Source organism: Drosophila ficusphila, unplaced genomic scaffold (assembly GCF_018152265.1).
Source record: "Drosophila ficusphila isolate 14025-0441.05 unplaced genomic scaffold, ASM1815226v1 contig_127, whole genome shotgun sequence".
NCBI lineage: Eukaryota > Metazoa > Arthropoda > Insecta > Diptera > Drosophilidae > Drosophila > Drosophila ficusphila.
In genome coordinates, this window is record NW_025064016.1 from 1,854,626 (window position 1) to 1,991,662 (window position 137,037).

The 137,037-nt window shown below is 41.1% G+C and overlaps 21 protein-coding genes and 1 long non-coding RNA gene across 27 annotated transcripts; 13 read left to right on the forward strand and 9 right to left on the reverse strand.

Annotated features, from left to right (window-relative positions):
• Window positions 1–14,744: 14,744 nt before the first annotated feature.
• On the reverse strand, window positions 14,745–15,241 carry LOC108096047. The gene has a single exon (XM_017197392.2). It carries the CDS (start codon window positions 15,149–15,151, stop codon window positions 14,798–14,800), a length of 354 nt encoding a protein of 117 aa, XP_017052881.1. The 5' UTR covers window positions 15,152–15,241; the 3' UTR covers window positions 14,745–14,797.
• A 103-nt stretch (window positions 15,242–15,344) lies between these two features.
• Window positions 15,345–16,200, forward strand: LOC108096046. The gene is made up of 2 exons (XM_017197391.2): window positions 15,345–15,414; window positions 15,473–16,200. Exon 2 carries the CDS (start codon window positions 15,521–15,523, stop codon window positions 16,010–16,012), a length of 492 nt encoding a protein of 163 aa, XP_017052880.2. The 5' UTR covers window positions 15,345–15,414; window positions 15,473–15,520; the 3' UTR covers window positions 16,013–16,200.
• Window positions 16,201–23,044: 6,844 nt separating this feature from the next.
• LOC108096090 (transcription factor hamlet) lies at window positions 23,045–41,043 on the forward strand. The gene is made up of 2 exons (XM_017197458.2): window positions 23,045–24,835; window positions 38,793–41,043. Exon 2 carries the CDS (start codon window positions 39,020–39,022, stop codon window positions 40,673–40,675), a length of 1,656 nt encoding a protein of 551 aa, XP_017052947.2. The 5' UTR covers window positions 23,045–24,835; window positions 38,793–39,019; the 3' UTR covers window positions 40,676–41,043.
• Window positions 41,044–41,945: 902 nt separating this feature from the next.
• On the forward strand, window positions 41,946–44,685 carry LOC108096068 (ATP-sensitive inward rectifier potassium channel 11). Its single transcript, XM_017197429.1, has 5 exons — window positions 41,946–42,396; window positions 42,764–42,962; window positions 43,324–43,719; window positions 43,783–43,889; window positions 44,158–44,685. The coding sequence occupies exons 1-5, from the start codon at window positions 42,164–42,166 to the stop codon at window positions 44,552–44,554; spliced, it is 1,332 nt and encodes a 443-aa protein (XP_017052918.1). The 5' UTR covers window positions 41,946–42,163; the 3' UTR covers window positions 44,555–44,685.
• LOC108096066 lies at window positions 44,594–47,330 on the reverse strand. Its single transcript, XM_017197426.2, has 4 exons — window positions 46,890–47,330; window positions 46,536–46,830; window positions 45,594–46,435; window positions 44,594–45,531 (listed from the first exon to the last, which is right to left on the reverse strand). Exons 1-4 carry the CDS (start codon window positions 47,077–47,079, stop codon window positions 44,924–44,926), a joined length of 1,935 nt encoding a protein of 644 aa, XP_017052915.1. The 5' UTR covers window positions 47,080–47,330; the 3' UTR covers window positions 44,594–44,923.
• A 166-nt stretch (window positions 47,331–47,496) lies between these two features.
• LOC108096067 (FAS-associated factor 2) lies at window positions 47,497–49,987 on the forward strand. The gene is made up of 3 exons (XM_017197428.2): window positions 47,497–48,018; window positions 48,205–49,269; window positions 49,348–49,987. Exons 1-3 carry the CDS (start codon window positions 47,896–47,898, stop codon window positions 49,552–49,554), a joined length of 1,395 nt encoding a protein of 464 aa, XP_017052917.1. The 5' UTR covers window positions 47,497–47,895; the 3' UTR covers window positions 49,555–49,987.
• A 409-nt stretch (window positions 49,988–50,396) lies between these two features.
• LOC108096093 (PRA1 family protein 3) lies at window positions 50,397–51,563 on the forward strand. Its single transcript, XM_017197460.2, has one exon. It carries the CDS (start codon window positions 50,726–50,728, stop codon window positions 51,350–51,352), a length of 627 nt encoding a protein of 208 aa, XP_017052949.1. The 5' UTR covers window positions 50,397–50,725; the 3' UTR covers window positions 51,353–51,563.
• A 115-nt stretch (window positions 51,564–51,678) lies between these two features.
• On the reverse strand, window positions 51,679–52,717 carry LOC108096092 (RWD domain-containing protein 4). The gene is made up of 3 exons (XM_017197459.2): window positions 52,499–52,717; window positions 52,316–52,425; window positions 51,679–52,254 (listed from the first exon to the last, which is right to left on the reverse strand). Exons 1-3 carry the CDS (start codon window positions 52,604–52,606, stop codon window positions 51,837–51,839), a joined length of 636 nt encoding a protein of 211 aa, XP_017052948.1. The 5' UTR covers window positions 52,607–52,717; the 3' UTR covers window positions 51,679–51,836.
• Window positions 52,718–52,975: 258 nt separating this feature from the next.
• On the forward strand, window positions 52,976–55,449 carry LOC108096078 (protein phosphatase 1F). Its single transcript, XM_017197439.2, has one exon. It carries the CDS (start codon window positions 53,156–53,158, stop codon window positions 54,440–54,442), a length of 1,287 nt encoding a protein of 428 aa, XP_017052928.1. The 5' UTR covers window positions 52,976–53,155; the 3' UTR covers window positions 54,443–55,449.
• Window positions 55,398–57,320, reverse strand: LOC108096077 (H/ACA ribonucleoprotein complex non-core subunit NAF1). The gene is made up of 2 exons (XM_017197437.2): window positions 57,072–57,320; window positions 55,398–57,012 (listed from the first exon to the last, which is right to left on the reverse strand). Exons 1-2 carry the CDS (start codon window positions 57,211–57,213, stop codon window positions 55,451–55,453), a joined length of 1,704 nt encoding a protein of 567 aa, XP_017052926.2. The 5' UTR covers window positions 57,214–57,320; the 3' UTR covers window positions 55,398–55,450.
• Window positions 57,321–57,447: 127 nt separating this feature from the next.
• Window positions 57,448–60,177, reverse strand: LOC108096096 (RUS family member 1). 3 transcript variants are annotated; one of them, XM_017197470.2, is made up of 5 exons: window positions 59,920–60,177; window positions 59,727–59,824; window positions 58,651–59,441; window positions 58,258–58,591; window positions 57,448–58,193 (listed from the first exon to the last, which is right to left on the reverse strand). In XM_017197470.2, exons 2-5 carry the CDS (start codon window positions 59,791–59,793, stop codon window positions 58,132–58,134), a joined length of 1,254 nt encoding a protein of 417 aa, XP_017052959.1. In that variant the 5' UTR covers window positions 59,794–59,824; window positions 59,920–60,177; the 3' UTR covers window positions 57,448–58,131. The 3 variants fall into 3 exon arrangements, with proteins under 3 accessions (XP_017052959.1, XP_017052958.1, XP_043065391.1); XM_017197469.2 differs by having other exon boundaries at window positions 59,727–59,845; XM_043209456.1 differs by having other exon boundaries at window positions 59,727–60,177.
• Window positions 60,178–60,646: 469 nt separating this feature from the next.
• LOC108096075 (protein SERAC1) lies at window positions 60,647–65,154 on the forward strand. Its single transcript, XM_017197435.2, has 4 exons — window positions 60,647–61,039; window positions 62,464–63,010; window positions 63,075–63,771; window positions 63,833–65,154. Exons 1-4 carry the CDS (start codon window positions 60,960–60,962, stop codon window positions 64,894–64,896), a joined length of 2,388 nt encoding a protein of 795 aa, XP_017052924.2. The 5' UTR covers window positions 60,647–60,959; the 3' UTR covers window positions 64,897–65,154.
• On the reverse strand, window positions 65,146–66,294 carry LOC108096076 (protein TIPIN homolog). The gene has a single exon (XM_017197436.2). It carries the CDS (start codon window positions 66,200–66,202, stop codon window positions 65,243–65,245), a length of 960 nt encoding a protein of 319 aa, XP_017052925.2. The 5' UTR covers window positions 66,203–66,294; the 3' UTR covers window positions 65,146–65,242.
• A 1,561-nt stretch (window positions 66,295–67,855) lies between these two features.
• On the forward strand, window positions 67,856–72,901 carry LOC108096060 (protein male-specific lethal-1). 2 transcript variants are annotated; one of them, XM_043209404.1, is made up of 3 exons: window positions 67,856–69,507; window positions 69,569–69,731; window positions 69,826–72,901. In XM_043209404.1, the coding sequence occupies exons 1-3, from the start codon at window positions 68,239–68,241 to the stop codon at window positions 71,517–71,519; spliced, it is 3,126 nt and encodes a 1,041-aa protein (XP_043065339.1). In that variant the 5' UTR covers window positions 67,856–68,238; the 3' UTR covers window positions 71,520–72,901. The 2 variants fall into 2 exon arrangements, with proteins under 2 accessions (XP_043065339.1, XP_017052908.1); XM_017197419.2 differs by lacking the exon at window positions 69,569–69,731 and having other exon boundaries at window positions 69,855–72,901.
• Window positions 72,902–73,026: 125 nt separating this feature from the next.
• LOC108096062 (hydroxylysine kinase) lies at window positions 73,027–78,859 on the reverse strand. Of its 2 annotated transcripts, none has more exons than XM_017197422.2 (5): window positions 78,751–78,859; window positions 78,638–78,684; window positions 77,249–77,571; window positions 74,056–74,180; window positions 73,027–73,996 (listed from the first exon to the last, which is right to left on the reverse strand). In XM_017197422.2, the coding sequence occupies exons 3-5, from the start codon at window positions 77,551–77,553 to the stop codon at window positions 73,176–73,178; spliced, it is 1,251 nt and encodes a 416-aa protein (XP_017052911.1). In that variant the 5' UTR covers window positions 77,554–77,571; window positions 78,638–78,684; window positions 78,751–78,859; the 3' UTR covers window positions 73,027–73,175. The 2 variants fall into 2 exon arrangements, with proteins under 2 accessions (XP_017052911.1, XP_017052910.1); XM_017197421.2 differs by having other exon boundaries at window positions 77,249–77,795.
• Window positions 74,315–76,775, forward strand: LOC108096061 (exonuclease 1). Its single transcript, XM_017197420.2, has 2 exons — window positions 74,315–75,285; window positions 75,340–76,775. Exons 1-2 carry the CDS (start codon window positions 74,482–74,484, stop codon window positions 76,696–76,698), a joined length of 2,163 nt encoding a protein of 720 aa, XP_017052909.2. The 5' UTR covers window positions 74,315–74,481; the 3' UTR covers window positions 76,699–76,775.
• A 215-nt stretch (window positions 78,860–79,074) lies between the features above and the next one.
• Window positions 79,075–80,920, forward strand: LOC108096100. The gene is made up of 4 exons (XM_017197477.1): window positions 79,075–79,861; window positions 79,936–80,099; window positions 80,157–80,548; window positions 80,607–80,920. The coding sequence occupies exons 1-4, from the start codon at window positions 79,164–79,166 to the stop codon at window positions 80,817–80,819; spliced, it is 1,467 nt and encodes a 488-aa protein (XP_017052966.1). The 5' UTR covers window positions 79,075–79,163; the 3' UTR covers window positions 80,820–80,920.
• A 75-nt stretch (window positions 80,921–80,995) lies between these two features.
• LOC108096101 lies at window positions 80,996–82,659 on the forward strand. Its single transcript, XM_017197478.2, has 4 exons — window positions 80,996–81,745; window positions 81,809–81,969; window positions 82,034–82,429; window positions 82,491–82,659. The coding sequence occupies exons 1-4, from the start codon at window positions 81,081–81,083 to the stop codon at window positions 82,502–82,504; spliced, it is 1,236 nt and encodes a 411-aa protein (XP_017052967.2). The 5' UTR covers window positions 80,996–81,080; the 3' UTR covers window positions 82,505–82,659.
• A 347-nt stretch (window positions 82,660–83,006) lies between these two features.
• Window positions 83,007–87,454, forward strand: LOC108096042 (coiled-coil domain-containing protein 170). Its single transcript, XM_017197389.2, is given in 6 exon segments — window positions 83,007–83,269; window positions 84,849–84,974; window positions 85,039–85,863; window positions 85,925–86,794; window positions 86,855–87,184; window positions 87,187–87,454. Coding segments are annotated over 6 exon segments (2,553 nt in total). The 5' UTR covers window positions 83,007–83,110; the 3' UTR covers window positions 87,430–87,454.
• Window positions 87,455–87,635: 181 nt separating this feature from the next.
• LOC108096052 lies at window positions 87,636–88,735 on the reverse strand. Its single transcript, XR_006245889.1, has 3 exons — window positions 88,606–88,735; window positions 88,394–88,544; window positions 87,636–87,832 (listed from the first exon to the last, which is right to left on the reverse strand). It is a non-coding gene; the product is annotated as an uncharacterized LOC108096052 (long non-coding RNA).
• A 5,444-nt stretch (window positions 88,736–94,179) lies between these two features.
• On the reverse strand, window positions 94,180–136,669 carry LOC108096065. 2 transcript variants are annotated; one of them, XM_017197425.2, is made up of 4 exons: window positions 136,202–136,669; window positions 121,309–121,343; window positions 107,448–107,477; window positions 94,180–95,744 (listed from the first exon to the last, which is right to left on the reverse strand). In XM_017197425.2, exons 3-4 carry the CDS (start codon window positions 107,448–107,450, stop codon window positions 94,902–94,904), a joined length of 846 nt encoding a protein of 281 aa, XP_017052914.1. In that variant the 5' UTR covers window positions 107,451–107,477; window positions 121,309–121,343; window positions 136,202–136,669; the 3' UTR covers window positions 94,180–94,901. The 2 variants fall into 2 exon arrangements, with proteins under 2 accessions (XP_017052914.1, XP_043065336.1); XM_043209401.1 differs by lacking the exon at window positions 107,448–107,477.
• On the forward strand, window positions 103,493–105,910 carry LOC108096064 (probable cytochrome P450 310a1). The gene is given in 8 exon segments (XM_017197424.2): window positions 103,493–103,822; window positions 103,929–104,473; window positions 104,531–104,647; window positions 104,712–104,893; window positions 104,947–105,177; window positions 105,241–105,510; window positions 105,574–105,668; window positions 105,670–105,910. Coding segments are annotated over 8 exon segments (1,680 nt in total). The 5' UTR covers window positions 103,493–103,678; the 3' UTR covers window positions 105,766–105,910.
• Window positions 136,670–137,037: the final 368 nt, after the last annotated feature.

Below are 137,037 nucleotides of genomic sequence, written 5' to 3' on the forward strand. Positions count from 1 at the left end.
AACGAGTCAACGGGTGTAAACCGAAAATGAAATTACTATTCAAAAAACTTCAGCAACAATTTTAAAAACATTGTACTTTTGGGATTGTCTAAAAAGAATATATTTTAATATTATAATGCTTAGTATATTTTTAAATGATTTAAAGCCCAATAACAATTATTTGTTAAATTTTTTTTAATATTTAAGATTTAATTGAACATTACCACATCCGAAATGCACTCCACAATTGCAAAGCAATTGATGTTCTTAACAAGAATAAGTAAATGGAAGTAATAAATATCAATGTGCAGGTTTTACATTATTTTATTGTAAGAAACAGACCAGAATAAAATATAGCACATTAATTTATAAGCAATAAATGTTAAACGTATGTTAAACATGCAAATCGATTAAAGGCAAGCAAACATTGGCATAAATTACCACCCACGCTAAATATTTATAGTTCAATAAGCATGGTAAGAAGTAACTTTTTATCGAAAATTATGGAAAAATCGTTAAGAAACCTACAACTTCTCCTAAGTAACTGAAAACAGTCTAATGTCTGTACAACCACGTGCAGATCACACTCGTTTATCATCTAATCTGGAGACCCGATCTCAACACATCGCAACCAGCCCACAAAGGCGATATATACGGGTGTTTTTCCTTTTTTCTATGTTTTCTTCTTTTTTGTATTTTTTTTTTTTTTTTTGTATTTTTTGATTAAATTGTAACAAGTGCCAGCCCACATGGCTTTTTGTCTGGGCAAAAATTTGAACAAATTTATTGCTAATATTTCATGTTATATGTCATGTTGCATAAATACAAAAGCCACAGAGCAACATTTGATATAGGCCCCTTGGCCACCATATCTCCAATAAGAGTTTATAACCCCCCCCCCTTTCACCCCCTTCGATCCCCTTTTAACTTCTCCCACAATTTTTCCCCCCTTTTCGTTAATTGCAAACTTTTGCTTTTAATAGTGTTAAGAGAGGGAAATACTGATTTTCCAGAGAGAATTGAGAACTTTTTGGTGAAGGAGAGCGGTCACCAATGGAGTCCACACCCATACACTCGCACACACACACACACACGTTTGAGCGACTGGCGCTAACGGTAATCGGCTGCGCAGTCGACGTCGCAGTTTGCGCCTGCGCAAAGCCCGACTTTTGGCTTACTAACAAAGCCGTTATGGGCAGTAGCCGCTTGGGCGGGTGCCTACACCAAAGGAAAAACACACCACACTAAACCGCACACCACTCACACATACACTCACACACCACTGGACTGCAAACCACCACCGCTGCAGGGGAATACGTATACGTATTTAGCCGCAGCACCACCATAAATGTGGCTCAATTGTAGCAAAGGCCGCCAGTCGCCAGTCTTTTGTCTTTAGCATTGAGCGTGACTCGTTTCTGGTGGCTCTTAAAGCCGTTTTTTTTTTTTTTTTTTTTTTTTTTGCTTTGCACGAGATTCCCGACGGCGACTGAGGCTGCGCTGCAGCAGCGACGCCACCACACCCTTGACTGGATTGCAAAAAGATCGGAAAAAAAAGCTGGCAAAAAAAGAAAAGCAAGAAAGGAAGACTGGTTTCAAATCGAAGTTGAGAATGCTCTTTAAAAAGTATTTATGAACTAGATAAGATGATTCGTGGGAGAATTTTAAGACTAGAAAGGATAAAGGGATATCCTGATGATAACTATGGTAATGATAATTCTAAAGCTTAAGGTTTAGTATACTTAATACAAGAATACATGTTCGCTAAAATAAGTAAAAATATAAGAGGACTTTACTTTTATTGGCAATGCACATGCATGATTTATGGCATTGTGTTATTGTAATAATTATGTTGTAAATATTAATTCTTATTAAATCCCATGAAAACACTTAACTGAGAACCATCTAAAAGCTATCTTACCTAGAAGAGTATTAGAAGCCAAGATCGCCTTGGTCCATTCGCGTGGTTGGTCTTGTGTTTTCCTCAGCTGCCGCTGCTTAGCTTTTGTTGCTCTGGCATTTGTTGCGGCGTCAATTTGCTTTTAGCCATTTCGCGCCGCAACCGCAGAGGCTGCACCACCCAGCCCCACCACCACCACCACTGCCCCCTCCCCCCGGACTCCACCCACCTCCCTCGATCGCCCCTCTTCTCTGGGCAGCTGCTCCTTTTGTAATTGTGCCTTTGCTATTTTGATCAGCCTCGGACTCCGGCTGAGCCTTGTTTTTTTTTTTTTTTCTTCTGTTTTCGCGGAGGGGTCTGTGGGCCATATCGCATCGGTCCGGTTTGGACTTCTTTTAGCCTTAATGCACCGTGAACTTAGGAGGGTTCTTTAAGATTTTGTCAAAGATTTCGTAACAAAGAATAACTAAGTCTGCAAAAGTATAATTGAAACAAAAGAAATGTGTCTTAGCTCATTTTAATATTCTCCTCTATAACATTTTTTGTATTATTTTATTTCTGTATAAATCATTGAAAAATCCATATGATACATTCAAAAGATATAATTTTATGAATGAGTAAACCTTTTTAAACAGACTCGAAAAGCTCCATAGCTCATTGCGAATTATGGATTTTGATTATAGTAGGATCAGAGATACCAATTTTAATTGTGTATCCTTTTTCTCTCAGTGTGTTTCTGTTTCTGGGCTGATTCGAGTTTCGGATCCAGCCCCCAGATGGCAGCTGCAGCGGGGCGTTAATGTGCCCCGGCTATTTTATTTATTCATGGCAAAGCGTCTAAGCTAGTAAATTGTATTGCTGGACGCGAAAACTCGGGCTTGGCTTCCAGCGGACATTAGACGGTGGACAGTAGACGGTATTCGATGTGTGTGTATGTGTGTGTGTGTGTGTGTTTCTGTGTGGAGTGCTCAAATGCATCGAGCGGGCTGGGACAGCTTTTGCTTTTCTTTGGACCACAACAACGACGACATCAGATTGTCATTCTTTTTTTTGTTTGCTTCTTTTTTAATTGAAAGTCGCCAGGCGTAGTTGATTATACCCTCTAGAGAGTTGAGGGTAGTCTCATTTATGTAATAAATACAAAAACCACGTTCAACGATCTTTCAACACTTTTTGTGTGGAATCAAATGGATGTCATTTGATATGCTGTCAATTATATTTGGTTTTTTAATTTAAAACATTAATGTGCAATTTCAAGAAGTAATTTCAATAGGAAGGAATGGTTTTATATTTGTTTTTACCCTTTTGCCAATGTGATCTGCTAAGTGTTCCATTTCACACAAATTAAAACACAGCTTATTATATATTTCCTGGAATCATTAGAAAGCTTTCCCATGCCCACTTTCAGAAGGCAATCATCGTTACAATATCTTACCATTCAAGCAACCGTAAAATGCCACCTGCCAGGGTATTGCCACTTCCATTCGTTTATGCCTTTCATGTCTTCCCCACATTTCTTGCTCTATTTGCGGGGACCATTAATTTGTTGCTCTAATATTTTGTGTAGAAATTGGTTTGGCTCTGTGGGCCAGCTGGCTTCAGCTGGATTCACTTTTTAATGACTGCGTGGTGGTTGGTGGTGGTGCTTGTGGTCCAGCTCCAGTTTCAGTTCCAGATATCCTCCAACCACCATCACCACCGCCACCACCCCCTTTCCCCTCCCCCTTTTTCATCCTCATTGGTTTTGGTTGTTGTTACACAATTGCGGATATGAATGAGTAATCCGTGGGCTTTGGCCTGATATATGTCCGTTATACATATTCAGATAGGCTGACACAAGAAGAGTGAAGTGAGGAGAGGAACGGAGAGGGGAGTTGGAGGTTTGATCATACAATGGCTGCACACGTGTCGTATACGTAACGCAAATTTGTTTGACGATTCTTATCGACCACGTGTTTGCCGTTTGCCACCTCAATGTCCATCGTTGCGTTTATTTGTTTTTGGTCTTTCGGTTGCTGGGCTGCCGTTTGTTGGCTGGCTGGTTATGTAATTGCTCAAGCAAATACTCTGTCGACTCATTAGGCCAACTTAATTTCGTGCAAATTTTTAACAGCTTCATGCTGGGCCAAGTGACTCGGAATCGGACTCGTACTCAGACTCGGATTCGAATTCGGACTGAGACTCTAACTGAAAACCCAGACCATGTCAAGCCAATCACCCACGCGTCCGTCGACGGATGATTCATGGTGTCACGGTGTCAGCTGCTCCTACTCCATCCATCCCAAAGCGGCAGGCTGCCATTCAAAAGTTACCGCTCACCTGAAGAAAAATCCACGGTATTTTACGCTCAGAAACCGCAAAGCCAAAGTACAAATATAATTGTTGGAAACAATTAACTTTGAGGTGGCAAAAAGGCAGTACTTTTAAACAATCTATAAAAAATTAGAGAAATAACAGAAGAGCTATTAACATAGTTTTAACATAAAGGTATCATTTGATGGATTAGAATATTGGTACACAAACGTATAGAATTATGATTATAAATTATGAACAAATACTAGAAGGATATTTCCTTGCCTCAATTGTGTAATCATTAAGTAGGGGAAATTATTTTTATGTAATGAAGTAATAGGCAAACTGTTTTCCTAACTGTTCTCTAGCTTGCAAATATTTAGTTATTGATTGACTCTAATTATGTTCCCCTTAACCAATGTTTTTCTCTCTGTAAGTAAGCCTTAGAATTCGGTAGTCGTTAAAGCCACGTTCGCTGAGCATCGGCAGCCAGCGACAACTTCAACCCCAAGTTGAGCGATCTTTTAGCTTCAGTTTTCTGCTCCGAAGGCGATCGTAAAACCGCTCCACACAGATCTTGCACGCCCATAAAAAGCGGCTACAAAAGATCGGTTGGCGTTTAAAACTGCCGACGGCATTTGAAATGCCCATGTGGTGTTGGGCTATATCTCTTTTCCGATTTCAATGCGTGTTTCTCTTCGCCTTCGGGTGCGTTTGGTTTTAGGGCTTTGTTAATGGCAACTGTAACCGAGATGGCTAAATAGCCGCAGGCCAGGACGGCTGCAAAAAGTGTGGGTGACTCGATAAATCGAAAGTAAGTGACATAACCGAATTGAATGAAAGGAGGAGCATAAAGGAGTGGGAGGTGAAGATTGTTAATTGACTTGATCTGCAGGTGATTTCAATGGAATAAATAAAGCGGAGAAGGTGATTCCAGGTAGCCAGTATTTGCCAGGTTAATTAAGTATGCGTGTAAATCAAAATAACACAAGTGCTTTATTTGATTAACCGAGTTTATATGAATAGGAAATAACCTTGAAATAATATATTTTTAATAAGTATACAAGTTCTAATATAACATAGAACCTATTTAAAGTAAATAACAACCATTAAGCCTTTATATCTAATGTTTAATTTACAAAAGTCTTAACCCACTAAGCCCGTTCCCATAAAATAACTCAATAAAAACAACAAGCCATCCGCACCAAAGATCTGACGACTGAGATACGAACTTAAACAAGGTATAAATTCACTGCAACAGCCAATTCTACAGTATTGAAATATAAAGTGATTAAATAATTAGTAAGAATTTGCCAATTGCTGTGAGAATTATTGCACATATATTAAATGCACAGGCGCACAGAAGACGGGCGATAAGAAGTCAGGAAGGCGGCAAAATGCTATATAAATACATATATACACATGGACATGTTAGATCAGACGATGTCGCGCTACAGATAAAGCAGCAACAACAAGTTGCTTCAAGAAAAACCAGTGCACTTAACAAAAATTGTGGAAAAAAACAACAACAACAACAACAACATAGAAATAAAAATAAAAGTGGGAGCAAAAAAAAGCGTCTCAACAAAACGAAAAGTGGCAATTTAATTGCGTCAAACGCAGCATTCGATTGGCGGCGATAACCGGCGGGAAAGAGAGGTGGATATATAGTCGGTAGGTAGACTGGGATGCATCTATATAGACAGATATGTGGATATATCAGCGATGTCTGGCGACACTTTGCTCAAGCTGCGACGATCGCGGGCTCGTTTGATTGAGAGGAGAGCTCGTAAAAAGCGCTTATGACTTGTTTATAAGCAACCGATCGAATTCGAATTGGAATCGGATCGGATCGGAATCAGTTGCTCTATTCGATTTTTTGGCCCGGTATTGGGTATTGGGGGAGATGTCGCCTGGCTGCCGATCGTCGATCGCTTGTAAATTATAATGAGATGCCAGTTACTTTTCGATGTAACCTTCCGAGGTGCCGAGCAATATAGTTTGCTGAAAGGCATTCCTAGGCCGTCAGCAGATCGGTGTGATATATGTACTTAATACTTCATGCATTTGATGTGTGCTACCTCACTTTTTTGATTGGAGTTATTTTCTAGTCGAGTTTACTACTTGAAGATGACTTCATATATTTTTGTGGCCTTCATTTTTAAGAACCTTAATACTATTAAATTGAAAATATTTTACCTGGACCTTTTCCTGTTTAAAATGTATAACTTTTTCTGTAAAACGGAGTTTGTAGTTAATGTCTCCAGGTTCATTTATGCTCTTTAACCTTTAAGAACACTTTATTTTAATTATTGCACAATTTTTAACACTTATGCAAACGCCAACACCCACTGGTCTAGATTTATACGCTATAAAAGGTATATAACAACTATTTTGATATTTTATTCTTTCCAAATAAGATAATTATTTATTTGAAAGGGTTTCTTAAAATAAAATTCCAAAGAAAACAAATGCAGCCTTTTCTTTTAAGCCATTAAGTATTTTTGGTTAGTTCTTCGAGATTTTTTAAGGGTATTTTCCTGATCGGCTTGAGTTTCCATCAAGGCTCAGCCCCTCCTTGGATTTTCCACCGGCAAGGGTGTAAAAATCGCTTGCACGTTTCCATCAGATGCCTTTACATGCTGGCCGCGTTTTTTGTGTCTCTCATTTTGTTTTTTTTTTCTGCTGGTGGACTCAAGTTGGTTTTGGTGTGCCTTTATTGATTTATTTGCCGGGGCGACACAAGTTGGCATCATTAAGTGCCAGCACACACCGTTCTCTATTAGCCGACAAATTCTTGGCCTTCCCTGTCGGACTCTTGGCTTGCTGGCTTTACTGGCTGGCTGCCTGGCTGGCAGATAATTCTTGTTCACAATCTAAATGGCCGTCTTGACACACCTTAGAATTTGTGTGTTACAATTTGAAGTTGTCGACAATGGCCGAGGCGGCGGCGGCTTGTTGGCCCGAAGCTGACCAACTGCAGCGGCGGATTGTGAAAGTATCCGATGGATACGCGATGCCAGAGGGTGGGGTTGGCATCCCAGCCAGTCAAATAGTAAATAGTTAATGGTATATACCAACATGGCAACTGGCGCATGTGCCACACGACGTATGCTTAATTACGAACAAGGGAAAACAAAGAGTCGGGGCCAAGTTAAGATTTTGAGCCTGCCCAGGCTCCAGTGAAGATTAGTCGCAGTGGGTCGCACATTTCGTTTCGCAATCGATTGCAACATGCAACACGGCAACAGCAACAACAACAACAACTGCAGCAGCAACAACAACAACAGCAATAGCAACATCAACGCGAAACGAATGTGGCTAGCTCTGCTGCTCTAAATCAACGATATATAAAACTAGTTTAGGTGGGTCCAATGGATATTCTTTTACTGCTATTTTGTTGCAACTGTTGCGCCGACTTCAGCTGAAGTTTTGCTCGGTTTTTCTGCTGATTTTCCGCAGCGTTTTTCCTTTTTTTTTTTATCCACCGCTGTTATTTTTTTGGTGCATTCTAATGGCCGCCCAATATGACTAAGCACACTCATCGCGCACTCCTGCGTCCAACGTGTATGCAAATCAAAACCAGTTTAAGCCGCGGCTCCAACAACAACAACAAGAGCAACAACAACAACAGCAGCCAGCTAACTTTATATATAGCAAAAATATGGGTCGAGATCTGCAAAATGCAGCTGATCGAATTTTTGCATTAGGCGCAGCAGCAGCAACAACAGCAGCAGCAACAACAACAACAACAACAACAGCAACTGCCATCCGGCCAGCTTGGAGCAACTGAATCGCAAGTCTGAGGCTGCTGCCTGATTATCTCTCAAGGAAGGCATGCCAGACTCCCAAGGAGGAGTTCCAGGAGGGGGCGAGGAGAGGGGGGAAGGGGGCAGCAAACTGCAACTGCAACTGCAGCCGGCACCGGGCGAATATCGAATGCTATCTATATCTAACGAAGCAGGGCCATATAGCCAACATTTCGCTATTAGCCGCCAACAGAAATACTAAACACCCGTGCACATTGAGAAAAGATGAGTAAAAACCATACTCAAATATGTTCTAAAGAATCCTAAGCAAAGTTAAGTCAAGGATAAAGAATTTTTAACCGATCACTGCAACCTTTGATATAGAATTTTATTAAAATTCTTTTCTAAATGTATGATAATTTCTTTTTACGGATTTTGGAGATCTAAGTAAAGGAACAAATTTTGATATATATTCCTTTATATCATACTTTGCATATTATTCAATTCTTCTACAATCATAACATTAAATTGTAATGCTTGGCACCGAAAATATTTTTTCTCTTAGAATATTTTTGTATTTTCCAGTGCATTCGCAGACGTATCTATATCTGAGTCTGGTCCAGGCAAACGCAAGAAACGTAACGTATAATCTAAGAGGCAGCACAGTTGAAATAGAAAAAAAAACGCGGCGGCTGCGCAAAATCAAGAGTGTGTCTAAGCCATGGTTACATTGCAACGGGCCAGCACAGCCACCAGGCACATGGATCCAGTGGATCGGGCAGGCGGGCAGCTGCTCCGTCCGCTGATGAAATGCATTGTGAGCCACCGCCACCACCAGCGCACCACCATCGCATAGCCATCGCACCACCACCGCAGTTGCAGTACGTGGCGTTTGCTTTCGGGGCGGCCCAATGGTCCAGCTAAAAAAATTATCAAAAAAAAACTAAAGCAAAAAGACACTCAAGCGAAATATTTAAATGTTAACACAAAATTGTAATACCATAATTAATCCTATAAGAATTGATTCATAATATTGAAAACCATTTCCTTTTTTATAAAGAACTACAGAACTTCTTGGAGCTTCTTCATTAAATGATGTACAATTTAATTCAATACATTTCAATTTTAAGAAGAATCTTCATAATGATTACTTTAAAACTGCTAAATTAAAGTGTAAAATCCCCAATCGCTGACCGAAAACCCCATCAATTTAAGCCTGATTTCAATTTCGTACTGAACTTCCATCCCCTTAAACTCCTGCCACCAATTTCCAAGTCCATTTAAAAAACAACCTAATTGATTACCAATTTTGGTTAGTTTTTTCCCTGTGCAAATAGTGCAAGTCAAACTAAAACTAAAGACGAAAAAATGCGATGCGATGCTCGCTGGACCCACAGGCCACTCAACCCCAACTGCAGGAAAAAAAATCTACATTTGTCCAAAATACCACAAAATGCCAGCTGGGGGGTTGAAGAGCAAAGGGGGGAGCGGGAAAAGGGGGAGTGGGGAGGGGGGAGGAGGGAGGTGGAGGAGGGGGTGCAGCCAGGAGAGGCTGCAACTGCGATGCTGTGTGTTGCATAAAAGCAACGCTCCAAATTGCTAACTGAGCGATCCAGTTTAAATTGCAATTGCTCGTTAATGGGCACTAAAACGTGCCAGTGTCGGTGTGAGTGTCCCCGTGTGTGTGAGTGTTTGTGTGTGTGTGTGTGAGTTCATCTGTGTGCGTTGCATTGCATCGTTTGCTCTTTTTTTTCGGTGTTTTTACAGCTCGGTAATCCGAGCCGAAATGGCTGTCGTGTGGCATGCGAGGCGTATGCGCAACGAATCAACTCGGACAACGCGCATACGCACAGTGGCACCGCAGACGTTTGATAATCGCCTCTAATAGAAAGGAAGATTTTATATATTAAACAACTATATATAAACATTGCAAAAGACAAATCTTAAAAAAAGATGATTGTCTTAATAATGTACAAGTTCTCAAAGTCATGTTGTTCTATAAATATAATTCTTTGGTGTCTTTATTATCATGTAAATGATTGATTATTGATAATTGATAAGCTGGTTATTAATGTATAACTAATGTTTTTTGAGAATTTGAAACAATGTGTGTTCATGAGTTCATAAATAAGTAATAAAGGAAAACTTTTGTTGAAGTTCCCGAATAAACTTGCTCAAACAAATATTTAGATTATTTCTGCAAGTCCAATCAATTCAATTTAGCTTAATGTAATTTGGTTCTCCGTTAAACCTTTTCGCCCAATCGTTACTCATCCAAGCGACTTAAAATTCCTCAGCACAATCGGAACATTGCCTTTCCCAGATCGAATAGAAGTGAAAATTCGCAGTGCATGTACCACGCCCCCTTCCATTGCGCCGCCCTCGCATTTTCCGCAGATGCCGCTGCCCTCGGCTAACTGTACACACATTTGTCGCATCGCATTGCTGTGGCAGCAACAACAAGTTAAAGCATAACAACATATTTTACAATTACGAAACGATTCGGCCCACAACTAAATACAGAAACCTCAGGCAGCTCCGCCGCTGCTGCTCTTCACCCAAACTCACTTAACAATGGGCAAAAAAAAAAAAAAAAAAATAGAAGAACGAAAAAAAAAGTGGAAAATTCTGAAGCAAAGCTTGTAAAGATCAGCAGACGAATAGGCGTAGACGCCAGACCAAGAACCGTGTCTCCAAAATGCGGCCTACTGGGTCGGCATGCCAGCCAGAAAACCAGAATGAAACCAGATCAAAAGCCTATAGCAATAATTATGGAAACACTCCGAGTCGCGTCGTCGTACTCGTCGTCATCGACGTAATTTTCCTGTTCGTGCCTTAATAATCTGCGCAAACGGCGGCCGCATATTGAAATTCCCCATAGTAATAATAACAATAATCGCGCGGCAGCAACATCTATTAAAATATCGATGGAGTGACTGACTGACTGACTCTGTGACTCCCTGACTGACTTTGCCGGCTTTGCTTTTTTTATTTTTATTTTTATTTTTTTTTTTTTTTTTTGCTTTTGGCTAGATGGCTGGCAGTTTGGCTGGTGAAGCGATCAAAAGTCGCTAAAAGCAAACGCACACTGACGGCGTTATTATTGATTTAAACATCAAGATAAATTACACCGGCTCTCTGCGCTTCCCGCGCCACAAACTCCCCCAAAGTTGGAACCTTTAGGAACTCTGGCTGAAGCTCAGGCTGTAACTGAAGATCATGCACTGAGAGAAACATGCAGTAGGTTGAAAAAATATAGAATTGCCAAAAACCATTTTATTTTAAGATATAAAAGATGTGAAAATCCACTTAATCGCCAAAGATAAAATAAAATAGTTACTCCAATAATTAAAGATAACATGGTATGCTACTTTCCTAGGATAAGTAAGTTTCTAAATGGACTAATTATAAAAAAAAAATAATTTAAAACACTTTAATTTTAACACTTTTCCTTTAAACTCTTATAGATTTTTCGTAATGCATTTTAGAGGCACCACATTGAATACCTTTCTGGCCACTAACGAAGTTTCCTTTTGCCTGCGTTGCTGTTGCTATTTCGTTATTGTTGTAATTGTGGGTAATTGTTGTTGCCGTTGTACTGCCTCATGTTGCTGTTGCTGTTGTTGTTGTTGCTGTTTTGGGCGCTACAAATTTCCAAACCCACTAGGCACATTTGAACTGGCGCACGATCGCTGAAAAAAAAAGGAAAATAAACCGAAAATCCAATGAACGGAGCAGCAATTGTAACATCAACATGAGATGTGCCCTGGCTCCAAAAAGGAGCAACGTGCCCCAAGATGCAGAAAGAGATGGCCATAGTCGGATAGAAGGAGATGGGTAAAGGGGGATGAGGAAGAGGGATAGGGAGTTAGCTTGTGCCTGGGTCTTTTGCTACTTTGACTTGTCGCTCGTTCCAAAACGTCGAATGCGTCTAATTTCTTGGCTTGCTTTTGGCTCTTTTTGTGCCTATTTTTTTTTTTTTGGTTTATTTCTGTCGTTTTTTTTTGGTAGTTAGATGGTCAGAGGAGGGGCAGAGAGGGGGGTTCTCGGTGGATGTCGTGTCTTGGTCTCCAAAAGTCTGGCTCCAAAGTCTTGCGATCCATTCGCCAACGTCTGCTCGCCGGCTGCCGCGTTTGTCGTTTAAATCGTACCACCACAGGCGACATAAAAATAATGAAGTGTGCGGGTGTGGTCGACTCGCTTTTGGCCAGGTCTGGTCTTCAGTCTTCAGTCTTCTGGCTTCGGTTCGGTTCAGTTCGGTCTTAGATCTTTACTCTGAACCTGGGCCTGGATTTCAGACCCGATTCGGAGACCGGAGACTGGAGACCGAAGACCGAAGACTGACTGGCCGATCGAGGCGACTGTCGACTGTCGAACGCTGCGACGTTTTGCAGATTGCCGAGTCGTGTTTAGCCCAACGGTGCGGTCTCTGCCGGTCCATAACCAAATCAACATTTCGCGGCAGGAAAGCTTTTTCGGTGCTCCCTTTTTGGGAGTTTTCCAAAGGGGAAAAGGCCGCCGAAGTCGGATGAAATGGGGTTGAAGAAGAGTAATTTGAATTTGGTTACAAGCTATCAGGCATTGTTAAATCTAAAATGTAGTTTCACGCCAATTAACCAAGGTGCGATGATTATGTTTTGATAAATGTTTAATAAAGGAATTTAGATAAATGCGTAAGAATAAATAAGGAAAAATTACATCCTCTAACACAATTTTATAAAATAAGTATACCTAAGCAATAATATTATTTGATTAACGATTTATATTGTTAATTTTAGTAACAAGCAATACAACAATTTGTTAAAACTTTTTTTTAAAATCCCAAAAGATCCTTTCTTAAAGTTTTTTTAAATTCCATTTCCCTACCAACGCCAAAGCCGTATTCTTAGTTGCAAATGTTTGCTGGGTAATTCGCTGAACACACGCCCAACCAACTGCAAAAATATAACGGTATCCAAGGTTGTGCTACGCTTAAAATGTAATTGTTCGACTTAAAGAGCCAGAGCAACAACATTGGCCAAAAGCAACAACAAAGCTAACAACAACAACAAAAACAACAACAGAACAGCAACGCGATCAAGTTTGCCGCCGTCGCCTTTTGCCGTCTAATCAAATACCAGACCAAGACCCAGCGAAAAACGCCAGAGACCGAGACTCTGAGCTACCCACCTATGGACTCCAGATATAAAGCGATATCCCATAAGCGAGAGATGCATATATGCAGTGAAAATAATGCAGATACTATTAATTAGTTGGGTTTTTCTAAAAACAGGAAATGTCCTAGTTATAAGTACAGAAAATATCTATCATCTTTTCAAGTTGAATAATCTTACTAATCAACATCATCATTATGCATTTAACAGTTATAAAGAATGTAAAGGATGTAACATACCAAAATACCAAAACTGTAGTATTAATATACTAATATTAATAGTAATAATGTTAATATTCCTCTTTTCTAATATTCTACAAATTATTTTATTAATTTCTGTTTCTCTGTTCACCCTCTGAGATTTGTATTATTAAGATTTGTTACTTAAGTTCTCACATTTTTTCTCCGTGTCTCTACATGGCTCGCATGCATGGGCAGAGAGACACCAACACTTGGCCGGGCTCGAATCCAAATTCAAATTCGAATCGCAGCCCGACGTCATCGAAGCGCCGCACTTAGGAGGACTCGGCGATACATCGCAGCGGGTTTTCAATGGGGCTGGGGCGAATTTTCACTTGAATATTCGACACACTTTGTGCGCGGGGCACACACAGCTGGGAGTCGCGCGGCAAAGGTTTTTGCAGGATTTTCAGATTTTCTGGGAGGGGCGCCACAGCCACAGCGCTTGGCTGTCTCAGCGATTCTTGGGGCTATGCATCATCATCATCATCAGCAGCGGAGCAACGGAGCAGTGGAGCAGCGGCGTCGAAGTCGGAGAGCTGCAACATGGCAACATGTTGCAATCTGCCAGAGCTCTGCATGCATAAAATATTATGCAACATTATGCCATAGACACAGGCCAGACGACAATCTTGGTTTTGTTTCTATTTTTTCCCCATTTTCCTTTTTTTTTTTTTTGATTTTTTGGGATCCCCTTGCTTTGCGGCTGTTGTGGGTTATTAGAGCCTGGATGTTGACAGCGTTTAGATCTAATTGAATCGCCTGGATCTTGGGGATTTTAAGGCGGGTGTTTTTTTTCTTTTTCCATTATTTTTTTGGGGGGAACCATAGAACATTTGGCTTGGCCCGCTCCCATTTGGCCCATAACCCATAAATCTAACACACCGGCACGAGAGATTTATAGAGTTCAGATTGCGAAATGCGCAGAAGCACAGCGCGCTCGGAAAATCTTGAAAAATTAAAATGACTAGTGCCGGGGCACGATCAAGACCGGGCTGCCGTCTTCGAAGACAATGGAGGCGACTCCGGACTCCGGAGGAGATGGAAAACCTCTAAAAAGCGAAACCTCAGCGGTAGTCAGCATTGGGGCGTCTGCAGTTCAACGTTCAAGTGGCACAGTACGCCCTAGAAAAATGAATTGATTCGATTGTTTTTTTGCCGCAGCTCGGGCTCCTCAACTTTATCTGCGAATGCCGAGCGGAAAAAATCTGAGAAACGAACAGAAAAAAAAAGGAAAAACTAAGAGGAAAATCAGAGGCAGAGAGCGCGCCCCGAAAAATACTGATGATACAATCGCGTTTTTGACTTTGAAAAGTCAGCGCGGAGTCAGCCGGGCTATTGTTCAATGGTCGAACCAACTGCCGCTGCAGCGGCAACAGCAGCCGACACTGATTGTTATGGTTTATGAGATGAAAATGCACTCGAAACAATATTGTGGGGCCAATGCAATTTGCGATTTTTAATCAACTCAACTCTCGACGGCATTCAGCAGCAGAAAAAATCATCGTATTTGGCCCCCAATGATTGCAGCTTCCACTTCGAGAATCGTGGCTCCGTCATCTGGCTTTTGATCTTCTCCCCGTCGCCCACATCCTTCCCTTGGCTTTTCGAACGTAGCCAGTCGATCATCGGCTGGAGGCCAGCCTCACTGCCCTGCAGTTCGCCGCCCACCTTGCGGCCACTGTGCGTATGCGCGATGTAGCCGCACACCTTCAGCTCGGCGGCTTTGTGGGCCACCATCGATTGGAGGGCCTTGCCATAATCTCTGGGCACGCTCATCTCGTAGGTTATTAGGTAGATCTTCTCCGGTTCGGGTTGCGGCACCAGTTCGAGAGACATTTTGTGTGATTTGAAATAAGGATTTTTTGAATTAAGATTGGGAATTCTGAAGTAAATATAAATGTTTCCTGAGATATTTTGATGTTTGAATGTCTGAATTTCTTTTTTAATAGTAACCTTTTCTACTGAAACTTTCAAATATTTTAGCTTATAAAATATTTTGTTTTTGAGATTTGTAAAGGAAAGAAAACATATTAAGTAGACTTTGCGTTGAATTTCAAATGTCCTAAACAAACGAAAACCAGATAAAGCTGAACAACAAGGCAAGCCACAATCATACAAACCGAAATTATAAATTATAAATATTTCAATATTTTCTAGTTTATTTATTTATACATATTTGATTGATTCAAATCAATAACTTTAAAGATGGACAGTGAATCAAATACAACGATTCCCGATGACGCGATGCATATCGTGAAAACTGAGTTTAAGTTGTTTAACATATTGCCGGAGATAAATTTTAAAGAGCGAATATTGCGTCGCTGCCACAAAAAGCAGATAAGCGGATACATAATATACTCCAATTATGGACGTAACGCCTTTGGCGAGATGGAAGGTGAGCGGAGGGATATAAATAAAATAAAGGAATGGATTCTGGCTTGTTGCATTCCAACACCCTTTCTCAATCGAATTAACTTTTCATGCTACGAAATAAGCTTCAAGGTGGAGAGACTTCCCTTTCAGGAGAGACATACGGTCCCCAAGGATGCCACATTCCTATCAGATCTAAAAGAGGATTACTATGAAAGGGTTAAAGTAGAACCCGAAGAAAAAGTTACCGATTTGGACGATCGACACGTTGAATATGCCGAGTTCTACAGACAAAATTCTGAACAAGAAGAAACCAGCGAACCCTAAAACAATGTCTGTTATGCTAATGATACTTTCACCTAGTGATTTCTCCCAGTGTAGATGCGACTCGTGCTGGCCATTGTTCAACACTATTTGCGCTACTCAATCTCTTAATTAAATATGCGACTAAATGGCAGCTCGGAGGCACTCGAAGAGTGGCCCAGACATCGTCGTTTAGTGTCGAAATTGTGCAAGTTTTGATTTTCCTTTTGTTATGGAAGTCGCTGGTTTGTGTGTTTTTTTCTTTTTTTTTTTCTGTTTGCTGGCTTTTCTTGTTGCTGGATAATCACAGGCCCGGTGGAACAGACGGCAGAAATTAAATCAGCCAAGGTTATCGCATTAATAAGCCCCCTGGTTTTTGGGCCTTTACAGTTTTACTGAGCCAGTCAATTATTAAATTTGCAATTTCCGTAGCTGAACTTTTGGGGTCAGTAGACTGATTTAAATCAAAACCGTAATTGAGCATTGCCCGCGAGCAAGAACCACCAATCGCACCAAATACCAAATACCAACCTCCGGGCAGGAAAATTGACAAATGTTTGATCGCTACTTCTTAGATTTCTTGTTTCACATATTTTTTCGGTGTTGTTGTTCAGCGGATGTGGGCTGGCTGTGAATCCGATTCAGAAAAAAAAATCGGAGAAAAATCGTATAAGCGACACCACCCAGAGCTAAGTGGCTTTCCATGACATTTTACTGACACCATTGCCGTTGAACTGGAAGACCTGTTTTCTTCGTCTTGGCGCAACTTAACACATTTGACGAAGATGTCTATGCCAAGCAAATGACGTGTCATCAATGGAGCCCGCACTCCCACATAAAGATGCACAGCGTCTACTCAGCTCAAAGACTCGATCTCTCGATCTGGAGCCCCAAAAGTGCCTCAGTGCCACAAATCCCCCGGCACTTGAGTGGAGCGATCTGTTGGGGCTGTTGTATTAATAAGCCTGACATTTGAGCAGAGCATCCACTCGAAGCCATCGAGTTTCGGTTTTGCGTGTAGGCGTCTGAAAATAATAATTAAAAAATCGTTTCTAATGCGGAAATCTCGCGTTTTTTCGGGTTGGGGGCTGGGGGTAAGCTTAATGCCGAAGATGTTAGACAAATATATCAGATTTCGGTTTTTTTTTTCGCCTCTTCGTCGCGCACTTTGGTTAATCTTCAGTGGATTGTGGGGGGAACGGCAATTGGTGACATGGGTAAAGATGGATCGATGGGAAAGCAATTGAACGGGGGAATTGTCAGAGGTAAAATGGAATTATAAGAGAAAAAAAAAATATATATATATATATATATTTATGTACAAGCAAAATAAAATTATTAAAAAAAGGAACTACTACTTTAAAGACTTATATTAAATAAATTACCCATAACCCTTTTTAATAAGCATGTAAGCCATATAATTAAGTTTAAGGAAGTGCTTTGTTATCAATTATTATCTCATGTAATTATCATGGATTTCTTGGCTATTATAAACCCATAAATTGTTAACTTAAGTGATTAATCTTAAATGAATGCTTTTCTGTAGAGGTGTTCTTTTCAAAATATTATTATAAGCTAATTGTACTCGGCATTTAATCTAGTTTAATGGTTAACAATTAAACGAGTTCGGACAAAGAGAGATGGACATCGGATATTAAGGCCAATAGGTTGGCCAATGGGCTGGGCTGTGGCCAAAAGCATTAGGCCAAGTGTCCCGGCCCGGCCCGCCCAAGAATTCAGAAAAGGCCTGGCCCCCAAAATAATTAAATATGTAAGAAGTAGGCGCTCGAGTTAATAGCAGCTGCTACCACAGAAGCCTTTTGCCGGCCAAACGCTGAAAATTTAATAATCGCCTGCGAGTATAAGGCAGCCAAAGCCGTTTAGAGGTTCAGATATACATATACATATATATATATATAAAGACGAAGGCGCAGGCCAGATACAATATACAATATAAAATATATACTCGAAGGCAGGCTCTGTGAAGAAGGTCAGACCCCGCACGTTTCATGGCTCATAGCGCTCCTATCGTATAATTAGAAGCGAACGACGACAACACGACGACAAACAACGGGCCCAGTTCGCCTTTGTATCTGCAACTGTATCTGTATCTCGGGCTGCGAATGTATCTGTATGTCTGGAAAACAGGGGAAGGTCTCTGGATACGCAGCGAGCGATTCTCAAATGAGCCAATTGTGGTGCTCTGTGTATCTGTGTGTTTGCCTAGTGTCTTTGTGTACATTAAGAGTGCCACAGATCCGCAGAAACAGATAGCTCGTGTTCAACTAGAAGAATAGAATACGAGCCAAAAATAGCGATACTCTTTGGGAATTGGTGAAATTTCTTCTGGAAATTATAAAGCAAATATATCATGACGTAAAACATCACCTGATTTAAGGGGTGTGTCTGGGAAACAGACTTTGGAACGAAATTCGAAATTTGTGTCTGTCTCTTTATATTGAATGATAAACATAAGAGAACAAAATATTGACTTAAACTTAAGTTAGAGGTTGACTACAAAATGTAAGGCATTACCATGAATAATTTTTTATTTTTTCAAAAAGATTTCCAAAACCTGTGAATATAAACATAATAAATATTTTTTTAAAAAATAACTTTGCTTATAAAACCTCAAAACTGTAAGTAGTAAAATGTTTAAAAATTATCTTGAGTACATTAATGGGCTAAATTAGCCAAAATTGCAGTGCAAGTATATTTTCCTGGACTTCCATTAAAGTTAAAAGTGTTGGGAATCGTAAAGATAGCCATGTTCGTTATGGCTCGTCTCCTCGCCTCCATTGCACATTCCTCGCAGATAGCCACCCAACTGAATCTTTTCCGGTGGGGCACACTCTTTGTCTTAAAAACCCAGTGGCGCAATGTGGAACCCACAACGACGGTGGTCAGAGGTGCATATGAAGGCGACCTCCATGCACGGAGGGAAAATATCTTTTAATTTATGTTTCATGTGCCAATGTTCAAAGTAATTTTTGTTTCTTTTTATTTAGATAATCAAGTAATTTTATAGAAGTTATGTTAGCTATATGAGCTACATAATCATAACAATACAAACTATAGGAAAACTTTATAAATTATAAATATATAAATATATTTTTATAGCCCACATTTATTGTATAATCTACTGTTGATAAAAAATCCCTACGTTTTATTTATATTAATGACTTATTAACCAAAATATTATGTTCTTTCATTAATGAAATACTATTCTCCATTTTGTTTAATTTCCATATGTGAGAACCCAACTAATTAGTATGCATTTCCTCGTGTGTAATGATTCCGATGTCCATTCCACACCGCCCGATTCCACATGCGATGGTCGTCGGTGGTCGTCGTCCGATCGGCCGGCCATGCAAAGTCTCTCCGAGATATAGTGGATGGTTCGGACGGGGGGAGAGGGAGGCGAAGAGAGGGGGGCAGTACGTGATGGGGAGCGAGTATATGGGGGATCGGATGGGGGCACTGCGAGCGCTCTGATACGTCGACAACATCGCCGGGCAGCGCTTCGTTATATGCTCACTTTCGATGTGTTTCATTTTTTCTTTCGTTTTCATTCGCTGTGCGATTTGAAAACGTTTAAACAAAAACTCGCCAGCGGCAACAACAACAACAACATCGGCGGTCCAAAGGCGGGCGGGTCTTCCACACACACACATACAAACACTCAACACACTACACACATACACATAAATACTGACACACCTGCAACAACTATACGAAAAATAAATGTTTACGATCGCTCCATGTTGTTGTTTTTTTTTTTTTGTTGTTGTTGTTCCCCCTGTTGCGGGCCAATTATGTGCAGCAGCTGCCGTTGAAGGGTTAATGGAAGGGGGCGGAAGTGGGACATTGGTGGGGGGCACTGAGGTGTTAAAGCTCTCCTAAACACTGTCGCCTCTTAATGTTGTTGCTTTTCGGTTGGCTCATTTCGCCGCTCGATTTTCGCTTTTATTATTTCACGTTAGTTTCCAGTTTTTTTTTTGTTTGTCGCATTTCGCATAAATTTATCAAATTGTTTATTTGGCTTTACCGTTGTTGTCTCGTTTAGTTAAAAGGTATAAGCCATAAACTAAACGTTTATTCAGCCATTTAACAGCGGCACTTTGCATGTGTATTTACTTATGGCTAATTATTGTATACGAACATTTTAATTATGCATAATCTCGATGGCATCGTGCCTGACTTATGGGAATCGACTGGTTGTATGCTAATTTCCTATATATGGCTCCCAATCGGAGCTATGCGGTGTTTATTGGTGCTATGTTGGTATTTATGTACCTGCTTGACTGTCAATTGGAGTGCCGATCCCGGGGCAAAGTTAATCAGGAAATTCTTCGCTCCATAGAACATGATTTGTGTTGACAAGGTTCCGAGCATGGCGATCATCGATCGATGGGAGTTTATAGGAAAAACTAGGCAATTAAATATTTTCATTGGAATGGGATCAGCTTGGATTATGTGTTTAAGGTGTGGGGGATTAACTACCAGAAGCAGCATTCCTCTTAATCGTAGTTTTATAACATACAAAAGATCCATTAAATTATTTATGGTGCATGCTGTATATCTTGTTTATTCCAGATAATTTAATTTATTTTATTCTCCAAAACTAATTTTTATTATATTAATCTATTAAGCTTCTTTCTTTGCACTTTTTAATCTAGATTTCCTCCAATCAAACACTCCCTCAAAGCCGCAAGATACAACATTCCACCGTCAATCACCTGCACATTCCTCCACCCAATCGCAATCTCGGCACAAAGGATGTGCGCCCCAATCAACCCACCGGATTCCAAAGCTGACCCACATTCCCCCGCCACGCTAATTAATAAAAGATAATCTTCAATTGAACTCATTTGCAGCCACTGACCATCATAACAATCCTTTGCTCCGTCGAGGCCAAAATCCAGCGCAACCGACTTCATATTATCAAACCATCAATCAAGCGAAGACAACAAGGCGCTTCCTTCCCCGGTAAGCAAAAAAAAAAAAAAAACGGAAAAAAAGTGGAGAAAAAAAGAGAGGAAGAAAATGCAAAGGAAAAGCCATTAAGGAAAAATAGAAAAATAGTTGTGAACTCATTGACTCAAATAAATAACCAACGAGAGCGTGGCACGCGGCTGAAGAGATCTCGGCCTTCTTCTTCTTCTTCTTAGCCGGGAAGATGATGGCAGATCATCAGCTAGAATAACAAGGGGAGAACAGCTACAATAACAACTGGAGAACGTGGAAACTGGAGATTTGCAAATATCCGAGCCATAAAGCTGCCAAGTGTTGGCCTGGCCGATCATCAGCATGATGGCATAAGGCATAAGGCACAGACCACCATTCCATGTGGCACAAGGGGGCATGTGGCATGCGGCATGAGGCAGTGGAAAATGGACAAACGACCTGATGTGCATGGGGTGCGCTGTACCTGTAACGGTAAAATTTCTACAAGGGAATGTGCTTTCATTTTGAAGTGTTGTATGTCCATGGACTTGGACTTGGACTTGCGCCAAAAAATCAAAGCAGCCAAGCTACTGTTAGACAGCAGCAGCAGCAGCACTAACATCAGCAACTTGCAACAGCAACATCAGCGGCAGCAGCAACTAGCAACGGCAGCTGGCAGTTAGGCAGTTAGTCACTTCACAAAGTCATTTTTGATTTGATCGATTTCGTGCAACAGCCACAGCGCAGCAGCGGCAGCAACAACAGCCAGGCACCACAGCAACATCAAGAGTTGCTGCTGCTGCTGCTGCGGCTGCTGCAGTTGCAGTTGCAATTGCAGTTGCAGCTGTGTGAAGTGGCCAAGAAGAAGGCACATGACATGGTCTTGAACATGGACATGGACATTGAAAATGCCCGATTCCAGTCTCGTGCCAAGTAGGACACACAAGCTCAAGACCGGAGACCCTTCTCTGACCGTATGTTAATCTGCGATCAGTGAAAGAACCCGTTGAACTTTCCCATTCCCCCAGAGAGTTTGCACAAAGAAAAATGATGGGCTCTTTGGAAAAAAAGGATTTATCTATTGAGAGCTTAATAAGATGCGGACCATTCTACAGACAACTAATTGCTATCGTTATATAACCCTAAAAAAAGTATTGATTTATCTCATATTAGTCGGTTTGTCTGCAAATCTTTTCATTCATTTAAAATAGCATTTTTTATCGTCAAAAAGATTATTTATTATATTGCGAAGAAAATGCTTGATTAATTTTGAATACTTAGTACATATCTAAAGAATATTGTCTTAAATAAATGTTGGCTGAATTTCAAGACGTTAAACTCAAAATTTAAAGATAAATACATAACGTAAAATTCTAAACAATCGAAATTTAATATATTTTTTTTTTCCCTTGATTATGGAAAAAGCCATCTATCTGTTGTCAAACCATTGATTCCCACATTAACCCAAAAGTGTTATGTTTTGCTCTGTGCACCTCTCTCTTAACCCATTAGTAGAATGCTGTCCGGTTGTGGCCCGCTTGGGCTTCCAGCGGCGACTGCTTCACGCTCACTTTTCAGATACAGTATCTCGGCAGCGTGTGGATCGCAAGTGGAGCTACAGCAAGTTCGGATCGGGTTCGGCTTGTTGCGGCTCGGCGCTCGGCTCTCTGTTCGTCGCTGGGGCGGAAGATCTCCACCCAGTTTTTGGATGCAGGTCTAGCGCTTTTGGAATTTTCATTGAGTAAAACCAGGCAGGATGCAACTCGCGGATCGCTCGGCTGGCGGCCCCTCATTTACCGTTCGAAACTCGTCTAGGCCAGAGTCGTTCGGCCATTGGTATTGGTGTAACTGTGTGCGAGCACGTTCGCTGGATCGCTCTACATTAAGAAAGAAGTGTATTAGCTTCGATTTATTGCATCGTTGCTCCGGCCTCTGCTCGCGTCGCTGCCTCTGCTGGCGTCGCTGTCTGCGTCGCAGTCGACGTCGCTGCCGGAGTGTGTGGATTGTGAGTCTCGTGTGGAATCATCACAAGTTGGGGATCGGGGATCGGCGATCGTTGTATATTCATTCAGAGCACCCATACACTCGCCGAAGACGTCGTCTATTTTGCGTTTGTGTTTTTTTTTTCCTTCTGTTATGTTTCTGTGCTGCTCTTTTTTTTTAGCTTTTCGTTATTAGGAAATCGAAAACTGAAGCTGCGGCTGCGACTGGGTCTATCATCAGTCCGTGAGACGGTCTCAAAGCTATTGGTCGTGTTGTCGCTTTTGTCGGAAAAACAGCAGCACGTAACGCTGAGCAGAAGAGATCCACTACGTAAAGCGGTCGAAACGTAACGCCATGCGATCGGTGATAACGGTAAAACATTCAAAATGAAGCGTAACCGTTCAGTGCAGTGAAAAGGATCGTCAAATAGGATATACCCTGTACAAAAATCAAACATGTGTAAATTAAAAAATCAAATCTAATTCCTAACTGTGTGAATTCCTCACTTCCATCCTATAAAAAGGAAAAGAAAACATAAACTATCCCCAAACTTAAATCTTCCTATAGACAATAAAGCTGTCCAACTATCCAATACATAATAATAAAATTTATGCTAGCACAAATCGAATCACAAATTGCTAAGGAATTTCATGGACTACGCCCAGTAGATGATGTGATATAAAAAACAAAAAAAACGGAAAAACAACAACACCACATATACACTCCCAGGTGCACAGAGAGATGCATATCTATGGCCTATATATACCAGATATCGGTGCTAAATCAATGATAACTACCCGCTTAGATCCAATTAATGCAAATTGTGACAGCGCGTAAATGCAAAGTGAGCCGAGTTGCACGGAAATCAACAACAAATGCCACCGAGACATGTGTACAACAGGCTGATGATTATGGGCAGACATTAAACAGACAATCCATAATGAAATTATAAAATTGAAAAGATTATAGCCCGGGCCGAGCGATCGTCGAGAGGAAACTGAAACGACTGGGAAGTGCGAAGAGATTGGATCGAAGCGGCTTGGCCGGGGATCGATGTCAACTCCGGGGAGAACAGCTCGCCAATTAAACTTAATTAAATAGAGGAATATAATAAAAAAAAATATAATAATTCTAAACAACTTGTACCATAAATCAGACCTCACCAGCCAGCGCGAGTGATTGTAAAAAGTGTAAAAAGATCAATAAAATATAAATCTCAAAGTGGCAACTTCCCTTCGTATATACGTACAACTAAAGCTCCTAATTACCATAAATCTAAAAGTGTTGAATACGATAATTTATTAAATACATTTAATCGAAATCCTTAATCCTTGATTACTTGTTAATGCTAAAGAAAATATTACCAACTAATTTTTACAAAGCTTGTTTCCTGCAATAAAAACTTTATAGGTTGTCTTGAAACCTTCTAAGCCTTTAATCAAATAAAAACTCCTCCATAAACTGTTTGAATACTTTCCATAAAAATTGAAATTAATATTGAAGATACAACTGCAACTTTTATTCCCACGCGCCGTCGGCTATCGCGGCCATATAATTTATATCCCGGACCGATAACAGGATGACTTACGCTCTAAAAACAACAACAGCCAGCTGAAGCAACAGATATAACAACCAGAAGATCAAATTTGTATAGCAGCCAATGCCAGACGAGTTATCAACATCCGTAAGGCCGAGAGAGGAAAAAAAAACTACGCTGCAATAGACAAACGGTGCTCAAATGGTGATTTCTTCCTGCCAGCGGCCAACGGATATCCGTGCGGATTTTATACCAACAACAGCAAAGGCAACGACTTTAGAAACCACAACAACTAGTTGTGCAATTAGAGCAAAGCTGCTCAATAAACTAGAAGAGGCTGGCAAATTGATGCTACCAAAGCGATCAGAAAAATCAAGCATGTAAGTAGGAAAATATATTGTATGATATGGAAAACAATAACTAAATAATTGTCAGAAGAAACAATAACAAAATTGTAGAAGAATACTAAATAATAGATAAATAAAGTTACCGTAGAGAACTAGCAAAAAAAAAGTATTAAAACATTGCTAAAATTGAAATTTAATCAAAGATTAGATTTACTAAATTCTTATTTAAAATAGACAATTTCAATAACCAAAATATCACCTACACTTACCCGAAATCAAGATAGTAATCGAATTCTTAAACTCTAATGAACCACAACGGCTTAATTTAATTGATTACAATAAGCGCCATCACAGGATCAACAAATATTAGACTTAATGTCAACTGAGGAACATTTACCACCAACAAAATTGATAGATGAATTTTAGTTTTTATTTTTGTCTGCCCGCGATCCGCAGAGCTAAAGCGACACGTATCCGAAAGATTCAAGGCTTCCACCGCTCGAAACTGTATTTTTCTTGTATTGTAATTGATGAATGAATGAAATTGAAGTTCGAGTAATGACGCAGCGATTTCGTTGGCGGCATTAAGATTTAGCCAGGCCAAAAAGACGAGGCGAGCGAAATAGAGTTGTCCGCACACAGACACACTTTTTAATTTGGCAATCAAAAGAAAAAATAAATTATATAATTTTAACCATTTTGGCAACGCCTAAATTCACGCACTATTGGCCCACCCGAAAGAAAGAGCACGGAATGTATTTTCTATAAATTCGATTGTTGTTTTTCTGCAGCCTAAGAAGAGTGTTGTTATTTTTTTTTATTTTTTTCTCCTTTTTCGAAAGTGATTAATAGGTTTGACATGTTACTTTTACGCTAATTGAGCGATCAAAAACGAATCGAACTGGTGAAGGGCGAAAGGGTAGCAGCGGCGATAATGATAATGATAATCCCCGAATGGAATATACAAAAAAAAAAAAAAAACTGTCCAAGAGCGTTTATGCGTTAAATGCACGGAAATCGGCCGAATGTATCCGTCAGATGCAGAAACATTGAATTCATAGGCATTGAGGCGATTAGTAGCGCCTTTCGATTTTTGTTCCCCCCGTTTTGAAGTGAATGTTTTGGGCGCGTCTCGTGCAGAGGAGGAGTAACCAGGGGGGTGGGGGCAAATTAAGCAGGTTAATTTAATTTTAAATAGAAGTCGATGGTCGGTCGGTTGGAGCTCTCTGTTTCTTCTCGGGTTTTTTTTTTTGGGAGTGCGGTGGCAGATGGGCGTAAAAGAAGCGCCCGAAACAGAAAAAAAACAGATCATTAATTAAACGTTTGGAGGTTAGTGAGTGGCCAAAAAAGCCAGACAGGTTGATAGAGCCAGTCCCTGTTCCAGAGCCCCAGTAATGAAGTCGCGGCTGCAGAGCCGAGATCTTTAGATCATTAGGCGAAGAACACAAAATAAAGCGAAGAAGTGACGAATCGAATGGACTTCGGACAGTTCAATGAAGTTCTCAAAAGGCGAGGTCCAATTTAGATTGTGTGTGGAGATCCATTCATCTATTTCCTATTACCAGTGTTGCTAAAGCGTGCATAAAGATCCGTTTAGTTAGGGTTGTTAAAGGAAATATAATTAATTTTTAAATAGAAGAGGTTTTTCAACCCTGAACATATGACTATGAAACCTAATCTAATGAACAAAAATGTAAATCCTATGTACACTGTTTTATTTTGCTGACATTATTACAAATAAGAATTCTTAAACAAGTTTCTCTTTTTTTAGTAGGATATGCAAAAATATGATTATGCCTAGAAAGTGCCAAAAATTAAAATTGGTAAAGACCGTGAAAAATTTTCAAAATAAATTCACACACCGCTCGTTTTTTTTAAGGTGGCCAGAAGAAATTATGACATTTGATCGTTCGGAGGCAGCGAGAAATTTGTTTACGCCATCAAAATGCCAATTAAAGTGTGAGCAGAAAACGCTGAAACGCGTTGTTGGCCCGAAAGGAAGTAAATCGAGTGAAATGAAATGTTTCAGAGATAATCTGCGAAATGATGACCATGACGCTATATATAGAGAAGTCGGGTCTACAAAGCCGATTGCAGTGGGAATTGCGAAGGCGAAAAGGAGGGGGTAATTCGGAGGGTGAAGTGGGGATTGTGGGGAGAATGGAGAGGGGGGATTGGGGGGATGAGGGGGGAGTGGGCTGCCCACTGGCAAGAGCGTAATCCAAGGCAGTTAATTGCGCCTTAAACCGGAAGCGATGGCTTTGATTGCGTTACACATTTTGCCGCAGCCGGAATGTGCGCTGATTTTCAGCTGAGCTGCCCTCTCCTTCTCCTTCTGGCCAACTTCAGTTTGGAGTTTTTAGCCCTCCTCTCTCGCTGTAAGCGTATTTTTCAATTTAAACTCTATTTTCGTTCGACTTTTCGATGACGACGATGACGGTGGCTGCGATAACCGCAGAGCGGCGCAATCTAAAAAACAAATCACTTTAGGCTATACAAAGTCTTGGCTCGGAATACACTTAATCCACATTCAAATCGGGGGAAAAACTGGCGGGGACAATGAAAGTTTTGTCGAGCCATTACCGCTGCCCGAAATACGCAAATCGATTAAATGAAAAGCGATGGAAAATCAGGGGAAAAGGAGAGCAAAACCGTTGGGCTCACTCAGAAAAAATGGGTTAAGTAATGAAGTTAATAACAATTATTTGTAGTTCGATTTCGTTATAAATAATACTCCCATTTTTAATAAAGGTTACATATTAATTTATGGCATTTTATTTATACCGCTTTAAAGGGTAATTTTTTTTCTGTGCTGTACCATATTTTTCGAACAAATCCAAGACCGTCGACAACTCAATAACAGAGTTTTTATATAGGTGCCTCGCCCTGACTTATGTAAGGCGCAATTTGCAATGCAACAATTTGCAAATGCGGCCCAGGAGATGAGTTGTATTTTAATTGGAGCGACAGTCAGCCAAAGCTTAAATGGATCGCCTCGGCTCAAATAGAAACAAATACAAACAGCGAATGCTAAATAGCTCCAGATATGCTATTAGTACTTATAATATATGCAAAGGGGGGAGATAGTGAACTATCGAGTTTGCTCCGGTCCAAATGCAGTTGTTGGGAACAGAGAAAGGTCGAAAAAACGATCACCTCGAGCAAAGTTGAATAAATGAGCTAATAAAAGCTTAAATGGGAAGAGTACTTTGAGGAACGGCAGTAATTTTAGCTAAATATAGATAATAGATAATCACAAATGAACAGCTTTCAAGTTACGAATGTTCACACATCCTTTAAAATACTCTTAAAATAACCTGGAATGCAAATACCTATTTTCTTGATCAAGTAATCACTTCCATTCTTTTCGCGACTCCTATTATTACGCGTACCCCTCCCTTAAAATCGCAGAAAGAAGCGAAATGCCCAAGAGCCACCGATGAGATCAGATCATCAATTTAAATCACATTCTAAATGTGTTCGAGATCAATCACAATGCCCAGGCCACACCTTTCGATTGAGCCAAGCTGCCAATCATCGATCCTATCTGCTTGCCATCTCATCGGGCTTCTGCAACTCGCGCCGCTAATTCTCTTTCTCTAGACACCATTTATAAATAAATATATATACATATACCATATACACACGCTTGCGCAGAGCATTTTGTCGAGATCAAAACCTTAAGAGCTCAGAAAATCTACTTAAACAACTTAATGATTACCCCACCCATTTGCAACAACAGCAACGCATATTTTGAAAGCAAAAGTAAAGTGTTTTGAAAGTAAACTACACTAATTTAAAGCTGTAAATTAACCAACTGAACAACATAGCGCTTCCAAAGATAACCTTGAATGCAATGAGAGCTTTAATTAATTGTGAGCGAGTGTGTGTCGGTAATAAAAAAAAAGGTGTAAGGTAAAAGAAGTGGGGGTAATGGGCTCGAGATTTCTATAAAACGATTCTGAGGCCAAGAAACGCCCAAGAAATTGAATTTTCTTCAAAAAAGTAACATCCCACTTAAATGGGGGCAATTTTCATGCCTTTCAGATTAGTGACAAAAATTCCAGCCTAAGGGCAAAAGTGCATTATTTTCGGAGAAGCGTAACTTGTACTTGAAAATGAGTTGACCAAAAAGAAAAAAAAAGAAGAAGCAGAGGTGCTTCAAACAGAAATAATAACAATTTTGGAGACGTTGTTCGGCTGATGAGTAAACACAACCGGAGCGACGCGATGATTACAATAGGAAATAATCCCACAAATTGCTTTAATATTCACTGCAAATCAAATGAACCACCCCGCCACCACCGGAAAAAAAACATACGATAAAAAAAAAAAAAAACTCCAAAATCCCAGACAAAAGTCACCAAGTTTTGTGTCTTTCTGCCTTCTTCCTCGGCTCTTTTCTTGCTTTTCAGCTTCATTTTCAAAGCATTTAACCTTGGACCATAAAACTCGGCAGACAAAGGCAACAAGAGTAACAACAAAAAAAAAAACAACTGCACATAATATGTAATCACATCGCATTGAATCTTAAACTCCCTCCCCCGCCCATCGCATGTGTGTGAAAATTCGCATTTTTCGAGACGACAAAAAGACGGCAAAAAAAAATTACAGAAACGAAACGAAAAAAAAAAAAATCAAATAAAAAAACGTATATCTCGGCCTCTGATAATTGTATCGCATTTAGCTTTTGGCATATTGTTTAGCAGGCGATGATATATGGGAACCCATTTCGCATGGACAGCAGGTGTACTTCTATATGGCCAGCTCCTAACTTTGTGAATTTGCTGCCTTTGAAGACGGCGACCGGCGCTCTAGATATTTGGCATAGGAGTCGCAGAAGAGATGTGGTTCCATTGTCCGGATCCTAAGTGGTCTAGTTTGGGGCTAATTTCGGAAGAATTCGCGTGGTTTGGCTTCTTTTTTTTTTTTGTGGAGTGCGGTGCGCGGTCTGAATTGTGGGTTGACATGAAAGTGCCTCGTTTGCGGTTGAGAGATGGGGGTTCAAACTTGCGCCAAGAAGACCTTTTGGCGGATGATGAGTTGGTGGAAAATTAGGGCCTGATTTGCTGCCTCGCCCTTGAGCAAATTTTAAACGATTTGATCGTGGTTTGGGAGGCATGTGTGGTTTCCGGTTCAATTTGGGAAAGAAACATGGGCTTGGAGCTAATCAAAAGTTAAAAGTAGAAAAGGTAAAAATAGTTTGAACAGGTTTAAAATAAGTTAACTTATTACCCAAGCTATATTTCAACTATATGAATAATATTTTAAATTAACAACTAATTTTCTCTCAACGAAAATGAGGCACAAAATATCTTTTTGTACCCTGAAGCCTTTAGCAATCATTTTTTTGTCTCCCCTTTTAAAACTCGTTCAGTTCTCGGGGAAACACCTTATTAACCATAAGCAAATATCTTGGAGCTCCCTCTTATTGAATAAAATTACATGCAAATCGAAATATTCTGCAACGAGGCGAGGTAAATCACTTAATATCCAATCACAAACCTCTCGACCATTACAACTTAATGCGCCCTAATGTATGCAATTTCAGATGATAACTGGCTTCTTTGCATCTTGCGACTTGCAAGTTGACGCTCTCCAATTAAAAAATCGCCGTTTGGGCTTTGTTTTCTTTTTTTATTTTGTTGACCGGAAGGAAATCCCATTTTGCTCACGAGCAGAAATCTTGGGGCTGAGCACTTCGGGCAATTGACCAACACTGGAGCCGTAAATTGTGATTGCCAGCAAGCTAATAGCGGCGCACTTGAAGCTTCCAGTCATGGCAATTATTCCGCAATGTGCGATGCACTGAAGAAAAACAATCCAATATGGATGAAACTATAATTCATCAAATTAAATTGCACCACACATACATATTACTTAAAATTGAATCATATAAGATGCTGGTCATATTGAGAACTTAGTGTGACCCTAATGCTTGCAGAAAGTAGAAGCACTTTATTAAATGGTTTCCTGATGGTTTATTATTTACTTGCAGAACTCATTATTTTTTGACAAATGATATGGCGTGGCCATATTTTTTCATGTGCATAAATAAAGTGGGGTTGGGTGATGAGATCTTTGGATGGATGGATGGGTGGTTAGTCGGTTGGGTGGCTCGCCACAGCGGAGGGTGCAGCGTGGACACAAACAACTTGTCAGCAAGTGTGCAGCGACTGAAAATCGAGGAGGAGTCAAGGCACTTGGCCGCATCCGCAGATGAAGCCAGGGTCCAGTCTCACCTCGGCTTTCAGCCCCAGCATCGTTGGCTGCATCGCCAATTGGAGCACTTTCACTTTAGGCCGGCAAAAGCCAAAGCCAAAGCCAGATCGGTATTTGCTCTTTGATTGGTACTGTTGTTAGAGGGGCTGCTACTGCCGTGGCTACTGATGATACACTTCCTTGGAGAGAGTGCACTGGATGCTCGTATGCATATTAAGATGGTTCGATAATGATTACGATTGCCGCTCAAGATTGCCTTTTATCTTGTTCAAAACAAACAATTAAAAAAATTAAACCAGTTTATTAATGAGTTATGAGTAGTGATGAGTTAGTTACTTGTTTTTTTTTTTTTTGATAAGCTTAAACTAAATCGATTGAGCCTACACTTTATTTAAGGTAAATATATTGAATACTTTTTAATACTTTTTATGTAATGGTACATCTGTTCTAATGGTTACCTTTGCAATAAAATCTCTATAATGTTGGACTGCTGGGGAATATATAATATATATGAATGAGTGAAATAAACTAGATTGCACACACTTTTCATCGCTTTTTGAAGAACCCAAAAAGTGTATCGAATTTTCGTCCATCCTCAATGGAATCCACCTTCATTCTGTTGGCCTGGCTACTGATTTTGTTGTTGTTGTTGCCTGCCACTGGTTGTCGTTGTTTTATGTTGTTGTTTGGTGTGCTGGTGTTTGCCGCTTGGTGTTTTGTGTTTGTTGTTTTGTGTCGGGGCGCACGTGTTTGAACGGTAGCATGTGTCAGGCAATGATAGGTTGGCTGGAGCTGCAGCTCTGCTCTGCTCTGCTCGGATCGGATCGGATCGGGTCGGATCGGCGGCAATATAATTAGGCCTGCAGCGGATCGCTCCGACATGTGGACACTTTGGATGTGCGCAATATTTCATGCTTATGACCAAAAAAAAGACGCTCGTTGCCTGCCATGTTACAGTTAGGTTTCCTTTTTTTTTTGGCCTCACAGCATCCATTGTTCCAACGCCCGCTAGATCGGAGGCTCCTTTGAGTCCAGCAGATATATATATATATAGGTATAAATTGCAATATATATATAGAGTTATAAAAAAAAAAAACAGAGTCTTGGGGCAGCGCAGTGCAAACACACAAAAATGGCCAAGACAACTTTCTTCTTCCTCTCTCAGGTGCAAACTGGTTTACTTATGATGTGAATGTTGATATGGTTTCTTTTCATTTTTTTTCCTTTATTTTTGCTTCTTTCTACGGCCCCTGGGCTGCTGCTTCTATTTCGATGGTTTTAATAGAGCTTGTATGACAAACCGAGAAAGAAAAAAAAAGATATAAAAGTAGCAGAAAACTGGCCGAGGAGGAGTTGCAGTTTGGCTATCGCTTTCAACTAGAACAAGCTTAACTGGCTCTGGATGTGTCTGCAAATGTTGGCTTATAAATAATTGTATCATTTGCCCGCGCTCGAGTGTGTGGTAATAAATCGAAATCAAAACGGCTCACACCGATATACCCACACACACATTTTACCAGCTGGCTGGATGAAGAAATAAAAATCTAATTAATTGCATCAAAAATGCTGAGCTGTTGAAAACGTTTAGGCAATCAAATGGAGCAGTTTATTTCCCCCACACTCTTATTTAATTTTATTTTGCCTGATTTGTGAACCGCTCGGCTTCGTTTTCGATGGGACGGAGTCGTGAAATGTGGAATTTTTTTCCCCGATGCTGCTTTTTCAATTAAACATTTGAATACCTTGCCTGGATGAGTGTTTGTACTGTGCTTTTATTTGTCTTATTTTTTTTTTTATCTTGGGGTCCGTTGTCCGTTAGCCTGGTCATATGGGCACTTTCAAAAATTTCGCCATTCACTCTTTTTTGGCTCAGATGGTGGCTCGGTGGTGGTGGTTGGATGTCTGGGTGGGTGGTTGTCGCGGTGGTTGCCTGATATACGGATGCACATCTGGCCAAAAGGAGCAATTACTCTCGTTGTTGCCTTTCAATTAGTTAAAGAAACTTCATCGGAAACTAGAGATTAAAAGCACAAAATTAAACCGAAAGAAAAGTAGTTAAAAAAGAAATATTTTTCTTAATGGCATTGAACCAAATTCGCAAACAATTACTTATTTTATATGTACTTTTTCAAAAACCAAAAAAATGTTTGCAGTTAAAAATACGTATCTGCTTTTCATAAAGTAATTCAAGAGAAGGAACGAAAATGTTTAGCTTGTTCAATAAAAATAATAAAGTCCTTTTGCATTTTACCGCGAATTAACCTGATAGCAAATTAAAATGATCTTGTAAAGTTAAAAACAAACCACAATAGTTTACGTTTCAAAGAAAACTCGAACGCAATCATTTCACTTTTAAAAGTACTCACTTTTATCACCTCACGTAAGATGGAACATTGAAAATAAAGCTAATCGCAGCCGGATCAGCGGATAAGCTAAGCCTTAAGCTCTGGCAAATATTTAACCCAGGCAAATCGCTATAAATCAATCCCGGCCTCCGATAATTACCGAGTGCGGCCATTGATTATCTGTGGGCTCTTAACTGGCACCTCCGAAATTCAATTGAGCTGTATTTCATGCATTCCAAACATTTGCCCAGCTCACTGGCAATAAAAACGAAGTCCGAAGACCAGCTAAACACGAATTTATGGGTCCGCAATTTACAAATGATCCGGTGCGAAAGACTCTTCTGGCATACAGGGACATAAAATTGCCCAAGACTGGCCAAAACTAAACTGATTTTTGCACCTCCAACGAAAAACGTATAAAAAAAAAAAAAGTAGAGTGGGGGAATGGGTTGAAGAAAATCTCAATTATTTAGGCTGAGCATTTAGACGGAGTGAAGTTAACTGGTTGGTCGTCTGCATGTGTGCTAGTTATATAAAACTTAAAGTAAGAAATAAAACATTGCGAACTATAGCAAACAACAAACAACAAACAACAGGATGCAGTCAGCCAGCGGCGAGGCAGCCAACTGGTCTCAGTTTTAGTTTTAGTTTAGTTTTTAATTTTTTTCTCTCTTCATTTTCCCCCGCCGATTTTTTGGAGCATTGGGAAAGCACTTGCTAGCTGGATAGCTGGATGGCTGGAGCATACGTAGAAAAATTGTTTTCGATACACTTTTCGACATTCATTCATTCGGTGGCAGTCCAACGACCGACCGGCTGCTCAAGTTGCCGATGACGATGGCAATTGCAATTGCGGCAACTTTTAGCTAGCCGCTGCTGCTAGTTTGCTAGTTTGTTGGTTTCGTTTGGAAAATTGAAACAATTTCCGATGTCACTCTCACTTTTTATTTCACCTGACGACGAGTTGCAGCCAGCCAATCTAGACAACCAGATATGTAACGACGATGGACGACGACCACGAGACGTGATTTGGAGATGTGTTTGCTCTCTGTTGCAACTGTCGCAGTTGTTGCTGCTGCTTCGACTGCTATTGCTGCTGCTGCTGCACTTGTTGTGTCCAGCGAGGGAAAATGTGGTACAGATTGCACTAAAGTCCCAGCTCCAACTTTAGCTTCAGCTCCAGATCCAGCTATAGCATCATCATCATTATCGCCGTCGTCATCATCAGCTGACTCCCCAAAAACACATCCACGGCAACAACTGCTGTTGCATGTTGCTGCTGCAGAAGTTGCTCTCGTTGATGAGTTGCCTAGTTTACCGCAGCAATTCGGACATCCAAGGGGTTTTCGTGTGAGGAGCACTATTCCCGACAAGCCATCACTTATGCCTGGGTTAGAGAGCGAATTTAGCTGGGGATTTTACGGTTTGCAGGTGGACAAATAAACAAGCATTAAAATACAAAAAGCATTCAAAATACAAAAGACGTATTACCCCTATGGCATGCAAACAAAAACATAAACACAAGGTGAATTCTTATACCTGTATTCCTTACTTTTAAAAGATAATAATGGTTTATATTTTCTAATTAGAAATATAAAGTTCATTCCATTTTATATAAACACTTTATAGAATTAGGAAAAAAACCACTCACCTTTCTTTTAAATAAAAGCAATTGTTTTTTCCAATGAAAACCATTTGTTATAAAGTGTTAAAGTTTATATTAATATTTCTTTATTTTGTCATACAAAAAGTTATTGAAGTCTTTATTAGACCCAAGCTAATCTTTATCGCTCTTGTATCTGCATTTTTTGGAATACCATGAATTGTTAAAATATTCAATCAAGCAATAAATGCTGCACTGATCTTGTGATCTTGGGTATTAATCTCTTCTATCTGAAGCGCTTCGCATTAGCTTTATTGCCCGTGCGTGTCTGTCTCTTTCCTTTTCTGTTTGCGTCTGTTTGTTTGTTTGTTTGTTTGTCGTTGGATGTTTGTTGTGACGCTTTTGGTATCAGGTTGCCATTGCCTCGTTAGAGAGTCTTCATGGGTGTGTAAGTGTGTGCGAGCTGCGATCCTGCCAGCGAGTATTTGTTTTTGTTGTCGCCGCATTGCAAGTTGCTGGTGTGCAGTTGTTGCTGTTGCTGCTGCGGCTGATGTTGCTGCTGCGGCTGATGTTGCTGCTGCTGCTGCTTGGACTGATGTAACAAGGTTTAATTTTCCATTTCAGTGAGCGGCTCGCTTTGGAGATTTTTACTCTCGTTTTTCATTGTGTGTCGCCGGCTTTGGCTTGGTTTTCCTTTTAGCCAAGTCTTAGTCTTGGCTTTGGTTGTGGTTTAGCTGCGCATGATTATGCTTTTGGCTCTTGCTATTGCCGCTGCTGAAGCGCGACTGCATCGAATGATTGTCATGATTATAACGATAATTATGCGACCAGCATTTAATAATCATGATGATGCCGCTGCTGCTGATGACGGTGCTTCGTCGCAAATTTGACAAAGTTAATTTCGGGCTACTCGTAGGATTCCCCTGCTCTATAACTATGCTTCAGTTACAGTTTAAACACTGAGGAAAAGCGCAAGGAAAAATTCATAAATATATTCAAAAATATATTCTTTTTTACGATTAGAAAAAGGATGTTTTTTTTAGTAAACAAATTATTTTTAGATCTATAAAAATAGGATTTTTGTTGTTGTGCTATTTCCCCAGTGCAGTTGCAATCCCGTACTAGCAACATTGTCAACGGCAACAACATCTCCTCCGCTGGACATTTTTGCCAATCTGGAGCGCCGTTTTCCATCGTCGCCATCGTCTGTCTGCCTGACTGCGTTTTTCGCGGTTTTACAACTTTGATTTCACTTTTCTTTGCAACATGCGACGCCGCTTGCGGGATTTTATACGTATTTTTACTCGTATTTGTATTTGTTGTTGTTGTTGTTGTATTTGTATTTGGTTTTTCTTCGTATTTGTATTTGTATCTGTATCTGCGGCTGTGCATCTGCAGCCGTACCTGTATCTGAATCTGTATCCGTACCTTCACCGTCCGTTTCTTGAACTGTTTGCTTCATTGCTCTCGTTGTTGTCGTCCGCTGTCGCTTGGCTAAAACTTTGTTACTCTTTAATTGGTTTTTTTTTTTTTTTTTTTTGTATTTCGGTTTGTTTTTTATTATTTTCTTACTTGGCTTTCGCAGGCATCCGCTTAAAGGTGATCATCGCCACGATGATCGCGCAGCCGATGATGATGCAGTGTCGTCCAGCTTAAGAGTCGGCTATAATTGTCAACCACTTTGGCACGTTTGCAACAAATTATAAAACACATCGCGGCTTTTCAGTGGAGGCAGTGGAGAGTGGATTGGGATTCGGGTGCTGGCAAGATTTTACTTTTGACAAGCAAAAGTCATATGAAAGGTGTTGACGCCTCAGTCGCAAGATGAGCCAAATTAGCTTTGGCAGGTTGGAATTCATCCATTAATTGGCATTTCACTCTGAATTCTTTATTTTAGAGAGGAAAAAAAAATTATATTTATATAGCTTTTATATTGTTTATATTCACCTGAAATTACAAGAAATAATTATTATTCGTACAATTTTGAGATGTTTTTTCATTCTTTGTTGGCTCGAATTTGCTCGAACTCATTTTTAATCAATTAAAGAAAAATATTTAAACAGCTAAGCAAATATTTAAACCATAATAATTATACAAAATAAGTAATAATATTTCCTCGATATGAAAAAAGATGTTCCACAAAGAAAACTGTTTAAAAAGACCTTCCCAGCTAATGCAATTCTAAAAATCCAAAGCGTTTTTCCCCAAAGAACCTCCCATTATAAACCACCTGATTGTTGCGTTTAAATGTGGTGCAATCTTTCCACGCGTTCTCAAGCTCTAATTACAATTCAGTAACAATAATTTTCGACTCCATAACAACGCAGACAACAAATCAAAGGCAGCAAATGCGGCTAATTAACTTTTTGGCAACACGGCCACTCAGAAGCAACAACAAAAGGCAATTTGTTGTCGCCAGACGATCGCTAAATACTGCAGCAACAGCAAAAGCAGCAACAACACGGGCAACAGCAACAACAACAAGAGCAACTGCAACATCAGCGACGACAGCAACAACCCACGAAAATGTCTCATGAAAAATTCTGTTCTAGATAGGAGAACAGAGCTCCATAGATCAACGCGCCCACCTGAATGCAAGTTGTCTGTTAAAGTTGTTGTTGCTGTTGTTGTTGCTGTTGCAGTTGGCAAATATGCAACTTTTGTTGCTGTTGTTGTTGCTTTTGCTGTTGAGCCCGGTTCACATGATGAGCTGAGCAGTTGGGGATCGCTTTTAGGTCTTTTCTTGGTGTGCCATCTGCCCAGAGTCGAGTTTAGATCGGTGCACGACGAAAAAATATATTCTAAATACCTACAAGAAAATTATCTTAAAAACAATAAAAGATTTTTTAAATATTTAGAGTACATATTTAATTTTTATATTGTCTCTTAAGAGATAACAACTTCTTATAGATTAAAATTTATTTTTAACCAGTTAGTATTTATATACAGGACAGAAATCTTATGATCTTATATTATATTTGTTTTTTTTAGAGCTTAGGTTTTTTGCAGTGTAACCTTTTTAACCCACGCATTTGCCGTTGCCTTGCACGCACCTTTAAGCGCTGTTGAACGACCTCCACACGAGGTGCCACTGTACCCCACTTCCTACTCATTGAATACCCCTCCACCCCCCACCACCCCCTCGATGTGTGTGTGTTTAGATGTTTGTCAGCCCGTCTGTTTGTCTTACATAATCGTCACTCTAGATACCGTTAAGTTTCTTGTTAATCTTTTTTTTTTTCTTGTCGGTTTTTCAAGTTTTTTTCCACCCTAAAACAACAGACAATAGAACAATTGTTTAAACATTTCAGTGGCCCCCCTTCGTTTTCGGGGCTTTTGGCATTGGCTAGCAAAGGAATCTACAAATTTAAGAAGAAATAACCCAAATGGTCCATGAGAGATGTTCTTTGGGTTGCCGAACAGTTGTGCGATACTATTATTTTTTTTTTTTTTTTTTAAATTTATGACGTAGGTGGAAAAACCTCTGGCATATGGAACACTTACCCCTTTCTAGTACAGCTGCGAAAATTTTTGATATTTGCGTCTGTGACGCACCCGGGAACTGGGTTTATTTGGCTTAGAACTGGATTTAAATAATGGCTATTTGAATTGTAACACACTTGTGGGGCAATGTCATCTATCATCTTTTTGGGTGTAATTAAACAAAGCGTTTCAACTGCGAAATTCCTTTCAAAGAACGTAAGCCATTTAAAATGGATTATAAATGCTAATTTCTTTGTCTACATATTTAGTAAATATTTGGATATTAGCATTGTATAAGACTAGGTACTAATTAATATACCTCTTCTCTTTCATTCAGGTATATAGCTCCTGTAAAACTAAGGCAAACTTAAATCGGAATCATTGGGAAATTCCTTTCCACGGAAAGGAAAGCAAAGGCAAGCCTAGAACCTAAAACTTAAAGCAACCAGCAGCCAGGGCATCAATCGAACCGCCAATCAATCAATCAATCAATCAAGAGGAAAGTCGAGGGAAAATCGAGGGAAAATAGAGGGAAAAACTCGGTTACGGCCCCTTGAGCGACTTATGAGAGTTATGAGAGAGAAAGACCACTCACCAAGAAAGATGCTTCCTAGCCCGAAACAGGGCTGCGTTTACCCTGCCTTAGGATTAATACCCACATCGTATATATCACACGTACCTTATGATCTGGCCTCCTCGGCGGCGGCAACATCCTCCTCCTCATCGTCGTCCTCGCCGACAACGACGACAACAACAACGTCGCTAACCGGCCGGCTGCAACATCAACAGTCGCAGCAGCAGCAGCAGCAACATCATCACACCCACCAGCAACATCAGATCCAGAATCACCATGCGAAGGGCAAGCGGAGAAGTAGCTTCGATCAGCCGTTGGATCTGCGATTGGCCCACAAGAGAAAGACGGACTTGGGCGATCAAGGACCTCTGGAGGATGAGAACAGCAACCTGATAATGTTCGCCAGCGAGTTGGCGCATCAGAAGGAGAAGGAGCTGAACAACAATCATATTGCTGCCTCGCTGGCCGATTTGGGTTTCGATATGAGCCGCAAAATGCTGAGGGCCTTGAGAGAGGGTGGTGCTGGAGGCGGAGGAGGCGGAGGAGGAGGGGTTGGACCACCCACGGCACCACCGTTAACGCCGCCGCAATGTTCGATTCCTGCCGTACATCCCACACTTTTGGAAGCCATGACCAAGAACTTGCCGCTGCAGTATCGCAATGTGTTCGCCGGGGTTTTGCCCGGCAAGGTGGCCAGTCCGGCGGCATCGAGCAGTCCCACTGGACCGGACTTCCCCTTCCGGCATCCGCTGAAGAAGTGCGAACTCACCTGGCCGCCGCCCACAGAGCAACTGCAACTGGAGCTGCCCCATCCGAACCCGAAATTATCTCCTGTTTTGCCGCATCCGCAGCTGCAGGACTATCAGACGAGGAGGAAAAACAAGGCAAGGACAGCTGCCACCGGGGGCAATGCCACGCCCAATTTGCCGCAACGCAACAAGGATCGTTATACGTGCAAGTTTTGCGGGAAAGTCTTCCCCAGATCGGCGAATCTGACGCGGCATTTGAGAACGCACACGGGCGAACAGCCGTACAAGTGCAAATACTGCGAACGTTCCTTCAGCATTTCCTCGAATCTGCAGCGCCATGTGCGGAATATCCACAACAAGGAGCGACCCTTCAAGTGCGAGATCTGCGAGCGTTGCTTCGGCCAGCAGACGAACCTGGACAGGCATCTCAAGAAGCACGAATCGGATGCCGTGTCCTTGAGCGCTTTGTCCGGAGTGAGTGAAAGGATGCACTGCATACGCAGGTTCTGCGAGAATCCCACAGAAGAGTCCTACTTCGAGGAGATACGCAGCTTCATGGGCAAAGTCACACAGCAGCAGCAGCAACAGCAACAGCAGCAGCAGTTGCAGCAACACGACCAGCAGCAGCAACAGCAGCAGCAGCAACATCAGTCAACAGCAACATCGGCGGCCAGTTCGTGTTCCTCGTCGCGTGACACGCCCACTTCTTCGCAGGAGGAGGCGGACAACACGGCAAACGCTGAAGCGGCAGCAACAACTTCGAGCAGAGATCAGGAGGAGGAGGACTCGCAGTCCATTCTGGAGCTGAAGAAAACGCTGACCTCCAAACTGTTTCCCACAGCAACAACGGCAGCAATTACGCCACCAGCAACATGCATCAAGGAAGAGGAACCCTAACTACAAAACCAACAATTTCAACAAACAAATTTCCTATAGCAGAGCAGCCAGATGGAGGAAGAGGAAGAGGAGGTCCCTAAAACTATGTCTAACATCCAGCTGAGGAGCAGATCCCTAAAACTATGTCTAATATCTAGCTGTAAATAAATATGCCTAAACCCTAAATGTTCTACAACTACGAGTATATGTGTAAATCGAATTGTACAAATCGAGAATTGGCAGATTCATAAATATATATATATATATATATATAAATACGAACGTATGTGCATAACTATTATTAAATTCGTCATAAGCATTGGTATTTTTTGTACATATATACAAACATGACACGACGAAAAATGTATGAAAAATAATGAGAAAACAACGCGCCCACTGTTTAAATAAAAAGTTACAAGTTTTTGAAATTAACCAAAAGCCGATTTTTCATTGAGTTGGCTTGGGGAAAAATGTTGAGCAATTATTGCAATAAAAAATGTGAAAAGTAGTTAATTTAAGAAATATACTTATATTTAACTTTTCCGCCAAAAGGTATGCAAGGCAAAAATAAATTTTACATTTTATACAAAAGCTTTTTCCTCAACCCGGTAAATTTGAATCTTAACTTTCTTTACCAGGATTACAAATTGAATAAACAAAAATAAATATAAAATATATACAATAGATAGGGCACGCTTAGTCATTTGATTTTTCGTTTAATATTTTTGCAGCTTAATAAACAGTGTTTGTTTGTAAAGTATCTGAAGAAGAGTTATTGTCATAACAGGTGAAACTTAAGCAAATTATTCAACGTAGATTCACCCATTCAAAGGTTAATAAACATAAAACAAACAATTTGAAATATCGCCGGCTATTGATATGCAAAATTTAGGAACAATTCAAAAAAAAAATTAAAAAGTAAGAAAGTAAAAAATAAGTCATTCTTTTTTTTTTTGTGTGGTCTTACGATCAATTAGATCCCTCTAAATTTAAACCTTACCTAATATCTATACAAATAAAATTTAAACTTCCAGCCAACAAACGCTATTAAGATCGGGTTGCCTTCCTGGCGGATAAAATGTACAATATTTGCAAGCCTTAGAACAATATTTGATCGTTCGCAAAATAAATACATACACCGATAACGGCGGCTGAATTATACAGAAAACCATAGGGCACATTTTGAAGCACTAATCTCGGCTGGCGACTGGCGGACAGCGCTGTCAGATGCCCCACGATCCAGATAATAAATAAATCCAAATGCACGTCTTCCAAGGGGCAGATAGTACGTATCTATGGACCCCGACTTAGTCAGTGTCAAGCGGTCAGGCAATCAAGTTGAGCTCTCTCTCTCCATCGCCAGCGTCCACCGATGCAGCCTAATTCAATTAAAATTAAAACGCAGATCTACGCGACCGAGTGAAATTGCCCCAAATTCCCGACAATTATAGGCCACGCTGTCGTCAGTAATCTCCTATCTGCGTAGGCAGCCATATCTGTATCTCGGCCATGCAATCGGACGCATCTCCACCGGGAGCTGCTGCCACCACAGAATCCCTTCCAATGCACCGATCCACGTCCATGCCCGTGAAGCCCAAGCCGCTGGAGCAGAAGCCCCTCCTGCGATCCTCTGAGAAGGAGACGGTCAATGCGGCGGACTACTATCCAGAAAGTCCGGGTTTCGTGCGACGCAGAAGGTCCAAGGCGGTAGGGGATCAGCTGGAAACACGCAGCGAGCAGAAGTAAGTGGAGTTCCAAAAAAAATATTAAATGGTCAAAGAACTATTCACAAAAAAAATTGATCACATTGGGATAACAAATATATCTTAGTTAAGTACAAAGTGAATTTTAAAGTTCAGAAGTTAATAACTTAGAAAAAAACTTATACAATACTTAAAGTCAAAAGAAGCTCATTATATTTTGAAAACAAGAACACCAATAATAATATTCTTCGCAGTTATACTGTTCAACTAAATTGTTGTCCAAATAAGTCGAAGGTCGCATTCAGATTAATTACTTAATAGCTTTCCTTTTTTGAAGAATTCGTAAGAGCAGATAAAACGTAACCATTCATAAATTTAGTTTTTAAAATATATTATGTATTTTTAGTTTCCCCTACACACACGATTGGGCCGGCAGCACAATAGAGCTGACCCCGGATATGGGTTCCGGTGGGGGAACCTTCTCATCCGACGGACTGAGGCGCAGCCTGCATCGCGTGATGGAGAAGAACGGCAAGGAGAACGTTGTCTTCCGGCGGATTCCCGAGAAGTCCTGGCGCTACATGAGGGATGCTGTCACCACGCTGGTAAGATCCTGGTTTGGCCACAAGAAAACCTCATCGTCCGAGGCCGATCCATCGCGATCGGATGTGTATAGCATAACGCCCAGCATACAGCGCCGACTCGATGAATTGGCCAACGAGCCACCGCACCTGAGTCCCCATCTCACGAAGACTAATCCCAGCCAGAGCGATCGTGTCACGTTTAGCATTTAATTGTTTAATACATTAATCAAGCCATGACCCACTGAAATACTCATTCCTATTAATAAATACGTAATTAACAACCGACCATTGCATTGCTAAACTGGGGTTTAATATGGGTCCTTGTGGGTTAACCTTTTAACCTTTGGTAATCTATAAAGGCTGTTTCTTTCGAATCGCACAGATGGAGGTGGAGTGGAAGTATATGCTGACTCTGTTCCTGGGAAGTTACTTCCTCTGCTGGTTTTTATTCGCCGCCCTCTGCTTCGTGGTGGCCTATTCCCACGGAGATTTTATCTTTGACCCAGTGAGTGGAGCTCGAATGGGCGAGGGTGTGGATCCCTGCATTTACGGTGTAAGGAACTGGGTGGAGATGCTCATCTACTCGGTGGAGACTCAAACGACCCTGGGATTTGGCGAGAAGTACGCCAGTGAGGAGTGTCCGGAAACCATATTCCTATTCGTCATGCAGATGCTGAGTGCTGCTCTGATTGAAGGCATTATGGTGAGCGTGATCTATGCCAAGACAGCCCGTCCAGCCCGGCAGTTGACCAAGCTCAAGTTCAGCGATAAGGCGGTGGTAAGTAGCTACTCCCGATGGTAAGGGAATCCTCTTTATGGACCCCCAATCTATCTCACGCAGATCTGTTGTCGCGATGGACAACTGTGTTTGCTCTTCCGCGTCTGCGATCCCCGCGAGCAGCAGTCCATTGAGTCCAAAATACGCGTCTACTTTATCATGGACAAACGGTGAGTCATCCGCATTTTAGGGAAATGTCTGATCTTCTGACTTAACTGGGATTCTTTAAATAATGATAATGTCATGATAATAAATCATAATCTCGAAAAAAGAAGGAACTTTATTTATACTGTACGGTAGTTAAAAACTATAACAATAAACATGAACCGTAGAATAGTAACCTTAATACCTCAACTATTTAACTTAAGTCTGATAACAACTGCACTTAGATAATATCTTCAATAAATAAACTGTTCATCTTATCTTCTTAATCCACAGCACGCGTGAAGGTGAGATCATAAAAACTCACGTGGAACTGAAGCTGGAGGGGAATGGGGAGCAGATTATTCTCTGGCCAGATTTGGTTTGCCATGTCATCGATGAGACGAGTCCGCTGCACCAATTTACAAACGCCAAGCTATTTAACGCTGCCCAATTCGAGCTGTACGTATCCATTGTTGGCACTTCACCTGCCACAGCCCAAATGACGGAGGCCAAGACGTCCTATCTTCCAAGGGAGATTTTCTGGGGCCAGCGATTCGTCAACATCATCCATTACGATCCCCAAAACGAGCGCTATATTGTTGACTACGAGAACTTCAACAGGACTATTTCGGTGGACATGCCCAAAATAATGCTGGCCAAAGATCAATTGAAGCTAGAATACAGAAAGTAAAGCTAGAAACCCACATAATCATTTAAAGAATCCAGCATATCCTTATTTGACAACACTGTATTAAAATTCAAAGCAACAAATTTATTTTTATCTTAAAGACCGAATAAAATGTCTGGCTTTGCTGCACCAAACTATAACACAGTTATTAATGGACACATGATAAAAAGAAAATAGATTAATGGTATTATTTCAAACAGGTGATAAGCCCCTTACATAAAGATTGAATTAACACTTTATCCCTAATTTAGACGCTATGCGGATTTAAAATTTTTTTTGGGATTCACAAAAATCTAGCCATTAAATATAATTATAACTTACAATATTTAAATAGATTTTTGACATTATAAAAAGTTTTTAAAAGTACTAAAATCATTCTTCACAAGATTCGGTTTGCTCCTGCTTGAGATAAAACTTTACTTTAGCTTTTAGCATTTCGTTCTCATGTTGTAGGCGCAAAAATTCGCGACTGAAGCGATCTTGTCGGAGAAGTAAAGCCAGAGCGTCGCGGATTTCTTGTGTGAGATCCAGCTGCTCTTGATTGTACTTGGCCATCTGGTTAATCACCCTGTGATAATTGAAGTCCACAATATACTCCAGTTCGCGCTCCACCCATTCACAACGCTCATCAACAAATTCCTTGAGCTCGGTTAACTCCTTGCGCCAATCCGCTTCCACTTGGTTGGAGAGTCCGCTGGAGGATTTGGCCAGCAATTGCTGTGGCTTTAGCTGATGGTTCGAAGATTGCGGTGTAACGTTGGCATGATGCGGGGTACTGTTTCGACTGGCCGAGAGCATACGCAACCTGCGCTTTAATTCGGCGTCCACGGGCGGAGGATTCTCCTTGTCGCTGCCCGTGCTGCTTGCCACAGAAATGTTGACCGACTGCTCCTCGCTGTGCTCATCCGTCTCGGCGATCTTCATCAGTTTACCTTCGCCAGAAACGTTGCTTTGATCTTTTAGAGGGCCACTCAAGGTCTCTGCAAAGGATAGATAATCCGTTTGGGTTAAAAGTTTAATTGTGACCTAGAATTATACTTACGCTGCAGTGACTCCGGAGTAGAGGTATTGTAGGAGTTGTCTTTAGAACTGAGATTGGATCCCCCTGGAGGACAAAAGCTTTGACGCAGAGCAGTTTCATTGGGAATGGGTTTCCGGTTGAGTGTCTCCCAGTCGAAGCTGTCCCTGTAAGAGCTGACCATTCGCGTGGACATCCGATCCACGGCCTTTGGACCCTGGGCATCCAAAAAGTCGCAGAAGGAATCTCGTCGAGCAGTGGCAGGCGTCGTTACCCCGAAACCCAAGTTGGCCAGCTGCTGCTGAGTGCTCAGTAAATTCGCGGCAATGGATTTGCGTAGCTCATCGCTGGGAGCTCGCTCCACCCGAGGAGCTTCGATCCCCGGTGAATTTGCGTTCTCTGAGCTATTTAGGCTGCCGTTCTGTTGTCCATCACCACTTGGCAAGGGCACAAAAGCCACCCGGGTCACTGCTGCATCGTGCACGCTCTTTACTGCCAATGGGGCCTTTGTGCTCCTCAAGTCGTACGCAATCAATTCACCCTTCAGATTTCCCGCACAAAGGTAGGTGCCACATTCACTGAGCGCCACCGTCGATAGCGGGTGGGAGTAGCTCAAGCGATCCGTGGAGGCCTGCGCCCGATTTCGTCGGATGTCGAATATGTTTATCTTGCAATCGTAGCCCACGCTGACCAGCAGCGCGGGTTGCGATGCACACATGCTGATGTCCCGGCAGGGAGCACTGTGCGCCTCGCTGGAGTGAAAGATCTTCCGCATACCCTGCATATCGTAAACGGTCACGGCTCCCTTATAGGAGGCGATCGATAAGTAAAAGCGCTTGCTCGGATGGAAACGAACCAGGGTGGAGCTGAAACAGAGGGTAATTATTCAGTGGATTGTCTTAACTTAAATTCTTTTATTTGAGCAGAACAGGAACAAGAACATTGTTCTTTGCGTTTTAAACTTACTCGCCATCGATGGTGAACGTGTTAGTCTTCTGCTTGGTTTTGGTGCCCAGGATGTTGATCTCCCCGCCTTCACGCACGGCGGCAATATACTCATCCGTGTTGTTGTAGTCCATGTAGAGGACAGTGCTTCTCTGGGGATCCGCTGGAAACCGGTGTATCTGCTGCGCCGTTCGGTAGTTGTAGAGTTTGACACAACCACCCTGGCCGACTGCGATCTCCTCCGGTGATTGCTTGGCACAGGCCACACAGTAGGCATTATCGATGGTTAGTTTACGGACTCGCTGGATCTCGGGAGCTGGTTAAGAGCCGACTGTGAGTCAGTAATTTATTTGAGTCCTAACACCTACTGCTTACCCTTTCCTTCCTTCTCCTTTATTCGCATTACCGCCAAACCCGCCATTTTATCCACTTCGACGAATACGCGCTGCTGGGCATTGAACTGAAAGTCCGTCGGATCTCCGCTTTTGTGTTCATACTCAGACTTTGTCTCCAGATCCACAAAGTCGGAAAGCACGGTCTTCTTGGAGGTAGATACCACATACATTTTGTTTTATTTTTGTTTATTTTCACACGATTCAAATTTGAATGCTTCTGCTTGGTTATGGATAATAGTGTGCCCGCCGCACTTAAAGCTTGATGAACTAAAACGCGATCTCGACCTCCTTAAAAATGTAAATTATTTCCCCAATTCGTACTATATTGCTACCAAAAGAAATTAATCCCTCCTAAACTTTTAAAAAGTTGTACAAAATGAAGTCTTTGAAGTTTTGTGTTGAGTTAGCAAATTTGGCAGAACATTAAAAGTAGGTAACTGAAAAAAATCTGAGTCCTATATATGTAAGTAAGACTTTCCTTACCTAACTTTCAATATCACAAATGTTTTTGTTTTGAATTCCAAACGTTGATAGGAATATCAAATATTTGAGTTTTCTAGTGAATAAAAGACACATTATTTTACTGCTGCAGTCGCGCAGTGAGAACGCGTCAGCAGGTGCGGTCATACTTGTCATTCACAACCAAATTCATCGGATCATTGGCAGGACGGCAAGAAGAAGAGACAGCAATCACCTGCGAAAAAGAAATAAATTTAAGAGAAATGTTAAATATCTTGTAGTGTGGCTGTTTGGCGTGCGTTGAAATGATTCCTGGCGACCAGTAGAAGCATTTAGTGACCACGCAACTCATCCCCCACCCCCCGCTGCAACGGTTTATCCTGGACAAAGGCCAACGGCTACAACAACACCACTGAGACAGCCACAGCCAATTGGCACCCACACATAAACAAACATATACACACACACACACGCACACTGCGTAGAAGACAACAACTGGGAAACGGAGGCCTTCAACTGCTGGAAAAATGGAAGCGGACGGACTTACCAACGAACAAACGGAGAAGGTTCTCCAGTTTCAAGACCTCACCGGCATCGAGGACATGAACGTGTGCCGCGACGTCCTTATCAGACACCAATGGGATCTCGAGGTACGCATATGTTGATATGCCCGCACAGTGACGGTAGCATTATGGGGACACGTAAGATGCCAGATAGGAAGCAATGCTCATATCAGTTCCCATTTTTTAAGGACACAACATAAAAATACATTTTAAGATTTATGTAAGCTTTAACACATGGCATAATTAATAATTCGTTATATTTTTCCTTAAAAGGTGGCCTTTCAGGAGCAGCTGAACATCCGAGAGGGTCGCCCCACCATGTTCGCCGCCTCCACGGATGTGCGAGCGCCCGCTGTGATTAACGACCGCTTCCTGCAGCAGGTATTTTCGGCCAACATGCCCGGCGGACGAACAGTGAGCCGGGTGCCCAGTGGACCTATACCCCGCAGCTTCACCGGGATCCTTGGCTACGTATTTAACTTCGTGTTCCAGTACTTCTACTCTACGCTGTCGAGTTTTCTTAGTGCGTTTCTCAACCTGGGAGGTGGAAGCGAACCGCGTTTGGTAACCGATCCACTAGGCGACGTGATGAAGTTCATTAGGGAGTACTACGAACGATACCCCGAGCACCCGGTCTTCTATCAGGGTACCTATGCCCAGGCCCTGAACGATGCCAAGCAGGAGCTGCGCTTCCTGGTCGTTTACCTGCACAAGGATCCCGCCAAGAACCCCGATGTCGACTCCTTCTGCCGCAACACGCTCTCGTCGAGATCGGTCATTGACTACATCAACACACACACTCTGTTATGGGGCTGTGACGTGGCCACGCCCGAGGGCTACAGGGTGATGCAGTCCATCACAGTCCGCAGCTACCCGCTGATGGTGATGATCAGCCTGCGGGCAAACCGCATGATGATCGTCGGGCGCTTTGAGGGCGATTGTACGCCCGAGGAGCTGTTGCGTCGCCTCCAATCGGTCACCGCCGCCAATGAGGTGTGGCTGAGTCAAGCGCGTGCGGACCGTTTGGAGCGTAACTTCACACAGACTTTAAGGCGACAGCAAGACGAGGCTTACGAGCAGAGTTTGCTGGCAGACGAGGAAAAGGAGCGACAGCGGCAACGGGAAAGGGACGCCGCACGACAGGCAGAGGAGGCCGTGGAGCAGGCGAAGCGCGATGTGCAGCTGCGCAAGGAGGAAATCGCCCGGCAAAAGATTGAACTGGCCATGTTGGTGCCTGTTGAACCGGCAGCGGATGCAGTCGGCGCTATCGCCGTCGTCTTTAAGCTTCCCAGCGGAACACGCCTCGAGCGCCGATTCAACCAGACGGATTCGGTGCAGGTAAGCTTAAAACTAATCTCCTCTCACTGACTTCTGCTTGTTTTCTTCTAAATAATAAACAATATCACTTTTTTTTAGGACGTTTATCACTATCTTTTCTGTCACCCCGAATCGCCGGATGAGTTTGAGATCACAACGAATTTTCCGAAACGGGTGCTCTACTCGAAGGCGGAAGTGGATGCCGCCGAAGGAGCCGGGGCTGCCAAAGAGACACTGACCAAAAGCCTTCACGATGTGGGGCTCAAGAACCGCGAGGTGCTGTTCGTTAACGATCTAGAGGCGTAACCAAGCACCACCTACCAAATGATAGCATCATCGTGTTACCAGCTGCAACGCATTACCAAAACTTGAACCAAGTTTTAAGTAGTCGTAGTCAACGTCCAAGTCGGAGGATAAACAGAGAAACGATTCCTAATTTAATCATGAATATTAATATAAATAATTGTTTAACAATGTTTAGGTTGATTCTCTCGTAATCTACGCGCCGCCACCCACCCGTTCCTCCCATTAAACATTCACACATAAGTAAAAGTCTTTTTCCAGAATAATTTCCGTAAACCACATTTTTTAGTTTCCTTTTAATTAAGGATTTTTGTTATGTTAGCTGTACTTATACTTCCGTCTATTTAACAGAAATAGAGCCAGAGTCTTGTTACTTGACAAAGAGTTTGAATTATTTCTAAATGTGGTCGAATTGAATAAATGAAGCTAAAAGTAATCATTTTTAAGTTGGGAAAGTAAATCACTTCGTTTTGGTTAGTTGGCTTGGTGTTCTTTTTGGGAAATCACAGTAAAACTAAATCAGCTACTGAAAGCTTCGTAGTGAGTTAAAAGAGTACTTTTATTTTGATTCATTTTAAAAAGCGTTAAATTATAGTAATAAAATACAAGATAGTATGGCAACGCTAGAATATAAGTTTATCGATACCTTCTAGTGCTGTGCTGTTTTAAACAACTTCTCACGCACGACCTACACAGCTAAGCCACAATAAAAATAAATAGAAACATAGATACAAATTAATGTTTGGATAATGAATGGGAAAAATATAATAATTTATCTATCAAACTTGTTTAAATATTTTTTTACGCACTCACGACATAAGTCACGCTCCCATCGCCGAAATCCTATAGTCATTTGCTTGTTAGTCAGCCAATTGTCACGACCGAGTCGTGTGAAAATCGAAGATTTACACTGGAATTTCGAGGACCTGAGCAATTTAGTGACCAAGAGGATAACTACGATTGGATCAACGCTGACGAAAAGACACGTCTGCTGCCCGGGAAGAGTGGAAAATCGGGAAACTCTGGCTTGCGGCCAAAGATTCGGCAGTTGACTTCTAATCTGCTCAACGTGGAAGAGGTGCGCAACATCGCACGCGGCCTACGTCAACCAAGTTACCAGAAGCTGTTCCAGCAGGACAAGGACAACAAGGAAATCCGAAAGAATCAGAAAACCATGTCGGCTCCCTCGACCTCCTCCGTGGGCGACGCCGCCGCCGCTCTCTCCGGCAATCTTCAGTTGCCGCCTCTCCGCACCCTCGATGACTTCATCCTGGGATCGGCCCGATTCCAGTTGCCTAACCTCAAGGATTTCGAGAAGTGGGGCAACCGGGTGGTGAAGAATCTGCTCTATTACCAAACCAATTACTTTCTGCTCTTCCTTACTATCTACGCTCTAATGGTTTTCTTCAATCCCACGAAGATCATCAGTGGTCTGCTGGTTCAGGCTTTGATTATCGCTGTGATCTGGCAGTTTTTCAGTGGCAAGTCGAAGAACAACTTTATCGCCAGCCGCCTGACCGGAGGAAATGCCAACACAGCGGAGCAGAATGCCCAGCAAAAGTGGTACGTCCTGGGTGGAGCTCTTGTGGGAGGATACCTCTTCCTGCATCTGATTAGCGCAGTGCTTTTGACCGGCTTCACCTTGCTGCTTCCCATCTCGGTGACCTTCATCCATGCCTCCTTGCGGCTACGCAACATGAAAAACAAGTTGGCCAACACCATCGAAAGTTTTGGTCCTTCCACGCCTATGGGATCGTTGTTGGATGCTCTTAATGTTCGGGCCGATGGAGTGCTCAACTAGGTCCAGCCATACATATACATATATAAATATGTCGACCCCTTTGTCACAATTGGAAATCAAGTTTTTATCGCTAGTTACCCTCGTCAATGTTGATCTTTGCAAAACAAAATCCCTGTATTATTATAATCGATTTGATCTTTATTTTTGTATTGAACTATGATTTTATTTAGCTGTTTAAAATGTCAATAAAGTTTTCCCAGGAAAAAACGAATTACTATTTTGATAGGAATAGGTAAAGTAATAATCTGCAAGGGGCAGTTATTCGAAAAATGCAGCAGGGATGATAGTGAGAAGACTAATCCAAGTTAAAAATGTAAAAAAGCTTATTTTCCAATCAAAAGTTTTTGCTTTTTAATAGTCATTCAACATAATAAAGAATTTCTGGATAGACAATCTAACTCTTCATTATCTGATCACAATTATAATAGTATTGGCTTCTGATTCCGACGTACTCGTTGTTTTTTCTCCTCTTAAGTAGCTAGGTTTAGTGGTTCAGGGGATGCAGAGCTGGAGCGTTAGACGCCGCAGTGTCAGCAGCATCAGAATTCTTCCCCCCCGTCTGCGATAAATGCTTGACGAGATCTACCCAATTCCAGCCACGTTCCCGATCTCCTTTGTGATCGGTTCGCTCCCACTGCCGTCGCTTTTGCGCCTTGTTCAGGTGCTCTTTTTTGGGCTCCTTTTTCTTAGTATCCGCATCGGCACTGGTATCGGAGATTTTCAGAGCACTCACACCATCGTCCACGGCTGCTACGGTGGGTGCGGATTCGGGCTGGGCGGCGGTTAGTTGCTCCAAATTATCCTTAAGGCATTCAAACAGGGTGTAGGTCATTCCACAGCCCAGCCATTGAGTGGCTTCCGTACTCAAGGCGTTTTGGATCTCTTCCTTGACAGCGGGCAGCCTGTTAGTAATACCAGAAATTTAACAAGTAACTCCCAAATGGTGACTCTTCAGCGACTTACAGGTTTCTATTGTAAAATGTATTCATGTTGATCGTTGGCGCTTCATCCGGATAGTTTTCCCCCCACTTCAGCTCCACCAGAAACGATTTATAGTTGTCTTCTTCGCCATACTACAATACATTTTATTATTACAAATTATTTGAACCATTTTTAGGTAATCAAATTTGTATCCATGTGGCGTACTTTGTATTGAAATGTGACGCTGTCTATTTCCTTAAAGTTTGTATCGCCTTCGTAAATCGACTGCAGTGCCTCGCGTTCATCTGTTTGTTGTTCTAGTGGCGTGGACATTATGATTTTTTTTATTTAAGTATTTAACATTTTTCGATTTAAATAACACAAAATTAAAAATGGTTTTGCTATAAAAACAAAAGCAACAGCACCAATCAGCTGAGCTCGGCGGTAATGTGACCGTATTCTGAACGGGGCAAATTAATCTTGTTTCCACTTTATCTTATGTTTTTCAGAGAAGATTCGTTTTATTGGCTTTCGTTAAAAGAGGTTAATAAATCAATATTATTATTTATTTTTGAACTCTTCAACTAGCAAAGATTAGTAGTGATAATATTAATGCATTAAAAGTGGTCTCGGTGATTTCTTTTTCAAGTCGCAGGTGGAAACACTTCAACATTATTTCGATTAGTTATCGAGCCAGTACAGTTCAGTTCGCAGAACAACATAAAAGAACAAACGCAAACAATAACAACATAAAAACACATAAGATGCACAGTGCGCGGGTGAATCATAGTTGAGCAACAATTAGAATTGATTAACACATGATCGCGCGACGTCACTAACAGTGGCAAAAACAACTGGGGCACACGCGACCGCGCAAAAAGTATGTCGGCCGATGGGATTCCCGCGTCGGAATGTGCGCACCTGGCGGAATTCAAGAGATTTTTGGCCACTACGGCGGAAAAGGCGGCAGCCGTAAGCGAAGAGGTGGCCACCCGGAGTTGTGTAACCCGTACAAGCAGCGATACGTACAAGGTGTCCAGCGATGAACGTCATGCGGAGTTGGTCTTCGCCATTTGGCAGCAATTGGGATCTCGCGGATGTCCGGAGCACTTCCGGATGAAGCTGCTCCACCAAGCCACACAGCAGCTGGAAAAGGATCTGTGCTTTGCCAAGGAGTGCGAGGTCACCGTGGAGGGACCGCCGCAGTACGATCTTCTCAAGCTGCAAAAATTCGTGGCAAATGAGTTAGAGAAGTTTCTCCTAAAACTCACAGACAACTCGGAGGTAGATCGGCTCAAGGACTTCGCCGATGAGGCTGAGCCAGGAAGCTGTGAGTGCCACCAAGAGAAAGAACCCCTGCACACATCCGCTGCAGTTAAGAACAAACCCCGGAAGATGGAGGATCGATGTGTTTGCCTGGAGCGATTTGGGGAGATGTATGGATTGGCCGACCGAAAAACCCGTTTCTTTGGAGTATTTGACGGCCACTCCGGGTCCTTATCCGCCAGCTATGCCACCAGCCAACTACCCCAGCTGCTCGCCGATCAACTCAAAGCAAATCTAAATCCCTCTGATTGCTCCCCCGACTTTTATCGCAATGCCTTCGAGTCGACCTTTCTGCTGGCAGACGAGCGTTTTACCCAGAAGAAGATCACCAGCGGCACAACCAGCGTATGTGCCTTGATTACCCAGAATCAGCTATATATAGCCTGGGTGGGTGACTCGAAGGCTCTGTTAGTTGGGAAAAGAACCCAGTTGCAGCTGGTAAAACCGCACAAACCCGAAAGTCCAGATGAGCGCAAGAGAATAGAATCAGCCGGCGGAACAGTGCTCCATGCCCAAGGTCAGTGGCGGGTAAATGGCATCCTGAACGTGGCTCGCTCTATTGGCGACTACAGTTTGGAGGCAGTGATTGCGGAGCCGGATTTCGTGGATGTGCAGTTAAGTGAGGCTCATGATTTTCTGGTACTGGGCACCGATGGTCTGTGGGATCACGTTCCGGAATCCCATATCATCGAAACCGTTTACGAGTCCCTAGCGGATCCCACAACGAAGCTGGACGACATTCCCAAAATGCTGATAGAGGCTGCCAAGGAGCGGGACTCGCAGGACAACATAACCGCCGTGGTGGTTTTGCTCAAGCCTCGCCATCAGATTGAAAATCTTTAGGATTTGCAGAACTCCAAATTCAGACAGCGATTTTTTTCTTGTTACCCGCATTGGGTTGGGTTCATTTTGTACAAACTTAAAGTAATTCAAATACCGAAGTAGCAAAAAGTAATCTTAAAGTAAATAATTTAAAAATCATATCAAGTTGCATAAATTGAAACGAGAAAAGTGCCAAAATATCTTTAGACAATTTAAAGGTCATGATAATTTGATCTTGAAATGCAACACGTAACAAAGAAATGATTAAAATTTTAAATATACAATCGTGATACAACGAAAATTGGTATAGCTTATCGAAAGATCCCCATTACTTGCCCGCTTAAAAGAATATATAATGTACCCAAAGATTACTTTCCGACCCGACAATTATCGATCTGCGAAAATTAACCCAAACCAGCCCGCATTGTTGTTTCGTTTACCTTGTTGTTGTAATGTAAATAGCTTGGAGCGGATCAGTATGTTCCTCCCTTTTTTATCACATTCTCACGTGCCTACCGTGGTCCTGGAATTGGCTGCTCCCAAAACCCGGTCCACTTGTTTGGTTGCTCGAATAAGCTCAATCAAAATATTTTGTGGTTGCTCAGCAGTTGAGAAGTTTTAAAGAAGTTAAATCCATGTATCGGCTTAAGGCAACTGTTGTTAACCCGGATATTTATACAAAACGTGCACACCTACGCACAAAATCATGTTTAAATATATTTTTAATTAGCCCGCAAGCATATATATTTATACACACTGAAGTTGTTTTCGACCGCTTAGTGCTTCCTGCTGTAGGATAATAAGCAAAGCCAGGTTCGCACGTATTTTAGACCTAGTTATATACGTACGTATTTACACATGTAAACCGTATTTAATGATCCCACACAGATTAAGTACCTTTTTATACAAATCTAATGAACCTTTCATGCATTTTATCTACGAACCCAAAAACACATTTTTAACAACACGCACGCAATTGATTAAGGATATTTTTTATTGGAATAATAAAAATAATTCACAAAAGATTATCTAGCCGGGTGGCGGGTGTCCTTGATGTGGTTGGTTGTTGGGAGGTGGCGGACCAAAGGGCGGTGGAGGCGGGTACATGTGGGGATACATTGGCGGCATAGCGTAGGGCATGCCGTAGCCGTAATTGGGCACTGGGAAGGGCATACCGGGCTGTTGTGGCGGCATGTTGAAGTTGGCCGCTGCTTGATGGTAGTTTTGGTAGTAGTTGGAGTGCCAGCTCCCTGGGTTGTAGCTTGGATGGTAGTTATACTGCTGATCTCGAGGCTGCTGCTGGTTGTCCTGCGAGCTGTTGGGCCTCTGATTCTGCCGGAAGCTCTCGCGCTGGCCACGACGTCCGCGCTGGCGCGGTGGAGGAGCCACCGAAGAGGCCTGCGTCGTGGTCGTTGCTACCGAGGTTACCGTATCCACGGAGTCCGTGGAGTTGGTACGATCTCTCTGGCGACGCTTTCGTTGCTCTTGCCTGGCTTCCCTTTCCTCCTCATCGTCGGAGTAATCTATGTAGCGAGATGGTGGTTCCACATCGTGCTCCCACGAGGCATCTGATCCGCGAACTTGCATCAGTTTGGAGAGGATCACAAACTGGGTATGTTCGGTTTTCGGGGCACAGTAAACCACATCACCTATTTTGATGCCTCTGTCCAGAATCTGCTGGTTGGAGTTGAAGCGAACGCAATAAAGTGGGTCAGCCACCTGGCCCAGCACATCGAACACCTCGCCCAGGACCTTGCGACCCTTCTCCAGGAACAAAACGGTGTCAAGATCGAAAAGCATGGAGTTCGGCAGTACGGAAACCAAAACGAGCTGATCCACAATCGACTGAACTTTGCCCAATTCAACGCATTCGTCTTCTGGTACAGTGATCTCAAGCTGATGGATGGGTGGCAGATCATCGAGGAGCATTTCCCCTCGCACTTTGGGCGGTTGTCGTCGGCGACCGCCATTTCCAGCGGCTCCATCTTCATCGAGATCTTCATCATCCTCATCGCACTCCACGGTGTTTATGCGCTTATCGATTTTCTTGCGAAGTACGGTAAGGTATTCTCCTTCCGAGTCGGAGTCGGAGTCACTGCTGCTACTGCTCTCCGAGCTTTCATCAGCCGAGCTTACAGCCACCACTGGACGATATGCGGTGGAGGAGGCGTTGTCCGTCACTGGTACTTCTACCACTTCGTTGTCGCTGTCGTGGGCTGGGGTAACTTCTTCTACATCAGAATCTTCAGCATCAGAACTGTAGGCAGCCAATAGACTGAGGCCACTTGTCTTAGGATCTGGGTTTGCCTCTGGAGCGGGCTGCACTTGTGGAATGGGTTCCTTGGGTGCGGTTGTAGGGGTTGCAGCGACTGAGGCAACTTTTTGGGAGTCTAAGGGGGTTTCCTCGCAGTCCATTTGTTGAGAGGATTCCTGCTCCTCTACGGGATTCCCTGGCGAAACTATGGCTGGGGATGATTCGCACTCCATTCCAGCAACCTGTTGTTTTTCCTCACCAGAAATTTGGGCGTTAGTTGATGTTGACTGATTGGCTGTTTTGTCCTCAGCTTGTTGCTCTATTGCACCTGTAGTTTCTGTATTGGAATGCCAAAGTTTTTGTTACTTTTATCTTGTAAAAAGCTCTAGCGCTTACCTGTAGGCTTTGTTTGCACCTTATCTGTTGATAGGTCTGGTTCGGTAGCGATTTGTTTTCCTGTTTCAATAGGTGTTTCAGCAGCTTGTGCCTCTTCACTAAAGGACGGGGCCTTTACAGCCGTTGGCTGCTCGCTTTCCATTTTTAACCAAAACAATTGACAAACAAGATTTTGTGAAAATCAACCAAATTCGATGAAATCAAGAAGTAAACTAAAAAACACGTTGAATACGCGCACGTGTTGTCTTCTTCTTTGCAAAAGACCATTCACACAAGACCTTCGCGCTGAATGGTTGAATATCTGAGGTTTTAAAATTGGATATTTAACGGAAACAACAAATTAAATATTTTTTAAAATAAAATTGAAATTTTAATATTCTTAAAAATCTTTTTTATTTTATTATTTGTTTCATTAAAATCATTTGCGTGGTGAGACGGTATGCACATAATTCATATTTTGCCTTAATTGAAAAGCAATATGGCTAAGCTAAAATGGACGCCAACTTATTCCGTAGATATTCGAAGCTAATAATTAAATTAATATTGCACGTTTAGCATTTAAGAAGCTTAAAACTTTGTACACTTTTGGACAAGACTGCAAGCTGTCTTTTCCGTAGTTCGTTGTGAGATTTTCCGTGATTATAATCTAAAAAACTACAGTATGCCTTCGAAATATCGAAATGCGTACTTACAATAAGTCCTTACAAAATAGATTCTTGTGTTTCTTTCAGTTTCCCTTCGAGTAGCAACTAGTAATTGAAATAATGTCTGATAAATTCATGGGTAAAAGCGGGGGTAAAATATCTTATCAAATATCGGTTACAAACATTACTTTGTGCTAAGGCAGAGTTAGTTGGAAGATGTTCGAGTGCGAACGAGTTTCACAAAGCTAAATCTAGGTGAATATCAATAGCACTTAGTTAATATCAATGTTTTCGTTTTCGCTATATGCTATCCATGTGAGATATGTGAGAATGATAATGAAGTCTGAATGTAATCAATTTTTCAGGTCGAAGCAAGCAACTCAGTATAAGTTTAAGCAATCAAGATTAGCATCTTTCTACACTTTCCAGTCCAAACGGAACTCGTCAACAAGTAGTAAATGCTGATGAATTAGCCAACCTGAGAATCAAAATAAAGTTTAGTTAAATTTTTAGTATATGTATTAGTCATTATTTGTTCTTACCCTCTTGCTGCGCCAGCGCCAGAAACTCCTGCCACTTAGTCTGTATGTCCCAGTACTTCTCTTTGATCTGATTTCTATCCTGCAGATAGGACACTGCAAAGAAATATGCCTTGAGCACATCCTGCGAACGCGTTTCGAAGTGCAGATACACGCCCAGGCATTTTTTGGTCTCGGCTATGATAAAGTGTTCGTGGGGATCGAAGGAGGACACTATGTTCTCGATGACGCTACTGCTCTTATACTCGTCAATCAGATTCTTTACGCTCAGTCCCAGTTTTATGTTTAGAGATACAGAGACGGTCTGACCAACTGTGACCCGTTCCATCGCATTAACCTGTAAATAGATTTAGTTTAAGGGACTATATCTTCTATGAATATAAATTAATTACTAACCTGCTGTGGATTGAGCATCCTTGATGACCGAAAAAACTCCTCCAGTGCAATCAGATAGCGCGACTCGTTGAAGGTCCGCAAGCAAACTGCTCTTACCGCTTTGAGATTGAAGTAAAGATGCAGACTAACCACAATGTAGAAGATGGTGTACAATACAGCCTGGCTCTTGATCAGCGAAAGAAGATACAGTCCCACAAATGAGGCTACCAAGTTCACACACGTCTCCTGTGAACTATCCTTGGAGGCCACATCAGCCAGATTACCTCTCAATGCATGATGTTGGGTCAACGCCGCTCTTGTAGCGCCCCCAGCCACGCCCACAATCGCCTTGAGCAGAGTGGAACAGCACAGGATTTGGGTGCTGAAATGCGGATACTTGGGAAGCACATAGATCTCGATGCCCATGGCGAGGTCGTTGAGAAAATCCGCTCGCAGTCGCCATTTCTTTGAGTCCACATCCAGCTGTGATCCCTGCCACCAGGCAAAGAGTATACGACCTACGTGTCCACTGCCCTCCTTCAAAATCCATGTGACTGTGGCGGAAAACGCATTGATGTTCTCACTTCCCACGCCGATTCCCTTTAGAATGGCATGGGTGCACAGGGTTCCACAAATGGTACTGCAGAAGGCCTGAGCCGTGTCCCAGATTTGATATGCGGCGTAATCCTCGCTAACACTATCCGGATATCCCTTAGGTAGGAAGACCTTCTGCAGCACGCGAAAAAGCAGGAACTTCTCCTGGATGACCAGCTTATCTCCACGCAGCGGTACCCTTACAATGTTGCTCTGATCTAAAATATATAAATTTGAATTGGCGTTATATGGTTTTAAATCTTTCTAGAAAAAGTTAGTAATCCGGCTAAAGCAAATTCATGTCAAATAATTAAGTGAAACAAATATATTTATAGATTAGTTCTTCTAATTAATAAATAACTACATTTGTGTTTTATACTATATCTTTAACACGTTAATGGAATGCTTTGGTGACGTTTGCTTTGAGCTAGCTGTATAGCTGCCATAGGAATAAGTGGTTTGCCAGGTATTCCGGGCTTTGTTGGTTTGATCGATTTGCTCACCTGCTGGCGTCACATAGAGGATTTCCTCCCCCTTCCGACCGTATTGTTCCCGAAAATGTATCTTCATCTTTACGCTGCCCTTTTAGGTTTATTGCTTTCTGCAAATTAAGTTTTATGACCTTTTAAGGGACAGGCAAACGGTTTCCCTCCAATTTGTTTTTCAGGGGAGCTCCAGTAGCAAAACACCACCCACCTGGCACCCAAAGCTTTTTATTTATGTCCGACGTCGCGCTGTCTGTCTCAAACGAGAAAATCCATCGGATAATCGGCTACCGCAACTAAACTCGAAACAATCAATGAACGCGGCGTTTGCAAATCGAGATCTAGGACATTTTACATCAAGCTGATGGTGCTGCTTTAATTAAATACGAGCAAACAAATTGTAGTTCAAACTAAATATACCCCAAAAAGAATTCCTTCCCACGCCAATGGTTTTTCGCACTCCCTCCCCTTCGTGTTATCAGTCAGCTGTGCAAAAGCGTTTTGCTGTGACTGCCGACAGCCACAAGGTGGGAAAAAACAAAAAAAGGAAACGGCCCCACAGAAAATTTCAAATTCGGAATCTATTGAATATATATCTCAATTTTTTCCATAATTTTGTATTTATTTCCGATGAACTGTTGAATGATCTATTTTAATACATAAAACGTTGTTCTTTAACATTGAAAAATTGCAAAAAAAACTATAAATAAAATACTTTCTTTATTTTTGTTTTCTTAGTCATTACAGTTTTGGGAAATTGTTAATTTAAAAAAAACAGGTTGGTAGTTTTGTTAAATTAACAAGTTCCCAAAACCTTTATTAAATCAAAACCCCTTGATAAAATGCTTGCACCCTTCCATAACAATTCCCTCTCTTTCTTACAATCAGCTGTCAACGTCTCGCTGTGAATGACGTCAGCTGAAACAGATTCGAATCTCTCAGCGCTTACGGTCACACCGACCCCAACGTTAATAAAAACGAAAACCTCGAAGGGTTCGCCAGCAATAGCAGCTCAAGCCAAACCAAAAGCAAACCACAAATCGTAAACAACAAAGTGACAGCTAAAAAGCGAAATTCTAATTGCCCCAGTGATACAACTAGTAGGGGCCCAGTGTGACACAATCATCTAAATTTAAAGTGTGAGAAACAGAGCAAACTTTTGGCAACCGATCGAAAAACAAATTCAGTTGCTGTGTGCCGTAGTGCTACACGATAAAACAAAGAAACAACAACATCCCGAGAAACCAGGCAATGTCATTGGAGGATCTCAAGTCCAAGTTGCGCCGTCATCCAAAGTTAGTGGGCCTCGGAGGAGTGGGCCTCCTTACTGCGTAAGTGAATCACTCCATATAAGCCCGTGAAAACCACAACAAACCCTTATCTGGAGCAGCTGTTGTCAGCATACACAAAAAAAAGTACTCATAAATTGATAATCTTTTCGCTACTTACTACTGTCTTTCCCATTTTAATATTTTTTTTGCTTTCCTTTTTTTTTTTAAGTCCTTAGTAAATTGAAATTTAAAACCAACAAATTTCTGATCAATACTCAAATTTTTTCTCTGTGCAGCGAAAAAAAAGGAATCGAAAAACACCTCCCATTGACCCACTTACAACTATTACAATGAACAATGTGATTTAGGGGGCTCGTCTGCACACGTTTTCATTATTCTTATTTCTTTTTTTTTAAAAGGCGCCACATGGCCCAGAATAAGTCGTACGATCTAGATATACTACATACATATATATATCGAGAAAAACAATAACAACAACAGATCTTGTTTTCCGCATTCCCTCTACTAAACAGGCCTTGTCGCACCTGTGACGTCATTTGTTTACAACAAATTACGCGATGATTAATCAGGCTGTAAGCTATAATACCTAATGACCATAAACAAAAGGGTTTGGTGGTGTGATATTAAGCAAATAAGTTGACAATAACTGAAGTATTACTACAGGTTTTTTTTAATTTCTACTGTAGAGCTAAAACAATTTTAGTTTTAATTAAAAGGTTTTATGAGTGAGGGCAAGACATTTAATAACAATTAATTTAATAAAAAATATCTTGTATTTATCAAATATATGTTTGGGTTCTTTTCGGTTTACTTTTGAAATACAATTTAATTGGTAGAGTATTTTTTAGTCTCCTATAGGCACTTATGGCCTGACTCTTTTATTTTCTCACCAAACACGATCAAAACAAAACGTACGATTTTGTAAAAGTGAGATAGCAAGCTGTTAAAGTTTTTGTTTTTGCCATCGCTTCTTCTTGTTTAGCGTGTGCGTTAACAGCTGTGCAAGGCCCCACCAAAAAAGCGAAAAAAACACTGAGCAAATTCGAGCTGCCAAAACTATCATGGCGCCATAATAGTGCGCAGTTTAAAAATATTTGCAAGAACCCCCCGCGAATTTATAGATCTCCTTATCACAAGTGATAATATAGGGTTTACTTATTTGTTTGGGGATTGTGGCGCGTGTTTTTGACTTTTGGTGATTGGGTGGTGTAATAGTTGTTTTTGCACTCGGAGGTGACGCGCCCACTTTTTGTAAATAAACAAACTAGTCTTCGGGTTCGTTGTTGTTGTTTATCTTACTTTTACCTCAATAACAAATAGTTGGCAGCAATTTGTGTTGTTGTTATTTAAGGTCAATTAATTTAAAAAGAAGAACAACAACTTGTTAAATAAAACGGAAGTTAGGATTGATAAGGACTAAGGATAGTCCCTTTTTTAATCTTGATTTTTTTTATGTTTTCCAGTGCTGGTTTTTTGCTGTACGAGTCGCCGCAGGTGCGCAGGTTCCTTTCCCAATATGTGGACAAGAAATCCCCGGAACCGGACAAGCGACGTGCCGAGTACATCTACATCAAGTACCACATCTACCGCGAGTCCATGCGAAAGCTAAAGCAGAAGGAGGAGGACGAGAAGAAGTGGATTAGCGTGATAATCAATCCGATTGGCAAATGGTGGAAGTCAGCGAAGCACTCGGTGGCCTGGCGACTGCTTAACATTGCCCAAACGGGCAGCCAACCTGAGCGCCTGAAGGCAGTGCAGCAGCTTATCTGCATGGATCACCTTAAAGACTGGGATTTCCGGCACCTGGCGCAGATCTGCGATGCCCGCACAGCCGTTTCATTGGCCCGTTGCAATGCCGACACGCGCTGGTTCATGCCGGTCCACCGACGCGGTTGCATCAAGAACCCGAAATTGCTTCTATCCGAGCTCCACTTAATGCTGGCCCGCCTGCGACCCATGTCCTGCGTGGACCACTTCTTCAGCAAATACTTTCCCGAACAGGATCCCATTGTAAGTTGATATCAGTTACCCTTTGTAAATAAACCTTGACTTCTTTATTATTTATTTTTTGCAGGAGGACATCCACGAATACTTGACTCAAGAACAGACCATTGTTCTCTCCACCGCCGACACGGATTTACTCAAGGAAATCATCTCCTTCCTACACCACATCACCAAGGATCCCGAGGCCTCGGCCAGGATAATCAGAGACGGCGGACTTGTGCATCTCATGGAGCTGCGGAAGATATTCAGCGACGATAACGAGACCTTATCGACTCTCTGCAAAGTTTTGGCCAACATGTCCCTGGTGCCCGATGCAGTCGAGCATTTCTTTTCGTCCGGTTGGGTCGGAGCCCTCGCCGAATGGCAGCAGTGCCCCGATCTCCGACTGCAAGTGATCTCGGCCAAGACCATGGCCAACCTTGATCACGACGATCCCAACCAGTGCACATATCCGCCCAATGTTTATCCACTGCATCCACGAGTTCGCACCCGCAGGAAGCCCAAAGCAGATATAGTTTTCGTCCACGGATTGCTGGGTGGAGTTTTCATCACCTGGCGACAGCGGGATAGGAAGCCCACCGAGCTGGGTCTATACGGAAAGAATGCCTTCTATACCAGTGAGACGGACGATGTGTTTCTGGTGGGCGAACAAAAAAGGGTTAATGGCAACAAGCAAAAGAAGGAGCAGGGCAAACCGTTGGTGCCCACACAAGCCTCAGATGCGGCCAAAAATGGCAACGCAAATCCCAAGACAGAAGCAATCAAAGGTAAATTATAGTACTTAATATGCTTTACCCATAAATGAATCATTTTCTTTGCCAACTTTAGATCCTGTCTTGAAAGCCAGCAAGAAAGTCGAGGAACAGCGGCTGAACATCAGCGATGCGGCCACCATGGAGTTCGTGGAGACCCTAAGAAACGAGGCCGAGTTGGACTCGGATTGGGAGGTGGTCCACCCGGATATTCCACTTAATGCCAGCGAAGATTGTGTCGGAAAGTTCAGTGTATCAGGGACCGAGTGGCGCAACCAGGACACAAGTGAGGAGTACACGAATTGCTGGCCCATGGAATGGCTCCCGGATGATTATCCAGATTCGAGAATTCTCGGCATAGATTACACTTCAGCGGTCACAGAGTGGTCGGCCAACTTTACCAAATACTGTCCCTGTGAAAAGGGACAAGGCCACATCGATGTGAGAGCTGGAACACTGCTCGAAAGGATCTCCGCCTCGGATGTTGGCAACGATCGTCCGATTGTTTGGATAGGACATTCCATGGGCGGCCTGCTAACCAAGCTTATACTGCTTAAATCCCTGGACTCGCAGGAGCCGAAGGTTCAACAGCTCGCTAAGAATACCAAGGGCATTGTATTTTTGGGCACTCCGCACCGCGGCTCACCCATTGCCAAGTGGAAGCAGCACATGCAGATGATACTCTCGCCCTCCATTGAAGTCAAGGAGATGGAGGAGAACTCGCCGAAGTTGCTGGAGATGCATCGCCGCTTTATGGGCTGCCTACACACGTTTTTGCGCCACGTTAAGGTCGTCAGTGTGGCGGAAGGATCGCCCACCATGCTCACCACATTCAAGTTCCCACTGCGCATTGTCACGGAGGAGTCCTCTAAGATAGATTTCGGGGACTTCTATCTGCTGAAGGACGATCACCTGAGTCTCTCCAAACCGATCTACAGGCAATCCTTTTTGTATCAAAGATTGTTGCATGTGATTCGCGAGGCGGTCCGCGAGCGATCGGATCCCAAAAATCAGGATGGCCAAGCGCAAGCCACGCCAGAAAAAGATGTGATACTCATGAATATCGTGGCTATGTTGGTGAAGGGAGCCAAAGGCCTGTTTGAATCGCTGCCTCGAGTCGCCTTGAAATTCAGCACTTAAGATGGGAAAATAAATACCCCGCTACACGCCAGTACCTTTATAGTATCCCGATTAGGCTATAACTTGTAAAGTATTTACCCAAACGAAGCTAAGCTTCAAGTGGGGGTTATTGCTTTTCCACACAACCCATCACCAGCGACCAGAGCCTTGTAAATACTCTCGCACTCCATGTAGTTTCTTACGCCCGAACCCTAACTTATTTTCCTCGGTCAACAACTTAAATGTTCAAATAAATGTACTCGTTTTGCACATATCTGAATAAACTTTCTTTACCATTTATAAAATTAATTTACATTTATTTTAATAATTATTATACAAATTAACGTTCCTAAATTTATTCGGATCATCAGCTGGGACTCTGGGTCTCCTGCAGCTTCTTGGCCTTAAGTCTTTCCTGCGCCAATCTTCGGTTTTCCGCAATCCTCGCCATTTGCTCGGCGGATAATTTCTTGGCAGCTGGCGTTGGCGGCTGGGAAGGAGGCAGTGGATGGCCATAATCACTGATGTCCAGCGAAGCCAAAGGAGCTCCATTCCGGTCGAAGGTGGGAGCCACCGGAGCTCCATTGCGGTCGAAGGTGGGAGCCGCCGGAGCTCCATTCCGGTGCAAGGTGGATGTATTTACCGCTGAGTATGGCGTGGACATTACAGCGTTTCCACGTGAGAATGACGGAGTGGCTAGCGTACTGTTACTGGATGCAGTGGACATTTTCCTCTGGTGCGGGGTGCGCGGATCCAGACGGGAAATGGCTATCTGTTCGCCCAGCAGGGCGTCGAACTCATCGAAGGGTTCATCGCCGGCTCCGTCCTGCTGCTCATCCTGCGCCTCGTCCATGGCCTCCGCCTCATGGGCGCGCATCTCCTCCAGCTGCCCGAGACGGTATCGCGTCATGTGCACCTGCAGTGGTTTCTTTTTGCCCAGCCGCTCGATGTTGTTAAGCACATCATCGAAGGTGTAGGTGGGATACATGCGATGACCCCAGTGCTGCAGGCGTCGAAGTACCTCGTCGAGATCGGCTTTCTCATGTCCCTTGCCCTTAAACTTGATGTCCTTGAAATAGTCTTCGATAGTCTGGATGCCTCTGGGTCCACGTAGTGTTTCCACTGTCAACCGTGGTCGGAAATTCCTTGCCACCCGTTTTTTTGGCTCTACTTTTTGACCTTCCTGGCTACCAGGTTCTCCTCCGTTTTCATCGTCGTCCGCAAACAGCTTTTCACCCTCGCCATCGCTGGGTAACTGATCCGGATCCGCAGGCAGATTGTCATTGAACAGGTCATCCACACCATCGTCGCCAAAAAGAGACGCCATGGCCTACTTTATCGGAATTCGCTCATAAAAAATCAACCACAACAATGGAAGTCTAACAAAATTTTACCGCCTTTTTTCTGATTCTTCTTGATTTGCCATTCACTGGCAACGCTTGCATAAGCTAACAGGGCTGCCAACTGGACGGCTCTTTGTTCTTTGCAATTTTCGATTACATAACTAATTTTCGTTTATGTAGGCTAAATTGTTTATGGAAGGTAAATTAACAAAAGTGGGTGGCGGAGAAAATGATTTGTACAGCCATCCGGCTTTTGCATTGGTGGCAGCAGACGTTAGGGATGGCAACGTGACATGTTGTCTTGAACCAGAAAGTTTAAGGGGTTATATACCTTTTTGAGCGAAAAAATGAGGGAACTTTGGATTTTTTTCAGGTGTGTAGCAATTATTTTATGATACTGAGGTTATTATTTATTGATAGTACATGTTTTTATAGAGACAACAAACGTTTGTTCTTAAAAAAATATAAATAACTTTCGAAGTTATGGCAATTCTCTCATAACCCTTTTTTTGTTATAGCGGCTTGTGGTGACCACGATGGAAGTCCAGCGGGTCAACTAAAATCAATAAACCAAAAAATTTTTATTAGTTTAGTATTATTTCTAGTTCGTCATTGAATTACTTCAAGAATATTTGGTTTTTTCTGCATACAGTAACAATTTTTTCAAAAATTGATTTTTCGAGCTCTAAAAATTTTATTAAAAATTTCTTATCTGCAAAATCGAAATTGCCGCATAAAAACTGATTCAATGACGAACTCGGCACAATCATTACGAATATTTAAAAAAAAATTGAAGAAGATCGATCAAATAGTTCTTGTGCAATCGCGGTCACAGCAAAGGCACTTTTGGAAAAAACGACTTTGAGATAATCGCATTCAAAGTTTTAGGTTGCGGTACAAAGAGCGACGTACCGCGCCTCAAAACGCTGTTTTCCTATCGAACTATTATTCGGATCTCTTCAAAAATTTGGGAAAATGTTCTCTAGGGGATATACTTTAGGATTCAGCTTAAAAATTTTTCGTTTTTTTAAAAAAAAAGGTATATAACCCCTTAAGCAATAAAAATAAATTATTGATTTTGGTTAAGGATATAATATGTTAGTTAATTGTAAATTGTACAGCATTGTAAATATCACATAACATAAGATCATACAGTCGACGGCTCCAGCAGCTAGTACTGCAACTCTCTTTAGTTAGTCTTAGTTTTGTGAGACATTCTAACTGCAACAAAGGAAAAATGAAATAAATAACATCATAGTTTAAAAAGTTAATTTTAAAATTATACGCTAGGTATACGCGCTTTGCTAAAACCCTTAGAAAAGTTTCGTTAATCAATTTCAATATTTTTTTTTGAAAAGGCGAAGTGAAATACATATTTCGTAAGGCAGCACTATTATTGGAGACCTGAATCTCAATTAAGGACTAAACTGGTTTAGTTATCCAAGACAAATTAGTTATAAAAAAGAATTATATTAAATTCCAGTTCCCGAAAAGATTTGCATATGAATTATTTGCTTATGTAAATTTGTGGTACAGTTCTGTGCAAAATAAATTATTGTTAACACGTCGTGAAAACTCACGCACAACTGTCATCCCTAGAGTCGAGAGCAACCCTGCGGATCGGCTGGCCTGGCAACGCCAGCAAAACGCCATACTTCCAAGAGCATTTTTCGGGGCGAGTTTTCATTTTGCGGATAATTGTCGAAAAAGCGGTAAAAGAACGTGCAAACACAAACCGAAAAACCGCTGCTTAAATGCGTTCAGCACGTGTGACAACAACGCTACGTTTAAGACGCTGAAACTGTCAGTTTCTGGCCAAAAAAGAGCGGCCAGCGAGAACGAACAGAGAAAATTAAGTGTGGTGGAAATAAAGGCACCAAATAATCGGGGTTCTACGCATTGTACGGCGTACTGTGTTTGCACCCAAACGACGCAAACAAAACCAAAACAACCCAAAAACCGTTTAAGAACTATGAGATCCTAGAACCGAGGGCCGGGCATAGGATTCCATTTAACCGCCATGGACAACAGATTCAAGAGGCCGCTCAAGCAGCGGGCCAACTACCTGGACGCGCCCTACCACCACAATCCGTCGCGTGGCTATCAGAGGAATCTACACGGTCATCCCAACCAGGGGCATCCCACACATCTGCATCCCGGCAAGAGTGGAAGAGCGCGCCAACATCACGGATACAATCATGGCGGTAAAAGCTACCGCAAGTCAATGCCACCGCCTCCGCCGCCACCTCCTATTCATGAGGGCGGTGGTGCCATGGCGCCTCCCTCGTCCGGCGGACCAGTAGGTCCCGGCGCCGATATGGTCACCCTCATTGTGGAGAACAACAATCTGAAGCGGATGATTGTGCTTCATTTAAAGTTGATGCAGGAGCAGACCGACAGCCTGGCGGCCAAGGACAAGGATCTAGACGACCAGAGCACCAAGATAGGCGTAATGATGGCGCTAAATCAGGAACTAAAGCGAGCCGTTACCAAGCTGGAAGCCGAAAACGAGGATCTGCGCAAGCAACTGCGAAGAAAGAACCAGCGACGGAATGACGATGACGACGACGACGACGATGATCATTTACTGCCACCTGCTGTTCCGCAGCATAAGCCGATCCGCTGTAATGCAGAGACGCAAACTGTGATTAGGGAGCGGGAACCAAGCACCCAAACAATAAGTTCGCTGCCGCAGCAAGCAGAAGCTAAACCTAGGATTCTGAGTGTGGAGGTGATTCCAGCTTCAACCCAGTACGCTGCAGCAATCACGAATTCGCCGGCCAGCAAACGCTCCGAGAGCAAAGGCCGCGGCGAGTTTAATGGTAAGAAGGTGAGCACCTTCATCCTGCAGCGCATGAACCAGGACTCCAAGCATCCCGTCCAGGAGCAAAAGGATCAGGTGGCAGAGGAGACGAAGCTGGAGGAGCAGCTGCAGCAGGAAGACGAGGACCAGTTTCGAGAGGAGGTCCATCACGGCGGGGAGGAGGAACAACTGGAGATGCAAGAAGTGCAGGCTGAGGAAGTTGTTGGAGGAGATATCTTCCACGATGCTCTGGAGTCCATTGAAATGGAAGTGGTCACCGAGGAGCTGGTGGATTTGGAGGAGCAAGCACAATCTGTGGATGCCAACGGCCATATGGAGGAGGACGACGATGACGACGACGAAGAGGATCAAGAGGATACGGATGAAGCGAATTCCGATGAAGAGGACAACGAAGACGATTCTCAATCGGTGATGAGCAACGTGGACTCCCACTCTCGAGCCGAAGCCGATCTCTGGCAGAATCAGGTAAGTTTTTTTGAGATTTATCCACCAAACGATCATGTCAAGCAATCGCAAAATCTTGCAGGTGAACACCCAGGAGTTGGAAACGACGCAGGCCATGGCGCCTTCGGCCCACTCAACGCCCAATCATCAGCAGAGAGGCCTGTTTGAAACGGAGCATAGTAAAGAGGAGACTGAGGATAGGATAGAGGAAACGGAGCAGCCCCTGAATCCTGAACAAAAAGTTGGAAAAGCAGCTAGATGCGGTTGACCATAATGAGGTCGAAGCCGCCAAGGGCGCTGCTGAAAAACGCAGACAGGATCAGGAACAAATTGCAGAGAACGCATATAAAACTCTTATTTTCCTGCAGGACGTAAAGTTGAAGAAAAAGGAGATGGAACGGCAAGTATCTGTGGAGTTGCCGAAAACACCTAAGGAGCAGCATAAGCAGCCGGACTTGGCTAAGGAGGATCACAGAGTAACAAAGAAAAACCAAGAAGTTCCCAAGGAGCAACCGAAGCAACAGGAGGTTCCAACGACGGCGCTAAAACAGGAGGACCCACCAAAAGAAAACAAGCTACAAGATCGGGCAAAGGATGTGCGAATAGAACAGCATAAGGCAGCAGAGGCGCGCAAAGAGCCGGTTGTCAATAGGCAACCGGAGGATGTGCCCAAGCAGTTGCCGAATGCGGTAGCGCCAAAGGTAGCAGCTGCCCCGAATCCAATGCCTAGGGAAACCTCTGTACTCAAGGCCAACACCGCTGATGTGAAATGTTCACCTGCTCAGAAGAATATTGCTAACCACCAGTCCACCAAGACCCAAACGGATCCGGTGAAGAAGCAGCGACTGCAGGTCAAGATAAGGCAGTATGATGTGTTGTCTGACAACAGAATCAGCTCCTCCGCTCCCTCTGATCCAAGGAAACACAAGATCAGTGAACCGGAATCAGGTCCCGAGACGAAGCTCTCTAAACATTTGGAGGAGAAGGAGGAGGAAACCAAGCACAAACTTATGTTACATATACAAAAGGTGGTGCAGAGTCGGTCACATACTACGCCCAAGAAAGTTATAGGGGAGAGATCGGCCTCAAACCTAATATATCCACCACCCAGTGCCCCCGTGTCATCTACCACAATTACGCCAGCGCCCACGCCGTCAACAACACCGACGCCAGGCTCCACGCCGCAGCCCACGAACATATCCTCGATAGAACCGGAAATTTCTGCGGCAAAATCAAAGGTGTCTACGGCAGCTGAGCCAATAGTAACTCCTCTGACACCTCAGTCCAATAGCAGTGTCAGCAGCAGCACTTCCACAACCAGAAAAACCGTGAATAACTGCTCACCCCACACGTACAGCCGGGCGACAGCGAGATCGGGAAAGACGAAGTCCATATTCCGCACCGTCACGTTCCCGTACAGCACGAGAACGTGGGAGGATCAAGAGTTCCACTGCGACAACGAGTTCTTCCTGGAGGAGGCCGACGAGCTGCTGGCGGACTATCCTAGTCTGGAGATACCCAAGTGGAGGGATGTCCCAGTGACGCCAAGTTCGGATAAAAGTAACACGGAGCCACTCAGCGATGCTGTCTTTGAGCGGCGACACCAGAAGTATGTAAAGGACGAGATCGATCGAAAGTACAGGGATGCACGGTACATGAGGGAGCAGATTAAGCTTGAAGGGTTAAGGACGCGTCGCAAACAAGACGAGGTATTGGTTGTGCTAGATCCGTTGCCCGCGTCTACGTTTTACCCGCTGCCTGGTGACATCGAGGCCATCCAGTTTGTCAACGAGGTGCCGCTTCAGGCGTATGGTGAAAACATCATCAACATGGAGGCGCGAGAAGATTTCGGCGTCCCCTGGGTGGATGCCGCCGAGGCGACAACGTCCATAGCCAGATCCAAGGCGCTGGCCGAACCGGTGGCAACGTTGGCCAGCAAAAAGCTGGCCACCACCGCTGCGGAAGCGAGGCACCAAGAAAACCACTCCTCCTACGTGTTTCTCAAGGGACGCAAGCGTCTAAAGGTTCGTTAGCCATCGTCAGGCAGCTCCTGGAGATTCTGCTACGGAAGCTGAGCTGCGAGTGGCGATTGGGCGGAAGACGTTGCGTTTACCATGCTGATCTTTTTCATTTTATAAGTTTTAATTATTTCTTAAGCGTAAAAGTGAGAGCACCAGAGTTAACAGTAGCGAATCCCAGAGATCGTAAAATTGTCATGTATTCCAGATCAGACGAGGTAGCTTGTACATATGGTTCCACGGCAGCAAATCTTATATTTTGTAATAAAATAGGCGAAAAGATTTTTTTAAAAGTAAAATACATTTTTTTTTTGATAGAAGCAAACCATTGAAATGTCATTTTAAACAGTTTTCTGTTAATATGTTAATTTTTGAAATATTTAAAACAACAACAGATTTGGTTGGTATTCAATGTATAGTTTGCAGCTAAGATATTTTATCAAGTTTCCTAAACTATTGCTAGTCGCCTGGTCTGGAAATGATTAGTTTTAGTTACCATCTTGCAATCCGTAGAAATTCTAAAGAGTTTCGCTTTAGCTTGTTGCTAATTTACGTAACTAAGTCCCAAACAACATGTAATCTAATCCAGTCTCTTAGTAAGATCTGATAATACATCTCAGCTTTATCACCTTTAAGATCGCCCGTACTGACGTGATAAAGGAACAGCAAGGATATGTTCAATGGGCTGTTTTTTTGGCAAAACAAAATGAAATTCGTAGACTTCTATTTTTAAACATTTTTTTTTTCTTAGCTCGTATAACCATTTTCTTTTGACTTTATTTATACTATGTGTTATGTCGTGGCGATGCTCTAAAGTGGACAACGAGTGTGTTGCGAAGAGTTACTCAGGTATATCCCCGATAATTTTTTCCATTTTTTTTTTTTTTTTTGAGGTTTGATTGTGTAAAAATTGTGTGAGAGTTGTTGTCTGCTTAGGGTCATCGCACTTAAAAATTTACCGTATTGTTGTATTTTATTATCTTCTTTTAACTTGTTTCATGTTTTACCAAAAAAGAAAAACTCTAAGAACGCAAACAAGATTTGAAAAATAAATACGAACCTGATCTTAAAGCTATAATCACACGGAGGCCTCACAGGCTAAATATTATTTTTCAGCACGTCTTCTGTTTGACTTTCGGTAGCAATGATAAGGAGCCTGCCAACGTCCGGTGGAAATCAAATCCCCAGCTCGCCTTCGAGTGGCGCCTTTATATTTGTAAATTTCTGTAGGTGTTAAGTCGGTTATTTGTAATGTAGCATTAAGTAGAACCAGGTATCCCAAGCGCATTGCAAGATAATTATAATGCAAAAAAAAAAGAGAAGAGTTGTATATTGTCAAGGAGGAGAAGGAGCAGAAGAAGGTGGAACGTCGTAAAACACCCTTTTACACCATTCATGTAATTAGCGTTAATTAGTTCAATTTATGAAGCTTCAACTGAAAATGAATTCGAAATTTAATGCCACCACTGTAGAGCCCAAAACAAACACACCTATCCTAAGAATAATTGTACTACATACAATGTATTTGTATTTGTTTAACAAGTTTTATTGTAAAGATAATGATAATAATATATCGGATAAAGTAAATTGTAAAGCAACAAAATGCAATCAATACTTGGACTCGCAACTTATTTTGCACAGGTGATATGTTAAAATTCTTATAATTGACAATTATTTATTGCTCTGCGTCAAGTACTGATGACCGGTGGTCGCCCACAGCTCATCCACTTCCTCGAAGCTCTCGCGCCACAGCTTCTGCAGGAGTTTCCATCCCTGCTCCTGGGTGACCAGCAGGTAATCATTCGTGGGATGCAGTGTGTGGGTGTAGAGACCCATGACCAGACTTTGAACCAATCTGGCGGCAACGCAATATTTGAGGTGAGCCAATTCGGAGTTATCAATGGGGTTCAGACTGGTGTAACCGGACAGAAAGATGCCACCGCTTGCCAGATCGTTGGCCTGCAGGATCATATAGGTGAGGGCGACTCCGATCTCAAAGATCAACGGCGATTTGCTCGTATCCCCGAAGTCAATCACACCCTTGATTGAGTATTCGGTTTGATTGGGGGCCTGCTCTACCAAAATATTCTGTTCGTTGAAATCGCCGTGGATAATCTGGTGTTCCAGGGTGGGCAATAAACTAAGGACCTTTGCCTCAAACGCATCGATCACCTCTTCGCAGATAAGACGGCGCTCCTGATCCTTGACCACATACAGAAATTGCCTCAGTTCCGGAACACTTTGCAGCATCCAAAGGGTTTTGTGGGTTTCGTAGGCCTCGTGGGTGAAATTCTTGAGAGCTCGATCCAATCTGGCCAAGTATTCCCCGCTACGAAAGAGCAGGTGCTTCGTCACCGGCACCTGATGGAAGATTTCGCCCGGGATATATTCCAGAAGTCGCACTACGTTTGAATTTCCATTCAGCCGTTCCACCGAATAATACTTTCCAGTGGCATTGGCTATCGGTCTGGGGCACGTGACGCTGTGCTTTTCTGAATAAAAAAAATATTACGTACACTATGGGATCGGTAAAAGGTGAAAAAGAATTTACGTAAATAGAGCAGCAGTTGATTTTGGCCGTCCACAAAGTCCACTTTCTTGGAGTCCAGTGAGTTAAGGATTTTTAATACATAGCCATGTGGACAGTGGGTTACAATGAGGGGGTTCTTAACATTGCTGAAATAGTAAGAATTATAAATTAAAAATAAACACGATTTAAAAAAAAGGAATTTTATAAATCCGTTGACTGGCTTATAGTGTTGGCGAATTTTACTTTATTAGATCTTCGTGTTAATGGCAATGTTCATGTTAGTATGACCATGAAAATAAGACTTAATTTTGTTGTCGCGCTTCGCAACACTAATGCCAACCTATTGGTGTGATTGGCAAATGGCTTCTGGCAAATTTTGGCGCTTAAACTCGTGATTTTATTTTATTGATTGTTTTTTGTTTACGTCTTGTTTTTGTTGGCCCAATAATGGGCATCACCGGTCTAATACCCTTTGTGGAGAAGGCATCCTCGAGGTTGCAACTCAAGGATATCCGCGGCAGCACGGTGGCCGTGGACACATATTGTTGGTTGCACAAAGGAGTTTTTGGGTGCGCGGAGAAATTAGCCCGCGGCGAGGATACGGACGTTTATATCCAATACTGCCTGAAGTACGTTCAGATGCTGTTATCGTATGACATAAAGCCGATCCTGGTGTTCGATGGCCAGCATTTGCCGGCAAAGGAGTTGACTGAGAAGCGGAGAAGGGATTCCAGGAAGCAGAGCAAGGAACGCGCTAAGGAACTCCTGCGATTGGGGCGCATCGAGGAGGCGCGATCACATATGCGTCGCTGTGTGGACGTCACCCACGACATGGCTCTTCGGCTGATAAAGGAATGCCGTAGCCGGAACGTGGACTGCATTGTGGCGCCATACGAAGCGGATGCCCAAATGGCCTGGCTAAACAAAGCGGATGTGGCCCAGTACGTCATCACCGAGGACTCGGATCTTACACTCTTCGGAGCGAAAAAGATCATCTTCAAGCTGGACCTCAATGGCAGCGGTCTGTTGGTGGAAGCCGACAAACTCTATCTAGCCATGGGCTGCAAGGAGGAGAAGTATCACTTCGACAAGTTCCGGCGCATGTGCATTTTATCCGGTTGTGACTACCTTGACTCCCTGCCTGGAATTGGACTGGCGAAGGCATGTAAATTTATACTCAAAACGGAACAGGACGACATGCGAATAGCATTAAAGAAGATTCCCAGTTATCTTAATATGCGTAATCTGGAGGTAAGTTGCTTAAACAAGAATTAAATAAAGTAATCAATTTTTTCCCACTCTCAGGTCAATGAAGAATATATTGAGAACTTCCTCAAAGCGGAGGCCACCTTCAAGCACATGTTCATTTACAATCCTCTGGAGCGCCGCATGCAGCGTCTATGTGCCTTGGAAGATTATGAAACCGACGAACGCTACTGCAGCAATGCTGGCACCTTGCTGGAAGATAGCGATAAGGCCTTGCATTTGGCCCTGGGCAACCTAAATCCCTTCTCTCTGAAGCCTCTAGATTCTTGGACACCGGATAAGGCGTGGCCCACACCGAAGAATGTGAAAAGAGCCAAACACAAAAGCATTTGGCAGGGGAACTTTAGAAAAGAAAGCACGGCGACGCCTAAGAAGCAAACGTCCTGTGCCTTGTTCTTTAAAAAAGTGGATTTTGTGAGCAAAACCGTCGACGAGGAGATCGAGGCTAATCAGCGAATAGAGAAGGCCAAGCAAACGGAGGCACAGGTGTTTACCATGTACAATTTTAGAGCCAAGAGAAGGAGGAGTCCGAGCAGGGAGGAATCCATTGACCAAGAACGAACTCCTCCTCCTTCGCCGGTGCAAAAGAGTCGCCACAATCCGTTCGCCAAAGAAAAAACAGCAGAGGAAGCCTCCCAGCGATCCCCAGTGGTTTGTGAGAACTCCTCTTTACTGCGACTGTGTAGTCCCAAGAAAGCAAGTCCTTTGGGGGGCGGAGCTGATGAAAAGAGAGTTAATTCCCTGAAAAGAAGCATTTTCGCCAAGGAGCAAGTGCAGGTGCGAAGTCGCTTTTTTGCCTCCGAGGCCGAACAGACGAGGCTCCAAAAGGAGGAGCCAATAGATCAACAAAATGACATTAAAGACGAGCAAGAGCTGGGCTCAAGCTCAAGCCCAAAAAAACTAAGACTGGAAGACGAAGGCATTCCACCAGAAGGTAACCATGAAACACAACGTTCTGAATCGCCCAACAGTGTGGAAAATAACGAAACAGAAACCACTGCATCATCCCTACTGGAGTCACAAGAAAAGATTGCCACCTTAGAATCAAACGAAGAGTCAACCCCAAATAGCTCAAAAATACGCATTAAGGCTCTGGATATACTAGTAGATAACACTCTGAACTCGACCGATTCAGACAGAAACAACAACGATGACATTATTCTGCTATCCGATGATAGCCGCAGTTCTGAGCAAACAGCCTCATCCATATCGTCAACCATCCTGCCACGCCAAAACTCACTGCCATCCAGCAAACGAAGAGTTGGATTGAGTAAACCCTCCACTGCCAAAAAGGGAACACCCAAGTCCACCAAGACGAACGGCAAACTGGGCGCCGTGAGTCAGAATCAAACGAAGCTCAGCATGTTTGGCTTCCAAAAGAGACCTGCGCTCAAATAGATAGTCGTTTTTAGATTGTAAGCTTTTTTGTTCTTTAGATTAATCTAATTTATTAAAGTGAAGATGTGAACTGACTACATCAGGGCTGAATGCCATGAATCCATCAAGATAACAATTGCGAGGCTGGCAAGGTGAGTTCGGATTGCCGGGAACTGCGTCACACTTAGATGCCGCGACTAACAGCGTTAATTAAACGGGGTATAAATAGATGCTACACGCCGTCGCATTGCTCCGCCCCATTATCATTTGTTTTCGCGTTGCACAGTCGTGCTTGGAACTGCAGCTAAAATCGCGGTCAGATCAACAGCACAGAGAACTATTTTGATTTTTTTTAATAGTTTTTTGAGCGAATATCCGAGGGTATATTAACATTTATATTTTTCTGTAAAATAATGCTTCAATTGATAACTACCTACTTTTTGTGCTGTCTTTCTGACCGAAACGATTACTGCATAAGGAGATTTTTTGCTGTGTATTCCGACACCAGATAAAATTGCGGATGTGATGAGGAGTTGAATGAGGGCTGAGATACTCCCTTCGTTTGGCTTACCTATCCTCCTTGACGAAGAAGTTGCGATCGTCGTAGGCGATAATTTCCTTGACCTCGCTTATCGTAATGCCGTAAAGTCTTCGCAGCAGGCTCTCCACATCATCCGGCTCCACTTTTGGTCGCACATCTGATCCTGGCTTGAGAAGATCCCCATCCACAGGCTTTTCCTCCGCACTGGTCCCATTTCCATTCGAGGATGGCGCACTGTTCTCCTTGTTTAATTTCTGGGCTGCGTCGTACTCGTGATTTAGGGTGTATGACTTTTTGGACATGTTTGTCAGCTCCACATTGTTCCACTGCTCCATTTTATTTTTTTTTGGGCTCTATCGGAGACGCAAAAGACCAAAGGCCAAAAACCCGTATGTAAACAAATATCAATTAGAAGGCGAATAAAACCGAGGTGGAAAATGTTTTCAGCTGCGCGTTCTCCAGCGAAATGAATTGTGTTTCAGTTTGAGTTTCAATTGAAACGAGTTCGTCGACGTCTTCTCCATATCTTATTTGTCAGTTTGTGTGTCTGTACAGTGAAGTATTGCTACCATAAAATCTTTTTTCAAATGTATCTCTTATTTATTGTTAAAAAAAAAGATAATTAAGTATTTAAGAAAAACCTCCAGGCACAAATATGAGATTAAAAAATATTACAAAATAGTCAATGGCCTTTTGTAGCGAGGTCTGACTGTGTTTGCGTACGATTCTGTCCCGTGAGTTATATTTTTTTAAGTGGGTGAGTGTGTGAGCCTCTTTCGCCACTTGCAGCGCTAACTTGGTTATTTGCTTAATTTGTTAAAGCCCGGTCTGTTTGCTGTTTGATTGCGACTTCTGATGTGCAGCGAATAGGATTTATTTTCTCTATATATTTTGGGTCTTATCTTGGAGGCAGATGTTGCCCAACCGTGGAAAAACAAACTGCCGGTCGTGATTGGTCTTTATTAACGCCTTAGTTGAAACCATATCAATCATAGGAGTACTTAAATCGAATAGATCGCAGAAAAGCAAATAAAACTCAAGTTAAAAATTCAACTGTCAACAGAATAGTTTACCAAAGATAAGTTGCAAAATAAATACATATATGAATATTGACTGGGAGAAAGGTGATAATTGGGGTGTGTTAATTGTAGCAAAGTTTGATTATCAAAAGCTAATAGTTGACCTTGGCTCAATTACAGTTTATTGCTCATACGCAGCGATGTACGTAACTACGATTTTGCGGGCTCACACATACAAGCTAGCTATTCAGACACACACACACACACACGTGCTCAGCAGGGGGCAATTAAAATCCAAATATATTGTGCATGTGAGACACGCAAATATGCACAGCTGACTGCTAATCAAGCACATAAACAAGCCTCCGCAAACACATAATATAAAACTAAGCTTATTTACCTGGGCACGGTGATGCACCTGTGTGTCCGATCTCAAAAACTGTTTGGCTAAACTCAGAAAGTTTAAGCTATGATGATTAAAACTTCTCAGGCGGAAAATCGGTTATTTTTTACCTGCAAGGCCACTTGTGTAATAGCGCACTAGTAGCAACTAACGTTGATAAAAACTAAAAGGAAAACTTAAACAAAAACAATAAGCGAACACATTCAAAAATTCAAAGAGGGACAACATGCGAATGGCTATTTTTCTGCCTCTTACACCGTGTCAATCAGCTGTTTCATAACTTACTTTTGAAACGTTGTTTGCCAACACTGATTGGCGGTTTGTTTAAAAATCACCAGAAACAGCCATCTAAAAATTAAATTTTTTTATTGTAAAGACTTTTTACCGAAATGTATAATATATAGTCAACGTGTAACCCTTCAAATACACAATAATCGTTTTAATACACTTTAAATCAACACAAAAAACACAAACACAGATAATACAAAAAGAAACTATAGGAATAAAGTAAAAACCAATAAAAATGTCGGGCGTAAGGATTGGAGAGACGTTTGAAGAAGATAACATTGAAGACAGTCAGGAATCCGAATCAGACCCATGGGAAATTCGCTTTCCCCTGCCGGAGCAAACAAATCCGTTCTTGTGTCGTGATGAGTTCCTCAGAACCTTCATAGAGGAGCACGAGGCCCGGGCAATGTCGATAAGGCCAGGATCATCACTTCGGCCCACTTCGGTGGTCAATAAGTGGGCGATGGAGACCACGGATCCGGGCGCGGAAAAGGGGGCCGAGGCGATGGTTGTGCTGCAGCTGGCCAAAGATCGTCAAAGAACTAAGATCAGAATGACCGCGAAGGAAATTATAGAATGCATCAGAATGAGATCGACCCTGCTGGCTGATCTGAATCGACAGTGCCAAAAGGCGGCCATCGAGTTCCTATCGGTTCGCCTGCTCAAGCAATTGCGGCTCTTCTCGAATCCTTGGCCAGGAGGACTGGAAGAGATGCCATACAACCTGTTCAGCTGGTCGGTTGAGGACTTCATGACGCGTCTAGACATAAAGCAGATCTATCTAGATGTAATTAATCGGGAACGGAGTGTTGAGGAGCTCGACTGCATCAAATTTTGCAAGGATCTGAGCGAAATCGAACTACTTATATACGAAATTCGAGAGGATTATCGCGACGACAAGGATCTATGCGAACACAGCATTAAAACGTTAAAGTAAGGGTTTCCTTCCACATTTTTTACTTTTATTTCCGTTTTATTTCTCAAATATACCATTTCCGATATTTTAGGGGTGCCCAATACATCAATAATGCGCCTTGGGTTAAGACTCTCAATGAAAACCTGCAAGGCATCAAGGACCAACGTATGAACGCTTTGGTTTTCAAACGAAGTAGCTCCTTCAAAATGATATCCCGACAAAATTCGGTTATGGGCGACTATGAAAACGCCTCGGGTAACAAAGAGCTATATCTCTTGAACCTACATAAATTGGTGTTCATTTATTTCGCAGCTCTGGATCCCATTGAGATGCGTTATGAGATCAATTGGATTAGGAGCTGTACAGACCAGCGTTTACTGCGGATGAACGGCAAGGAGGACGCGATCAGTGATGAACTAAAGCGGCTCGAGGTGCAGGCCAAGCAGGACGAATCGGTGCAGTACTCCTGCGAGCTAATGTACTCCTTGCAAGTGGGACATCTCAGGGAGAGCATCAAGCAGTGGCAGGAGCGACAGGAGACCGATCTCGAGAACGCCGATGTCATGTGCACTGTTGCCAAGCTGGCTGTGCAAAAGTTGAGAGACGATCTCAAGTTCTACCAGGAACAAAAGGAAATGTATCTGAAACGAATAGAAGAAGTTCAAGCTATTTTAGCCCGAGAGGAGGAAGCTCGCCTACGGAAGGTAAGTAACTCTAAGGTATTCCTGATTTGGCCTCACCTTTGGTTTTAATATCTTTTAGGAGGTTGCCGCTATCGAGAAGCGAATGTCAAGAGGGTCTTCGGTAAATAGAAAGTCTGGAAATGCTGGAAAAAAAACCAAAAGGATGTCTGAGAAGAAGGCTGAGAGAAAGTCAGAGAGAAAGTCTGAGCGAAAGTCTGAGCGAAAGTCTGAGCGAAAATCTGAGCGAAAATCTGAGCGAAAGTCTGAGAGCAAGTCTGAGATCAAGTCTTGAAGAGAGAAATTCTAAGTGTTTTAGCATTTCCTTCGATTTGGAACTATTATATATGTTTGCAATTTCCCAAAGAGAACATTAAAATACTTGTTTAAAGTTAATATCTTGTGGTTATTTGAATTTTTTCCTTTATAAGGATTACATCAATTATTTGTCAAACTTGAAAAACCCTTATTTGAATTGACACAATTACACAAAGCAAAAAAAAAAAAAAAAATAACAAAAAAAGACAATCAACCAAAAGGGCCACGAAAAATTCTAATGGAAGAGTTGATTGAGGAAGAAGCCGAGACTTCTTTGGATCCCCATGCCATACAGTTTCCCTTGCCGGAACACCTTGATCTTTCCAAGTGTCGCGATGAGTTTCTTCGCACAATTTTTGAGGAGGAAGACCAGCGTGTGAGCCGAGAGAGTCCCAGATGGACAATCGAGGGCATTTTGGAGACTGGAAAGCCTTTGGAGGTGGAGGATCCAACCATCGAAAAGGAGGCCGAAGCGATGGTTGTTCGCCAATTGGCCAAACATCGCAATAGGGTAAGCCAGACAAGAACTGTGGAGGAAATTATGGCCAGCTTTCGAATGCATTCGGCTTTATTGGAGGAACTAAATATAGAATGCCAGAAGGCGGCCATCGAGTTTCTATCGGTTCGTCTGCTCAAGCAACTGCGTCTATTTTCGAGTCCTTGGCCAGGAAAGCTGGAAGATATGCCATACCAACTGTTCAGCTGGTCTGTGGAGCATTTTATGGCACGACTCGGCCAGGACCAGACTTATCTGGATGTATTCAGTAGGGAGAGAACTGCTGCGGATCTGGACTGCCTTAAATTTCGAGCTGACCTCAACGAAATCGAACTAATTATATACGACATCCGAAAGGACTTCAAACTGAATGATAACCTCTGCGAAAAAAGCATCAAATATTTACAGTAAGGTTTTATTTTAATGTTTATACATATTATTATTAAATAATTAGTTTATATTATCTTTAGAGGTTGCAAGTACATAACGGATACTTCCTGGGTTAAGGATCTAGAGGACAATCGCCGTATAAGGGATAAACTAGAATCCCATTCATTGGCAGATGAACCGAGCATTTTCGACCTGGAGAATCGTAAAACCCTGCTCATGGATCGTTTCGAAGATGTTAGCGGTATGTAGAGAAACTAATACTACTTCTTATCTTAATTATATACAAAATTAATTTGGAACCTTAGCTATTGATCCGATAGAGATGCGTTATCTGATCAACTGGATAAACAGCTGTACGGATCAGCGGCTAATGCTTCTAAATGATAGTGAGGAGGCATTGAAAAAGGAGTTACAAGACTTGGAGACAAAACTTAGCCAGGATATGATGGTGCATAGAAACTCGGAAATGGTTTACTCCATGGAGGTGGAAAGACTCAAGATAAGTCTGAATGAGTGGCAGAAAAAAATGGATAATGATTTGGAAAACGCGGAGGTCATGTGCACCGTAACCAAGTATGCTCTGCAGAAAGTCAAGGATGATCACAAAATGTACATGGAACAGGAGGTAATGTTTCGTCAAAGGATAGCCGAAGTTAAAGAGCTCATGGCATCGGAGGAAAAAAATTCGCAAGCAAAAAGAGGTGGGTTTAAAGGTTAATTTACAGATCAATGTAATAAATAACATTTATTAATTTTTTAAAGGTCAAACAAATTGACGTGGATGCGGTTGTAAAAGAAATTGAAGCGGTATTTAAGCCAAGTGAACCCAAAAAGAAGAAGTCGGCGAAACGCTGAAGCTCATCAATACTCGACAAAATGTATTTATGTTGGCAACCCAAACAAAATAATCAAAATCCCCGTAATGCATGAACTTAACCCCCAAAGGGTTGTTACCTTCAAAGTCATTGCCGCAGGATCAGGCAATATTGGTGGGGTTATTTATTGGGAGGAGGAGGAGTGGGTGGCAAAGTTAAGGCAAACATTTACCATATTCATTATTTTTTGGCGGAGACAAATGAAATTACTGGCAAACGATTGCGGGGAGTTCCACTCCCTCTTGCAGTTTAGAAAATCGAATTATGTGCAGTTTAGTCGCCGTAGTAACCTATCAGGAACACCCACTCCGAATCGGGGAAACTAATGGAGCCTCATGCATAGTTATTTTATGCGCCGTGGCAACCTGCCACTTGCCGCATAACTTTGCCTGTGGTTGTTGCCTGGTTTAGGTGTATTATTTACGCTTAGAAAATAGAAAGTAGTTGTAGAAATTTTTCACCGCCAGTCGAAGGCGGATCGGGTTTAGCCAGATAAAATCCCTGGGAATGCCAACAAATCTGCGACCGACGACCAATGGCAACACTCCGGAGGATTGGCAAGTGTTTGAGGTGCTGTTCGGTGCCCAGAATGACACGAAACTCCTTCCGGAAAGGATGACCGCAATGTCACCTTTGAGGCAACAACCAGTTCTTCCATCTTTCCAGGTAAGTGGTTTGTCTGTCGCTAAGGCACTCAAATCTAAAATTAGTCTCGACAAAATCGTGCGCCAAATTGCCAAAAAAAAAAAATAAAACAGGACTCATATCAGTCTAGATTTATGAGAATTCGCAATTGAATAACGACTTTTGTTCGGTGGCTTTTATGTTTCAAATTTATGCGGTTGTTAGGGGAACTAATGATGTTTGTGGGGGGATTTGCATAAAATTCGGTGGGTGGAATTGCTAAAAAAAAAGGTAAAGGGTGCATAATTAAAGCCTAAAGGAAATATAAATGGGAAGAACATATATTTATGTTCATGTGAAGCATTGTCATAACAAATCAGTTTCAATTTATTAAACAACAATGTGTTGCAAGCATTTTTCCTACACAATTACTACTGAAGTTATTTGTGAAGAATTTCAGTAGGAATTCAATACCTCTTTTAGACTATTTTTTATTTGTGTCATATACTATTCTACTTTCATAACCAAAAAAATGTATAAAGGGTAGATAATTTTACCTTTCCCATATCAATTTCCTTTTCAAACCAATCTGCATAATTAACCTGGGCAGGCTTATCGAATGTTCAGCACATTTTTAGTTCCCATTTGTCTTCGTTTTTAGCCCTCTCCCTGCAAAGTGCAGACAATTGGCCAAAACTTGCACACCTCATTTTCCGCTTCCGGCCAGGATAGAAATTTCCACCGTGGAGGGGCACGGAGTAAACCACCCAACCACCCAGAAAAAACCCACTCCGATGGCATCCGCATTCGCGTGCGTGAGTTCGCTGTGGATATTGCATTTGATACTTCGCCACTTGGCGCCATGTGAATGACCCAAATAATCCAAACAAACAGCAAACAGCAAAGTTTTCCGAATGTGTAAACGTGGCCAGAATGGTGTAAGCTCAACCAACTCCGTCCCAAAAGTCCCCTTGCCCCTGCCATTGAGCTCGTTTTCACTTGGAGCATAAATTTCGAGCATTGTGTGATGTTATGTTGAGGTAAATTCCTCGGTGCCATGCAAATCGAACTCCCCTTAGTTGTCAGGCGGAGTTGTTAGGCTCCTCGAAAGGACTTTTCCCCGAACCAGAGCTCAGTCCTTCGGCGGCTCTGACTGGGATCGGTTCGTCTGGTTTTTTTTGGAGTGGCAGCAATCCGGAGTTGGTGGCTTACAGAATGCCCAGCGACAATCACCTGCATCACCACCACTTGGGACACAGTGGTGGTCTGTCGCCACATCATCATCATTTGGTAGGGATCGGGAATATCAAGGAGCATTTAAAGATATATGTACAATATAATAAAAAGTTAAAAAAATCTTCCTTAAAAATTAAAAGGTTTAAAAACAGACAAAGAGGAAAATGGAATACAATTTACATAGATTTAAATAAAAATATTTCTTTTAATGAAATGCTAATAGTTCTACAGAAAAAATTATGAAGTAAATTTGATGAAGGTAGGTTTTTGTCAAAATTCAAAGATATAAGATAAATCAAGTGAATAGGATTTTTAAGTGGTTAAAAACGGAATGCAAATATGTAATTAAAAATGTTTTTGATTCTGATATTTGTGCCTTTTCCAGCTGGACGCCTCCTGCAGCAATACAGGAATCACTGTCACTGAACACCATCATGGACTGGACTTAACCACCACTCTTCGGAGCGAATTGGCTGCGTTGTCCTACAAAAAGGAGCGACTGACGGGGGAGGTAACGGCTTAAAAAATATACCTTTAAATCAAATAATAAAATGGTGAATTTTCCACCCTATCAGCTAGCTGAAACCCGAACTGCCTTGTGCAGCAAAGAGGCTGATATTGAGAATCTGAGAGCCCAGGCTGCTCGGCAAACAGCTCTCATTGGATCCCTCCAAAGTCGCCTCCAGAATGCCGAGAGCAGGGAGCAATCCGTGCAGGCCAGATGCGATGCCACCATTCAGACGGTTCAGCGGGAGAAGCGGAGTTCGGATGAGAGAAATAAAGAGCTGATTTGCAAGATCCAACACCTCGAAACTCATGTGGCAAGTGAGGAATCCCAGAAGGAGCAGGCCAAGGCCCAGTTGCACGATCTCCTGCGACGACTGAGCATCAGTTTGGGAATGGATGTGTGCGATGGCAATCAGAACTCGCATGCCACACCCGAGTGCATCATTTCCCGGGCCGAGGAGGTGATGGTGGAGCTGCAAAGGACCAAGGCGAAGGTCAGTTCCACCTGCGATACCCTTAGTTCCTGTGAGAATGAGCTGCTAAATCTCAAATCCCTGGCCAATATCGAGAAGCAACGGCTGACTGCCCAACTCGATGGAGCTGGCAATCATAATCACGAACTCGAAGGACGTTGTCGGCAATACGAAAGGGATCTCCAGATCCAAAGGGATCGACTCACCGAATCGGAAATCAATGGCGAGAAACTCAAGGAGGAGTTGCGTGGCTTCGAGTCCCGTTGTCATCGTTTGCAGAACAACTTGGACAGGATTCAGGGAGATCGTTTGCAGTTCTTGAGGGGATTGAGCAATCTCTTGAATGTTCCCGAACCCTGTGAAACTTTAATCAAGGATAAGTTGAGGGAAACTCTGGCGGAAAATCAGGCCATGCATGCGGTAAGGAAATTTGGTTAAATATTAAACAGGATCTTTAAAATACATATTTTTTTACTACCAGCAAATGCATTCCCTGCGAGATCAGTTGAGCTCGGAACATGAAAAGCTAAAGGAAACCCAGCAGAACACCGAATGTCGCCTTCGTTCAGGAGAAGCTCAGAAATGCGAGCTAACCGAGCGATTGGAGAAATGCCACGCGGAGATCCACACTCTACGAAAAGATCACATGGGTCTATCGGAATTCCTGCAGCGCTTGGCCAATGCGATGAACTGGAGCGAGTGCTCGGCACCACCGGCCCTTGGAACCGACACCAACTTGATGGCCGAGAACCTGCTCGAAAGAGCCGAAAGACTCACGGCTCACTGCGAGCACGAGGTGTCCCATCACCATCATCATCATAGTCCCGAGAAGGGTTGCTGTGACCATGGACACGGTCATGGAAAACTGCGCCGGGAGAGATCCTGTCACGATATTCCCCTCAAGGATAGCAGCAGTGTGTACAATCTCCAAAGAAGAGTTCGTGTTCTGAGGGAGCAAGTCCAGCGGAGGGATCTCCACTTGGAGCTGCTGCGTCGCAAGTTGGCCATCATTGAGGACGGAGCTCGTGGCAAGTGCATGTTGCAGGGTGAACGGGACGAGGCGGTTTGCCGGGCCAAGAAGGCCGCCAAGCAGGTGGACAAGCTGAGTGCCCAGTTGGCCGATGCCCGATCCCAAATCGCTGAGGTGAAGGCTCAACTTGCCGAGGCTGTGGAGTACAAGATAACCTCCTTGGAGAGGGCCAGAAAGATCGACGAGCTGAGCACCCAGATGTGCGATTTGGAGGACGAAAAGACGCGTCTTTTGTCCCAACTTAGTGCCTTAAAGGAGCGACTCAAGTCTTCCTGCGAGTCCAATCAGAATCGCAGATGCCGTGATGAGGCGCTTATAAATGTGAGTAAATCGGATCTACAAATTATATAATTTAATTTAAGTTACCTTTTAAAATTCCAGTCCATGCGCGATGATGTCAACCGTTTGAGTGCCCAACTTTCGGATGCCAATCAGAGACTGTCCCATTTGCAATCCTTCCGCACCTCGGTTGCCAGGACACTGCATCTTCGGGATTTGCCGGAAACCGATCTTCTGCACCGTCTTCAGGCCTTGTGCTCTGCCCACCAGGAGTTCACGATGCTCTCCAAGCGATATGAGACCGCCTCGCCAGTTGGCGATCATCCGTGTCCGCGTTACGATGATCCCATTCCACCTTCCACCCACTGCCGGCCGCCCAGGGAACTCAGTCCCACGCCCACCGCCTTCCACCACAAGGCAACCATTCATTCGGGGGGAGCAGCCATCACCCACCGACCGAGCATCACCATGGATCCAACAGCCATGTGCACAATCACCACGGGCATGGACATGGTCACGGATCCCATTCGAGGAGACAGCGGAGCAAGAGCCGGGATAAGAGACTCCACGACGAGTGCTTCGACACGGATGTGCATCGCTTGCACCACGGTTGCAAGGAGGAGCTGCTGGCCACCGGATCCGAGGACGACTTCGACTTCAAAAGCAAATACTGCTAGACATGCACCCCCTCTTTTTTATGCATTTATATTTTTCCTAGTAACTAGAAATAAAGTTCTGTTCTTAAAATTGAGGATACACTTTTCTATAATTGGTATTGTTTTATTTTTAATCATTTAAAAAAAAAATACCCAATTGAATTCTTTTGCTGCAGTTTTGTGTTAACATACGTTAACTAAACTTGAAAAATATTTATAATATTCGAATATATAATGTAAGGTTTTTTGTTTTAATTATCATCTTATTCTGTTTTACCAGGTGGATAGGTTTAAGAAGGAAAAATTTTAAATTTAATAACAATCTTTATTTGAGACACAGGTCCAACAGCATTCTGGGAACTTTAACACAGAATCCATGGCCGTGTCATCTTCACAGCCGCTGCTTGGCAAAGTGCGAGGACAACTGAAAAATAGAAAATGTATTCCAAACTGTAGGAAATAACTACAGATAATGCTATAATCGAGTGCCTCGACTATCTGATATCCGTTACTCAGTTCATGTAAAACCCGCGCAACAATTCAAACGCGCGCCCAAAAGAAAACTACATCTGGTTACACTATCATAACAAAAACCGCGCAACGATTCAGAATTCAAAGCAGCGCTCTAAAGTATGTTACAGAATAACGGAACTCAGCTCTCTCCAAATTTCGCTTTAAAGTATTGGGAAAGTATCTGTCACAGATTGGAGAAAACGCCTCTAGCGGTAGAGATTTCGGCGTGGGCGTGGCAAAAAAATGTAACACTATTTTAACTCTTAAAGTTCCCGAAAACTCGACGTTCATATGGATGGACAGATAGACAGGCATAAAGATATGGATCGAACATATTCATATACTTTATGAAATCGCAAGTGGTTCCTTCGACTTGTTACATTAAATACATTATATACAATATACAATAATGTATACAATACAACTACTCTATAAGTAACGGGTATAAATATTGTTATTAGATATTTCTTACTAGTAAATATAAGTCAGTCCCTTTCCATTCATGCAAACTGTAGTGCCACAAGTTCTATGGTGACTGACCTCCTCGCCAGGTCGAAGTATATAAGTATCAGGTTCCTTGTTCTTGCCTCGAACACGAACCGGATAACACCGACCGGGGTGATCTACCAAAATATATAAGATATCAGTTGCAGTTCTTATAAACTTTACCTATTAACACCTTACTATCATCGTGTAGCGTTGTCACATGGATTAAGCCTTCGATATAGTCCACAAAAAAAAAGTACGAAAATACAGGTAGCTACGAACTTCATTGCAGTGTTAACGAAAGCCAACTGATACAAGCTCCATTTAAGGTACTAGAAAAAAAACAGCCAACTAAAATAGATATCCATTCTATAAACAGAAGTTTTCTATTCATTTTAGCAGTGTGGCTTTATCATTTGGAAAAATACTAGATCTTTCAAAACTTTGTTTATAAATTTAAGTTTCCTTAGATGTTTTTTATATATTAAAATGTATATAAAGTTTCAGTAGGTTCACTTTGGGACTGTCTCTTACCCGCTGGACATAATAAACCCGTCCATTGCAGCCTTGGTTGATTGACTTCACTGACAATCATTGGCCAAACCACCAGTTCGCTGTTCCATCAACGAAATTATGCAAATAGGAAAAGTGTCAAACGCATTGTCCGCCTGCCGCTTACGAACGCCTGTCAAATAAATCAAAATTGACTACCCGCAACCTGTTTTTGCAACCAAGTTCAGGCGCAGAGCAAAACGGTGGCGCCTGGGAAATGGGCAATTAATCAAAAGTTCAGTAAACGCTTTTAATACCAATCCCATGGCAACCCCAGCGGAGATGCAACGTCAATCAAGATGCATATTTTTGCATGTTCGAAATTATACAACACGTGAGTTGTAAGTAGTGCCCCATCGCTTGCCACACAGACTTGCCGCAGACGACACCCAGAGCAATGAACTTGCACCATCGAGATCGCCTCGCTTGACTTCTCCTGGTTCTCGTGGAAAAGTGGGAGGAATCTTGCTTGCACTCAAAACATAAATTCTTTAAAAATATGCATTTTAAAATATGTACTTTAAAAAGAACTGGAACATGTGCATAAAAAATCTCGTGAATCAAATGTTTTTTTCATAGTTTTTTTTTGAGTATACGATCAAAACCACAATATAAAATTTTAATAAATCATTTCTAACTAATCCTCTGTATTAGCAATAATGCTACATTTATTTGTGATTAAAAGTATATGTATTTCTAGTCATTATATTTATATTTTAAAAAGAAGAAATTAATAATTATTCGTCATTATTTGATTGATTCATTTATTCTTCAAACAATTTTAGTTGTGTAATTTTATTTGTAGTTCACTTGGTGGTGATTTTCTGATTTCAAAAGGCATTTTTTGCAAGTGAAAAGAAGAAGGCAGACGCATCCAGAAAACATGTTTGCGAGGGGGTCAGGTTTGGGGGACAGAGCGGGTGGTGTTGGGTGCCGATTGCCACATGTGTGTGCCTGTTGCCTCTGGCTCTTATTTTCTCGGTGATCTTGCCACATGAGCCGGCTGTATGAGTTGTTAACAGCGGGGAGCGCATTTCGTTTCGTTTCGCAATTGAGTTCCTTCTTCCCCAACAGGTTTAACGCTTTGATCTGCTCTTCTTCCTCTTCTGTCCGTGTCTATATATCTCTTGGCGACTTTTGATCTTTAGCTGCGCGAAAAGGAGGCGAAGTTGCAGTGGAGTTGGTCGGAGGAGGAGATGCGGCCATTAGAGCCGCAGTCACTCAGGTGTGGTATAAGCCACAAGAGAAGCCAGACTATACCAGACTTTAAATGCAGGCAGGGGAAAATAGAGGAAAATAGGGAAAAAAAGTCGTCGGGACCTAGCCCATAATTAATATGGTAGAGAATTTGATTTAACACTTTAGGCTTTTGACAAATTGGCCTCATGTCAGGAACTTAATTGCATAATTGGAAAAGGAAATTTAAACTACGTCATGTGTGGCTGATATAAAAAGTGATATTTATTTTTAACAGGAAAAATGATTTATTTTTGCCACCTGAAAACATTCTCTGTTAAAGCTGGTAAAACACCTCTGAATTCCCATCGAACTAATCCAGTTCAACGAATTCTGAATATTGCGAGTTCAATTCAGCAAAATCAACAGCAAACAAAAATAGCGAACGTTCGATGAACAACGCGAATTAAAATTGTATCCAATTCAGATTAAATTGCCACTTTATAGGTATTTTCCCGGACCTTTTTCTATCTCCGTGTCACGCAGATCAAATTCAAAAGGGGTTAAGGGGGGGGTAAGGTTTTAAAAAATTTTTTTTTACATTTTTTTTTATATTTTTTTTCTGAATGACCAATGTGTCGAGAACATTGTGTAAAGATTTTGAGTCAATTAAAGTCAAACTAACAGAGTTACAGCGTTTTAAACAACCGTATTTGGACGTATTTTCACGTATAAAAATACTTTGAATCGATTTTGCCGAAGACGTTATTTTGAAAGTCGGTGAACATCAGAACTCAAAATCTACTGAACCGATCCTTTTCAAATTTTTAACACAAACTCTCAACATAAATACGCAGGTAATCAGGAAGAGTTTTTTTTAATTTTTAATTTTTTCTATTTTTAAAAAATAAATTAACAGCGATTTTTTAAGCTAAAATCGCACTTTTCACTTTAAAGTGCTCCCAAAAATAGACAAAAAATAAATTTAAAAAAATCTCTTCCTGATTACCTCGGGAAATTCATTATCTTTACAACGCATATCACATTTTATTTTTAAGATGATCCGTTAACGCCCTATGATGTTCACCGCAAAACAACTTTTTCTTTGGGCGCTTCGGAAGATTAACCGCCACAGGCGTATTTCTTAATATTTTTTAATAATTTTTTTTTTCTAATACTCTTCAAAAGTTAAACAATAACATGTAATTAAGCTCAATAAAATAAACTTACTCATTTCGCCGCAAAAAAAAATCAAACTTGGCCCTTTTTATGGCCTTTAAAACCTTACCCCCCCCTTAAATCGAGGTTGGGGTTTTCGCTTGTTTTTGCCCACAGGAAGCTGCCATTTGAAATGCGTTTTTGCCTAGGAAAAACTAGGACACTAACTATGAAAATGCGGACAAGTTGAAGTCCACAAAGCCAAACACGATGCGTGTGTGTGGTGCAGGGTCCAAAATAAATATATGCTCGGCACAAAGGTTGGATGGGTGGAATAAAGGCGGGCGGGAAGGTCACAAGTGCCTTTGGTGTCAGACCAAATTGTTTACAAATACAGAACACGCGTTGAAAGGCTGCCATGGAGAATTTCAGTGGGGAAAGTTAAGGAATGGATCTGAAACCTCTGGCAACGCCTTACCTTGAAGGCAGCCATCTACTTCTCCTTGGGATTTAATGGTTTTTTTCTAGCATAAAAGACTCGGTAGCAGCATCATCATCATCATCACAATCCGGGGACTGCCTGACTGGCATCTGAAATGATTTTAATGCTGTTGACTGTGGGTTTACATTGACATTTTGGCCAACTTCCCCATCCATCCATCCATCCCCCCACTTGTAGTTCGTCGAGATTTGTAAAAGCCACAAGCTTCCGCTTATTGTTTAGCTGGTAACAATTAAGCCGCACTTTTGCACCAGTCAACTAAAATAATCAAAATGTTTGCGGCTCACCCATGCACCCACAACCAAATACATTTAGGAACTTATACACTTAACAAAAGTGGAAACATTTAACTGAAATTTCTAAAATGTTCTTTAAAAAACTAAAATTCATGTGAAAATTATTTGATTGGTTAATTGATAAATTTAATACTTGGACCATGTTTTTGGATATGTTATTATCATACATTTTATTTCCAACTTCGTATTTCTAAGCAATACTTTTTCTCCCCGTGCACATTTGTGTGGGGGTAATCTCCAGCTCAAAGCCGAAAGCAAATGCAATTTTTGAATTTTTCCACAGAGTTGAGAGTTGAGTTAGGAATGGTTTTGTCCATGAATTTGCATGTTTTGGCAGGGATCAGTTGCCTTGTTTTGGGGAATGGCAGATGCGGAATCATGCGGATTGCTTTGCCATTAGTCCGGTTGCTCCGCTTGCGGACAATGGTAGCAGTCTTTCGGCCCCATCAAAAATGCAACCAGTGAATTGGCTATTACACACACACACACACCGACCAATACAAAGTTAAATGCCAATCCGAATTTTTCGAGCTTAGCTTGTTTTTGATTAAAACGATTTGGTTTGTATTTGAATGGCGTTTGGCGTATGATGAGTTCCGAGGGTATGAGTCGGGTAAACGTAGAGTTAAAACCCATCAACTTGAATGACAGGCGAAATCGATTACCGTTTAATTAAATTAACAATGGATCGATTGTACGAAATGTACTTCTTAAATTTCAACTTTAAAAATTGCATACCGAAGGTATGTTTGTTATCAGACTTCTAGACAAATTACATTCAAAATGTTCCACGTTTTGATGGTCAATATTTGGAACCCTGTTCGTGTTTCCCAGGATGTATGATACGGTGGGCTTACATTACTAATTTTAGTCTGAATTTTATTCTCAAGGGAACTGCATTAAAACCCCAAAAGCTTAAATAGCGCATGAGAGCTGACCTATTAAGGCACTTGATCTAGAGACACTCCATTTAACTAGTCTTTAACCCATTTCCCCGGCAGTTTGCAGTTCCCTTGCATTGTTCGCACTTAATCAAGGTCGGCAGTTAATTAGACTTTCTGCTGTGGGAATCCAGTGTCGCCTGGCGGCGAAACAATTGCGTTGGCATTGCATCAGCGAGATGGATGGATGCCCGGCCATTTGGGCCATTTGAGCCACCAGGGAGTCGGAGCCGAGTTGGCCAAGTCAGCATAACTGCACATTATTCAACGCGACAAACAAAAATTGTAGATGGTAGATGTTTTAATTGTCCAACGTTAAATAATAAATGCTCGCCATAATAGCATTAATAATGGCGATGCACACATAAAACAATAAAACGAAAAAGCGACCATAAAATGCAAGCCAGGCCGCAAAAAGAGATTGTCCAGCCACTCTTGACTGCCACTCGATGTGTCTTAATTAGCATAAATATGCAGCGTGGTTGTGCAATTGGCCGAAAGGAGAGGTGTGTGTGTGGTGTGGTGTCACCCGAGTGCACCGCAACATCATTTATGCCTGCCATCGGTCAATCAGAATCAGAAACAGATTCAGAAACAGCTCCCGTTTCGATCCAACATCTACTATATATGCATTTACACACATATATCCCCTGGATGCCGCATTATTATGCGGGCTCACTTCTCCACTCGTAATGGCTTTAATTGTTATTGTAATTGGCAGTGCACTCAATGGTAAGTAATTGAGTCATGGGGGTAAATTGAAGTTTGATATGCTAGATTATGTCATTGAATTTGGAGAGGTTACAAAAGCGATGGGATTAAATAGAGTAGTTGGCAATTTATCGCATTTAATTGCAATTGAAGCCTGTACAATTAATGTATAACTTTGTCCTGTTTAAATAAATAAATGCATACCATTTATTTTCTATAATTCTCAAATATGTAGCCATGTGTTTTCCATTCCGATATCTAATTAATCTATTTTAAATCTCTGTTATTTAATTTTATTTCAAACAACAAGTTTTTTGTGCGCCAAAAACTACAGACAATCTGAAAGCGTCAGTAATCTGATTATTAAAATAATTATTTTAAAGTGGAGTTGGGCTACCTTTAATTCAAACCAATAAACATTTAATTAGCCAATCGATTTGCTTTTTTCTGTCAGCTTTATTTGATTCTCGCGATTGTTTTGCACAGGCAAAATATGAAGTTCAGAGTACAGACAAGTGGCTATGATGTAATGCTTAGAGCTACGTACAATATATAGATAGGTGTTATATAGCATATATATGCATGTATATAATATGATACATAGAGTTCAAAAACAGTTTATGTTTCTTCGTCTGGGCTTAGTCGTTAATCCGATAAGAAAACAAGCTTTTTAGGCATCAAAAATCATTCGCAATTCGCACTGTCTGCGAACGTGGACATACAGATTACTCGATAGATATAAGGACTATATGGTACGAATATAATTATGCATAAGGGTATACATATGTGTCTATGCGTGATATTAGAAAAAGGTGTTACAAAAACTTGCTTATTGACAAACGTTAATCGTTAAATATGTTTGTAATAACTTGGAAAAGTTCTCAATTTATTTACTATACTTTACGTTAAAAATGTTCTTTATCAAATTTTAATTTTTGTGTTAGTTATCTCTTCTAAACTAAAGACGCCTAAATCGTATCACAGATAAATGTGTCGCACTTACACATTGGCATAACTTAGGCCTATAACAAATGGAGCTAACAACTAGGTGTGTTTAGAAACTAATGCTGGATTTTTTGTTATCGGGGGATTACTGTGGCATGCTCAGTTCTGCCACCAGAGGGCGCTCGTGTTCCAGATCCACGCGCCCGACCCTACTCAACGATGCTGCTGGGGATTCGGGGGTCCGAATGCCTGCATGCTGTAGTACCGTTCGCTGTCCTCCTTTACAACACTGGTCACGTGGTGAAATTGGCACGGATGCGAGATCTGCGACTTTGGCGGCAACGGCGCCGGCTTCACCCGCTTCTGCTTCTTCTGCTTCCGGGTCCCGGGAACAGTAAGAGCTATATTCTCCGGATCACTGACCAAACGCTCTACATGCTGCCACAATTCGCGAGCGGCATCTGTGGAATCGAAGCTGAAGCCAATCATCTGCTGGTGGTTGCTCGACCGGCACATCGTGTGAAACGACGGACCCGCAATCCTGTAGTTCGATAGGTTGTCAATCCGGTCCGACCAGAGGGCAAAGCAGGAACCCCTCTCCGCCAAAACGAGAGTAACCCTCGGCATGGATCTGGCCTTGGAGTTGCCCTTATCGTGGAGAATCACCGGAATGCCAGTGAAGACCAGGCGCCAATCGCCATCGTTTCCGGTTCCCTCGTAGAGATTGGCCAAGGCGCCACTCACGAATATCTCCGTGCCCAATCCCCCGAAGAAACTCTCCACCTGGCCACGTTCGTAGTCGGAGAGATTTGTGTTGCTCGTGGTGTCCGTGCTGATGGTATCCTCATCGATATCCGAGGCATTGTACAGCGATGTGGTTCCATGGGCACTGCTCCTCTGTGCCGACGAGTGCGAGTGGGCCGACCAGTCCGGGTGGAGGATCAACTCGTCCCTGGGCTCCGAGGAGGAGCCGGTGCCCTCACTGGACTCCGATGGCGGTGCGGAATCACTAACGGACCCCAAACGGCGACGTGTCTGCTGCAGTTGATGCGACATCTAGAAAAAAAAAAACAGGGGAGAGTGCTAAATTAGATTTCTGTGGCAAAAGCTTTTCGGCTGCGGTTTCGCTTCAAGTGGAGTTAATGCAATTCTCTTTTGCCATTTCCCGCCACCTCACAAAAGTTGGCAACCGAAAATAAAAACAAGTGGATGGACTGCATAGCAGTATAAAGAATAAAAGATACCCAGTACTTAAAATTGGGAACCCAAATGTAACACTGACCAACACTCGAACTTTAGTTAAAGTAAACGTTTTATTCTTTTAAAGATCTCAATGCAAATGTATTAGTTTATTTATATTAAATACTAGAGGGCCTGTGTCCGCTTCGCTGGTCAACACAATTTAACAACATAAAAGTCAATGTTGCAACATTTTTCAAATATATGGAAGTAAAGAAAGATGGTTATTTAACACTTTTCCAGTTTGACTTCTCCACTTGCGCAGCACAATCCAGCCGTTTCTCTTTTAAACTTTAACGCACTGCAATATCGGTATATAGTCGCCATTGGTCCAATATCTAAATTTTCATTATCACTGAAGTTCGCAGTGGGGTCATATTGGAATGCCAAGCGATTGAATGATGCCAATAATCTCCATGTGCTCATTTGTCTTTCTTCGCATAAGTTTTGTGAATATACTTGTTGCTGGCTTGGATGTCTGCGGCCAATGTTTGCACGTCGTCCTCTAAGCATTTTGGACTATGGACAGAGTGGTGATTTTATCCTTAAATGCACGATCCACATCATTTTCACAGTTCAACTTAAATTGAATAAAAATTCTTTTTTTTTAACAATTTCACAGTGAACACAAAAATTGAGTTAAAATGCTAAGGGAGCGTGTTTGTCAGTTCGATGAGGTAGCAACTCACTTTATATGCGACAATATTGCAATTTTCTTACGGATCCCTAATTTTTTCAAAATAAATTATAGCCTATTTAACTCCACGATAATATAGCTTTCTATCGGTGAAAGAATTTTTAGATCGGACCAGTAGTTCAGGAGCCTATTCCCTGCAAACAAACAAACAAACAAACAAACAAACAAACAAACAAATTTTACCTCTTTATAATATTAGTATAGATATGTTAATCTACTTTATAAAGTATATAAGTTAACCCGTGGATAAAGTAACTTTTTAAAGAGACTAACACTTCATACCCGTTAACTTCACAACTACAGGGTATCATCATTCCCAGTCTCAACACGAGTTTCAGTTTCGGATTCTCTGGTTCTCTAATTTGTTATTTACTTTGTTGCCCTGCTGCAATTGCTGCCAAGTAAAAACAACGAAAAAATGTATATATTCATTTTCATTGTGGTCGCTCTGCTGGAAATTAAACACAATCAATTTCCGCTCCAGAAACTCAAATCGTAAACAAACAATAAAATCCGCATATTTATGCTCAATGAACAATTTGCCAAATTTCATTTAGCTAACAAATTCGATGACTAAATAGCCATTGACAATGTGAGCAATTGTTCGTTCCATTTTAATCGCTTTCAAGTTAAATTAATATTTATTTGGCAAAATTATTAGAATGACTTTATTTGGCTATTAATTACTCATGTGTTTCGTATGTTTGACTAATGCCTATTAAAGATTATTATTTGACTTTAAAACTCTGCCATTTCGTGCCTAATTTTTCACCTCGACAAGCTAATTAAAAGTGTATTGCTTACATAAAAACAAAAACTCAAAAGCAATTAGGATTCCTGCGCCGAATGATACATTCCCCCGCTCTCGTTGAAAAAAATCTCCATATCAAAGAACTCACGTCCTATGTAAATACCTTTAAAAAAGTTGAAACCAAAAGCGAAAAACTACGTGTACTTACAGGCAAACAAATTCAGAGGCAATGCGCATAACTAATGAATATGGAGCGCTCAAATTTGGTTAGCTTCTCTAACTCAAATGGCTGAAAAGTTAGCCGAGGCACGTGGACATCGGCACGTTTTAATTAGCGCCGCAAATTGCAGGTCACGGCGTAATTAAATTATTTAAATTGCTAATTTTCCCGAAACAGAGGGGAGGGCAGTGAAAATTGTACAGCCAGTGCTAAAATGGAAAGTGCTAAACACTTGAACGTGTTTTAAAGTTGTCAATGCGACGACGGCGACTCCAATAAATAATAATCAACGAATATTCGAGGGGGGAGAGGAAGGAAAACTCTACCTAGGAGTGAGGAAATTGTCCAGGATACGCAGGAAGTTGCTGGGGAAATGTATCGCGCATCCGCAGAGTTTCGCTGGCACACTTTCAGGCCAACTTCTGTCGGAGCCAAAAACTTTCCTCGGGCAACTTTGTTTGTTTGGGGTTGTCCAGAAACGTTTCTCCGGAGGTTGGGAACACAAGAAGGAGGGGCAATGCAACATTAACACGGTTATCTATAATTTACACGCACAGGGGGGAAAAGCGGGGCCTCCTTAAGTGCGGTGATTTCTGGCTGCCTGATGCACATTTATTGTGCTATTACTTTTGCGGCCCGTGGATGTCCGCTGCCCATTCCCAAAAGGCAAACGGCTTTCCTCCCTTGAGTGTTTTTTTACGTGTCCCCGGTTTGGTTGCCAAAAAAAGTTTTCAACTACAGCTAAAGTGGGAATAATAGCGATTTACGTTTTAAATGTGTTCTTATTTATTTACCTCGAATGCTGCCAAAAATGTTTGCTGGCTGGATTCATTCTTTAAGTTTTAATGCAGATAAAAGTCGCAATATCCAATCTTTTAAAAATATATACTTTCTTTATTAGATGTTCAAAATATTTTTCATTAAGCTGCTATCATTTTGCCAGCTGCTGTAGCCAAACTTTTATATATCTCCGAGCAAAAGATTAATTGCCTCACTTCCCCAGCTCCACGAACTTGGCAAATATATTTAGTGCCGAGATTTATGTGGCTTCATTACGACCACCCATCAAGATCCCTGGGAAACCTCCCCAAAGAAAATCTCACACCCCCTGGGGGAAACAGAGAGGGCATTTAGTCTATGCATATCGAACATTGTGCTCAAACAATTAAAAATATTGTCCGTCTTTCGGCAAATCTTTTCGTCCCTGTTGGGGCCACTTTTTATTATTGTCATGGCAGCCGACTGCCAAATGAATATTTAATGTCGCCCCCAACTAGCAAGTCCCACCCCCAAATGGCCTTCGGGATATCGAACGGAAAACGGCAAGTTCAATGTCAAGTTTGTATCGTACCATGCGGCGTATGCGTAATTTTTGTGCTGCATGTTCGCCATGAGTTCGGCTGTTATTTACGGCCTTGTGTGTATTTTGAGCTAATAATCGGGGAAAATCAACAAAAGCCAAAAGAGGACAGGGAAAACAATAAAGCAAGCAAAAGGCTTGCTGTATATTTATGTTAAATTTGCCAATTAATTGGAATTTGTGGGAAACCTCGTCCACATGGGGTGAAGAAAACGCTTTTAAAAATTTATGGTTGAGAAAATTGTTAGTATCTGGGTTAAGCAGTAAAAAACTACCATTTTTATACAAATATGGTATACACTTTAAGAGGAACACATACATTTTAACGCCTTTAAAGGTTGACAACTGAAATTCTGTTAAAACACAAAAGAGCAAATATCTTTTGCAGGTCAAGCGAACGCCTTCCAAAAGCCCCGGGGGATTTTGGAAAAAACATGTTTGAGGAACTGTCACAAAATTTCATTTTTCAATTTATTTGTGTCAGTTGACAAATGTTTGCAATTGACAGCCATAGAAAAAAAAAACAAATAAAGAAAAACATTTCGTTGGAGAAAAGCAATACGAAATTATGTTAGGTTAAACAAATAAATTCATTAAAAAGGCATATGGAAAAAAATGTAACAAATTTTGGGCAAATAAAATTTAATATTTAATTTTTGATATAAAATATTTAGTTTCAAAAAATGTGGTTAAGGTCTATAAACTATAAAGAACTATACAGAAAGTCATAGCTATCGCTTTAAACGTTCAAGCCCCTTTGTCTTGATTTAAATTATAGGGCACAAGTAAGAAGAAAACTGCATTAATGTCGGCATTTTTCTCCGTGCACCACTGAAGATTGGAAAATCCCACACTAAGCCCAATCTTTTCATCATGGGGCAGGTCAGTGAAAACGTTGGACATGTCAAAAGGGGCAGACAGAAATCAAACAAATTGCTGTGGATGTATAACAATTGAAACCGTTAGCATGGGGGCGTGGTGGGCGTGGTCGGCTAACAATGCACAAATGGGAGGAGGGGTGGTGTAGAAAAACAGCAACAGATACAGGTTGGTTGACTTTTGAGGCCTTTATGTTAATTTCTGATTCAGTTTTGAGCTCCAGTTCCAGTTTCAGTTTGTTTTCCACCAGATCTGCGCTTTATGGAAACTCACTCAAGTGCATCGGCACAACAGGAGTGGCAAGCGTAAGAGCAAACGTGCTGTGATTTAATTTTTCTGTGACGCTCGGCGGCAACAAAATAATTCAACTCATGCGGGGCCAGCAGGAAAATGGAAAGGAGGCAGGGGGCGCGTGGGGAAAACTCAATTAAAATGCACAAAGCCTCTCGTCTCGCCTGACCTCTCGTTTTGCTCCTTTCCTTTGGCCCGAGGACAAGCAATTATCGCTGGTTGTTGGTTGCTCCACGTATGTGGATCAAAAACTGCTCAAAAGTTAAATTGAATTTGTTATTAAAACCCAATTTTACATGACGCATTTTGATGGCATTTTTTTCCAGCCATCACCAGACGCACACTTCAATTTCAAATGCAGACGAAGGAGATAAGTTGCGGATGGCTCAAATCGCGAAATTCCATTTCCCGGCTCCTCTAACACATGGCAAGCGAAAAATTTTCATAACAACAACCGAATATTTTTTCACATAAACATGCAAATTTCTCACCCAAACCCAGGGATCTCGTTCCCGCGTTGCACTCATCTTCTCAATGAGTAATTTGCATGTAAATATATATACACGTTTATATAGTATAGTATTCTTGCCTGCTCGCTTTTTAGCATTTGTTCATGAACTTCGCAGTTGACGGGAACAACAAACTGTCGTACAAAGCTTTGTCATTGTTCAAGGAAATTTTCGCAAAACGTTGGAGGGGCGGTGAAAGGAGCACCAGACTATTGCCTGTCAAGTGACTGACTAACAAGTCTCGTCTGCACTTCAACAAAAAGTTGTATGACTAGTTTTACTAGTTAATAAATTTCTGATAAGTAAACTATCTCGGATCATCAGCATATTTTTGGTTAACGATCATGTCATCAAATAAATAAAGATAAAAATAAAATAATAATCACCTGCTGACTAAATCAAACGTAAAATAAAATATGTTTAATATGTTATGTCTTACCTTAAATTAGAAGTCTGATTGAATTGTATTTTCTGTTTCTCAAGTTAAGCTTAATTTTCTAAATATGTACATATTATAGAAATATATTTCTCTACATGCAGAACGTTTCTTACTCAAATTTCATGGCGCTCTGGGGACCACGTTTTGATTTATGACCAAATTGAAATAGCGAACAAAATATTTACTTAATAATTCTGTGGAAAAAATGAAAACGCACAGGCAAACCGTGTATTTAACCAAAGAAATATATACAGCTGTATTTCAACGAGTCGTGGAATAATTAGATTTTATATGTGGGAAACCGAACATCACATGAAAGTGAATCGACACGTGTCTGTCGGCAATAATGCAAACCAAACGGTTTATGACTTAATGTAAAACAAATGCTACATGACTTCATGTACGTGAATATAGTGAATCACAGGCATTATCAACAGTTGTTCGTTTGAGTGACTCAAAGCCAATAAATCCATACAGCAAATTGCAGTTTGAGGGGGCGGACATTCATTAAAAAATATTGGAAAAGGTAAAACTCAAAGTGGGAATAAGCTGCTTAAAATGTTGAATATTTTCTGTAAATTCAATTAGGAGTTATGCGTTTACTGGCTTTTTTTATTGTTTGCTGAGTTGTTGGTTTTTTTAAATTTTTTTCTTGTTTATTTTATTGTTTATTGAGTTTTTGTCATGTTTTTCTTACAGCTTTGCAAAATTTTAATTTTAATAGGATAAATATTTGTGAATATTTCCATCCTTATTTAAAGCTAGACCTTTTTGCTCATTTAGATGATTTTTTTTACAGCTGCGACTTATTAATTGTGCGGTTTATTTTCTGAGTAATTTAAAACCACTTGTGCATAAAATCATCGTGACTTTTTGTCATCCGACTTCAGGAGAGTTCTTTGCAACTTTTGAATACATAATTATTTTTTTTTACAAATTTTTTGCTCCTACAGGATCTGTTGAGTCATTCTTAGGCCACGAAAAAAGGCCCCGCAGTATATGTATTTGCCAACTTCATTCAATTTCTGGCATGACTTGCGGATGTTGCCACTGCGACTGTTGCTGATAGCCATGTTGCTGTTGGCCGTGTTGCCGATGAGCCATGGCAACAAGCTGTTGCTGTCATGAGTTGGCAGAAGCCATCGCCTGGAGTCTGCCAACGCAATAAAGTCATATTGAAATTGCTTTTGGCAAACACTCAATTGAAAAGGACCAATTGAATTGCCCACCCAATGAACTGGTAACCCGAAGTGCAACATACATAGTTGTGGGAAATTGTGTGGAATAACATTGAGTTAGATACATAAATATCTGAGCAGCTAGAAACACCGACCGGCTCACTTAATTCAAATTCCCACAGGCAACATCAATTATGTGGAGCAGCAACAAGTGCTTACCTGTAGGATCCCCCTTTTTCCACCATTGGTCGGGAAAATTGCCTCCGGTGCGACAAAAGCAACAACTTCAATGCATTTTTAGTCTCTTTTTTCGCTACCTTTTTACACGATTTACATTTTTTGTTGTTGCTGGTTTTTTTTTTGCAACTTTGGCATGCAATGGGCGTGATTAACTACTTCCCTTTTTGGCCGAGGAGTGAAGTGGATGAGGGCAAATTGCCTTGATTCACTTGGTTAGGCATTGAAATTGACACTTTCGAGGCAACCGGGCTAAAACGATAATTGTTCGAGAGCAGCGGCAAAAAAACGAGGCTACTTTATGCGTAATGGAATGGAATTAATGATTGACACACACACAGATTGTTATGAAAGTCTGCCGCCCATAGTGGTAACTAATGTCTAAGATTACAAAACAATAAATGGAAGGAAGTCAGCCAATGGGAGTGGTAAACTTGTGGGTTTTCATTGATTGATTTTCTCTCATATTATCAAACGTGATCGGAAGCAGACTTATGTAACGTAATTCAGCTATGCAAAATGTATTTAAACAGCAAATTTAATATTAACTCTTAGTCATCTATCTAAATATACATTTTTCTAATCCACTGAACTTAATCTGTTGTCAAGCATTCACCTTAAATTCCTACCCGGAGATGCTTGCCCGACTTAGTCAACATTGCCTCAAGTTCCATTGATAAAGCCTCCAATCAAAAGCCATTGAAGCGAGTAGCATGACTCAGCTATTTTACTATAGTAAATAACTAAATGTTGTCTAGTCTTATCAACAAGTGTAATAAATCAGGCAACGTTTGCCGGAGAGAAAAAGGAAAATAAAGAAAGGCAATGCAGAAGATTGTTGCATCTTCAGCTTATAAACAAAAGAATGGGGAATTAAATCGTAAAAAGGTAAGGACTAGTTAATGCTTCTTAATATTTAATGGAAGGAAGATAAAATCCATATTTTTAGTAGAACAAAAACCAATGATTTGTTTATTAAAATATTTCCATATTTTTTTTCCGCCAAGGCTTTTCGAATCCCTATATACCCCTCCCGCATAATAGGTACTAGTTTTGGGTACAAAAACTTGCTCCAGACTTTGATAATAACATGGTACAGCCCAGCGGCTGTATAAATTACTATCAGGACGCACAGGGCACAGCCATAAAGAGCGAGAGAGATAGAGATAACTAAAGCAGTATGTGATAGCATGCCCGGAATTTTTCTGATTTTTTTTTCTCCCGATTCTGTTCGAATTTCGATTTTGTTATTTTGGTCAGACAAGATTGACTTGCAGTTGTCAGTTGGCCGACGAGAAGAGTGGCTGTTCGATCGCGACTTTCGATTTCGTTCGGTGATTATCATTCTTCGTCATTATCATTATCATTATCATTATCATGCTCAGTTGGCCTGCCAACTCGTGTTAATTATCTGCATCGGGACTCAGGAATCGGCTTTAGTTTCTTCATCACCAGTCTGTTGAGATCCGTCAAAGTCGCAACATCATCTTCGAAATGTGGTTGCTTCTGCCCATTCTTCTATATTCGGTGGTATTCCTCACCGTTCGCCACATTTACAGCCACTGGCGACGCCGGGGATTCCCCTCGGAAAAGGCCGGGATCACATGGAGTTTCCTGCAACGGGCATATAGAAGGGAATTCCGACACGTGGAGGCCATCTGCGAGGCCTATCAATCGGGCAGGGATCGTCTGCTGGGAATCTACTGCTTTTTCAGGCCGGTTCTTCTAGTTCGAAATGTGGAACTGGCCCAAACGATACTGCAGCAATCGAATGGACACTTCAGCGAACTTAAATGGGACTATGTCAAGGGTTATCGAAGGTTTAATCTTCTAGAGAAACTCGCTCCCATGTTTACTACCAAACGTTTGTCTGAAATGTTCGGGCAGGTCCAAAAAGTGGGTGATCATTTAATTAAACATTTGATGGAGAAGGAACAAATGCAAGCAGGGATTTTGGAAGTGGATCTTCAGCAAATACTAAGAGTGTAATAAGAGTTAAAACATTTATTTAAATATATAAAATTAATTTGTTTTCTTTTTAGTTATTCAGTTAACATCATTGGCAATCTGATTTACGGCTTGGATGTCAACAACTTTGAGCAAAAGGATCATATATTAACCAGCTACCTGAGCCATGGACAGGCTTCAATTCAATCCTTGTAGGTATTTCTAATCAGGATTTTATTATCCCTTAAATGTAATCATATTTATCCTCCTCTGCAGCACTTTAAGTCGCCTGCCCCAGAAATCTTCATTTACCTACCGCCTAAGAGATCTCATTAAACAAAGCGTAGAATTACGCGAAGATCATGGACTGATACGAAAAGATATTCTACAATTACTAGTCAGATTTAGAAATGGAAATGAAGTCAGTGGCGATAAATGGCAGTTGGAAACGAATAATGGTTAGTATAAGAACTAAAATGTTATATAAAAATATTTTAATGTAAATTTCTAGATACAGAAAAACTTTTGTCCATTAAACGCTTGTCTAAAGTGGCTGAGGACCTCTTAAAAGTATCTCTAGATACAGTGGCTTCAACTATTACACTCACACTTTATGAAATTCTGCAAGCACCCTTGATTGTGGAGAAACTTCAAGCGGAAATCAAGGAACTTAGCAATGAAAATGGACAGCTTAAATTTGAAGAACTGGATGGTCTTAAGTATATGGATATGTGCCTGAAGGGTATGTAAAAAAATATAAAAATTTATAAAATGTATTATTTAATCACAATTAAACCCTTTACAGAAACTGTTCGCAAATACCCGCCTTTACCAATTATTGAACGCATTTGCCGCAAAACCTATTCCCTGCCAAATTCCAAATTTACAATAGACGAAGGAAAGACGTTGATGGTTCCTTTGCTGGCCATACACAGAGATGAAAAGTATTTCAGTGAACCCATGAAATATAAGCCTCTACGATTTTTGCTATCTGAAAATGATGCAAGCCAGCGAAAAGATAAAACCAAGAGCAACGCTTTCATAGGATTTGGAATTGGAGGAGCTCAGTGTGTGGGTGCGTAAAGGTTTCCAATTTCTTCGCTGGTAAATACTTAACATTTTTGTTACTTAATTACAGGTCAAAACTTTGCCAAGTTGGTAATTAAAGTCGCTCTGATCAAGCTCCTGCAAAACTTTCGCCTGGAATTGGATCCCAAACTGGCCGAAACCCTGGGAAGTTTCCCATCAGCCGGCTCCCTTTATACACACAAAGGATGGACTGAAAGTCAAGTTGAAGAGACGCGAAATAAAACCGAAATTTTATCGCTAAGCTAAGTTAGGTTAGGTATACTACATATATGTATGTGTGTCCTTTAAGCTGATAAGTTCTTTAATTTGTGCAGGTTTTTCAACACTTTGTCGTCTGTTCGCGACACCTGAAATTATGCTATAAATAAAATTCAGTATATTATGAGCACCGTTCTGTTCCTCCTTTCACGTCGCTGTTTCTGTCTCCTCTTGTTTGCCTCGTTCGCTTCGTTAACTTTTGCAAAATGCCAAAGGTCCTGGGGCACACGGTGCGTATACGTAACGTAACGTCACAAACGCCAAACTCGACGCATTAAATTAGTCATTCCTATGTGCCTCTGTTGCTGTTTACGCCAACACGGATATATATACTCGATTCTGGCGAGAAAGAGAGGGGAAAAGGGAGAAAGCGGGGGAGTTATCATCTCGGGCGGAAAAGACATGTGCTTCCATTCGAGTTTATCATTAAATTTGATTTGCTTTGTTGCCAATCCAACATGACAGCCGCCTGGAAACCGATAGTCTTGTGCCTCTTCTCGTGCCTCCCGAAATATGCTAAAGTCAAGACTGTCTGTCCGATTCAAGTACTCATCTTATTTGACCAACACTCAACAAAAATAATACTTATTTACCTAATAGCAAAATAATATATTTCATTTTAATAAAATCCCAAAAATAACAAGCTCAATTAAAAGTGTAAAACAAATAGTGTAAATAAAACTAAATAACCATGTTTGGTTAAATGATTTTTTTTTAGTATTATTTATTAAACATTTTTTTTTTTTTTTTTTTTATTTAAAATGTCTTTTTCCTTTGTGTACCAATCCAGTTTGGGTATTTTCGCAGAAGTGGCAATCAGGGCCGAGAGGCGCCTCTAATGATGCCGCAATTAGGCCGCATTATGGACACATTTATCATCCACAGAGCGAGAAACGGAGAAACGGAAGGCGAGATAGAGATGTCACAAACAAATGACTCTAATGAGTGCGTAAAGTGTTTTACATTAATGAAAACTTTTCGGCCCTGCCCCCCACAAAAACCCATCAAACTAATTGTGCTCGGACTAAGCTTTTTCGGGGATAAATGACCTGGAAAGAGTCAGAAAATCGACAGCACACTTTACGACTCCTGCTCTCTGGCCAAAGTATTAAAATTGAAATTCAATCAAACGAACCGAGGGTTGTAAGAGTCAACCCAGAGAATTTAAGGACCGAGTTTCAGGAGATAGATGGATAGATATAAAATCTACCGGCACGACAAAAACAAGAATAACAACGACAACAGGAACAAGTGGAGCTCTTCACATGTTTTGACCCAGTTCGCTGGCGTGGCAAGTGTCGAATATAAATTGCATGAGATGGCCCCAAAGGTGGCAGGGGATTCTGTTCGGGGGCAACTCCCTTTGGCACAATCTTGGCTGCCATTGTCCTGGTTACATTTAAACATTACTCATTCCACATCAAGCGGTCAAAGCCGCAGCCCTGTACCAAAAATAAGACCCACAAACCGCACAAGTCAAATTTAAAAAGTAAGTACAAAGTTGCTTTCATCGTTGTGCATAAATTATTTTCCCGCGAAAAGCGAAAAGCATACAATTTCATTTCGCCTCGCATAAATTGTGATTTATTTCACCCATGGGACATTCTAACCAAGTACTGCTAATTTGCTAATAAAGTTGTTGCCCAATTAGGGTTATTAACTTACCATAATTTCAAGATCTGTTTTCGGGGTGAACTGCAATGAGATAGAAAAACAAAATTGGAATCAATTAATCAAATGTTCGTTTATGGCGTTTTGTTATTGAACTTTTGCTTTAAACATACGAAACCAGATTGCAATTGATTTTGAAGCAAACTTGAACTGCAGCTAAAGTGAAAGATAAATTTGTTACAGGCAATAAACTGACTGAGACAAAAGTTTATCGCTGCAGTCGCCTTTAATTAGCCAATTGACATATGGCTTTTGCTTTGGCTTTTATTGTTTTTCGCCAAGCCAAAGTTGTGCAACACATTTGGCTGCTTAGGTAAAATCACTTTAAAGGCATTTAAGTGGCTTAACTAGGGGAAGTATTTGTTATGCGACAAATAGAAAAGGCAAATAGAAACCTGAGCGTTTTGTTTCGTTCAATTTAAGGCCTCAGATATGCAAAATATTTGCATAACAAAAAGTAACATTTGTTTGCATAACAAAAAAGCTGACATAAATTTTAAAGGCATTAAGTGCTTATTAATTTGTAAACGTTTAGGTAAATTTCTTTTAGTAAAGCTATCTAAGCAATATTTAAGCTGGCTTTTACAAAATTGGAATTTCGTAACGATGAGGCAAATAATAAAGAATTTTATTCAATTCATGCTCACTTTAATTAAGAAAAATGTTTTACTCTTATCGTTGGACTGCAATTATTTTTAAAATTTTCTTCTGCTTTTTATTTCATAAATTTTTGCTGAGTACAGCAATTATCTTCGCTAATTGGATGAGAACTTTACTCGTCCGAAAACTTTCCCACTTGCAGCGTGGCTAAGAAAACAATTTAAGTGGCGGTCATCTCGTGTGTTTATCTGTGGCCTCTTCACACTTCTCCCCCTCATTTAAGAACTCGCCCAACTGTGCTCCAAAAAAGATAAAGTAACATATGACCTCGGAGGGTCAGCAGTAATAAAACTATGTAAATGTTTGGCCTTTAATTGTGCTCTCTCTGGTTTTTTTTTCATGAATATTTGTTTAACAATTAAAGCTAGCAAGGGTGCAAGAGTGGGTTTGTCGTGTACAAAGATTATGATCATTAAGAGCTTAAAGAGTGGAAAATGGGAGACATTCAGGGAAGTTTTGAGGAAACAAGCCAGTTAAAATGTTTATTTAACAGTGATGTTCCCTTATTAAAGATAGGGCTATTTTCAAATTAAAAATTTTTTTTATATTTTTTTTAAAGCTCTCAGACAACCGATAAAAATGTTTCTTAAATCTACATGTAATTTATATTATTTACAAACGTGGTAAATATATTTTCTGTACTTCCTTAAGAGGTTCCACTGTCTGTGGGCAAAATCTTCTTGGCTTGGCTTAACTTGGGTGGCAGTGGGTGCAGTTGGTTTACTTTTTCAATTTGTGTGCATTCACATAATTGCCACATGGAGTTGCATGATGCATCCCATCCGCCTGCCGCCCTTCAAACAGCACATACATAATATATACAAATATATTTTATATATATAGATCACATGCCATGGGAGTAATGACGGCCGGCTTCTTTATTCCGAGGAGATTCGAGATGGAGAAGAGGATGTTTGAGGATGCCGATGGCGATGCCGCTGGTGTTGCGTGCAGCTGTTTATTGTTGTTATTGGCGGCTGGTTGCAGTTGCTTTAATTATTGTCAGCCAAACTGTCGCGGCCACCAGTCGCATGTGTAATTTGTTTGGCTGCCGCTTTTCTTTTCTCCGCTCCGCTTCGCCTTCTTTAAACTATATTTTTGTCTGCTTCCGACTTTTAATTAATTTATGTGTCTGTCACTTTACGGGCTGCTTTAATAGTGCGTTGAATTCGGGTCTTAAGAAGTGGGCGACACTTAAGTTTTTTTTATTATCTCACTTGGGACTTTGTGGGAAAACCCAGAAGTTTACTTACTTAATTTTTAATAACTTATTTTATGAATCTGCCAGAAGTATTTAACATTTCCTTAAATTAGGAAGTTACCCATTTTAAATTGTATAACCTCTGCAGATCCATTTCCTTTTGATAATGATCTACATTTACCTTCATTACCTAACTAGTTCCGTAAAATGGAATCCGTTTTTCAAGGTCTCATTTTCGTCTGCTGAAAGTCGCAACCTTTCTAATGGCCAAGTAATTTAGCCTTCATTTTCAATTACCCGGGGTAACGAAGCGCTGAAAGCATTTATCAAAATGCCAAACTAGATAACTTAATTAAAGCCCGAAAATCAATCTGCATATATATGGGGCCTGACAAAATCAAAATCTGTGCACAGCCACCCCAGAACCACCCACAACCCGCCAATTCAACCCACAAACAATGGAAAGCGGCAAACAACAACATCCGCTTATCGCGATAAATCAAAGCCACGAGTGTTGTTAATTTTCCAAGGAAATTTTTGGGGGTATACAAAGTTTGGGGAATAAAGGCGAACGAACGTGCGTGAATGTGCGTGGTAATAAAAACAACTTAAATTTATGTTTTCACGGCGAACAAAAAATTATCTTAAGTCGGGAAAAAGGGGCGATGGAAACTTCTTGCTCACTTTGGGGGCCAACAGCATGTCGGCGGTGATGTGTGTGAGTACATTTCATTTTTGTGGGCACGACGAGCGACTTGCTAATTCTAATTAAAAGCAACAGCAACCGAGGGAAGTCTGCGGCACACTCAAGCAGAAAATTATCAACTCCGCGGAGAGATCCGTAGATGAAGATACGTGGACTTAACTAAACTTCTGCTTGGCTAGACCAAAAGATGTTTCTTGAATGCCCACAACAACTCCGCAGGAGGAAAAAACCTAAACCAAGGGGAAAAAAATGAACAAACCCTCGCCACCGCAGGCCAAAATTAAATTGTGCACATTTCCGTGGAGCGGAAATTGCCCAAGTTTGTCACTTGGAATGAATTTATACAGAATTTGAGATGTATATAATGGAATCAGTCAAAAGCATCGTTCGCCATTTATGTGTTTACTTTCCGCAAATTGAAATTCATATCATACACTTTAATGCCGGGTTTCCCCCCTCACCAGAAATTTTCAGCAAAACACGCACCCGCGCACAGGTGTAAATTATGTATGAAAATTTATGGAAGTTTCGGTTTACAAATTTAAAGCCCCGAAGCGGCGAAACAAAACGCTTTGCCAGCCATTACAACTTCCATTGCATTTAACCAGAAATTAGCGGATATTGTGACCTGTGATAATTAAATTAAATGCCTAATTAATTACCATTAGGGTCGTGCATCAACTGCAAATGTGCCAAATGTAATCCGAATGAACATGCCGCTGCACAGTTGCTGCACACAGAAGTTATTTAATTTATGATCGAATATAAATCAAGTTATAGGTGAGTTAAATTATAACAATGGCACACCGGATGGCCCAAAATAATGGGTGGGTGGGTAATGTGAACGGAATACCAAATTTGGGAATTATGATTCGGAGTTTAAAGTATGAATTTAAGCTTCATGTTTAATATCAAAATGTTGATGAGGGATTTCCAACTCCAATCTCTTCTGTTTTGGAAAGGATTGTCTTGTCCAACCTAAATGGCATCACTTACTTTCCAAAATAGACTATCCCTTGGTTTAAATTCCAAAGATAACCCCATAAAATCCAGGCTAGTCATCAAATTGGCTCCGTCATCGGGCTGAGCTCTTCTTGAACCGGATGAACCTTTGACTTTCTAATTCCGGTCGCAGTATACAACACATATCTATTGCAACAGCAAACTCGGCAGCTGATCCTTCGCCCGAGAATATATTCACAACTCCTCCGTTGCCTTCTCTAATTTACTTCACTGGCTGGCACTCATAACTCAATCCCCGAACTCCCCCATCGAAACCCCGATCCCCGAATCCCCCCTCCTCTGTGTAAATGGCTAACCCTTAAGCCACATCCAGATGCATTGACAAAATTTCACTTTGGATGAGAGATGCTGGTCCCTGCTGCTGTGGATTGCAAATGGCAAGCTTTGCAGACTGCAGTTCGTTGCAATTCGCAGCTGCAAAAAAGATGTGGAGGCATGTGGATGGAGCGAGCTCTTCTTCTTCTTCTGCTTCTCCTGTGCCCTGTCACATGCCACATTCTGGCAACTCTTTTTGTACAGGGTATGCCAAAAATTATAGGGAGGTTCTTGTTTTAATTATACCATTTATTGGAATCTTAATAAGGTCATTTTATATATTGAAATTAACCAACACTTGAAAGCTTGGATTGTGATTTTTACTTACTTAATTATTTTTTTAATTATTCTTTATAAAATCACTGGGTATCCCAAAGTCGACTTTAGGGAACTTAATAGTTTTTTCTTGTCGGCATGATTTTCGCAATCAGTGGAAAGCAGCTTGAACCGCCGCAGTTGTTGCATTTGTTGGTGATGCTGGTTTGGCGTGACATTTGGCTTTGGGTAGGAAACAGGCATTCCAGATTCGCGGATCGGGGATCGGGGGGATTGGGGAAGGCATGAAATGGAACTGGAAGCCATCTCCATCTGGACATGCAGCATAATCTGGCGTAGCTTTATGCCCAAAGCATTTTTTCTGGGTTTCGATGTCACACGAAATGTAACGCTGTCGCCAAATGATGCGCAATTCACAAGAGAAACTAATTTTCCGAACAACAAAGTCAATTTTCCATCTAATCCGAAAAGGAAAATAGATAGTGTGTGTGTGTGTGGTACAATGTTTATGGTTCTATCGCCTTAAACTATGTCAAATGCCGTTCAATTAAGTTTTCGCTTGCACAATGATAAGTCGAACCACCTCGATTCGCTCCACTCGACTCATAACAGTGACGCCAAAGGGTATTAACATGGGCTTAGGGCAAACGGGGGCGTGGCCAATGGGGCATGTGGGGACATCAGATTGATAGCGTCGCTAAACAACACAAAACAGAAAAGAACCCCAGCGGGACCGCTGCTCCAGCTCCCTACTTCTAATCAAGCACGTAAATAAAGTTAAGGTTTACGTGTATGCATGCAAGGGACGCAAAACAACAATGGCTCTCCAATTTATTGAGGGAAAATGAAGTAGGGATACCCTAATTTTAAAAAAGTGACTGTGACTTCAGTAATATAACCGAAAATATAAAACCAAGTAAATATACTATATATTCTGCATAGCAAAAGATTTTTATAAAGTAAGCCCTTTAAAAGCGAGATGTACAAAATATTTTACAGAAACCTAAGATTTTAAAACGTTATTGCTTTTCGCTTTGTAAATATTTAGTTATAAACTCAAAAAAGCAGTTATTAGTAAATTTGTTTGTTAATATTTTTTAGTAATTATTAAAGCTAAATTTTCTACTGTAAAAGCTTTTCCGGTTTTTTGAGTTTGCGGAACCTCGTTATAAATTTCATATACCCCCCATCGTGAGCATAACAAATTGTCAGAATCTCGCTGGCGGCCAGGATTGCCTTTGGGCTAGTCATCATCGGATCAATGGGGTTAAAACACACACACACACACAAACACACACATCCCTTTGCACACAGGCTGCCCCCAACAAAGGCGGCCAAATGACAACCTGAGGTTCTATTCTGTCCCTCTATATATAGAAAGGTATAAGTATGTGACGGGGAGGTTCGAAGGGTCTGATGGGTTACTGTTGGGAGCCACTGTTACTGCTGCCGCCCGGCGGCAAAGTACAATAAAAAGTGCTCCAACGTTGCATGTAACATTTGATTAGCCTGTGGAAGGGGACACAGTGCGGTCGATTGGTTGGTTTGCTGGCCAAGGTGGAGGTGGAGGGGTGGGCGAAAAATGAGCAGCATATTGCTGCTCGGTGCACTTGGGGCAATGGCAATTAGAGGTTAACTTGAAGTACTCTCGCCCACAAGCAAACGCGTCCAGTTTCTGCCAATTCAAAACAACCACAGTTTCGGATTCTCAAGAAGAGATTCAAATACAGTAGAACTACATGTTTCAAAACTCTTTAAAATGTAAATGCAAAATATGTTAAACTTGCCCTTTAAGGATATTGTCATAAGTTAAAAAAATGTTTATCAAAATCTTTATAATCTTGGCAAATTTGTATCTCCAAATACATAAGTTTGACTGTACTTCCCAAGGAAGCTCGAGAAGTAGATGCGTATATCATTAGTTTGGTTAATATACGACATGTTCCGTTTCGGCCCATTTACAAGCCAAGCACAATGTTAACTTGGCGATATACTCCCCAACATTCTTGCTGAATTTTCGTGTCCCCCGACCAAAAACTTCATCTTAACTTGTGTGTGCGAGTGCAGTGATGTGTACTGGAATGAAGAAGTCGAGGAGTGAGGGAGTGGGTGGTGCGGTGATTGTACTTTCTGTGGTCACAAGTGAAAACTTCCAAGCCGCGTTAAATGTATTTGTCAGCCAAGTTTATTATAGAAGTTTGCCAACTTAAAGCTTGGGGAATCCCTAACTTAATCGGTGGATTAAAGGAGACAGACGTGGAATAGTCTTGGCTTTTGAAATATATTCTTTAAGTAGGTATACAGATCACACAAGTGAAATAAAACAAAATAGTAAGAAAATTATTTATTATATATGAACAACATAAACAATAGAATCTTCGAAAGCATTAAGACAAAGCAAAAGTTAAATCACTTTACGACATTATAAGTCGCCAAAGTCGATTGCAAAATCCCATTTACACAACGCCAAATCCGTTCATCGAAATCAATAAAGCAATCCAACCAGGAAGTGCTCCGAGATTTATCCCGAAATATTCCCTGCACTCCCTTACCAATTTACCTCCCCTGCCATGAATTTTCCTCACCCCTTCCACCGCAATTTCTCACAGCAGACGGCTCAAGTTTTCCACGTGAAAAATGGCATCATAAGAAAAGTTATTGTCTTTGTAGTTGCCCAACTTGGCTGAAGTACAGTGGAGCCCCCCACAAGCTACAGTGAACCCTTCATCAGCAGCATCATCAGCGGCAGCGTCGAGAGTTTATTATGCAATGGCAAAAATTTAGTGCCATTTGTTGTCAACAACGCGTTGAATGCAACAAACGACGGCGAAGAAAGAAGTTAGTGATGCTACGTATTTATGGGTTGTTGAAGAATGGATTCGCTAAAGGTGATAATATATTCCAACTGTTTTATTTACTAGTAATATCAGGTATAAAATATACCATTAAAAGTTTATAAATTTAGGAATGCAATTATTAAAAATTCAAATGTATTGTTACTTCTTGTAGTAACATTATTCATATAACAGATAAAAGGAAGTTCCTTACACTTAAAACCTTTGTTGGTATGTCCTAGAAACCTTCTTTATTTTTAACAAGACCAGCTTTAGGCCATTGTTAGATGTTTTCCTACCTTAACTGGGTAAAAATAAATCGTATCTTGTGTCAGCACTGAAAACAGCAAATGAAGTTTTTGCCATTGCAACGAGGGGGAGTCTCGAACAAAAGGGAGCGGAGTTCGGTTCGTCTGGGAGCTGACTGTTCACATTTGTGCAGCCATAGCTTTTGTAATGAGTTTGTGAGCCAAGTCGAGGGAGACAATCCGAAGAAGGCAAGTCAACGTCAAATGTTGCAATATGTAAAATTAACATTGGCTGCGGGCGACTTTGTAAGATGAGCAAAAGAAGTTTTGGCCAAAAAGTTCGGAAGCCGAAAAGTGTCTGCCTGGATGAATGAATGGATGGATGTTGCATGCAACAGTACTTACCACCGCATTTTACCATCTGCAGTGGAAAACTGGTTGCAAATTTGCCACTAATTGCCGCTGACGAGGATTCAAAAAACTCATAAAAACAACACGAAACGGAAACCAATTTCGTTTGACAATGATGACGACGATTGTGTGCGGTTGATTGATTGACTGATTGATGAACTGGCCAAATTGCTGGACGTGTCGCTGTACGTTGTCCAATTAAAGACCGAATCAATGTCCAACGAAATCTATGTTAATCAAAGCCATCAAAATCAAATTTATGGAGGGTGTGTGTGTGCGTGTGTATCGAAAACAAAAGTGAAATTCCATAGGCAGCGGTTGGTCACTCTGATCTTTTGCGGTTTTACCTTCTGAGTTTTTACCAAGTTTGGAGAGAGAGAGAGAGAAAGAGAGATCAATGTTCGGAGAAGAAGAGTGAAAGTCAAGTCCAAACATTATGTTTTATGGTCTTGGTCACCTTTTTTTCGCCAGCCGACTCTTTCTTTGATTTGTTGTTTTTGTCCAATTATTCACGCCGTGTTTTTGGGCTTATTTAAATTTTGTAAAAGCAAGCACAAGCAATTAGCTACACCCACATAGGGGGTATATTCAACTTTAGATTGTGGAAAGGGTGGGGTCTTGTCTTGCAAAATCGTAATTACAATTACACAATTGTTTGTCTTTTACCTGTTACATTCTTTTACAAGTACAAGACAATTACTTAATTAATCATAAATAAAACCCCTTTTAATCAGAGCAAAGACTACGCCTGGGGCTTGGTTCAAAAATAACTTTCTTTTGGCCGCCTTCATAAAATTTAAAGAAGCTCTCTTTGTGTGGCCTCCCTTGTCAGCGACAATAAAACTAACACAAAATTATAACACAATATAAAAAGTGCTTCAAAAACAGACAATGCAAGTCACACAATGGCCTATCCAAGTACAATTAACTTAAATTTTTCTGCTTCTTCAGCTAGACCTTCAAATTGTTGAAAGCGAAACCAAAAAAAAAAAAAAATAAAGAAAAAAAGTGCCGAATGCTGAAAACATTTTGCCGACCATCGGAAAAACGCCTCCAAGACCAATTGTCTGGGTGGGTGTGAACTTAACAGTAAAGTAAGTTGGCCAAATGTTTGTAAGTCGCTTAAGCCCCCGTGTCAATCCAACCAGCCATCCATCAATCATTCCGCCAATGCCTAATTAGCATGCAATTCATGGGAACAATTGAAAAGTGTTGGTCAAATTTTAAATGTCATGCTCGCACTTGTTTTCGATTTTTGGGGGGGATGGGGATTATATAGACATTCGAGGGACTTTTGGCTCAAGGGCTTCCAAAAACTCGGAAACGTGAGTCGAATCTGAAGTGCGAAATCACATTTGGCTAAGGTCGTCGAATGTTTGTTTTGCAAATGCCGAATTAACATTTAATTTGCGTATGTAAAAATCATTTTTATTTCCGATAAAAGTTGAACTTTCCTTTTAGCGAACTCGTGTAAACAGGAGAACAAGTTCTCGTTCACCTGCCACGCCGAAAAAAATCGTTATCTTCGAAGAAAACCTGATTTCAGTCGCGTGTTTCCTGTTCGCAAGGCCTAAAACAAGTTTCCAATTTTTTTCGCAGAGGGGCATCGCATAACTCAAAAGCGGCAGGAAACATTCCTTTCCTTTTTGGCCAACACTCTCCGAAATAATTAAAAACTCTTGTACGAGATTTATCCGAAGAAGAAACCAATCAAACCGCATTCCAATCAAGTTGCTCGTCGATAAGAAAAGAACATTTGGGGATAACACACAAAAACTTGCAATTTACTTGCCAACGTTGAAAACCAGCCAAGCCTTAATTTTATCGATGTTGCCATGATTGTAATATAGTGTGTGTGTAGGGGAAATATAAATTTCGTGACGAAAGCAGCAAAATTGAGTTTGACTTTCATCAAATCACGTGACATGCCCTGAATATGGATCACAGAAATTTATTTCAATAAGTGGAGCAAATGCGAATACATTTTTGAAGGCCCTTCCATTTTTCTCCCCCCAAAAACCAAACCACAAGCAAGATTTATGCGTTTTTCATATTGACAACGCTTAAACAATGGACTCCCCATCAGTCGCAGAATATTTGCTTTTGCTGCCATGGCAACTGTCGTTTATTACACTTTGGCGTTGGCCACAAAAAAACTACTGGCGAACCAAATCGACAAACTAGCATTAAAAAAAAAATATGGTTCAAACGAAAAAGGAGAGAAAAGAACTTCAATACCTGCTGTCATAAAATACGTTTAAAAAGTGTCACCAAATTTAAAAGAAATTTAATAGTCACCTTTATTGGCTGACGAAAATATAAACTTTTCTTCTCTATAAAAAAAGTAAATTAAGTATAAATAGCTTTCTATGCGGAACTTTTTTATTGTCAATATTAAGTTTTTCCTCTTAGTTTTTATTGAGCGTCAAACTTCTGTCACAAACTAAACTACTGATGACAAAGTGTCTTGATCCAGAGCATTAAAATCACAATTCCTTTAGAGCAAACTAAAATGTAGGTATATTTTAAAGTGAAAATCTCATACCAGGTAACCAAGTTTCCCATGAAAATAAATTTCTGTGCTATAATTTCACGTAATTTAAATGGAGCTTGATATAACCAACGCATTTCGCCCATAATCTGAACAATTATGGTATTGGCCAAACGTAATGATAGTCGCCGACCTGAACAATGTGGTTCAATTTCAAAAGAAAATCGTGCCGCAGCGGCAAATCTTGGCTTTAATTAAGGTTCCACTCGAGTGAAGTTGGGACCAACGCCTTTACACAGAAATAAAATGCATAGAAGCGATCAAAGATATAGATATGGGTATATATAGTAAAGCCAATTCAAGTGGACGACTTTCCCCTCGCTCATGCAATTTGTATAAACTCTAAATGATTATTGCCAATAAATCGGCAACAAAAAAAAAAAGGTATGTACGAAAAAAACCGAAAAACTGGTTGGGGTAGAAAGCCAGAAAAAACGAGGGACACCGCCCAAAGTGACCACCACTTATAGACCCAGTATCTGCGGATGATATGTAACCCAAGTGGCAGACGACAGACGTAAACAGGTAAAAGTGATTTGTCTCTCGAAGCCTAAGCAGCCGAGTCAGGAAAATATATACATATATACGAATATGCACACGAATAATCCAATCTTGTTTTGGGGCATGTTGCGTGAATTGAGCGCCGGCTTCCGGCAGCTTGTCATGCAAATGAGCTGGTCGATCCTTTCGGGGGGGAAACAAACATGGAAAGCTAACATGGCACATGGAGAAAAATATCTACGGTATATGTCGTACATTTGCTGAATATCACCACTCCATTTAAATATATTCAAAGTGTATACTGTAAGCGATAGAAATTTATTTGCTTTATACATATAAATTGACAAGCAATCATTCGTTTTTAAAAATAGCTGAATTTGTCTGGAATTGCTAATGACTCTTATCAGCTTTCAATTTTAAACGACGTCCTAAATATTAATTAAAATAATGTGTTCATGTGCTTCTATACTAAAATGAACTTTTTATTATTTAAAAGATTACTTAAGTTGAAATATATATTTTCTAGACATTTCTCTCTGTAGACAAACACTGGACTTTCTCATCGCAGTCTGTGATTCTCCCACGTTGACACCCAACCTTACAGCAAAACAAAATAAACAAATTAGTTGTAATGAGATGGGGGGCCATCAGGGGGCCCAAAAGTAAGTGTAGTCATCAGCATTCGGTCAGCTTTTCCACAGCTTTTCACTTTCACGCGCCGGCGAAAATCTTCGACCCACTTGTATTCTTGATTACCGAGGCCTGCTTTCATTTTCATTGAGCAAAAAAGCAAAAAAGCGAAACAGAAAAACAGAAATAGTGGAAGTGGATCTGGTGACAGATACACCAACATAGGCAATGGCACAAAGACCAGACACCTGGCCTGTACAGGTTGCTTAACCCAATTTTCGATATCTGTTCATCGCTGGTTTTGTGGGCTTAGCCAGCTACGCAACTGTAATTTTTTTTCTTTTTGCAAAAAAAAAAAGAAAAAACTGCAGCCTGATTGCATTGAGGCGGCCTAAACGCATTTTTGCGGCAAGCTTTACAAAAGTCCGACAAAAAACCAGACTTAAAGTAAAGCAATGTGGTATGGATTGCACCTGTCGGTGGATATCTGAAAAATGAATGTTGAATTGCATTTTGAATTGTACAAAAAAATGGGAAGTATGAAAAGTATTGCACACCATTTATAAGCAGTGAAGGCTTGGTTTTAAATTCAGATATTTAAAGCAGAAATAATTGATGATAAGCAAAGCGTTTCTATACATCACTTAATTTAATTTAAAACGTTTAATAAATTTTGTAATGGTTGTTTATTTATGGTAGCTTTTTGATAAATGGAAATTGAAAACGGCCCCATCTTTCTAGAAAAAGCATTTGAAATATAGAAATGCTTGTGGTCTCTGTGCGGACACGCGTCGTATAATTCAATTTTAGGCCTGTCTGACTGCCATATTAAGCTTAAATAAATTGGTTTTTGCACAAAAAAAAAACAGTCACAAATTTATACAATGTTTGTGTTTGGCAAATCGTTGGCTTTTGTTTATAATTTTAAGCAAACACAAATTCTGAATAAATGCTGCGCTTAAATAATAACCCTTCTATGTTTACAACGCCGCTGGCTAAAAGCGACCACCCAAAATAAATACATTGGAGCTCCATAAATCAAAGATTAAAACGCTTAATTAATCTTCCTCACTCCCCAAGCGCAGAATTTAATAAATGATGAGCCAAATAAAACGCTCGTAAAGCGTAAAATAAATAAATTAAATGGCTGAGCGAGAGAGAGAAAAACAAAAGGAAGTTCGCTGCAATTTGACTGGATGATGTCATGCTATGGAAAATCAACAAAGCCTTAAATCCGAAGATCAACAAAAATAGCATAATAACGAACACCTAACTGTGCAACTTGGGGAACAACAACAAAAACGACGTCATAATTATTTTTAATTCCCATATCAATGCAAAGTTTTGTTTCCCACCATCGAGAAGCCAAGTCGTCTGTTTGGAGGTCACATGTGTGTATCTCGGAGGCACGATCGAGTTCCAAAGAACCGGACAGAAAAACCCCTTAGAATCTTCTCCACTTAATTTTACTCAACTCAACTCATTTACAGCTATTTGCAAATTGTTATTGTCTAGCTAAGATAGATCGCTAAATGTGAGTATCTTTCGGATACAGTTGGGTAACTAGAGAGAACGAGTGTATGTATATTCCATCGTTCAGTTGTGATTATAAGCAACTTAGGATTGACACGCCAATGCGATTGCATAAAGTGCATTTTTGTAATATACCTGCATTACGGGAGAATCGAGAATTGCATGTGCAATCAGTGGAAAGCAGCGGAAAATGAAAATATTGACAAGGAATAAACAGTAAATGAAGGTGACACCGAATAAAAATGGAACGGCAATGACAATATCAGCTTGATGGCCTTTTGGTAATCTTCAAAATCTATATATATAATATTAAATTCAATGAAAATCGAGAAATTTAATATAGTTAATGGAACTCAACTCAAATTGCTTTAAACTGCAAAAATGTTTACCCGCTATTGTATGTGCTTTTCATCACCACTTCCTTTTAACTTTTTCGCACAATTTTCATATCAAGCCACTGTGCCATTCATAAATCAGTCTGTCCCCTTTTTGGCTTAAAAAAAAATCTGCTACTCAATATGCAATTTAAAAATTCCCAGAATTTTCTGACCGTCAGGTAGAAGCCAAAACCAAAAACCAAAACCAAAACTGCTCAGCTGCAGAAACCTTCTGAAAGCCAAAACAAAGAGCTACAAAAACTTTCAAGCATCGTAAATTATTTCCGAGAGTTAAACTACAATTAGAACTCCCACAGAGCAAGATGGCACTATTAACAGAGATAGGGTGAGAAAGAGACGGAGGAACACTCATTGGAGGATTTTTAACGAGTTTCCAACTCGTTGCCGGCTAATTATTATTAGAGCCGTAAACGGGATTTAAGATCATGTGACTTGAAATCGCAATGATAATGAAAATGAGTCGCACATGAAATGACGCAATAAAACTTCAGCATTCAAGTTTAAATGGCTTGAAGGAAGGAATTGGGTTAAGCCCAACATGTCAAATGATTTTTATTTGGCAACTTACGTTTCCGGTCGATAAAAATGTTGCAGAGTAGGAAACTGTAAAGAGAAGAGCAAAGGAATACAAATATTAATCAAAATTTGCTTGGCGAATTTCTTAAGAATGGGCATAAATATAAACTGCGACTGAGCTGGAAAGATTTATCTCAGAAAAATTGCGCATTGTGCGAAGAAAAAGCGGAAGCAACAATTTCTGATACGAAATTGACTCAGATGCTCAGTATATTTTCCAGGCTTGCAAACTAAAATCAAATGACGACATTCTCGAGACGGCAAGTTCAAGGTGATTTTCTGTCTGACTCGTTCTCATTTTTCTTTTTCAATTTCAATTAAATTCATGAAAAATTTAAGAGTTCGCTGGGAGCAAAATTGAATCGTTTTCGCTTCGGTGGGCTGACCTACCGCAGTCGAAACCCCCGTCGCATTGCAATCTTCTCTGGGTATTAAATTTCCAACTCATTAAAATTTTGCACACTGTCGGGATGGAGTGGCAGGATGGACAGTTTATACGGTTAAGGGTTGTCCGGGACCCTTTCTCCGGGCTCCTTTTCCCCCAGTTTGCGCATTTCTCTGGTGGAGGGAAAAAAAAGAATTGCAAGAGATGAAGGCTTGTCATTCATAAATGAAGTGCATAAAAATGCCTTCAACTGATGTGAGAAACGTGAGCTCCCGACAGCTTTTTAAAGAGGGAATACTGCAGCATGGCTCATTTGTTTACCCCGACCAATAATTTATAGTCTGTCTGAGCTTAATCAGAACCTTTTGACTTATCAATTAGGAATTCTAGAGTGAATCACTTGCCGCACTAATTGATACCAATTGTTCAGGTTCCGGAAGGTCGCCGCACAGCGGAAGTGGGAATTATTTACAAAATCTTATCTTATTCGCTCACAATCTGCGGCACATATGTCTGGGTATGTATTTCTGATATATATATTGTAAGTTTAGTAAGCCAAAAATATCCAATGATTGCGTCAGATTGGTCAACCCACGCCGCGTAAACAATAAACAATGAAACGAATTTGGCAAAAACAAAATACTCGTACAAATTGCGCCAAATTGAGTGAGAGAGATACTCGTTCCAAAACCTCATAATTGGAGAGGTTCCTACAAAAGGTCAGCCAAGCAATTGGCGAGCCACTCGAACAAAACAACTGACGGGGCAAAAACAAACTGTTGGAAAAATAGAAACAAAAACCTAATGACAGAGCGAGGCAATAAAAATTAGAAGTTTGTGGCGAGATTAAACGTTTTCTCAAGTGCCCTAGGGTAAAAAAGGGTATACCTACTTATATTTTACAGGAAGTTTGAAATGATGAAGGAAAAATTGCCGGATACTATTCTAACCAAGTTAGCTAACTAAAGCTGATTAATTAAATACATATTTCATTGAAATATTTAAAAAGTAAATAGCAGGAAATACCAAAAACGTATAAAATAACTTGAAATGGATTATCGCTTGATTGGTAAACTAGTTTCAGGGTATTTTTGGTGTCCAAGAACTCTTTACTTTCCGTTTCCATTTTCTTCAGTTGGTTTTTCTCAGGTTTTTCCAACCACGAGGACGACAAGCCCTTTTTTTTCTAGCCATTGTGCGTTGTTTAGCTTGTTCTTCTGCGACGTTTGTTCTGGGTGGGAAGCATTTAACTTGGCTAAAAGCGGCATTAGTGCGATGTATGGGGCGTGTTTCGCCCGAAGGGAAGGCAGCCAATTAATTTTTTAATGGCTTAGACGAAATGACTGACTTTGGGTTATTACAAAAGGAAACGACAAAAGAGCGGCGAAAAAGTTTTTCTTTTCCAGTTGGAAATTGTCAATTAGCAAAGTGCCTGCCCAGAATTGGCAATTTTTAAACTCCTCAGGGCCACGCCCCCAAACGCTCCACATCCGCCGCAATTTTTTGGGCGTAGAATCTAAGTGACCGGGACTTGCATTTTTATGATGTTTAATCTAATTCCTATTTTACGATCTGGGCATTTTTTACGGTCGTTTGCCTAACGACCTGAGCGCTGAAATAAGTTAACCGCAAAAAAAGATTTTGCCATTGGGTTGGTCGGGAAATTTCGTTTTTTTTATTTAGATTGTTGTGGTATTTTTTTTTTTATTTATTTAAGAGCGGTGAACCAGGGGCTCTGGACCAGAGCAATTTGTTTTGATTGAATGAAATATCAAAAACGTGACCTGGCCGTGCACTTTGAGCAATCCAGCAAACCGAAAAGAAACAAATGTATAATTCAGGCAATAATTTAGGGAAAGAGAGAGGTAGCGAGCGGTGGGAAGAGATGGATGGAGAGCAATGTTCACCGGCTAAATGAAACGTATGCAAATTGAGCGTGAACAACCGCTTTAACCCGCAAGCACGTGCGAGTGATTGAGTTGATAGAAAGAGAGAGACGTAAGGTGGTAGAAAGAGAGGGGTTAAGTGGTAGAAGGAGAGAGATAGATTGCAAGAACAAGAGAGCTAGAGACGGAGATAATTCTATCTATCTGTGCGAGACTGATGTTCATTGCCCGATAAGTGCTCAATGATTAGTAATCTCAATATCTTCTACCGGCATCTCAATAACTCACTTCTAGCCATCTCTTTCTATGCAAGGTTCTCTGTCCCTTTCGCTCTTAATCGTGTTCAAGTGGCCAGTTAATCCTGGCTACTTCCTGTGCCAAGGAGTTGAGGAGCATGTGTGCGTATGAGTGTTTTTGTAGATGGTTTGAATACTTCATCATATTCATGACTTTTACATGCATTGCACTTCCGTGAGTGCTTTTCCTAAGCAACGAGGGCCGTTGAAGTAGTTGCAATCAAGACTCAATTGACGGGTCTAACTAAAGAGAAGATGTCTTCTCTAAATTTCCATAACCTGAGCTTCTCCTAAACTTTTTGCAGTGGCAATCATATCCAGCTTTAATTTTCAAGACTTTGCCTTAAGTCCCGCACTGAAATCTTAATTTATCTTGCCATGACATCACCGCTTAACAATCCCTCGTGCTTATCGACGATAATCTACATCCTTTGGCTGTCCACAGGTTATGCCAACACTTGGCGAAATTTATTCATCTTCGGCGAAGATAACTTCATTGAACCTCCCACGCAGCACGATTCCCTCCTTTTTTGCTAAGCTCTTGTGGAATGCTTTTGCCAACGCCATAACTTTGCCCTAACACCCGCTACAACGACCACAGCCGCTCTCCTCCACAAATTCCCCCCCTTTGGGGTCTGACCCATCTGTGTTGGCCACATGGTTCGGTTCTCCAGCGATATTTTTTATTATTTTGATGCACAAGAACAAAATTTAAGAATAATAATAATGAAAACAAAATGGTATTTGTAATGTAAAAAATATAAAATAAAAAATATGTTAAAATAATATAAAAGCTTCTTTTTTTCTACCTAAAATAGATACCATAAATATTTTTATTTATGATAATAAATATTTGTGAATAGGGGTTTCACACAATGGAATATTTTTCTACCTGTTAAAATAATGTTTTTTTGTTCTTTGTATAAGGTTTTTTTTTCTGTGTAAACCTCCTGCGGGTCTCAGCTGCGGTCACACACAACAGCGAACGAAATCTTTGCCGCTGCCACAATTGGCAGGCAGTTGAAAGTCCGGGAGCGGTTCAAAATGGGAGCGGGGAAAGGGGGGGCGACTTGTGGCTTAGAGGACCAGAGAACCGGAGAACCAGAGAACCGCGGACCTGGAGGCGGAGTTGTTGGTGGAGGAGGCCACTTGGTCGCGACCACAGAAGTGACTTAACTCGTTTTAAGCCTTCTCATATGCTTGGCTCTCTGTTTTTTTGTACATACATACGAGCATATCCACCAGAGTTGCCTGCATCTATTTCATTTCAAACTCCACTAGACATGCCACAACGATGACACTTGACTGAATATTTATGGCCACAAATGGAGCGAAAATAAAATCGCCAAGTCACGGGGCCAGGAGGAGAAAAAAATATAACAGATGAGGAGGAAAAAAGTGGACACACATGGCGATGATTTTTAAATGCGGATGGGTTGCTGCTCCATGTCCGCGGAGACCATGCCCTTTTTTGGGGCGGACTGTAACCGTTAGTCCGACCGACTAAAGCGGCTACTAAAGTCTTATAAGATCCCGTCTGCATCCGACTCGAAATCGGAGTTGGAGTAAGAGTCTGATTTGGTTTCTAACTATTCTTACACCGCAAAAAACATAATTAATAATAAAATAATATTAACGTACTACTTAATACTTATTAGAAGAGATAGGTATGTACAAATACAAACTTTTTGTGGTTTATAAACTTACTTACTTACTTTTCAAAACAGAAAAAACTTATTTAATTTTAAGACATATTCTTATTGTGATCATAATTCTTTAACAATGTTTTCTTTCCTTATCTTTTCTGAGTTTGCAATATTTAATTTATAGAGGTTTTTCCCGTCTTTAAGTTTACCCCATTTATTGGTTCCTTTTGAGTTGGCTTTGGCGATCTCTATCTTTATCTGCACTTATGTGTGGGCACATGAAAGTCTGCTCTCGTTGCCAGTCTCAAATATTTGCGCTTATTTATGTGGCTTTTGTTTTATCAGCTTGTTTATTCAATGATTATGGGTTTTGTGTTTTTCTCGTTTTTTTTTTTTTTTTTTGGTCGACAAAAGCGGGTTTGACTACCGTGTTTGGTTAGGTTTTCGGGTTGCTAGGAGAGCACGGGGCAATCTTGCTTCAAGCCTATCTGTATGACCGCCATGTACTCGCCCGCAAATATGTAATGAAGCATAAGCAATTATGATAATGTCGCTTGAGTTTGAGTTTGAGTCTGTGTTCCGCTTTCATCGCTGCTTCGCTGCTTATCAGCATTTGTGTTTGGGTGGTGACTGGGCGGTGGAAGACACCAACGGCCTCCAAAATGTTCACAGAATTGTAGGAACAAAAAAAACAGCAGAGGAATGCTGGCTGATTAAAGCAGAAAAGTAAATACACTGGCGGTGACCCCAAGAAGGGCCAGAGAGCCTCTCAAAATATGTTAAGGTCACAGAGCTCTAATTAAATCTTCTGAGAATTTTGTTACTTAGGAGAATTTAGAACAGTAAATAAGATTTTTTATTTTTTATTTATTTTTTTAATATATTTTCTGTGTAATATATTTTCTTTGTAAGCTAAATAATATATTTTTTGGGTTTAGACAACATTCTTGTTTACTTACAATTTGTTGCTAAAATACATCAAAAGCTTACAAAATTAAACTGTATTATTTGGAAGCTCAGACTGACAGACAGTTTCCTAACAACTTGTTATTGAAATTCATTAGTCAACGGAATTCCGAGAAACTGAAAATATTTTCTATTTCCTATCAAAAGCAAAGTAAAGAAGAAATTATTAAGGAATATACGGAGAAGTGTCTACAGGCGACTGGTACAAATGTCTCTTTCATTTATCAATTTTATTCATATTTCTCTAGAAATTTTGTGTTCATTGGACATTTTCTCATGAATGTCACGTTCACAGTTGAAATGCACAAATTTCTGTTGATATTTACGTTTATTTTTTGTGTTCGTGAAGCTTTCGGAGGGATTGAGTTGTGGGCTTGAGCCCCACTGCCGCAGGTCGAAGCAATTTGAGTCAAAGTTTTTGGCCAGGTGGGAAAAGTTGTGGCCGTAGTTTTGAACAGGCCGCAGAGCCAGCGGCAAATTTATGCAAATCAAAATGGATCTACCCGAAGCAATAACTCCATTGAATGGCTCTACCACTTGAGTGAAAGAGCTTCCTCGAGGCGAGGCCAAATTAAAACTCTCGCTTTGTGGCACTTTTCACCCATTGAACCTCAACGATAGTTTGACACTCGACACCAGACTGGCATGAACGTTTATCTAAAGTTCAACAACTTATGCAAATAATGCCTGCGAGTCGCATCGGATTGAGTGTGTGTTAATGTGTGTGTGTGGGTGTGGGATGAGTGTGGCATGAGTGTTCTTCAATCAATGCCAATGCCTCGTGTGCATGTAGAAGCACTTTTATGTGCAGGAATTTCATCGCATCCATCGTGATTACCAACCGCAATTGTAATTCTCTATGACTATCTTGAATCTCTTCTCGTTTTTCATGTCTGTTCCTTCTTCGTCAGTTTTTCCCTTCTTGATGATTAATATTTTTTCATGCATGCGGTCGCATTTCTGTACAGATTAGTCATGAGGGTTGTGTCCACCGGTCAGTATTCAATGTTTTTTTAGGCCTAAGCTGTGTGGAAAATCGGCTTAGTTTTCGAACCCGAGTGTCAAAGGTTAAGACAACACTTGAGATCCCAAGGACGGTGGACGAAATGTCTATTTGTTTATTGGTAATGGTAAATAAGAAAATATTGACTTATCAGAAGGTGCCAGTTGGTGGCAATTTGTTTTCTGTCTAAAACAGAAGAAATACTGGTAAGAACTGGTAAAACAAACTTTGATAAAACCCAAGAGGCGATAAATCAGTAAATTATTTCCTTATTTATCAATGTTCGTTTTAAAATAAACCAAAAACGACTGCAGTTCCAATGATAAAATACCACAGGGAATGTCATGAATGTCTCTGCCCCCAGAGCTATCGAAATTTTCTTAATCACAGCCTATTGTTTCGGCAAAAAACTTCAAATTTAAAAATATTCCCAGAAGTATAACAAACGCCATACATCTGTATTAATATGAAAAACAGCACGTTCATTCGACAAACCGATAAAAGCACAGAGTGCCCCAACACACTCAGCGAATTAAACGTACGTATTAACCTCATAAAACCTCATTAAAAATGGAAGAGCACTTGTCTAAATACAGTCGAACAAGCAAATAATTAAACTATAAATAAACAACAGGAACAGACGTCAACAAGTACAATTGTGGTTATAATTCACGTTGAATTTCTTCGAGAGTGCAATTAAACGTAAAGAAAATCCCACTTTGGTAATTAGAATAAAGTGGGGAAAATTCTGAGTTGCTGTATAATTATTAATCATTTGATTTGATAGGCAAGTGCACTCACAAAAAATTATAAAAAATTTGGGAAAATTTTTAATTTTGTTTCATTAAAATTTATGAAATTTAAATTTATTTAATTATGGCATAACAGAAGATTATAATGCGAAAAATTCCTCTTTATATACAACAGTTTGCAAATAATTCAATTCAGAAAACTATTTCAATTAAATGGATTGTTAACGAAAATGGAAATTAATTGAATGTTTTTCCATAAATTATAACATGTTTAAAATATTTTTTTCTTGCTTGTATCGAGCACATTTTTTCCGTGTTCCTTGATACTAGAACATGCAACTTGCGGCTGCTTCGCAACCAGTTAGCTTAGATTGAACTTGACCTTTTCCCACTGCATCTACTGTAAATGCTGTGGATGCACGTTGGCCGCTTATGTCACCATCGAACATCATTAGCATAGTTGTTGGTTGAAACAATGTCGGTTGCTAAGTAGCTGCTAGTGGATGGTAAGCGGCTTACCCCTGACACGCTGCTCCCCTTTTTGCCTTGGCAACTGCTGTTGCAACTTGCAAGTGCCTTCGATTCTCGCCGCTCGCGGTCTCGTGCCGCACAGCGACCCAATTTCGTTTGGGGCACGTTTCTGGGTTGTGCAACCGGCGTCGTCTTTGGCCCCCTTCCGCTCCAAGTTCTATTACAACTACTAATTGGATTAATAATGACAGACAAACAATGGGGCAGCCGCGCCATGTGCGAGAAATGCTCGATGGCCAGCGGGATTATGTAAGGCTCATTGGGCTGCCTTTTATGGCCAACGGGAAGAAAGAAATGTCAAAATCTAGTCTTTGTTGGCTGCTAGCTGCTAGCTGCTGGCCAGAAATTAAACAAGGCAAGACAAGACAAGGCGGACAAGGCATTTGGCTGCTCAAGTGATCAACTTTCGATAGGGTCTTTGGCCTGATAGGCAGATCTCTATCTTGATGATGGAATGCGGATTGGGTGGAGTTGTTGACGAAGAAAAAGATGTGGTAATTAAATAAACAAGCTGGGAATCTAATTATTGGAAATATTTTACACCTAAAAAGTTGTAAACAATTTAAAATGTTTTGAAACAAATTTAGTCACTTCCAAAACCCCAACTACTAACTTCACTAAAGTTTATTACAATGCAACTTGGGGAAAAGCCCAGTTCTTAGCCCCTTTCTTGTTAAGTGGATTTCCTCAGAAAGCCCATAAATTAATCTGTCTGCTCTGCCAAAAAGACAATTTGCCACTTCCAATGGTGTTAGCATCTGAACCCCCCGCCGAAAGCACCTTGGGTTAGCCTTTCAATCTTGTGGCACACAGCTGGCGGCAAGCGCACTTTGTCGTAAATAAAATGCATCCTCCGAAGCTGAGTTCACTGCTTGCCAGCCAACACTTTCGCCGGGGAAAAAGGGGGCCAATGCAGATGTTGGACGAATTTCAGCCTCATAATTAGCCGTAACGCCTAAAAGCGGGCTAAAGTGGCAGTGCCGAGAGAGAAAGTCGCGCTTTGTCTCCTAATGAGCAAAGACAGAGGATGAGAATCAGCGTGCGGCCCTCGAGGGCCAACTTAGATGAGAATATGAAACTAACTCGTTGCAAAATGCCATTCCACAATACCAGACTGTATTATATTATATAGAATATACAAGCTGCAAGCATACTATATATTGTTCGGAGGTCTCTTGGAGGGGCTGACCCAATTCGAGGGGACAAAACCGCGCCCCAAAAACTAAGCATAATAAATGGCAACCCTCTAGCCTCTCTATCTATTGCTATCTCTTTCTGATGGTGTCGTGCCTTCTCTTTCTGCTCTGCACGTGCTGCCAAATTTATTATTTTGAAATGACTGCGCCGCCTCGCCATGTGGGCTCGTCTTTTCTGTCTTGCTGATTCAAGGGTGTTTTTATTTTTTTTGTTGGTTTGGTTTGGTTTAAAAAATTTGGGTCAACGGTGCGTATGATAATTCCTGCATTTGTCTGTGTAAGCCGCAGGCATAACAACAGCGGCAACAAACAAATTTGATTGAAATATGCACGAACAAGCAAAAGGGGAAGTGATATGTAAAAATACACAATTGGGAATCACCTGGAAGGAACTTTAAAGGAGTCGTATACTCTTTACAGCCTTTTAAAGCTTAAAAAAATAAAATTAAAATTAAAATTTGATTTTATTATAATTGCTTATATTATTATATTGGTTATTTTTGCTAAACGTGGTTAACAGTGATATAACACCTATAAAAACTCTCCCAAACTGTACGTATGCGAAATTTGTTTCCAGGTTCAACGACAATGTGCTCAATTTCGCCATTAATGTTGATTAGTCAGCTGATTCACAGCAATGCCTACTAATTCCCGAATTCGCTGCCCGGAAATTGGCCCTCATCGTGTTACCAAACTCAATGACAAACTAAATTTGCCGCTTAATTGTAAGGATACGAAAAGGGAAGTCCGCAGAACGTGCAGCATGTTGACAACGCCATCAGCGAAACCTGACAGGATAACAAAAGCATACCTACGGCAACAACAACCACAACAACAACAACAAGAAGTGATACAACCACCACAGTGACGTGTAACATGCACGTGCGTAAAATTCATCATACGCCCCGGTGACACACGCCACAAGCAGAGCAAAAGAGACGGCAGATGGATACGGATTAAAACCGGAAAGAATTGAACCTGGGCAGTCCACCTCTGGGCAATTATGAAATTTGTATCCATTTGTTTATGTTAATGCGACAAAGTGTCACGCAACAACTGAAGCAAGATAAACACCAAGCTGCATGCACATGAAATGTCTACTTCTCCATGTCAGGTTTTTTTTCTTGCAGATACTTTAGAACGCTGCAACTTTCAAAGCTTTCAATTTGTTCTTGCTAAAGTTTTCCTAACTTTTCCGAGATACAAACTCACACAAACAATTCGGCACGTGTTGACACTCAGTCACCTCCCAACCTTCTTGCTCATTTTATCTATGCGTCTTAATCTACCTTTTTTCTACTTTTGTTTTAAACAATTTCCCAAGGATTTTAAGCGATTTTTAATTAAAATTATGGTGCGACCAGCTGTCGCCTGAACTAACTCGAGCCAAACAACAAGAATGGAGAATTGAGAGTGGAGAGCGGAGGAAGAAAAAGGTTTCATAAGAAGCAAACACCGTAAGACGGTTTTTTATGGGCACAAGAACCCGCTCGATGACATCAAAATGATAAAAGTCGAACATCAACAAAGGCAGCGGAATGAACGGAAAGTTAAGGAACTGACTCAGCGAAGAGTCAACAACAACTGACTGCCTCAACAAATTACAAAATAAAATAAAGGTTCGCAGAAAAGATATGTATACAGTGGAAAAAAGTTAAGTTGAAGTTAATTAAACTTAAAGGTAGGTTAGTAATGAAAAACTATACTTATTAAAGAATACAAAAAAAAAGGGTACAAAATATACAATCAACCTTTCCTGCTCTTATTAATTTAGTTTATTTTACTATACTCTAAATACTTAATTTCTTTTTGTGTATACAAATATAGAATAACTGATAAGTCCCACAAATAAACCACAGTATTCAAATCGTTAGCGTCAACCTGTCCAAGCCATTGATGAGCTCATTATTTTCTGGAAAAAATAAATATGAGGGAATCGGAATTAATCGGCAGCGATTTCTTTGTATTGCTCGGAATCCAAATCGAAGAACCCAAGGGGATTGGGATTCGGAGGGAGTTGTTGCTTTTGGTATTTTGATAGGTTATCTAAGGTAAACACAGACCTCCGCTCACTTGACTGGGCCACCTCCATTGATATTGATACGCATAAGAACCGAATTCCATTTCCAAATCAATATACAACTTCTATTCTTTGGTTCTAACTGTTCTTCATGTTGCTCCATTTGACTTTTTGCTGATAAAGCATTCGACTTGTGGTTGGTATATATAAAGCACACAAAGTAGTTATGCCACACAGTTTGAGCATGTTTGGTAATCGTTTTTGGGGTCAGTAATTTGGTAATTGAAAATCACACTAAGTATGTATAGCGAGCCAAATGGGTCAGCATAATGGTAACAATAAGACGGCGGCGAGATGAAAATAGAACAAAAAAGCGCTAAAACTGTTTATTGGAATGCCAGAGAATGACAAAGCGAAAGAGATATGGTAGAAGACATAACAATCAAAGACACAGACAACACAAAAACTTGTCTTAGAAATTGGTTATTAACAACTTCCAGACTGGAGCAGAACGGGCAAAAACATTTAACGTTTAGAGTTACCCAGAAACTGTAGTTTAAGATAGCTTTCGATAAAGTTAAAATATTTTTTGCAGTTATTGATGGAAAACAATTCAAAGGAGTGATAAAGTTTAACGAACTTGGTCTAGATTGTTTTGCAAATTAGAAGTGCTTTAAATTGGTTGGGATTGGGTGGTAAAAAAGGGAAAATAAAATTTTTGTTGGTTTTGATAGATAAGTTAGAAAAAACTTTCTCCTTAAAGAGTCACATATTTTATAATAATAAAATAATTTAAACAATTTAATGATTAAATTTTGAAGTCGATAAACATGCTTATCACTTTGCAATGATTTGAAAATGCATTTATTATTAATTTTCACCTGAGGAAGAGCTTGGCGCCATTTCAGTCTTTTCCGGCTTTTGAATAATCAATCTCATTGACAACTTGAACGGTTTCCGCCTCTGTGGCGTTGATAGCCCCATGATAACTTCATCACCTCCAACATAATTCATTTCACTTTTTTGTTTTCACAGCCTTTTTGCCATGTAAATGATATTTTTGGTGTGCCAGCAGTGATAAATGATACAACGACTTGGAGGGAGATGTTTCTCCAGCCGGAGATGTTTACAAAAGTTATCTCTGAGTGGTTGGGTGTGGATGTTATTTTTCTAAATTGGCTTGGGAAAGTTGTGTGTGTTTTTACCAACCCCCCTCCGATCCCATGGGATTATGCTGATGAGAAAGAGTCTCCGGGTCAGCCGAAAAGGTTAACGAAAAAAGTTTGCCCGGCAATCAAGCGTTGTGTGTGTTATTTGCTGCTTGCCAAACTTTCCATGGGCTGTCCGATGTGGATCTGAATTGGCATTTAATAAACTGTCATTATTACTTGACTCTCTTGAAAAGGGGTTCTCTGACACTTGGAGAGACAATAAAAAGAATATCGGTTCGCCCAAAGAGTTTTGAGACGGCAGTCGGAGTACAAAAACATTTGCTTGCTAGACAATAAAAATCATGTGCAATTTGTCATTGATAGGCGACACTGTAATCCGATTCCTCTGGCCCCCCAAAACCAACCATATTGTTTATTTATTCGATTCTGAGGCTAAACTTCTGGAGAACTCGTTTGTTGTCGTTGTCTGGGGACAGCTGAGTTGGCCATAAAAGCGAAAGGAAGCCGCCTCAAGTTCTCAATCTCGGCCCGAAAATCAATTTCTGTATCCTCTGTTTTAACACTTCAGCGAACATTGGATGAGTCCCGTCCTCCAACCGAAAAAAATCTAAAACTAATTTAAATAAAAACCAATCTGGCATAATTCGCTGCCTCTGCGGGTAAACGACAAACTTTCAACCGTAGGACGAATCTCATTTTTATGGTGACCCTCCTTCGTGTTTTCGCTTTCGCTGAACTTGAAGGAGATTCAAGGAGGATGAGGATGAGGAGGAGCCATGTGGCTCTGCATGCTGATGACTATCTACAGAAATCCAAAACAGAGCGAATCCTTAAGCCCCGACACCCATCAACAGGGCCCAGAAACAAAGCACAACACACATAAAAATGTGTAGGCAAAGAGATAAGCAAACATTGTTGTTGCCTTTCCTTTATTTTCCACACACAATGAAAAGCGAAAGTGGAAATGTTTGCCAGTGTCTGCTTTTAGGCCTTGGCTGCGAAATGTCCAAAGCACGATGTACACAATAGAATCACTTATATAGGTCGAAGTCGCCAGTCGCTAGTTATGAAACCAAAAAGAACCATAGCTGGACCATAAAAAATTACAATAAACGGCAATAGCAGCAGTTGCAGAAACCGAGGAGACCGCAAATACAAATAAAAATGGCTGAGGAAACTCGAGGAATTTCTATTACCCGCAAATAAATGGTTGTTTTGTACAGTGCGCATCAAAGAAATTAAGGAAGATTCATTTTTGTAATATGTTTTCTTAAAATTGATTTAGATAACCATGAACAAAAGTATAAAAACCAGACATTAAAGTTCGTTAATCACTTTTAATGTGTCGTTAAATTTATATGAAGATTGTTCAAGAATAGTAAAACTATTTAAAATTATTTGCTTTGATAAGCATTGTTATATTTTTGTGATTCATAATAAAAATTATTTTTAATATTTTTTTCTTATTATAACGATGTTAATGAAACGGACTGTTCTTTAGTACGTTCTCCTTGTTGATCTAACAGCTACATTCTGCTCAACGTCTATCTGTCTGTCTGTATCTCGCTTTCTGGTTTGGTCTGGGAAATTAATTTGCGGCGTTCTATGGTTTACGCATTTCCATTTACTGAATGGAAATTAATTAGCCACGCAGGGCTGTCGAATGCTGGATGCGGTTGGCCAGCTAATAACCTCAGACGCTGCTGACTTGGTCAAGAAATTAGATTTTCCTCGCTGCAAATTAATCTCAATATTGGCTAGTGGTTGCAATTGAGATTGTCGGGAAGGGAAAGCGAAATGGATGCCTTTCGTGGCGATATTAATGGAGGATGGATATTCGGTTAATTAAACTTGAGTTTGTGTGGGAAGTGCAGCTACTTAGTAAAGGTTTGTTTATATGTAATAATAAGATATTTAAGGAAAACAAAACAAGTAACGACCATGAAATGAAATTCAAAGATTGTTTTAATCAACATTTTAGCATGAGGTCGTCGGGTAAGCAACTTCATATCTTGAGTTAAAAATTGTGTACATTGTTTTCACATTTTTATCCAAAGTTCTTTTTGTAGTTGTCAGTGCATCGACCCGTTTTCGTGTTTGCATACAATTCTTATCGGGTGCTGACTAAAGCTGCACGCAGAATTGATAAACTGGTCGTTACTCCGCTGAACTCTATAAAACCTTTCGCCAATTTGCAGAAACCACACCACCCACTCCAATACTCCAAATACCCTCGAAATTCCTCACGCCCAACATATGGACCCAAAATGTCTGGCAGGCGTTGGGAGACCCTCGTTTTATGGGCTGATAAAAGGACTTTGCAGCAATCAAAAACCGCAAACATGTTAACCGTTAATGCCCCCAGACACCTATAAGAGTGCTCAGTCCTTTTCCGGGTCCCGAGGTCCTGGCCATAAATGCGCCAAATATAAATTATATTTAAACAAAATAAAAAAGGATAGACCAGAAAGGGACCATCCGGTTACAGGCCGCTCTCTCTCTCAGATCTCAATAATTCAAAACAATTTCATTTTATTGCCGGCAACTTTTTTGGGGGCTTTCATTGTTTGGATCGCGTGGGAAGGGGGAGGGGGTGGTAACTTGGTGGTAAAAGCGGGTAGGGATTTGTATCCTCCGAGCACAGTTTAACCTCAACAAAAGCATATTGACCCACGGCACATGGTCAACCCTTTTTAACTTTTGCGAGGGTCGCGTGAAAAGCCAACACATAAAACGGATGAGGAATTGAAGGTGTGCACACAAAGAAAAATCGTAGCCTAATTTGATGCACCAATTAAATAAAATTTCTTCCAAGTTTCCCGAATTTAAATTGAAAACATTTTTAAGTGATTCAATTTTAATTGGTCAAAAGCACATATGTCATTTAAATGTCTTCAAAACAAGTGAAGATAAAATATGTTGTAAAATTCTTTTTGAATTTCCCGTATTTTTATAATATTACTTAGGTCTTGGTTTATTTTTTGAACTGTGTGATAATGAAATTGTATGAGGGGGAATCCCAGGAAACTTACCGCTATCTGGTTCGCTGCGGGTCTGATGAAGATGAACGGGTTCGTAATCCTTTTAGCGCCGGTTTAATGAGAAATTCCTCCACAACCACTGCACACACACTCACTCCACTAGAAGGACACGCTGTCCTTTTAATTATCCCAAAAAAGGAGTGTGTGTAAAAAATATCTTTTGGCACCCAATCAAATTGTTAAAATTACCGCGATGGTCCGGTGCAATAACCGTTAATTGCTGGTTGGTATTGTACTTTGTAATTCGTAATTTAATTTAATCAAAGTCGTACAGATTCAATTGACACACAGACACTTCAGCATTTAATTAGTGGCCAATGCTGCTGTTGTTGTTATCGCTGTTATTGAGATAGCGTGATAAAACGGCACCAAAATACACGCTTCCGAAGACGAATCTCGGATCAGAACACTGCACTACGTAACGTCCGCACGCCAAAAGATTCAAAAACCGAATGCCGATGTATGGCGATGGCGATGAAAACAAGCAACGAACTCCCGCCGCTGTTAACTTACGATTAACAGCACGCTAACAGTATGTTGGCCAACAGGGCGTATGTTACTTCTCTCTCGCCATACCCATTAATCTTCTGGTTGAAGAGTATATTGTTTTTGAGAAAAATAAGTACATCGGTTTTTGTTATTAATTAAATTTTTCTATTTAAAGTATCATATATATATTTACACACTTCACGAACGGCTTTATTAATTATGTAAAAAGTCGATGAGTATCAGGTACCAAATCTGTCGTTACACTTTACTTACTCTCGATGATAATATTGTTGCTTTTGAGCGCAAGAGAGTAAAAGGCAGTCGCTCAGAGAATCAGA

What these genes read in the sequence shown, in the direction of transcription:
- LOC108096067 (XM_017197428.2), top strand. Translation starts at nt 47,896, where the DNA reads ATGGAAGCGGACGGACTTACCAACGAACAAACGGAGAAGGTTCTCCAG. An exon ending in GACACCAATGGGATCTCGAG is followed by an intron (nt 48,019 to 48,204) that starts GTACGCATATGT and finishes TTTCCTTAAAAG; the next exon opens with GTGGCCTTTCAGGAGCAGCT. An exon ending in ACCAGACGGATTCGGTGCAG is followed by an intron (nt 49,270 to 49,347) that starts GTAAGCTTAAAA and finishes ACTTTTTTTTAG; the next exon opens with GACGTTTATCACTATCTTTT.
- LOC108096068 (XM_017197429.1), top strand. Translation starts at nt 42,164, where the DNA reads ATGCAATCGGACGCATCTCCACCGGGAGCTGCTGCCACCACAGAATCC. An exon ending in GAAACACGCAGCGAGCAGAA is followed by an intron (nt 42,397 to 42,763) that starts GTAAGTGGAGTT and finishes ATGTATTTTTAG; the next exon opens with TTTCCCCTACACACACGATT. An exon ending in TACTTTATCATGGACAAACG is followed by an intron (nt 43,890 to 44,157) that starts GTGAGTCATCCG and finishes CTTAATCCACAG; the next exon opens with CACGCGTGAAGGTGAGATCA.
- LOC108096061 (XM_017197420.2), top strand. Translation starts at nt 74,482, where the DNA reads ATGGGCATCACCGGTCTAATACCCTTTGTGGAGAAGGCATCCTCGAGG. An exon ending in TTAATATGCGTAATCTGGAG is followed by an intron (nt 75,286 to 75,339) that starts GTAAGTTGCTTA and finishes TCCCACTCTCAG; the next exon opens with GTCAATGAAGAATATATTGA.
- LOC108096090 (XM_017197458.2), top strand. Translation starts at nt 39,020, where the DNA reads ATGAGAGTTATGAGAGAGAAAGACCACTCACCAAGAAAGATGCTTCCT.
- LOC108096101 (XM_017197478.2), top strand. Translation starts at nt 81,081, where the DNA reads ATGGAAGAGTTGATTGAGGAAGAAGCCGAGACTTCTTTGGATCCCCAT. An exon ending in AAAAGCATCAAATATTTACA is followed by an intron (nt 81,746 to 81,808) that starts GTAAGGTTTTAT and finishes TATTATCTTTAG; the next exon opens with AGGTTGCAAGTACATAACGG. An exon ending in TCGTTTCGAAGATGTTAGCG is followed by an intron (nt 81,970 to 82,033) that starts GTATGTAGAGAA and finishes TTGGAACCTTAG; the next exon opens with CTATTGATCCGATAGAGATG.
- LOC108096077 (XM_017197437.2), bottom strand. Translation starts at nt 57,213, where the DNA reads ATGGAAAGCGAGCAGCCAACGGCTGTAAAGGCCCCGTCCTTTAGTGAA. An exon ending in GGTGCAAACAAAGCCTACAG is followed by an intron (nt 57,013 to 57,071) that starts GTAAGCGCTAGA and finishes ATTCCAATACAG; the next exon opens with AAACTACAGGTGCAATAGAG.
- LOC108096047 (XM_017197392.2), bottom strand. Translation starts at nt 15,151, where the DNA reads ATGTCTCTCGAACTGGTGCCGCAACCCGAACCGGAGAAGATCTACCTA.
- LOC108096066 (XM_017197426.2), bottom strand. Translation starts at nt 47,079, where the DNA reads ATGTATGTGGTATCTACCTCCAAGAAGACCGTGCTTTCCGACTTTGTG. An exon ending in ACGTTCACCATCGATGGCGA is followed by an intron (nt 46,436 to 46,535) that starts GTAAGTTTAAAA and finishes CCTCTGTTTCAG; the next exon opens with CTCCACCCTGGTTCGTTTCC. An exon ending in TACTCCGGAGTCACTGCAGC is followed by an intron (nt 45,532 to 45,593) that starts GTAAGTATAATT and finishes TATCCTTTGCAG; the next exon opens with AGACCTTGAGTGGCCCTCTA.
- LOC108096078 (XM_017197439.2), top strand. Translation starts at nt 53,156, where the DNA reads ATGTCGGCCGATGGGATTCCCGCGTCGGAATGTGCGCACCTGGCGGAA.
- LOC108096075 (XM_017197435.2), top strand. Translation starts at nt 60,960, where the DNA reads ATGTCATTGGAGGATCTCAAGTCCAAGTTGCGCCGTCATCCAAAGTTA. An exon ending in GGAGTGGGCCTCCTTACTGC is followed by an intron (nt 61,040 to 62,463) that starts GTAAGTGAATCA and finishes TATGTTTTCCAG; the next exon opens with TGCTGGTTTTTTGCTGTACG. An exon ending in TTCCCGAACAGGATCCCATT is followed by an intron (nt 63,011 to 63,074) that starts GTAAGTTGATAT and finishes TATTTTTTGCAG; the next exon opens with GAGGACATCCACGAATACTT.
- LOC108096093 (XM_017197460.2), top strand. Translation starts at nt 50,726, where the DNA reads ATGTCGGCTCCCTCGACCTCCTCCGTGGGCGACGCCGCCGCCGCTCTC.
- LOC108096092 (XM_017197459.2), bottom strand. Translation starts at nt 52,606, where the DNA reads ATGTCCACGCCACTAGAACAACAAACAGATGAACGCGAGGCACTGCAG. An exon ending in GCGTCACATTTCAATACAAA is followed by an intron (nt 52,426 to 52,498) that starts GTACGCCACATG and finishes AATGTATTGTAG; the next exon opens with TATGGCGAAGAAGACAACTA. An exon ending in ACATTTTACAATAGAAACCT is followed by an intron (nt 52,255 to 52,315) that starts GTAAGTCGCTGA and finishes TATTACTAACAG; the next exon opens with GCTGCCCGCTGTCAAGGAAG.
- LOC108096062 (XM_017197422.2), bottom strand. Translation starts at nt 77,553, where the DNA reads ATGGAGCAGTGGAACAATGTGGAGCTGACAAACATGTCCAAAAAGTCA. An exon ending in TTCTTCGTCAAGGAGGATAG is followed by an intron (nt 74,181 to 77,248) that starts GTAAGCCAAACG and finishes TTACTATTTCAG; the next exon opens with CAATGTTAAGAACCCCCTCA. An exon ending in TCAACTGCTGCTCTATTTAC is followed by an intron (nt 73,997 to 74,055) that starts GTAAATTCTTTT and finishes TTTTTTATTCAG; the next exon opens with AAAAGCACAGCGTCACGTGC.
- LOC108096100 (XM_017197477.1), top strand. Translation starts at nt 79,164, where the DNA reads ATGTCGGGCGTAAGGATTGGAGAGACGTTTGAAGAAGATAACATTGAA. An exon ending in CACAGCATTAAAACGTTAAA is followed by an intron (nt 79,862 to 79,935) that starts GTAAGGGTTTCC and finishes CCGATATTTTAG; the next exon opens with GGGTGCCCAATACATCAATA. An exon ending in AGGAAGCTCGCCTACGGAAG is followed by an intron (nt 80,549 to 80,606) that starts GTAAGTAACTCT and finishes AATATCTTTTAG; the next exon opens with GAGGTTGCCGCTATCGAGAA.
- LOC108096076 (XM_017197436.2), bottom strand. Translation starts at nt 66,202, where the DNA reads ATGGCGTCTCTTTTTGGCGACGATGGTGTGGATGACCTGTTCAATGAC.
- LOC108096060 (XM_043209404.1), top strand. Translation starts at nt 68,239, where the DNA reads ATGGACAACAGATTCAAGAGGCCGCTCAAGCAGCGGGCCAACTACCTG. An exon ending in CCGATCTCTGGCAGAATCAG is followed by an intron (nt 69,508 to 69,568) that starts GTAAGTTTTTTT and finishes AAAATCTTGCAG; the next exon opens with GTGAACACCCAGGAGTTGGA. An exon ending in GAATCCTGAACAAAAAGTTG is followed by an intron (nt 69,732 to 69,825) that starts GAAAAGCAGCTA and finishes AAATTGCAGAGA; the next exon opens with ACGCATATAAAACTCTTATT.
- LOC108096096 (XM_017197470.2), bottom strand. Translation starts at nt 59,793, where the DNA reads ATGAAGATACATTTTCGGGAACAATACGGTCGGAAGGGGGAGGAAATC. An exon ending in GGATGCTCAATCCACAGCAG is followed by an intron (nt 58,592 to 58,650) that starts GTTAGTAATTAA and finishes ATCTATTTACAG; the next exon opens with GTTAATGCGATGGAACGGGT. An exon ending in GGCGCTGGCGCAGCAAGAGG is followed by an intron (nt 58,194 to 58,257) that starts GTAAGAACAAAT and finishes TTTGATTCTCAG; the next exon opens with GTTGGCTAATTCATCAGCAT.
- LOC108096046 (XM_017197391.2), top strand. Translation starts at nt 15,521, where the DNA reads ATGGACAGTGAATCAAATACAACGATTCCCGATGACGCGATGCATATC.